At 37.3% G+C, this 144,179-nt stretch overlaps 5 protein-coding genes across 6 annotated transcripts; 3 read left to right on the top strand and 2 right to left on the bottom strand.

The window, feature by feature from the left end:
* Positions 1 to 3,318: 3,318 nt before the first annotated feature.
* On the bottom strand, positions 3,319 to 4,617 carry LOC128215867 (somatostatin receptor type 2-like). Its single transcript, XM_052922476.1, has one exon. It carries the CDS (start codon positions 4,615 to 4,617, stop codon positions 3,319 to 3,321), a length of 1,299 nt encoding a protein of 432 aa, XP_052778436.1.
* A 51,699-nt stretch (positions 4,618 to 56,316) lies between these two features.
* Positions 56,317 to 58,331, top strand: LOC128218469 (uncharacterized). Its single transcript, XM_052926142.1, has 3 exons — positions 56,317 to 56,869; positions 57,092 to 57,272; positions 58,128 to 58,331. The coding sequence occupies exons 1-3, from the start codon at positions 56,386 to 56,388 to the stop codon at positions 58,303 to 58,305; spliced, it is 843 nt and encodes a 280-aa protein (XP_052782102.1). The 5' UTR covers positions 56,317 to 56,385; the 3' UTR covers positions 58,306 to 58,331.
* A 3,852-nt stretch (positions 58,332 to 62,183) lies between these two features.
* Positions 62,184 to 70,438, top strand: LOC128218468 (ubiquitin thioesterase OTU1-like). Its single transcript, XM_052926141.1, has 2 exons — positions 62,184 to 62,302; positions 66,604 to 70,438. The coding sequence occupies exon 2, from the start codon at positions 66,607 to 66,609 to the stop codon at positions 67,519 to 67,521; it is 915 nt and encodes a 304-aa protein (XP_052782101.1). The 5' UTR covers positions 62,184 to 62,302; positions 66,604 to 66,606; the 3' UTR covers positions 67,522 to 70,438.
* Positions 70,439 to 78,443: 8,005 nt separating this feature from the next.
* On the top strand, positions 78,444 to 83,228 carry LOC128216760 (uncharacterized). Of its 2 annotated transcripts, none has more exons than XM_052923416.1 (5): positions 78,444 to 78,505; positions 78,844 to 79,003; positions 79,180 to 79,366; positions 79,677 to 79,836; positions 81,499 to 83,228. In XM_052923416.1, exons 2-5 carry the CDS (start codon positions 78,873 to 78,875, stop codon positions 81,516 to 81,518), a joined length of 498 nt encoding a protein of 165 aa, XP_052779376.1. In that variant the 5' UTR covers positions 78,444 to 78,505; positions 78,844 to 78,872; the 3' UTR covers positions 81,519 to 83,228. The 2 variants fall into 2 exon arrangements, with proteins under 2 accessions (XP_052779376.1, XP_052779378.1); XM_052923418.1 differs by having other exon boundaries at positions 80,107 to 83,228.
* A 4,098-nt stretch (positions 83,229 to 87,326) lies between these two features.
* LOC128215866 (neuroglian-like) lies at positions 87,327 to 128,562 on the bottom strand. The gene is made up of 11 exons (XM_052922475.1): positions 128,490 to 128,562; positions 120,514 to 120,572; positions 119,044 to 119,143; positions 118,546 to 118,765; positions 116,917 to 117,064; positions 116,539 to 116,667; positions 106,075 to 106,177; positions 104,865 to 105,052; positions 101,034 to 101,168; positions 89,284 to 89,466; positions 87,327 to 87,760 (listed from the first exon to the last, which is right to left on the bottom strand). The coding sequence occupies exons 2-11, from the start codon at positions 120,563 to 120,565 to the stop codon at positions 87,327 to 87,329; spliced, it is 1,692 nt and encodes a 563-aa protein (XP_052778435.1). The 5' UTR covers positions 120,566 to 120,572; positions 128,490 to 128,562.
* Between the last annotated feature and the right edge of the window lie 15,617 nt (positions 128,563 to 144,179).

The following is a 144,179-nucleotide window of genomic DNA, read 5'->3' as shown; positions in this document are numbered from 1 at the left end:
GTCCCTATATGAAGTGGACCGTAGCAACCTTCTGTTCCCAAAAATGGGAAACTGCTAGGATCCTTTAGAAAAGTTTGGCGTCTCGCCTACGTGTAGGTACATGTTAATAAGAATTAGTAGCAGCAGCCTACAACAATTTCACAACCATTTATCAAAAACCTGTACCGCTGTTTATCCAACTGTCTTTACATATTTATGATCAAAAACTTTTTTAAACGCAGAAAGTCAGCTTTTATATAATACCTAGTTTTTTATTTACACGGGTAAAACACATTTCGCACAAATGGAGTTAGCTGTAACTATATTTGTAATTAATTGCTCTTTTCATAATGAAAAAAAAAGTCAAGTTTCAAAACAGTATCTCTAATACTTTCCGAGATAATTCAACTTTCTACGTGTAGACATCTCAATTTTACTCGTCGTTTTTGGCACAAGTCTCAGTACAGTATCATTTCTCGATAGCGCAACTCTCAGTACAGGTATTATCAAGTCTCAGTACAGTCAACAACATATTCCGGAGTCCGTATCTTTGTGAATATCCTATCAATTTTTCTTAAACTTGAAACTTGAATATTATACAACTGGGCAAATTAATTGGTCGCTTCACTTTATTGATTTATGACTCTGTAAAGACGATACGGGGGCCTTTTGTTACAAACGGCGAATATTTTTGAGTGAGCAATGCATAGTTTTTTGGTCATTTTTACAAATCTCGACAGTGTTATAGCATTGTCTGAATTTTCGGAGCTGGGGAAATTATCGTCAGTATACAAAACATAACAAGGTGAAATACGAGGTAGAAGAGCAAATATTGGGCTTCAACCTACCGCTGCAACGCTTCCTTCCGTCGCGAATACCGATGAAAGATGCTCAAATAGTGAGCAAGTTCAGGTGGTCGCTCCTCCACAGTGCACCTGTTGTTGATAAACTCACCCGACTGGCAAGGTCATCATATTTTAAGATGAGCTAAGATCTAGTGGGATGATACGCTTAGTGTTCTTTGGAATCTTATTTTATTAGGAAATCGTTTGGATAACGAAAATGTTACAAAAATCCAGCAATTGGTACGAAGGATTGAAGAATTCCCACATTTTTAATTTGAATGTCGAGGTACATGGTATGAGCATTTTATCTATTCATTAAACTTAAAAGGCTCGGAAGAAATCAAACATTGCGCCAATAGGCCCAATACTACCAAAAAGTAAACCGGATGCCAACCCGACCTCGTACATGCTGGCCTTAAGTTAGCTATTTTTCACTAATCTCTTCATTTGTTATTCACATTCGATAAATAGTGTTGGTCATCATAAAACACCAATTAACAATACTTAATCTTTATTCAACATCTTATCACAAATCAAGAGTGTAACATTGTATTGTAATTTTCAAACATAACAAAACATCTATATTCATTCAAGAAGACCTAATTTGGAATGCATCCTCGTTTTGGGCTGCGCTCTCATATTGGGCTGTTCTAATTTCTGTAGAACGTTAAAACATGTTTTTGTATATACCTAATGTGTAATTTGTCCAAAAAAGTGTATAACATTCATTTGAATATGTATTGAAATCGTAAAGACGAAACCGTTTTTTTTTGTGAATTATTGAATGCATTTATCTTCTCAAGTATATGTAATGCCGGATGATGCCGTCAACTATAACTGCTTTTGACAAGATATTTTATATTTTGTGGTAAATAAAATTTAATAAAAATACAACCTTATAATTACAGTTGGTAAATAAAGTTATAAAGTTTGAAATGCCATTTTACCATTTATTTAAATTACGATACCGTCGAGTTTTTGTGACCATACCTTCAGTATACATGTCCATGCTTGAAGAAAATGGAATTCAATCACGCGTGCCATTTATTGACATAAATGCTCTAAATATTAAATAATCTGTTTGGCTTTCAGTAATTACATAACCTGAAGTATTCAATAATGTACTTTAAAATATACAAGATTAACAACCTAATTAAAGAAATAGCACTTTCGTTTGCAAAATGAATACACTATTGAGATCAAAACATTTGAACAATGTTGGAATGTAAACCCATACTAATAGATGTCTGATACATAATGTTAACAAAAACAAAGAATACAACAACTTAAATCACATGATGACTTAACGTACAGTAAAGGTAGATAAAGATAGTTAACACAATCCAAAAAAATTGTAAAACAGCTAACTGGGACGTGCAGGCGGGTCATATATGACCATATTTCTTTCGTTATATTTTGTTATATACGTCATATTTCGTCAGATTGTAGACCATTCATTGCCGTTTCAAAAGAAAGCCGGAGGAAAGATTTCAATTTCGACTTGAACTCGCATTTTTTTAAATAGAAGTACATGCTATTGAGTTCACTACATTAACATGGTCCCCAGTCTAGAACGTTTATTTTACCGAAAAGGTTATCTACATAATGCGGGAAAATGACGTGCAAATTTGCTGAAATAATATAGTGTATCTGTTCAACATTTACCACATCATTTCTAAGCTTTAGGTTACATGCTGCTTTTGAAAGTTATTGATTGATATCGATTTTTTATGAACCACCTGCTATAATTTACATATACAATAACGTTAAAAGCGGTCAATTGTTTGACCAACTCTTTTCTCCTTGAACTATTCTATCCTTAAAAAACACACACACACTTGTTCGTTCTTCCATAATTGCCGTTTTATTTCTTCTGTTAATGAAAAATTAATGCCATGTTGTTAACTGACTGATACCATGCCGCTAGATTTCTTATGTTGTGTAAGACTGGATGAGACAAGCAAGGGGCTTGTACAAGTGAAGTCCGATTGGAACCAACACACATGACATCGAACGACATGACAACGTCTTGAACAAAGCGTTTTCCACGATAAATACTCATTTTCTAAAATACTTATTTTTAACTATGGCCCTCTTAGAGACATATAATTCATATAATGTGAACTCAGACATGGCAAGTCGTTTTGGTCTTACCAATGAATGAAATAATAAGCCATTACATTCGTTTTCATCATGAAAATATTCGTACATATATGATATACCATAAGCAAATTTCACAAATAAAATATTCAACAATATCACAGATACAATTCATTGTTACTAGTATACGGCTTTGTGAACAAATTAATCAGGACAGATCAGCTATGAACACCAACATCAAAGTTTCACTAGAAATCATATTACATAACGGTCACACTCGCAACAGTATTTAAGTGATTTTTAAATTTAGAAATTTGGAGCATTTGAGTGAAAATGAACATAAATTATTCGGCAACTGTAATACAAGTATGACAAAAAATTAGGGCTGTGTGACTTATTGAAATCCTTGCTGCTCCATCAAGTGCTCCGACTCAAATGCCAACAAGCATGGTGGAGATTGACAAATGAATTGACTGTCTATCGACGGAAGCTGTGAAAATCGAATTTCATCCAGATGTATGTCCACCAATCTAGAATGTTGTTGTCCGGCAACGTGCCGAGATTCATCATTAGTCTCCTTCGTTGTTTTGGCAGTTTTAGTAATAGTTTGAACTAACTTCCGGCAGCTACAACGCTCAAAGCACGAACCGTATCGAAGGTTGATTGTCATTCGGATTATTGCCCCTCTAAAACTGCGGCCACATGCACTGTAGAGGACAAAGTTCACAGAAAAGTTCGCATAATACAGTATTTGAAACACAACCTGCATGAAACCTTCTGTTTCCGTAAATTGGACTTCCGGGGAAAGAAGGGACCGGATGAGGAACTGGACCTTTATAGCATGGCTAGGTAGATTGAGTACCAGAAAAACAACGACTGTCACTACCAGCATTCGAGTTAACTTTGAATGTGCCTCACTAGCCTGCCGAACCGCTGGATGTGCCGTCGACTCTTCGCCATTTGTTTCCATTACTGTAGAACTCGGTCCACTCTCGAGCTCAGTGCTGTAGAATCTGGATATGTGGACCAACAAACGCCCCATCATGATGATAATCATTGTGAACGGCACCACAAGCGTTAGAATTGTGTCAAATACTGAAAATATCATGGCCGATTTCGCGTCCTCAGGAATGATTAGACACACTTTGTTCGAAGATCTAGACGTCTCAACAAGTTTCGCGATCCAGAAAGAATATATATATATTGCCGCCGCAATCAAAGTCAGTACACCAACAATCTTTCTGGCTGTCTTTGGAACACATAGTTTGGGGCTTTTTCTTGTGTGAAAAACGGCGATGTACATTTCCAGTGTGAACGCATTTACAAACCATATCGACGTAAAACTGAAGACAAATGATGCGTAAACTGTAATCTGGCAGATACCCTCTTTATGAAACAATCGAATATCTAATGATTCCAACCATCCGATACCTAAACATACAAGGAAGCCGGAGTCCGAGAAAGCAAGTGCTGCTAGGTACAGGCTCGTTGAGATCCGCTTCAGTGGCGAGGCCAGGAACACGACAAAGCTGATTGTATTGCCTATCAGTCCAGTGATTATAATGACAGGGACAACGTACGTCTGTAAAATGTCTTTTGCTGATTCGTAGCTTTCTGGATATGGCATTTGTCCTTCTTGTTCCGTGTAGGCTGGTGAAACATTGTATCGGACGGTTGTTACAGAATTATCCATTTTTCTTAGCAAATTAGCATCCTGGAGAGAGTACCTTACTTCTTTACTTATTTCATTTGGTCATAGAGGTTGAAGTAAAATCCATTGTCTTCAACCGCTTTCGACTGAATTCTCTGACTAACAATGTTTCATTTCACAGGCCTTTGTCGCCAAATTATCGCCTTTTGTCCAATGACGTCAATCGACCGTTCCTCGATCGTACTTTGTCTAAATGTATCTATATCGATAATAACCCTGAAGCTGTCGTGAAAAGATTGATCGACGTGTGATGGCTGAAAATAAAGAGGAACAACAATAAGTTAAGAAACAACATGCTGTACAATCATTTTGTAATATACTGTAATACTATTGTATACTAATTATCATTGCAATTCCCTCTACTATTTAGCGTAACACTTAGTACCGAAAAATGAATAGAATGTATCATGTGATAAAATAATCTTACATTCGTTGCGGATTTTTTTTTTAGCTCGCCAAACGCTCGTTTCATATTAGCATTTGTTTTACAAGTATTACATGGCACCTCAGGTAAGATATTTATTAGATTATGTGCGTGTTTTTAATTGCCGTGTGCTCATTTAATAGTAACATGTAGATAAGAAACGGATACTGTAGGTTGTTTGCTTAGTAACGACGTTCAAACATATTAAGATTTTGATGTAATATTAATACTACAAAACGTTAGTCATTTGGAATGAAATGTAAGGCGAATGATATATCGTATATGCAGCCAAATTTCAGTGAAGAATAATATTCTTATATGTAGTTTTTGCTTTCATTGCTTTGCAATGAACACATTCAATGGACATTTGCTAATTTGCCAAAGTCTGTTACAGAAGCCAATTTGTTGCCGTTGACATGAAGTAGCTGGAATCAGAACTTAGGCGGTTCTTGTAAACAATTCAAAGAATATGTATAACTATATAAAAATGACACGTTCTAGTTTGTCATAAAACATTTTCATCGAAAATCATAAGAAAACAATCCACACTTGGTTTAGTTAACTCTGGATCAAATCGAGTATATATATTAATACACTAGTTTAACTTTGCTTTATACGTTGTCCATTACTTTAATTGACACATGTAACCTAAACTCCCATGATAGATAAGTGAATACTATAAATACAAACAACAGTACGTTTCGTTGTTTGAATCGTTGGTAGAAGATGGTTGAAGTCCTTCATTTGGCCTTAACAAGTAATGTTATATTACATGCTTTTCAATGATTTATAGAAATTTATCAAAGGCATTTCATTAATATATTTCAATAATGTTTTGAAATTTTACTCCGCGTTCTCTTTCAAATCAAATGTCAGCGTGCAAGGGAGAGACATACAATTCCATAAACAAAATTACTTTGCGTTTTCGTACAATTTGGCGCTTTTTTATGAAAAGCTACAATTAGCTGTCATTATGTATCGTTTTAGCCACGCATAGAAGATAAACAAAACGTTCGTTTCAGCTCATAAAAAACCCATCTAGGATTATAGTTTGTTTCAGTGTACAATCGCAATATATTTCACCTCGTAAACAACTTGGATAACTTGTTACCTAAATTGATAGTTCAAAACGGTGAAAAATCATACGCTTGTTGCATTTTATTGTAAATATGGAAATTTTATTAGACACGTTCGTATATAACATTTAGTGTATTCATTTGTAATTTATGGCAGTTTTAAATTGCTCACAACAAAAGTGTTCTTATCATGAGCTTTTCTTTTATATGTCACAGTATCAACACTCTGTTGGTCGTGATGTTTTTTAGCGCCTTATATAAAGAGGATAATTGTTTGTTTCAGTGTAAGATCGTAATATATTCACCGAGTGAGCACTAAAAGCTATATTTCAAGAGTGGTGTAGCCACGAATACAATACTTAATTTTGTTTTCAAGAGGTAGATTGCGATCTTACACTAAACTGAACAACTTCTTTTTTATTATATTCCTTAAAAGCATATTAAATAACATGTCATATTTTTCAGAAAAAAGCGCGAACTGTAGACGAATGTAACGTCATTTAAGGAATGAATTGCGGGGTTGATGTCATTATCGGGGTATGAACGCAATTGGGCTGGTCAAAGTTTGTGGAGTCCGAAGGACTCCACGCGTACTTTGACCAGCCCAATTGCTTTCATATCCCCGATAATGACATTAATCCCGCAATTTATTACTTATATTTACACCAATAGTACATTATTTCATTCAAGAATTGTTAAAAAATACTTCATTTCATTAAAGAAAACCTTTCATTTATCCTTTCTTACCCATTCTGTAAATAGAACGACCCGAGTGTAACCGGAAACGTTTTTTTCAAATGACGTCACAATAACGCGGGAAAAGATTAACCACTTGAAATCAGTTATAAACGTAAAATTTAAAAACTTTTGGCAACAATACATTTAAAATATAATAAATTAACACTTTCTAAAATGTTGATTTATATTTTACGGGACCTGCTGACACAATACAAACAAGAACAAGATCAATAGTTTTCATGTATATTGTTATGCGATAAATTGCGATCCGAACATATCCGAAGATGTTGCGTTCATCGATTGATAAACGCAATTGCCGAAAGGCAGTTCATTTAAGGAATAGAAGTTGAGGTGTAAATATTTAGGATATGAAGTCGTTAACATTGTGTCCCAGTCCAGTGTGCGCCGATGAGTGGTGTTGAATTAAGAAATGGTTAACTTCTCAAAACAGTGAACAATATAAAATTGCTAAAATTTCAAATGAATTTCACAACAACGTTTTGGAACTACATCAAACACATGCGTCAATTAAATTGACATTTTTCTTAAAATTCAAAATTCAAGAAACCTTTTTTATTTTGTATTTTGGTGTTAGTTCTAATCAATTATTAGTATTCCAGATCTGACACAGACATTTATTTCATTTGTAGTTACGCAACTTATGGAGTTATATATATTACATTGCAAATGAAGACACTATTTTACGGAAAACTGTTTGAAAAGCTACATTATAGTCTCCAATAAATTTAATAATAACTTTTGAGTTAACCACAGGAGATGAATTTATGATGGTATGTGATGACACTGTTATCTTTGCTATTTCCAATATCACGTCTTAAATGCTTGAAATAAACTTCAACAGTGGTGAACATAACTCATTAAAGAAGAGATTCCGTTCAGGGACAAGCAATTGCAATTGTCAGAGTCAACAGTGTTCAAAATAGCGTTAAAGTTCAATAGAAATAGAATGCAATTTTTAATGTGTTACTTGAGGAAGCAGTCCAGTTCAGCGACAATAAAAATATGACAGTTATTGCTTAAAATAAGTGTAGCAGAAACACCAGAACATAAAAGTAATACACCACAGTTGTTTGATCCTTCTCCATGTCGTCTTCAAAAACTACAATATTAATGGAACAAATTTCATTGACATCGTGTACATTTTCATTTTTTCTCATGAGGTATCTATTCTTTATACTAGAATTAATGGCATACATGAGTGAAACACATAAACGATAGAAAATTGATAAGACAATTCGAAGAAAGAGTATTGTAAAAGTTCTATTTACCCTATTTTTCTCTAACAAATACCTAATATTGTTTCTGGTATTTAGTATACTACTAAAATGGGGGTTGAGAATTCCTTTCCATAAACATAACCGATCATTTTCTACCAGACTTGATTTATTAAATGCCAAGGGCATAGTATAGACTGAACATTAACACGTATAAATAAAAAATAAAACCACTTATAATAAAAAGGTCAGGAGTATTTAAATTTTATGTGTTCAGCTCTGTTTCCTTTGTTAACAACTTCACAGTTCGAGACTGAAACGATATCAGAACAGAACAGAACAGAAATTTTATTAGGCATACACATTAACATGTTCGTAGCCAAATGCATATATATACATTCACGGCGGCAATATAAAGCAGTATTGACATCATTGTTGTACGAGAAGAGCATAAATTCAAGAACAAATATAAATATAGCTTTTGAAATAATAGTAGGCAATAATTAAATTAAATTAAAGCACTTTTGCGCTTTTCAGTAGCAATATCAACAAATTTAGCAAGTTTCCTTAACAATGCTGCATTTTCAGAACTTAATAAATTACATAGTTTTTTCTCTTTATCAAGACAGGACTGAACGACATTGTTTTAGAACAATACTCCAGCAAACGTAAGAAAAAAAATGACTATTCAAAAGTTTGAGCATAAAAGCATCGTAAGGCTTAATAGGATTGAGCATTTTCTTATATTGTGAATTCGCAACGCTTTCCGTAGATTATGCATTAAAATAAATAACAACAAACATGAAGTGCCAAGGTATATATATATATTATATATATATATATGTCTATAGTCCCGTCTGTACGCCTTTCAACACCTCAAATCTTGAAGGTCAAATTTCAGAAAAAAATATATGCAATTAAACTGTTAAATCAGAGAGGCACTATCAAGCTACACACAGTGTATTTTTTCGGCCACTTTCCTTAATACATCATTATACAAATAAACGCGATCTAAGCTGTTTTACTGACACGTTACCTGATATTGTATTACCTAGTTAAAGTTAGTGTCCTAACGTTATTTTCTATTATTGATATTTTTATCTTGAGAGGAAAAACGATGATGGTGAAACACGAACCCCGTTGTTTCTTATTATGGCATCGTGTGATATATTTTGTGTCTAACTAGTAGTTAGTCTAGAGGTCGAAAGTAGAAATAAAGATATTCACAAAGGAAGCATAGATTGATATTTAGTGCGCTTGTGCCTTTTGATAAAGAAGACGAAACGCAAAGTTATATCTATATGTACACATATAATCTCATGTAATACTATATAAGTCTAAAAATAACATTACATAACTTTTAATTGATAAGAGCAAGTTTAAAAAAAGAAAAACAAACGTTCATGTTTACTTACGTATTATTCTCTTGCATGTAAAAGTCACACAACGATAACGCACCTTTTGCGCTGCAATATTTCAAAGGTTTTCCCACTAACTGTTCTACCGTCCACTGAGACCAACTGACATGTCTCCACTTAAGTAGTGTTAGGAAGTATTTCCCAGTTTGGACACCCTTTTCCCATAAATGTCTCACTAACGTTTCTGATAGTTGCAATCCCGGTGGAAAGAGCTATGTGTTATGGTTCTAGTGGCACACATCTCACCGGCTAATGCAGTTATAGACGCTGCGGAGTTTCACAAAGAACTGTTCTACCAATAATGTCTCATTAAGGAGACTAGGCCGCTCAGCGATAGATTGACTGGACAAACTAACACTTATCTCGAGCACTGGTAATCTATGGACGGTCATCGACTGCTCTAGTAAGCCAGCGAAAAATCTTCTGCAGTGCTAAGACGAAGATGATTTAACATTTCCGAGAAATCGACAAATTGAATTTATATCGTGGTATTTCCATTTAATATCCGGTGAGATTACATTTGCCGTTCTGGAATGACAATAACTGGAAAGTATCTCGAATGTGCTATAAAAAGATACCTTATGGCTTTCTTCTTTCTCTTATGTTTGCTTGTACAATTTTTATTTTCAAAAGGAAACTACAAAATAGTAAAAACTTGTTGAAACAAAAACGCAATATAAGTATTATGTTACCTTTTTCGATATATCAACCATCAATATAAATGTGTATCTGTCGATGTCTCGCACTTCTTGTATTTGTGTACCGGTGAAAAATGAGTATTATTCAGATCTTTACCACTTTATATCACTATAAACATTGGGTCGTTGAGTATATTTTACAGAATTTATTGACCGACGAAGTATTGTTTTTATAAGAAAAAGATAACCTCATAAGGATTTGGTTTGTGTATGCAAAATAAAAGGGAAGAGTAAATGCTGTGCTATTTTCAACGCCCTTTGCGATTTTAAATACAATATTTTTAAAGATATGTTCATGCACACCACATTTCTGTACATCCTTCTTATATTTGCTTTTGTCGCACTGCATAGCTACCGAGAAAGTCATCTAGTTCGGCTAATATCTTTAAAATACGCATCAAATGACGTTTTACCAATATGGTTTGAACACCGTGTTGTACAATATATAGTCAACAAACAAGAAATCTATGAATGATAAACTGATACAAAAAAGAATATTACTGATTTCTGATAAATCTGCAATAAAATGCACGTAATTGGCTTAAAATATTTCATATTTACGTAGTGACGTTATCGTGAAAGAATCAACTTTATTGGATATGCAAATCCAATCAAACTATTTCACTTACAATTGAAATTCAATAAATGCTATAATTTTGGACCAATGCAAAACGAGAATCATTTGAATAGTCGCTTATTTATATTCCATTGACCGCTTGCTGGGTATTGAATAGAACTTTTACTAGTTAACTATATTCCATAGAGCTTTATTCCAGGTAACGCTTACTCCCAGGTTGTAATTTATAGGCGGCTTACTCGCTGGTTATATTCCATAGAACGTATGCTGCGAGAGCTCATGACTGGAGGCGTTGAACATTCTTTGATATTTTACTTAACATTAAACAGAAATGTGCATGTCAAATGTGTACAGAATGTGTGATTCTTCTAGTAATATTGATTTAAAGGGATATAAATCACATATTTTTTATCGTAAATTTCAACATAGGAACGCTAAGCGAATTAGTGGTGGAAAGGTTTTATATTACAAAGAGCACTGAAATTGAAATAATTAAAAATCATTTCGATACAATCATTTGGTTAAAACTTGATCACACCTTTTTTAATATCCTCGAAGACATTTATTTATGTGGAACCTATATTTGGGGCGAGGACTCGCCCATATACAATACTGTAAAAGTTGATTTATTTGATATTTTAGAAAACGATCTGTTTTATATGATAGTATTGGATGTGTATTTGTATGTGGTAATTTAAACAGAAGGGTTGGAAGTAAAAAAGATTATGTTGTTCATGATAAATATAATTGTTACACTGATAGTCACGATTACGAATTTGATTGCACCCCTGACAGGGCCTCAATCGACAGTTCATCATGGGATAAAACTATTAGATATTTGTAAAGGGTCAAGTTTTCGCATTGTTAACGGTCGTATTGGTAATACCTATCAACATACATTTTTGTCACATAACGGCTGTTCTATGATTGACTATTTGTTGTCGAGTGAGCGTAATTTTTCACAGATCAAACACTTTAAAATAGAATCTATGTAATAGTATTGTACCATATATATATATGGAATGTCTCTTTTCGGGAGCAGTTCCGCTCCGGGATTATTGCTAATTTACCTGCTTTTAACAATATAGTCAATAGTGCAGATTGCTCGAGCAAAGATTCCGTTAATAATATGTTATCTATGTTTACAAACGCAATACGAAGTGTAGCCGATCCATTGTTTTTTAAAGAATATTTTTATACCATTGAAGTTTATTTTGAAAATTATACAAGTAGTAATAAAGGTTGGTTTGACCATGACTGTATCGTTGCACGAAACCTGTATTTAGAAGCAGTTAGAATTTTTAATATTGATAAATCAGATGCTAACAGATTAATTTTATGTGAACGGAAAACTCATTATAAGACAATTGTCCGTAAAAGAAGAATATTGATTACAAAAAGAGAATGGGAGATATTGAAAACTTAAGAAAGAGGAGACCTAGAGAGTTTTGGAAACATTTTAAGTCTAAGTCTTCTAATAAATCAAACCAAATACCACTAAATGAATTTCGGGAATATTTTGAAACCCTCAGTAATAACACTTTTGATGGTATTAATCACGAGGCAGATGATTTTAATAATAATAATAATTTTAATTAACCAAATAATTCCTTTCCTGAAATGGATGAACCGATATCACTGCAAGAAATTTTAAATGCTGTTAAGTCATTGAAACGATGTAAAGCCTATGGCAGTGATACTATGTTGAATGAATATTTTATTGAAACTGTAGATATTTTATCTTCACATTTATGTGATTTGTTTAACAATATATTGAATTCGGGTTATTATCCCGAACAATGGACTAAAGGTATTATAATCCCCATTCATAAAAAAGGTTCAGACACTGATGTTAATAATTACAGGGGAATTACTTTGGTTAGCTGTTTATCAAAATTATTTACTACCGTTATAAATAAGCGTGTTGAAACTTTTTGTGAACAACATGATATTATTTCGGATGCCCAATTCGGATTTCGAAAGGATCGCTCTACAACAGATGCTATATTTATACTGTTATCTCTGAAACAGAATTATTTGTTTGAAAATAAAAGGCTATATATTATTTTTGTCGACATGATGAAATGTTTTGATACTATTTATAGAAATGCACTATGGCTGAAAATGTATAAATGTGGAAAACAAGGGAAAATACTTAGAATTGTTCGGGACATGTATCAAAAAGTTAAATCATGTGTTAAATCATTATCATCATATTCTGATTATTTTAGTTATGTTGTAGGCCTACAGCAAGGGGAAGTTATGTCCCCCTTATTGTTTTCCCTATTCGTAGAAGATATTGAGTTATATTTGCAAAGTGATATAAATTCAGGATTACACATAAATGATTCAACTCAACTCAACTCAACTCATCTTTATTTCCACCATTAGCGGTGATATTCATATTATGTACAAATAGTTACTATGAAGGCATGATTGTATTGATTTTATTATTATTTGCCGATGACATGGCCATTGTAGGAAAATCTCCTGATGAAATTCAAACGCATTTGGACAATTTAGCAAATTATTGCAACACTTGGGGATTAAAAGTGAATACCGATAAAACCAAAATTATGGTGTTTCGCAAAAGAGGTGGGTTATTACCTAATGAAAAATGGACATATAATGGCCACGATATTCACGTTGTTAACGACTTTAACTATTTAGGTGTGGTGTTTAATTATACTGGCAATTTTAATCTTAACCATGAACACTTGATTGGCAAAGCCCTTAAGGCAATGAATGTTTTATTTTGTAAATGTCAAGAGTATGACTTAAAACCAAAAATATTGTGTCAGTTATTTGATGCATTTGTTGGTTCAATTTTAAATTATTCAGCGGAGGTTTGGGGGTACACCAAATCTAAGGAATTAGAAAGAATTCATCTTAAGTTTTGTAAAAGATTATTAAGAGTCAAAACCAATACTTGCAATGCGACTGTTTATGGAGAATTAGGTATATACCCGCTATATATTCAACGATATGTACGTATGTTGTCATATTGGTTTAGGGTTGCTACCACTGATAATGTTATTATTAAAACTGTTTATTTACAAGCAAAGTATGATTGTAATAAAGGTTGTCGTAATTGGGTGTATAACATTAGAAAGATGCTAAATGATTATGGTTTTAGCTACGTTTATGAAGATTTAAACAATATTAATGTTAATACGTTTATGACGGTCTTCAGGTGTAGAATATACGATGCGTTTAAACAAGATTGGTATGGTACTCTAGAAAACAGCACAGTTTTAGATATGTATAGACATTTTAAAACTAGTCTTGAATATGAAAGTTATCTTGACATTCTGCCCAAAAGTTTACGATTTTTCTTTTGTAGACTACGACTGTCTGTGCACCCACTTCGTATCCAAACCAGTAGATACGCCAGAAATAATATTGTACGCAATCAAAGATATTGTCTATGTTGTAATTCCAACGATATTGAAGATGAATTTCATTTTGTCTGTGTGCCCGTCTTTTAATGATATGAGAAAGCTATATATTAAGAAATGCTATTATATAAGACCGTCTGTATTTAGATATTTACAATTGCTGCAATCAATAAGAGAACTGAGCTTATTAAATTATGTATGTTTGTTAAAGACTCTCTTAAAGTAAGATCCTCTTTAATAAATGTTAGAACTTAATATGGTAAAAATTGTTCATCCTCTGATTTAGATAGATTTTAATATTACAATATTTAACCTATTTATTATAACTTTTTGTTATTTTTTGTATATATATACTCGTGTGTACTATATTGTTTGTAACTATGCATTCACGTTGACATTGATAATTATAAATATATGTGTTGTTGACGATGTACATTGTACAAGTCGAAATAAAATGTCTGTCTGTCTGACATATTTTCATTCAATACATTAGCATTTTAAAACTTATGTAAACACGCGATGACAATCACGATCAGTCAACTGACAACTGCCCCCGATCGGGCCTTGTCGGACGGATAGTCATTATTAGAGCACACGAGATGTTTGTAACTCTATTGGAGACCAATTAGTAATGTTCGCATTAAATGGGGTAATTCAGGTAATGGTCAACATCCCTACAAGTGCGTAAATAGTAGGACCATATGCATTCTGTCGCTTTCTATTAGACAAGCTGTTTGTGTTAAATGTTACTGTGGCCGTTCTAAATACGTTTTTACGCTGAAATCAACAAATATTCTCAAAATATTTCTGCAAATAAAACAAAGAGAGTTTATGTACACAATATGCTTCAGGGAGCCAAGTCGGTCTCACTTTTCTCCAAATCCCTTACGCGACCCATCTCTCTACCAATAGCTAAGTAGATATTTCAAAGAAAAAAATAAAAGTGAATAACGACACTACGTTTGTTTTATTTACGTGCATCGGTAGCAAACCTATTTGTCATATATAATGCTAAACTTTATTCGTAAATGTCCTTAGGTTGATAATGGTGTTATTTTATAATTTTGCAATTATTGTTAATTGATAAATGTTGGGATGTCAGATTGGATGTCTTTAACCCAATGAATCCTGTCTCGCTGATAAAGCTTATTAGATTCAGCATGAAATGAATTCACGATCAGCAACCCCATCAGCTATGTGGCAGTATCATTCCAGCAACCCGTTTTTGAGCATTTTGTTTAATATAAACTATCTATAGCAATGAAATGGAAGCAGTTAACATTTTCAAACGAAAAGTGTGAAGGAATGGAAGGCGACACCTTTGAAATGATAATTGTTACTCAAACTAAATTAACAAAATATACTACTCAACTAGGCTCGAGAACTAACTTGTATGAATATGAGTTAACCAACCACGTAGCTCAATAGTAGGGCACCCACTACCTCGCAACAATCCTACTACAACAGTGAACAACTGGTTATACTTACATTCTCTCGTCTGGTTATTGAAGTACTTAAACCCATGTATTGATGATTTAAAAGAAGGATCTAAGAATCTTTTCGCCATAACAGTTAGGATAATACTACTGGATCATTTGCTTCCGGATTAGAAAATTACACGATTACCAAACTGTTCAGTATTTTTTTATAAAACATTTCATTTAATACATAATTTTGTATACACTCAAAGCACATATACTTATTTGAAACCAGCTACAAGCTGAACCTTGGCTACTGATGTGTTTTCTCGCCATATAAATTATCTCCTGCTATAATGATATTCGTTTTGCTTTTGAAACCAATATAATTCAGATATACTATACATATTTATTTAAATCCAATTTGTATCATTATTGCTGTAATATTGTTATTGTATGGCTATGGGTATGAAAAAGAGAAAATAAAGACCAAATATCGTAGTTCTGCTCAAGTTAAACATTAGAATTCGGATATCTTAGGGTAAACATTCGCAAAAAATATTCACATATATTACGCATAAATCTAGCAGACGGCCACCCAACGACTCGACCTAAAAATTGTCGTAATGTGATTTTAGGACAAGTCCAACAAAATAATTAAAAAACAAACATATATTAAGGAAATCGATAATTAAATAGACAACTAAATGATCGACTGCTAAACTTAGGGCAACAAAAAGAAACCTCAACATAGCAAAACACAGACATGTCTGAAAACAAAATTGCTTACTTAGGTCCAGGGTTGGATATGCAAATGTATCTACGCGTTATATATTAACACACTGCAACGCCTTTGTGGCCATTAACCACTAATGTGTTTTTTGTGTGTTGTTTTTGAATTATTTCACAGCAATATAGGAATACTTGCTGTCTAAATATCATCACTCTGGAACACGACTGCGAAACAGTGGCTCCAGCTCTTTTAGGAGCTGTGTTTTAAAAAGAGCCAATGACACTTCCGAGCTAGAGCAAAAGAACGGATATCATCATAAAACGTAAGTATGACTCGTTATTTTATCTAATATCACAATTATGAGGGCTTATTTGAGAAATCGGAGAATGCAGTGCCATATAAATATGTTTAAACATCATACGTATTTCGGTTATTTTGTAAACATATTGTAAATGGAGTTATAAAACCGATTCTCCCATCACACATATGCATGTTTACAAACGAAAGTAGAACATTTTCACCAATTTTCAGCTGAATTTCACTCGAGAAGCTTACATTTAAGGTAAAACCAGTATTATCGAGGGCTTTTATTTTGTCGGGAATAAAAATGACCGCCTGTTTACCGGAATTAGCATGTATATACTCTTTTTCTGGGTTGAGCTGGAGCCATAAACCAGGGTGCTCGGAAGTGTCATTGGCTATTTTTCATACACAGCTCCTAAAAGAGCTGAAGCCATTGTTTCGCATCCGTGTGGAATTGGAAGGGTATTCCAAAGCAGCCATTCCACTTGATAGATGCAAGTGAGATAACTAAACTCTTATCGTGTTTCCATATTGTGCAAAAGCCAATAAAACATTTCTTGGAAAGTTGACATTCTATCTCTTGAACAGTATATTTAGTGATTAGTTATACCGGGTTGCAATTCAATCGTTGTCTAATTGTCAAAATTATTATTAATGCGAGTACTAAGACGACACATATAGAAGGCTACCCCCTCCCCTCCCCCAACAAAATTATTAAACTAAATAAATAATAATATATTGATAAAAATAACATAATAAATATTTTCAAGGGATTAAACTACTTCTCAGCCCGTCAACGTCAGACGACAGTAGTCATACTTGTTGAAGTATTTACCCGTACTTATATATATATGCTTACTGTGTATGAGCCAGCGTTTACTTTCATACTATTATATCACATTACTATACTAAAATATGTGATAAACCTTACCGTCTGCAATTATCTCGCTTGGAGTTAAAGAAACAAGGAGTTTACTCTCATATATCACATTCATTTAACACCTTACACGGGTCACATTAGTCCTATTTCACGCAACATATAGTGTACCATTGCAATACAGTTTCGTGCTCGTGCACAACAGATGCCAAGAAGCAAAGCGATCTCGTTATGTCTCATTTACCATCAACCCAATAACCCGACCTAACCATTAGCATATTTCCAAGATACTGCTAATAGGCATCTGTTGAACAATGCTCAATGGCAAAACTGTTCTATATTTCTTTGTTTAATGGCTGTAAGCATCAAGACCTATTGAAGCCAGCACAAAGGGAGCCGACGCAGCATCGGTTATCGAGCAAACATGTCCAATACCCAAACTAGTAAACCATTTCAGCGCCAAGAGGTGTGTTTGAAATTATAGTGAAGGGAATATCGTACTTTGTTAATTAGATTTGCCTTTTAGAATAAATGATATATTGCGGATAATAAAATATTTGAATATAGGCCGACGATAAAGTTTTTAACGAATCTGTGCTTGTGGTCATGAAGTATAAGGACTCATATAATTGATTATTATTTTTTTTATAAAAGTATGCAAGCTACATATTTTACTGACACACGGAGTAAATGAAATTTCATTCTAATTCACAAAATTTATTTAGATCATGTAAACATTTTAAGCGGTATAACTTTGTTAATGTAGTTTCTAAAAGCCTAAATGAACGCATTGAAGTGGGCAGAGACTAACGTCACTGAACAAAATTTCTAAACGTTCATTTAATTCATTATATCAGAATTCATTTTTAGAAAATTTTCTTTATGAATCTTGACTTCAGATATAAAACTACAGCGTTAAGCCTAGTACTCTATCGATATTTATAAAATAAATAACACTCAACTGTCCTGGTTGCAGCTAGACGATAGCTGCGATTTACGACTTTTTGGCAAAGGAATTACGAGGGGTTTAAATATATTTCATGTTAACGCAAAACATGTTGATGCTGTCTGGTTAACGCAAATCAGTTCGGAAATGATTCCGTGAGGGTCTAGGTAGGAATTTCAATGCACACCGAGACACAAATTGTCATTTTTGACGGTTATTTAACGCAGTGAGGTATCAGAACCTTATTATTCAACCTGTACTGATACTTCACAGTCAAGCTATTCGAGGTATGATGCTGTTGCAAGACCATGCACCTTGTCATGTTTTAAGTGGAACTCAGAATATGCTGGCAACAAATAACATTGGTGTTCTAGACCTGCCTGCAAAATGCCCAGATCTGAATGCGATAAGATCCAACAATTCCATGCCGACGAACTCATTAGGTCAGATTGCCGCAAATGATGGACACACAAGCTACTAAATTTAATACTATTATAAATAATATGCTATTTTCTCCTGAAAAGTACTTTGTGACTTTTGATTTTATTGGCGACCAACTTTAAACATTGTTATTTAAAAAGTATTTCTAAAAAAATGAAATTTTACAAAAATGTTTGCAATAAACTGCGTAATACGAGTCTATTAAACAAGTTTGAGATTTGTTTTATTTTATTCTCATGTAAACATCTAACACCTAGTGGACGTTAAGCAATTTGTTCATTGTAGATTTATTTTCAAGCACAAGCTGTCTTTTGTACCAAAATGGGTAAGTAGATAACATTTAATAAATTGATTTATTTCATTTAAAAAAAAAAAATATTTCATTAAATAACTTTGTAAGCCATTTGTTAAATAATAAGCAGCAGCTACCCAATGCTTGGGTTAGCCTAAGGTTGGCAATGTATCGGTATTTTCAAACGGCTTGTAGGAAGGAACAGCTTTAACCATATGTAAAATGAATGTCCATCAGCGTACGAAACAATAAAGCAAATTTACCCATAAGATTCATTAATTAAGCAAACTGTTCGTTTTTTCTCACCGGAGTTTCCTGAACGTTTCTTTGCGGTCACATCCGGGTCGCGGCAATCTAAATATTATAATATAAAAACGATAACATCGATTGGACAGAGTCGTACTATACAACATGGATAACTTATTGGTGGATAAACCCAAGAAACCTGTCTCGTGAATCAATGATTTAATCTGAGAACTCGTACCTATTGTTGTCGATTTACTCAGTAAAAAGGATTCATAGGATCACGTTGAAATAGATTTCGTTGAATAGTCACTGATTTAAGGACCCATTCTGAACAAAATATGAAGACATAAACTGTAAGAAATAATATAATTTTTCCTGGAATACGGTTTGCTGATGTGATTAACTTTTATCTAGCCACAATTTCCTTTATTAAATATATATTATCTAACTTTGTGGTGACAGTGTGTTACATATTTCGACACATTGGAAGTTGCAGTGACTTTAATTTACTCATTATATATAACCTTATACTCATTTTCATCATCAGGTCTTTTTGCATGATGAAACGGTGTTACATTGATTCAACAGAACAGAACAGAACAGAATGTTTATTTAACTTAAGCATATACAGCTCATCGTTATAAACACAAAAATAAATACACCTAATCAATTCAATATTCATAATCAAATCAATATTGCATGCATGAAAATACAAAAAAGAATAATTTGCGTTCTATTACTTACAATCGAGTTACACAATACCACGAGAGAGAAAAAGCAAACTTAAAAATACTAATTTATCAGGAGTGAATGTGAGGAGGTCTTTAGGGGTGATTTAAACATTCAAGTCTCTTATTTCAAAAGCTTTGGTACAAAAAATAGCTAATCTTACTAACAAAGATTTATTGTCAGAATTGAGTAATGATATAAATTTTACCATACTAGGATGTCTGACATATTATCTAGAAATATAATTCTGCCTTATATCATTATACATTGGACAAACTAATACAAAATGAAATTCATCTTCAATATCGTTTAAATTACACAGTGTACATTTTCTATCTTGTCTTTGAATATTGCTATGTCTCCCAAGTTCAATGTTTAGATTATGGGAGGATAATCGGAGCTTAGCTAAAATATTTCTATATTTGAAGTTTTCCATTAAAACAATGTAAGTTGATATTTTAAACGTTTCCTTGATTTCCTTAAACAAATACAAGGATGAATGTGTTTCCATGGTAGCACGCCAACCGGTTATATAGATGTCTCGTAATCTGTCTCTGAGCATGGGGACAAATGCACATACATTTACAGACTCAGGAAATTGCCAAACGTCCGCAAACCCGGATGACTGAAGGATAGTTTTAACTCTGTCGACCCAGTTTAGACTTTGTGGGTTAACAAGAAGTTCCTATGAGAACACAGTTATCTTGTTTCTCATTGTATAACTTGAGAAAATACTTAATAATACGAATATGTCGCTCAATATATAATGGAAATCTGCCTAGCTCTCCATAAAGTGACAAGGTATTTGTAGAGCGTTTGGCATTTAGGACCCACTTACAAAATTTTCTATGTACTCTTTCAATAACCTCTGTCTGGATATAGCTCCATACTTCACAGTTATAGTTCAAAATAGACAAAACAAGTGCATCAAATAGATTTAACGTAATATCAATAGGGACGCGGTCATGTTTGAGCAGAGCCTTAAGTGCATTCATAGAGCGCAATGCCTTTCCCGCCAGCGTGGTAGCTGCCTGCATGAAAGATCCACCACTGGAAAATACAATACCGAGGTATTTAAATGAATTGACTATATCAACAGCCTGATCGTTATAAGTCCACTTATCTGATTTTCCTATACGCCCCCTTTTCTAAATACCATTATCTTAGTTTTTTCCACATTGACCGTCAAATTCCATTTGCTACAATAAGTACTTAAATTATTCGTCTGACAGAATAGCCAGGTTCTTTCAACGAAAGAAAATGATGGAACTCATTTACTCCTGATAAATTTCAGATTTATCAAAATAGTGTCAGTCATTACAAAACAATAGAGTAACCAAAAACATATAAATAATGTGAGAGTATATAGCTTACTTAATTTTACAGTAAAGGCGACAATAGGAAACTATGACTACATGGAATCTCTAACTGAACACTGTAAATGACAAAACAATAATCCACAGAAAATCTCATACTGTTCGCCCTCTTATGAATCATTTGAGCACATTAAGTCACAGTATTAGTCGCATCTCCGCCTGATAAGATACATAATACATCCAACAGTTAACACACACATTGACAACAAATGCCTTATTCGTTACTGATGATTACTAGTCGGTCAGAAGCAACTATTCAATATGCCTTTTCATACAGTCAAACACGCTTTTCTACAGTATACAACTGATCCGACTATAATCTCTGGTTAACTTGTCGGGACAGGAAAACTAATTCGAGAAGACCGGTAATTAAATAAACATTGATCAACTGTTCCAGTTAAGACAACGAAAAAAAACACAACAACTCCGGGTAATAATGAAATGGGACATTTTCATTCCAGTAATTGATTTATGCACATAATAAAACACCTTAATATGTGTGTTTATTAGTTATTTAATTGTCCATTCCCTCAAACTGTTGTTGACGAAATGTAAACATTGCTCTCCAACAGAAGTACCATATCCTATGTGTCTATCTCATTGAGTGAAACCGGATCAGCTATTTCGTTCGAATAGGATATTTGAAAATGAAAATAAAATGTGAAGCCTTATCAGGGAACCAATTGGACGTATACGATAACAGCTCATTTTTAAACGAAGTAATGAACAAAAGCCCAGTCCAGTTTCCGACTTATACTTTTAAGATTTTCATTTTTAGCGAACACGCAAAAAGACATTCTCGTCGATCTAAAAAGACTCTATTACAGTTTATCGAGGATTTTGAGTATAGCCTTAAAGCATGTTTTTGTTGTGAAACTAAGGCAGAGGGAAGCTATTCATTCTCGAAAATCAGATGAGTAACAAGGACAGTAATGTCAGGTACTTTGTAAGGGGTGGAAAACGTCCTCGATTTGGCGAGTTTAACCATTGTCTTATTTATGTTAAAACGTTTTTTTTAGAAACGACCTTATGCATCGAATAAAGAGCAATTGCTTATATTCGATGACGCTTGTTTTAGTTGAAAAGCATATCTGTATTGAAATATCTGGTGGAAAAAAATGCATATTCTTCCTAGGCTTACCGACTCACTCAATGCACTGTGTTCTTCAAAACAACAATTTCATACCGTTTTCTTTCATGTTATTCCCATCCGATACTCTGATAAGGTTTATTGTTTTCCGAATACGGATCGCCAGTTTGGGGGAATAGATCAGAACATTTAATAAAATGCTTACTGGTTTATTCTGGTTATTTTAAGAACTTAGGTTCATCCCAAATTCGGTAAATCTATGGCACACTTTAATAACGATGAAATGGCGTCGATTGTTTTTCCTTATCCGTGTATGTGTGCTATAACACATGGAAAAGGGGTTCTTCTTTAGCAAAGAAGCCCATGATAACGCGTAAGACGCGATTCACTTGTGATAAACCCGGAGCCGTGCTTCACCTACGATAACGACCAAGCCGCGATTCACCTATGATAACGCGGGAGACGTGATTCACCTGCGATAACGCGAAAGCCTCGACTCACATGCGATAGCACAAAATCCGTGATTCACCTACGACAAAGCGGTAGGTGTGATTCACCTACGATAACGCATAAGCTGTGATTCAACTTAGATTACAGGGAAGCCGTGATTCACCCACGATAGCGAGGAAGCAGTGATTCAGCTTCTATAGCAAGGTAGTCGTGATTCACTTTCAACAACGAGGTAGCCGTGATTCACCTAAGATAACACAGAGGACGCGATTCACCTACGATAACGAGGAAGCCGCGATTCATCTACGATAACGCGGAAGCCGTCAATCATCCAAGATAGTGCAGAAGACCTGATTCATCTACTTTATCGACGTAGCCAAGGAAGCCGTGATTTACTTTTGATAATACAGAATTCATGATTCACCTCTGATAACAAGGAAACCGTTATTCACCTACTTTAACGAGGAAGCCATGATACACTATCTACTGAACGTAATCCAATTGCAAAAGTAATCCTTTTCAGAAAAATATTTTCTCCATTTGTTTAAATTAAAGTATTATGGTTATACTTTTCCTGGGAAAGTAATTAAGTTAAGAGAAATAAGTGCAAACACAAAATGATTAGTAAAGTCACGCATATTCGGTTGTAATCATATACTCAATCCATCTTCCCTGTTCCCAATAGGTCGATAAGCGATCAAATGATAGAAGCGTTTACGTTTACTTTGTTACGGGGTCGCAAAACATCCAACATTCCATATATTTGACATCGGACACCTTGGTTTTTAGGAGCGAGACCGATCAACCTAAATCAAGCAATTATATTTGTATCTACTATAATTAAAATCACAGTGTATGTACAAATTAATTTGTACAATTACGGAACATCGCCCACATCAGACAATACCTTTCAACGAATGCAACAAGATCTCTTGTTAACTCTCTTGTCACATCAAGTTTGGATTATTTCAATGCTCTTCTATATGGTATACCCAAACTTTCAATCAACAAACTACAGTATGTGCAAAATACGACAGGATGGAATCATTTACAGAACATCTAGATATGACCACATTACTCAAGTGCAGTGCAAGATAGAGTACAATATTTTTAAACATACTTTTAAAGCACTCAATGACCAAATTCAAAAAAATTCAAAAGTAAACATCATTGAGATATACGCACCATCCAGGAACTTAAGATTCCCCAAACAACTCTCTAACACTTGTGGTGCCAAAAAGTCGTACAGTAAGATATGGCGACAGGAGATTTTAGTCAGCAGCTGCAAGGTTGTGGAACTAACTTACCTCTTGTATAAAGGACTGCAAAACATTGGCTAGCTTCAAAAAGGCACTCAAAACTCACTTTTTAACTGAAGTATATGGGAACTGATTATATCGACACTATCAAATTGATATTAAAAAAAAACAATATATGATTTTAAAACTTTTATCATATATCTAGTTATTATATTTAAGCCACATTATTTTTTACAACTGTTTTATAATTTTGGCAATGTCTTACAAAATGATCTTTGTTTAGTGTGTTTTATTTGTTTTAATCTACAATTCGGTAGTGGGAATTTATTTAAGCATTATATATCAAGAAAAGTTATTCTGTTTTCATTTTATGTGGTATGATGTTTGTAAAGCGATGATGTAATAAAATCATCGTGTAATGATTTCCGTGTAATAAAACCATTACGAATATTTTTATCTTACACATGTGTAAGATAACCTATCAGACATTTCTATTGGCTAGACTTATCGCACGCGACCTAGATATCCTTACGCATTGTTTGTAAACAAAATGGCATCTACTAGGTTACCAGTAGGCGCATCTGTCAACATCGATGGTCGCAGTAAAGGCATAATAACCATGTAGAAAAACACTGGAAATGACGAAATATATACAGTGTTGTTAGAAGGCTGCGATTTTGAGGTTGATCTACCCGTATCCAGGCTAAATTTGGTGAAATGCACGAACGCTGGGAACACTGCTCGGTTTCAGAGAGTCACTGACGACGATCTGCAGGACTTTGTTGTCAAACAGAAAAACAAAATTACATTTCATAAAACTTTCTATGACTTGAAATAAATTACTTTCCTCCAACCTTCACACAGTAAATGAAATGCGTGAAATCAGCGACCCCCCCCCCCCCCCCCCCCCAATGAGCTTCGCAATCTCTTGTGCAAATTCTTTGTAAGTGTCAAAAAACCTGATGGCCCCAACTATGAGTCCACAACACTCCGCGGATTCCTTGGTAGCTTTAAATGATATTTACGTGATAAAAACTACGGGTATTCTTTGATTCATGGGCCTGAGTTTGCTAAACTCAAAGAGGTGTTTCAGACCAAACAGAAACAACTCAAAGATGAAGGCCTGGGAAAAAAACCTAAGAGGGCTGACCCCAGTACTGATGAGGAAATAAGTCAACTTTGGGAAACAAAGCAACTGGGAAAAGCATCACCTGAAATCAGCATCAACTCGCTCTGGTTTTTTAACACTGTAAACATTGGATTACGGGGAAGTGATGAGCATAGGAGTATGTGCTGGGGTGACCTAAAGCTGTGTGTAGATCATGCTTGGCAGGAATATTTAGAGTTTGAAGAAAGACAAACTAAAACCAGACAAGGGGCAAATTTCAGGGATGTACGATCAGTCAAGCCAAAGATGTGGGCATGTAGCACAGAGCCAGAAAAATGTCCTGTCGCTATTTACAAGGACTACGCCAGTGGGAGACCAGCTGACTATAGCAAGCCATCTGACCCATTTTATATTGCAACCACACAGTTCAATCAAATATAAAACCCAGTGACCAATGGTTTAAGCGCCAGCCAATTGAACAAAACAAACTTATCTCAATAATGAAGCGAATGGCCAAAGCTGCATGACATCCGGAAGACAAACAGCTAACGAATCATAGTACCAGAAAGCATCTTGTTCAGAAACTTTCTGAGGACAATGTTCCGCCAAACCAGAAAATGCAGATCACTGGTCACAGAAATATCCAGTCAGTCAACACTTACAGGCACATAAGTGACAATCAACACAAGAACATTTCAAACATCTTGACAAACGCAGACAATATGCAACCAATGCCATTCCCTTGCCAGTTTAATGAGCTGTCGTTTACCAAAAACACAAATACGAATTCCGCCGCACAAGCTTCTCAGTACACATTCCATGGCGGCTTGAACTACATGTTCGCTGGAAACATTTTTGGTGGACTTTTCAACACCAACATCCAGGCAGTACCGAGTAACGCTTCGCCCTCGTCATCTGCATGTTGCGATACTCCATTTACACCACGAAAACGCCGCAGAATTATCGTAGAAAGCGACAGCGAATAACTTTTAAATCCGTGCACACAGTAAAACTTGACAGACATATAATAACATAAACCGCGTCAATGCATGGACTCTCAGTGTGACGACTTCAAATTGTTTTCGTCGACAAATTTTCGTTTTTCATGTTGTTGGATATTTTAATTACTACACATTTTAATCTTTGTAAATTGTAAAGGGTTTAATCAAATTAAAACTTAATATCTGCTTGCTACTTTTGTCAGTTTCATCAGGAACTATTTCTATGGCGCATCGATTACATTCCTCTTGGAGTACTTAGGCTGTCAAACAACGGGGTTCAGAAAGTTGGTTAATTGGTTATAAAAACACCGTTTTAAGCATGTGATGAAAAAGATCTGACACTCGTTTAATAAAATCTTGTATTAAATGACAACTCGTGTCAGATCCTATATATAATTTCAGCGAATTCGGGCTTCGTTTTATTATATGATCTCAATCGTTACTTCAAAAACCTCTAAACTGTAGGAACATCACATATTGCAAGTATGTTATGGTATTTTTTGGCAACACGTACCTTATAAGTACGTGATCATTACTAGTCGGACAGAAGTAACTATTCAATATGCATCATTTTTATACGGTCAAAAACGCTTTGCTAATGATGTAGAATTTCAAGCAGTCTACAGCTGACCAGCCATTAATATCTGGTTAATTTGTCGGAACAGGAACACAAATTGGAGAAGACCGGTAATTAGGTAGACAGTGATCAACTGTTCTAGTAAAGGAAACGAAAAAAAACACCTCTGGATATACTATTGAAATCCAGTAATTGAAATTTGCACATAATAAAAAACTCTTTAAAATGTATCGTGTAAAACATGTGTATCAGTTTTTTAAAAGTTCATTCCCTCAATCTTTTGTTGACGCAATGTGAACATTGATCTTCCACAAACGAACTATTTCCGTTGTGAAAAAAAGATAATAAGTATCTTCTATGGCCGAGAGTGTAAGATTGCCACAAGACAAGGTTTCTATGATGCTACAGACGACAGTCTTCAACAAGGGAGGTAATTACAATGTGGTGACCATTAAAAAGGAGTTCCATACGGGTACTTGTTTTATTTTTGCCCGTGGGCAAAATAAGAATTTCTAGTATGGTTAAATTTTTGGATGTACTTATCTGAGGTGGGAGAAAAACAATTTCTTTCGAAGGGGAAATGTGAAAATGAAATGTGTCGCCTTTTAATAAAAGCTCATTTTTAAAAGAATTAATGAAATTAAAGAATTAATGAAAGCCTGGGCCCTTTATAGCCCTTTATTTCCGATTAATTCAACTAAACATCTTTTGATAGCGAACATTTGAAAAAGACATCATCGTCCATGTTGAAAGACTTCACAACAGGATATCTAGTTCAGCCTTAGAAAATTCTATTTTTGAGAGACTTAAGCAAAGTTAAGCTGTCCATTTTTGCAAAATGAAATTATTAATATTGTTTTTACAGTATACAACTACACAGAAACACTTCAAAGACAAATAAGCAGAGTCTGAATTCGACTGTTTAACAGCGCCTACGTCACTATTTTGCATCGACGTCTAATACATTTTAAAGTGATAGAATGTAATTCGACAGTTCATAATTGTTATTTTTCGAGTAGAAACAACTTTGACAACTTTGTCAGTTTTCTTTAACCCCAAAGCGAGCGAAGAGCCAAAACTCTTTCTTATAATCGATTTAAATAAGAAAGATTGTTCACTATAACTGCCTTTAACCCTATTTGAATTCAATCTTGAACTAAACCTTTACTGGATAATGGAAGATGCTCAAATAATAACTATTTATTCATCCGTTTTAAGCATTGCATGGATAAACCAAACTTTTAACATTATTAAAACATATTTTAAATATGATGATCATTCATAAAAAATAGCCTTGTTTTTACGAAAAGGTTTGAAACGAATATAAATCTATCTGAATCACTTTAACATCATTTGCAACTGTATTTAGACATTTATAAGGTTTCATGTCTGAACATCAAATTAGTACATTTATGGTCAAAAGAAAACAGGAATTAATGGCCGGCAGTAGTACTTAGTTTTAATGTCAAAATGCCCTAGTCTTCCTTTTCAACAATGTCTTGAGCAATCTTGATGATATCTTGTCAAATAAGAAAGTTATTCAGATAATAATGAAATTTCGTGGATGAAATTCATTTCCGGGTTACAAAAATGCATACATCTTTTTTTTTAAATAGCTGCAATCAACACAAAGCCACAAAACATTGTTGATTGGGCAGTTCCGATAAATTTGATCTATAAACATAATCTTTTTGTATTTAGACATTTCCGGGAAAATGTAAATGCTTTTTGATTGGAACTCTGATAAAATATTCTTTCGTTAAAAAATACTCAACTCCTAATTACAGCTTTTCATGTTGCATCGGATATATGAATCATGCTTGTTAATCTCAAAACTAAATAGTAATTGATTTTTTTAAACTTTTAAAAAAATTGGTCCCTCAATCGACTTTTACCTCACTGCCGACCCTTAAGGTAATAAACTGAGGTAAGGCTTACCTATTTTTGGTATATCTGGAACAGTGTTCCATTCTATACTTGTCTATGCATTTATTGAAACTATAAATTACTGATAACAATATTGTAACCGTGTATTTACTAGCTGAAAACGCAAAAAAATATTAAATGATTGGTGAATGCTGAAAGATTTACTCTGATCTACTATCTTTCCATATGGTAGGAATACCGTGTTTTCTGAATACAATTAACAAATTAAACTCGGTATCCTTCATAAGTACCATTTTTTTCGACATTTTATTATCCTTTTTGGTGTATTAAAACCATTGTATTAATTGTGGTAAATCTTATTTAGGAGTAAAAGTGGATCTTTAATTGAGTCATTGTTCGTCATTCTGATTACCATCCAAAATAAAATCACAGATTACGCAATATTATATCTATTAGATACACATGTTATATTGCATAATTAATTATTCTTTAGTGCATGGAATGATGAACAATGTCTTCAGGCATGGTCAAACACATTTTTTGTCAAAAATTAGATTAGTTTGCGAAATTCAAGCTAGAGTGTTTATACCGGAAGCCGCCATTCGATTGAATTTATTGAAACCAATGCTACACCGATCGATACACAGTATAAAACTCCATGCATCGGCCTTTAAAAGTCTTATTAATACAAACAATCTGGTTGGTGATGAAAATGTTGGTGCGGTCGCACAAATTTTTTTTTTTTTTTTTTACATTTTCAAAACAATAGCCGCGGTTAATTTGCGGAACGAAACACTAATTTGGTGTGGCCTAACTTTTCTTTTTTTCACCATTTCAAATAAAAAAGGACAGTATATTATGCCGCTTAAAGTACCCGCCTTTGTTTAATTACCTGAGTTTGATAAGCCTGTTTTCATAATAATGTTTTGACTGTGCTCCATCAGGCGGAGGTTCACCTGGATATTTAATGAAGTTCAAGCATTTACGTTGATACTTTATTCGGGTTTTTGGGATAAGGTTGTGCTCACTGGTTACCCCCCCCCCCCCCGTTTATATTTATTGTACTCACCGTTCCAATGCCTAACAATCTAAGCACACCTAGTTTTATAAAGTATACATACACTATGTTTGTGGAGTTTTGTGCTGTTTTTGTGATTTTTTGTTTTTGTGTTCTATGTCTTTGGCGTTTACCATGTGCCATTAAACGGGGTTTATGTTTAAACTTTTGGCTACTGAACTTGTTTCTGTAGCTTTTCATATACGTATTAATCTTTGTTTAAACTCTTCATTCGAAGCAAAATATTGCCTTTCGATGAAGCATTTATGACGCAATTTATCACGTGGTATATATTCATGATAGATGACCGTTCATCTTAGAAAGGGCACCATGCGTGTAAATATTGATTTATAGCAATGATACTATTATTCACAAACCAAATGCTTAAGGCAATAGAAATGACAGGAAGGAGATTCGAGAATTGAACACGATGAAATAACAGATCGGAAATTCGAGAACTGAACACTATGAAATGACAGGAGGAAGATTCATGAACTGAACACTATGAAATGACAGGAGGAAGATTCATGAACTGAACACTAGAAAATGACAGGAGGGAGTTTTAGAAACTGAACATCATGCAATGACAGGAGGGAGATTTGAGAACTTAACACTATGAAATGACAGGAGGAAGATTCATGAACTGAACACTAGAAAATGACAGGAGGGAGTTTCAGAAACTGAACCCAATGCAATGGCAGGAAAAAGATTCGAGAACTGAACACAATACAATGACAGGAGGGAGATTCGAGAACTGGACACTATGAAGTGACAGGAGGAAGATTTGGAAACTGAACACAATGCAACAATAGGAGGGACATTTTAGAACTGAACAAAATGGAATGACAGGAAGAAGATTCGGGATCTGAACATCATGAAATGACACGAGGAAGATTCGGAAACTGAACACTATAAAATGACAGGTGGGAGATTCGAGAACTGAGCACAATACAATGACAGGAGGGATATTCGAGAACTAAACACTATGAAATGACAGGAGGGAGATTCGAGAACTGAACACAATACAATGACAGGTGGGAGATTCGAGAACTGAACACAATACAATGACAGGTGGGAGATTCGAGAACTGAGCACAATACAATGACAGGAGGGAGATTCGAGAACTAAACACTATCAAATGACAGGAGGGAGATTCGAGAACTGAACACAATACAATGACAGGTGGGAGATTCGAGAACTGAACACAATACAATGACAGGTGGGAGATTCGAGAACTAAACACAATACAATGACAGGAGGAATATTCGAGAACTAAACACAATACAATGACAGGAGGGAGATTCGAGAACTGAACACAATACAATGACAGGAGGGAGATTCGAAAACTAAACACAATACAATGACAGGAGGGAGATTCGAGAACTGAACACCATGAAGTGACTTGAGGAAGATTTGGAAACTGAACACAATGCAACAACAGGAGGTACATTCGAGAACTGAACAAAATGGAATGACAAGAAGAAGATTCGAGAACTGAACATCATGAAATGACACGAGGAAGATTCGGAAACTGAACGTCATAAAATGACAGGAAGGAGATTCGAGAACTGAACAACATGAAAAGACATGTAGGAGATTCGAGAACTGAACATCTTGAAATGACAGGAAAAAGATTCGGGAACTGAACATCATGAAATGACAGAAGAAAGATTAGGGAACTAAACGTCATGAAATGACAGGAGGAATATTCGAGAACTGAACAACATGATGTGACAGGAGGAAGATTCGAGAACTGAACAACATGAAAAGACATGAAGGAGATTCGAGAACTGAACAACTTGAAATGACAGGAAGAAGATTCGGAAACTGAACATCATGCAATGACAGGAGAAAGATTAGGGAACTAAACGTCATGAAATGACAGAAGGAATATTCGAGAACTGAACATCATGAAATGACAGGAGGAAGATTCGAGAACTGAACACAATGCAAAAACAGAAGCAGGTTCGGAAACTGAACACAATGCAATATCAGAAGGAAGGAAGATTCGAGCACTGAACATAATGCAATGACAGGAGATAAATTCGAGAACTGAACACTATAGAATGACAGGTGGAAGATGCGGAAACTGAACAACATGAACTGACAGGAAGAAGGTGCGAGAACTGAACATCATGAAATGACAGGAAGGAGATTTGAGAACTGAACAACATGAAATGACAGGAAGGAGATTCGAGAACTGAAAATCATGAAATGACAGGAAGAAGATTCGGGAACTGAACATCATAAAATGACAGTAGAAAGATTAGGGAACTGAACGTCATGAAATGACAGGAGGAATATTCGAGAACTGAACATCATGAAATGACAGGAGGAAGATTCGAGAACTGAACATTATGAAATGACAGGAGGAAAAATCGACAACAAAACACCATAAAATGAAAAGAGGAAGATTCGAGAACTAATCACCGTGAAATGACAGTAAAAGGTTCGAGAACTGAACGCCATGAAATGACAGAAGGCAGATACGGGAACTGAACACAATGCAATGACAAAGAAAAAGGGGATTTTGTAACCTGAAAAATATCAATACGTTTTGCTTGCAACATGAAATACGTTGCATGTCTGCAACATCAGAGAGACACTATTACAAATCGTATTTAGCAGTTGAAACATCATTTGTTACTGATCAGTACAAATCAATCGCAAATTACTATACATTGTGGCCCGAATACTCGTCGACAACCGAGGCCGTTGATATAAAGTTCTTTTTTAACCAATAATTCCTGATTACGGTGTCGGATTTGAGACAGATCAAGCACATTGTTCCAGAAACCGGTAATTGAATAGGCAGTGATGGACTGCTCTAGAACGAATGGTATGGGAAACGCGGCACCGGATAACAACGCAATTAATTCATATCACCACTCTAATGATTAATATTTCTACCATTTAACAGGTAAATGTTATAGGCTAGGTAATGTATTGCAGGATAACATTTTTCATTGCAAAATATGAACGCAAAACAATATTTACTGGAAATTTAACAACGAAAACATACAAAGTGTTGTTATTAGACAATAAGTACAATTGTAAGAAAATTCTTTCGGTTAAGATATAAGTAACTCTTGATAAAATTTAACAATATGTTCAAGAACAATTTCGACCAAATATTATTACTAGTTTAACATTTACATATTGATTCCATGTTGTGACCCAGTAACGAAAAATGAAAGTTGGTTAATGGCCAAACTAGTTATGCACACGTGTACATTTATTTGTGTCAACTATGGACTATATTATTCAGACGAAATCATGATTGCGAGAACAAAGTATTTAAGAGGCTGGTTTTGACAATAAGGACTCCAGCGAAAGGAGTCCGAGTCATTATGGGTCATTTCGGCCTGTTACCATTACGGCCTGGTCCTTCTCGGCCCAATTACAACCTCGCGGCTTTGTTTATTTCGACATACGTAAATTTAAAATTGATTAAAACAACGACACCCTAACTCAAGAACTATCAATGCAAGTGATGAATCAGCCTTTATTCAGGATGTTCTAGCATAAACTACTAGTATAAGCATATATGCAGGATCCCGTGATTGTTGAATTTAAATGTGGTGGAACGATGAATCAAGGAGTAAGGACATGGGACCTGCACGCGACGCATCCAGTTATAAGGAATTGCTGGTGACATGTCGCCTTTATGTACTGAACGCATGTGTCTTAACATGTAAAACAAAGTCTATCATAGATTGCATTTTCTATTACGAGTACATTCAATTGTTCATATGAGGCCCCTGTTATCAACGAACGTACGAAATATTTCGTATTGTCAATAATTTAAAATTGATTGAATGGCATGAATGAATTCAAAACAAAAACTTTGCCTAAATTAACAAATACAGGCATTAGTTTTTTTAATAGATAGAATAAGACAGGCCCATATTTCCTTTACTCAGGTAATAGAAGACTACGAACCTTGTTATGATAACATTGAAAGAAACTGTTTTCGAAATAAATTTGTGGCTTAAAATGTCAACAGCCGTAATTGGAATCAAGTTATTGAGCCACACACTTGTCCGGATTTGGAATCAATAATAATTACTACATTCTGAAGGAAATGGCTAAATGCTAAATGCTATAAGATCGACTAATATATCCTCATACGGGGAACTTGGAAGAGTTCCTTTGATAATAACTCCTAAATTACGAATGCTAAAATACTGAAATTCGGACGAAAATCCACAAAATTGTATACATTATACAATATGAATAATGGTCTCAGATAATTACACGCTATGGTGCCGATAATTGGCCAATCCAAATAAGAGTATCATGCAAGAGGATTGTCTACGAAAAAAAAAATATGATTGGTCTTATGAAAATGAAACAGATATTTTTCACGGTAAGAAGATACGCCCTTGCCTTGTGCCTCTAATCATGGTGTTTTGTTTGATTGTTTGACTTCTTGGCTTGTCCCTGAAGTTTACATTGTACTTTATATTCATATATTTCAGAATTTCGCTTTTTGCGTTAATGCCCTTTCAATGGCGCACTGAGTGAACATAAAGTACACCAGGGCGTACAAATTACGTTTTTTATAGACACCTTCCGATCCATTTCAAACATGTATTCGCGTCTAATGACGATCATTCTATTTTCAAATCTTTGTTTTCTAATGTATCATGCCTACAACCAATTGGTAACCTACACTTCTTTATTTAGTGTTGAGACTTAATAGAGCTAAAATATCACACGGGATGGGTTAAGTATATATGTAACATATTTTATGTTTAAATGTATAAATCATGTTTAATTATTTCATTTACATAAACGTATACTGTTCATTTGATTTGGCATATTTCGAAATTTCTTCATGTTTTAAATTTCATTGTTGGAGGTGTTAAGGCTATACAAGACATACACACTATTTAATGTTGACGGTAATCCATAAAAACCTACATCAAAGATACCGCCAGAGTCTTATGATGAAGTGCGGTAGGTTAAGTGATTAAACACAGTCATAAAGAACGAAAAAGGCACAGCAACAATTCAAAGCATATAGTTGTGTACTTACTCAATATGTCTATTCCACGTGAGACTGTAGAACATACTCTCATTCATTAACCTCATTACAAAAGCTTAATTACTAATTTTCCAATTGTTTTATCATCTAAAAAGAACCACTTAACTCTCCTTAATTTAATATTTAATCATCCGACGGCAAATGTCTAGGATGTTTCTGGTCAGTGAATGTACTGAAAATTACTAGCACGTTAACGATCGCAATAATCGTTAGGAGTAAAACCAGGATCTTATAGGTATATCAAGACGCGGTTATTCACGAGGCCAATATTTCTTCTCCATCAACTTCCTTTGTGAAAACAATGAAATGAATTAATCTTCAGATAAAACTGTTATTTCATAAAATACTAGTAATCCATTAAACTGACACATTTTATTTTACAATAGTCAATACACATGTGCTTAACGTGCTTTACTTTCAATAAGACGTCAATAAGACGTTTTAGTTCAATTTCAAATCATGAAAGGGTGGCCCAAGCATTTAAAAATTGATAACTGATTTACCCATCAAAACATACGAGTGTTGGATGTCGGATGGTGTAATTTATCAAAACTATAGTTCTTAATGAAGTTGAAAACACAAAAGCCCCAGCCTCTATCAACGCGAGCGAAGTGAAACATTAAAAGCCTCATTAGTGCCATAAGCACGTCGATATCGATATAATATAAAGCAATGCTTTTTAGTTTCAACGAAAATTAATCGACTAGAGTGCCTATAGTCACATGAGTAGTTTATAGTTATACAGCTCAAGAAATTAACAAGGAATACCAAAATATGCGAAATATACATACATTATACAATGGAAACTACAGGGATCAGTCAATAAGCCGTACATTTTAAAGACCTTTCTTGAAGGCACAAGTCTATAGTCTTAACATGCACTGAACGAAAGACACCATCTGAATCACTGGCAGACCACACATGCAACAAGACATGGTTATCAATAAAAGTTGGGGTCACTCCCTTGGAAGGGTAAACAAAGCAGGTCGATTGGTGCATCTAGCAAACTACAATCTTTTTTTACAGTTTGCCGCTTATATCATCAGGAACAAGAAAAGCATACTAACCTAGATTTGAACGATGAACACTACTATCGAATTTCTGATTAGCAGATTATCTTAGTACTGACTGAACCCCGTGCTTATTTCAACGCGTCCACATGTAATATGTTAACATTGTAGTAATGATCTTATTGTTGTAGCCTGCGTGGGCTTCTGTTTGTATCCCAATCTCGTTTCGTACGTATTTCAAGGTCGACGACTTCACAGAAACAGATGTTCATCTATGGACAGTTCATGTACAGAGAAAATTTTCTGTAACTTAGTTCAACTATTTTTTAATTGATTTACGACTCTCGCTATTTTCCCATCTATAATAGTGATCTTTTAAAGTGAAAAAACCCACTAAGCATTACATGAATTATTTAATACATTTTCCAGCATGCTGTAAAAATACACTTGATTAGAATATAAATTACACGCTTAAGAATAGGAATATAGTTTGAAAAAAAAACATACTAAAAACTAAAATAATGAACTTATGTGAGCTGTTTGGATATCTGTCTTTGTATGACTGCATTTTAGCTTTCAGGAGTAAGCAGAATTGTTCCAGTTCGCTGGATTCATTCGTTTAATGGTGACGCCTGAGTCTGACTGCTGAGAATTTGATTTTTTTCTTCAGTTTATATGATTTGTTTTACTTTGTTCTGAACTTTCTTCACGTTTAAACCGGCTCCGATTAGATATTATTAGGTCGCTTGGTAACGCATCTACCTAATTAATTGACGGTCAATGGTTCAGGCCCTCACTAGTAACATTTTTGAATAGTTTAAATATGGTAACTTGACGCCAAATTGTAATTTATTAGTTGTTGTAACAGTGACACTGGAATGTGAAGTCTATAAAACTTCAACTAGAATGCAGCACAGTTGTTTACAAAAATCACATATGCATACATATTTGGTTTTGTTATAATTTTTTAATACGTATATAGAACACAATCTTGGAAGACAAGTCTGTGGAATCAAAAATAATCTTTTCATCTAAAAAATCATCAAAATCACAAATCTGAAATGGTAATTGAGACAATTAATTGGATAACCATCAAGCAATGATTTCTTTATATGTTTTAATTGTAGAAATACGCCGAGGCACAGAAATATTTCAAGAGAAATCAGTTTGTGTAAGAATTATCTGTCTTGGTATATATTTGAAATGAAAAACGATTACCACAATCTTTGCCCGAAACGCATGTAAAGTGAAAACAAATGTATGAAACCCTATGTTAAGGTTTTAACAGGTGCTTTAAATGTTTTCAACAGTATACACAAATGACGAAATAAAACAAAATCCTACAATCATAATTAAGGATGTCTTATATGGTTTACAATCATGGTTTTGTTCATGTTCATATATAATGTTGAAAGTTAAACGGGTGTTTCACTTGTTTGTGCTCATAACCTCCAAACACGAAAACTTACCTCAGTTTTTATTATTCCTCAAAATATGTATGCTATTTGATATTTTGGGGATTATTTTATCTTGGAAAGGGAGGAATGTAACACCATGGCCTCTCGCCACTTTTTCTGTTTTCCTTCTACTGTGATTATTGAATTTATGTTTAAAGTTTACAGTTTACAGTTTTATTTTACTCTCATCACATAATACAAAATGTTGTATATAAACATGTAACAGAACATTTATTAAGCAGAGTTTCATTAAAATTACAGGCAGGTGTCGATTGGTCATTCTGACGACATTAGAAAAAGTCAATCGCTTTAGCATCTATTAAAAATTTCTCCGACGTGATTGCTAATTAATAAGAATCAAAGGACTTCGATCCAAGCCAATCGCTAATGGCTGGTTCAAATACTATCAAGAAAAGAGTTTAAATACATGTTTACAAAACAGATTTTAGTTTAAAAGGTTTTGCTTACTGAACATCTATGCCTCTAAACTTGAATGAGACCCTCTGTTAGCTTTAGCCAGTAAAATCGTATAATGATTATCAAATGATGTCATTGAACTATCATACGAATTAAGACAAGTTTTGAATGGCCAACCGCAATTTGAGAAGTACAGAAAATAAATAATGAAGCGATGAACACTTTTTACTCGTTGAACAAGGGAATTTTTATGGATAAGTCGTTATATAGAAACAAATGTGGAGAAGCCACCTTAACATCCAACTATCTGTATCCATTCCAACAACGTTAAACAGCAAAGTAAAGGGAAAATAATTTCAACTTCATTAGCCTGTTATATATCCTGATTGTGATCGTAAATTTATAATCAAGGTAAAGTAATTTACACTGAGGGAGAACATAGCTAGACCTATGTCTTTTAAGACGGAGTTTATTGAATCCTCTCATGCCATCTACAAAGTGTGATCAGCCAAATAAGAACGTAGGTTAAAACACAGTTGCGTAAGATGTTCACTCATAAAAACATACGATTTATAGATAGACTGTGGGCGAAGACAATCTTCGAATTAGGAATTCTATTGAGTGTCGTCACGTTTTAGACAAACACTATTGTCTTAATGCACGAACATATTCTTTGAAGATTAAATGCATCGACATAACGAGTGCAAATCTATTACATTTGTATGTGTTAGAGCACCTAACAATATATTTCTATTTGTTTATCGCAACCGAGGGACAATATATAATTTGATCGAAAACATCTACGTAAAACACATGCGTACAGAAAAAACTCATTTCAAACCGACTCTGTTCAATGGTAACATCTGAATGTTCATGATGCTTATACTTCCCCATACTTGAATTTGCTTGTCGCCAACATCTCAACACTATAATAAGTCAGTCGCAAAAGCAAAAGGTCGTTTGGAGAGGTATTTCAGTTAATTCACTGGATAACGATACACTCTGGTATTTTCATTTACAAAATATAAAGGATATCTACCTATTTCACCGTGAACGGCCATGTTGCATGAACTCGTTTTAACACCGAGAATATAATTACAAAATTTTAGATGAATTCGCTCGATCTCTTTCGATTTTGAGAATCCCCATATCTCAGACCCATGATTCAACATGGCCCCAACAAAGGCGTCAAACAATTGACAAAGAATGCTAGGCTAAAAATTGTAATGTTTTGTATTATTTATAAGTACATAAAGAGTCTTAATACCTTACCCTGCTATGGGTTCTTGGTTTAAAACAAAAGACCCGGTGTAGTTAAAAACTGTTCCAAGATAATTAAAATCATCAACTGTTTCAAGATATTTATTGTCATATGTCCATTTTCCATTTTCGCGTAAATTGGCCCCTTTCCGAAATACCATTATCTTTGTCTTTTCTATATTAACATCTAGTCCCCATTTCAAGCAATAAACATGCAACAAATTTAAGCTATTTTGTAATTCATCGACAGTATTGCCAAAGATTATCATAGCGTCGGCAAATAAATTTAGTATAACAGTGATATCATCTAAGGTAAGTCGGCTTACATGATTATCTTCTAAAAATAGCTCAAGATCATCGACGAAAAGTGCAAATAAAATCGGGGACATTATTTCGCCTTTTTTAAGGCCGACAACACAATCAAAGTAATCAGACAACGAGCCACATTTTTTTACACATGATTTCACATTCGCATACATATTCCTAACGATTCTAAGCATTTTCCCATCAACTCCTGCTCTAAAAAGCTCTAAGCAAAGGCTATGTAAACTGACACTACCAAAAGCACGTTTCATATCGATAAAGGAGCAGTAGAATCTTTTCTTATCATGTAGCAGTTTTTGTACAATTGCATTTAATATAAAAATTGCATCTGTAGTAGACCGACCCCTACGAAATCCAAATTGAGAATCGCTCCGTATATCATTATTTTCTGCACTGTCAGTTACTCTTTTGTTTAATATTCCGGTAAAAATCTTTGTAAAACAGCTTACTAATGTAATCCCACGGTAATTACTTGGGTTGCTTGAGTCGTTCTTTTTGTATACAGGAACAATAATACCTTTAGACTCTTCCAATGGAAAGTGACCCGAATTAAGAAGAGCATTAAATAAATCAACTAGATGTGACGACAGACTATCGACTCCCTCGATAAAATACTATAAAATACTATAATATTTGGTCATTTCCAAATGCTTTTCACCTCTGGAGTGATTTAATTACCTTTTTTTATTTCTTCGCAAGAAATAGGATTATCTAGTTCCTCGAACCTACAATTAATACTTTCAAAATCATGGTTATTGCTAAAAAAGCTTGCTTCATGGTTTTCAGCTGAAGGTATATCATTTTGCAATGATGAAAAGTAATTGTAGAAATTAGTTAAGGGGAAGGAGCCCTACACTTCTAATATACGTAGAAAAGACGACCTATTCCAAAAATATACTGACCAGATTCATAGAGTATAACAGCCTGGTATTAATATTTTATCAGTTATCGAAATGATTTGATTTGAACACTTTCAATGAAACTTCTATGTATGTGTTTGTGCCTTTAAATTTACGGTAGCCTTTAATGCATGCGTATTTAATTACTATGCAGACTGGGCCTTCTCACATATAAACACTTTGATTTACTACAGTTTAGTATTAAATTGTGCATGGACATGTTAGGAGCAAACATACATGTGCAAATACAAACATATTAAAACGAATCAAGTGCTGGAAAATTTATGAACCATTTTTGTCAACAATTCGTACAGCCGGCAGTAGAAGTGCAGTCAAAATATATAAATGCATTTCCATATAATTGCATATGTTTTCTGAGGGAAGAATTCACTAAGAAAATTAAATGATCTTAATTCATATATCTATACATATTTCAATTCACAAAACAGAACGAACAACACTCCAAAGAAACGAGACATTCTCTTCAAAGGGTGCCATTACTTGTTTTATCTCCTGATTTAGTTCATTAATATGCAATAAATGAGCAGTAAATTACACTGCGGGATATACATGATAACCAATTTCTTAGTATTTAAAGAAGAAATTAATCTATTTCTTTGTGCTAAGTCTACAAGGTCTGATTAATCTCTTAGAGTAGGCACTCGTTGAAAAGAAAAAAAAGTTGCGTAAGGCTTTAATAACCTTAGAAATGTTTATTCCGTAGATTGGACCAGTTCAATTTACGGCCTTAATGCACGAACACTATCATCTGAAGTTCCACCATATCGATTTCAAGTTGTTTGCTGAGCTTACGTAAACTGAGCTTGCTTTAAACATTACTTTTGGTTGATATGTCTCAAAAGCAACGGTTCATTTATTTCGTGCAAGGGCGATAAACAATAACAGTTGAAAATAATACGGTTTAGTTTCAAAATGTCTCCGTTGCATGACGCATTATTTCAGGGTTTAACTTTTCAACGAACTGGAAAAGTGTTGTTGAATCTCCGCTCTCAATTGATTAACGTGTTAGTGTTTAGAAATGTGAAGTGTAAAATGATCTTAACTGGAAGGATCGTGAATTCCTTTTATGTCTTAGTTAGCCATTTTTCCACAATCTCCAAATCGTCGAAACACAAATTCAAATTGACCGCATTAATGTCCTACAGGAGAAATTACCACAACAGTACACTTAAAGTTAATATTGCGGCCAATTAGTTCAATGTTTTGCAAGATGCATGCTCTGTATAAAGCTATCAGAGCAGTAAGTTTCTGAGTGTTTTACGGCTTCGGACTGAAATGTTCGATTGTTGCACGAACTATTAACGCAAAGACGAGTAAGCTGTCGATATAGGATATATAAGGAAGATGAGAAAAGGATTCTTAAAAATGTATGGATATTAATGTATACAAATATATAGTGATGGGCCTATGATCGCCGATAATCAATAATATCGACAGATAATAGAAACTCGACGATCGGCGACCTCATCGTTCCATAATCGAATAATCAAAAAAATAAATTTGCTTGAATAAAGTAAATTTCCAACTTTATATAAGTAAGTAACTTAGCACTAAGTTACCGCTACTTTGAGTTTTAACAGTACTTTCAGGTTTTCTTTGCGTCCAAATCGCTATGATCGTTATGGTGACAGACGTCAATCTTTGCAGGACTGATTATGAGCTGACAGACTGAGCAGCGGACAGATTATAAACTTTGTTACTGACGTTGCAGATAAACTCAGATAGTTTCGTTTACCTTCCTTTTCTTCAACCTTGTGAAACTCATCACTTTAATATAACATTATTTCATTAATGCAAATGCACTGTCTCCAACGTTATGAAATCTTGTCTTGATATATGTTTGTCCACTTCCTGCTATTGTCTTGGTTTCATAATCTGTACTTGAGTTAACATGTGTAGCAGTAAACTATGAAATGATTCCACACAACTTGTTGCCGTTTCTTCATCATCCGGACATATGCCAGGTCTTCAAATTTCCATTCTCCTAGCTGAACATTTAAGATCAATAAGGTGAAACACATCAAAGTTCCAATTTTTGCTGATTTATCCATATACTATACTTCTATGGAATACATTGATTTCAATTCCATACAGTATAGAAGACTACACGCAATGGCATTGACCTATTACTTTCCAAACTCACAACTTTTACTGATTTTACTTTTCTCCTCTGTTTATAAAACATTTTTTAAAGTCCTGCTGATTTTTACCTTATGAATTATTCAACAGAGGCTACAACTTCTAAGCATATCTTTTATTTTTTTCTATTTTTTGAAGCCCATCAAAATCCGCTGAATTTTTTTCTCAAATGGTTGTGAAATGTGTTTTTTTTTGGTGGGAAAAACCTCTTTTTGAGCCTCAAACTCCCAAGAAGACGCAGTCCTTCGTTGTATTGGTTGAGACCTCTCATGAGCTCCTCCACTGATGAAACCCCTTGATCCTGTATGGCTTTGATGTTATGCCGCAGCTGCCGTTTAACTTAATTTTATTCCAAGGCATAAATTACCAACATATTTTGCCTCATGCCATCATGAGCATTTCATTTTCATATTTAATATCTTTAAAATACCTGACTGGAATGCTTCTCTAGAACTTAAGAAGAACAAAAACTTGAAGAAACTATGAACACATGGTTAACATACAAATGCACACATTGACCGACAAAGGAAAATCTATATGCCCACTCACATTTTGTGAAATATATTATAAGACAAAATAAAAGTAATCATTTAGACCCTGTACTATTAAATGAATAATTAAAATTGAGGCAATTCTCACAGATCCATTTCGGTGAAAAACCATTCCTTAAAAATAAACCAGTGTCTGTAGTAGCCATAGGACACATAGTAGTTTCGGTAAATCATGTAATACCACATTGTGGCGTAGTGACTATCCGCAGTGCAACACAGTTGTCATGGTCAATGTAATAAACAATGTGGTCTAGTGCTTTCATCAGTGCTTCCGGGTGCAACCCATTTGTCATGGTCAATGTTATACACAATGTGGTCTGGTGACTATCCGTAGTGCTTTAGGGATACAACCCGGTAATCATGGTCAACGTTATACACAATGCAGTCTGGTGACTGTCCTCAGTGCTTCAGGGCGCAACCCAGTTGTCACGGTCAATGTAATACACAATGTGGTCTGGTGACTATAAGCAATGCTTCAGGGCTCAACCCAGTGTCATGGTCAATGTAATACACAATACTGTCTGGTGACTGTCCGCAAGGCTTCAGGGGAAAACCCAGTGCCATGGTCAATGCAATAGACAATGTGTTGTGTGGTGACTATCCGCAGTGCTTCAGGGCGCAACCCAGTTGTCACGGTCAATGTAACAGACAATGTGGTCTGGTGACTACCAGCAGTGCTTCAGGGCGCAACCCAGTAATCACGGTCAATGTAACAGACAATGTGGTCTGGTGACTACCCGCAGTGCTTCAGGGCTCAACCCAGTTGTCATGGTCAATGTAATACACAATGTGGTCTGGTGACTATCCGTAGTGCTTCAGGGCGCAACCCAGTTGTCACGGTCAATTTAATACACAATGAGGTCTGGTGTCTATCCGCATTGCTTCAGGGCGCAACCAAGTTGTCACGGTCAATGTAACAGACAATATGGTCTGGTGACTACCAGCAGTGCTTCAGGGTGCAACCCTGTGGTCAAAGTCAATGTAGTACACAATGTGGTCTGGTGACTATCCGCAGTGTTTCAGGGCTCAACCCAGTTGTCATGGTCAATGTTATACACAATGTGGTCTGGTGACTACCCACAATGCTTCAGGGCGCAACCTAGTTGTCATGGTCAATGTAATACACAATGTGGTCTGGTGACTACCCACAATGCTTCAGGGCGCAACCTAGTTATGACAACTAGGTTGCGCCCTGAAGCATTGTGGACGATGCAGTGATGACGGTCACTGTAATACACAATGTGGTCTGAGGACTATCCGGAGTGCTTCAGGGTGCAACCCAGTGTCATGGTCAATGTTATACACAATGTGGTCGGTGACCATCCGCAGTGCTTCAGGGCGCAACCCAGTTGTCATGGTCAATGTTATACACAATGTGGTATATCGACTATCCACAATGTTTCAGGGCGCAACCCAGTGTCATGGTCAATGTAATACACAATGTGTTCTGGTGACTATCCGCAGTGTTTCAGGGCGCAACCCAGTTGTCATGGTCAATATAATAGACAATGTGTTCTGGTGATTATCCGGAGTGCTTCAGGGCGCAACCCATTTGTCATGGTCAATGTAATACACAATGTGGTCTGGTGACTATCCATAGTGTTTGAGGGCGCAACCCAGTTGTCATGGTCAATGTAATACACAATGTGTTCTGGTGATTATCCACAATGCTTCAGAGCGCAATCCAGTTGTCACGGTCAATGTAATACACTATTTGGTCTGGTGACTATCCGCAATGCTTCAAGGCGCAACCCAGTTGTCATGGTCAATGTAATACACAATGTGGTCTGGTGACTGTCCGCAGTGCTTCAGGGTGCAACCCAGTTGTCATGGTCAATGTAATAAACACTATGGTCTGGTGACTATCCGCAGTGCTTCAGGGCGCAACCCAGTTGTCATGGTCAATGTAATACACAATGTGGTATGGTGACTACCCACAATGCTTCAGGGCGCAACCCAGTTGTCATGGCCAACGCTATACACAATGTGGTCTGGTGTCTATCCGCAATGCTTCAGGGCGCAACCCAGTTGTCACGGTCAATGCAATAGACAATGTGTTGTCTGGTGACTATCCGCAATGCTTCAGGGCTCAACCCAGTGTCAAAGTCAATGTAATTAACAATGTGGTCTGCTGACTATCCGGAGTGCTTCAGGGCGCAACCCAGTTGTCATGGTCAATGTATACACACTGTGGTCTGGTGACTATCCGGAGTGCTTCAGGGCGCAACCCAGTTGTGATGGTCAATGCTATACACAATGTGGTGTGGTGACTACCCGCAGTGCTTCAGGGCGCAATCCAGTTGTCATGGTCAGTGTAATACACAATGTGGTCTGGTGACTACCCACAATGCTTCAGGGCGAAATCCAGTTGTCACGGTCAATGTTATAGACAATGTGGTCTTGTGACTATCCGGAGTGCTTCAGGGCGCAACCCAGTTGTCATGGTCATTGTACTACACAATGTGGTCTGGTGTCTATCCGCAGTGCTTCAGGCCGCAATCCAGTTGTCACGGTCAATGTAATAGACAATATGGCATTGTGACTATCCGCAATGTTTCAGGGCGCAACCCAGTAATCACGGTCAATGTAATACACAATGTGGTCTGGTGACTATCCGTAGTGCTTCAGGGCGCAATCCAGTTGTCACGGTCAATGTTAAACACATTGTGGTATGGTGACTATCCGCAGTGATTCAGGGCTCAACCCAGAGTCATGGTCAATGTAATACACAATGTGGTCTGGTGACTATCCGCAGTGCTTTAGGGCGCAACCAAGTTGTCATTGTCAATGTTTTACACAATGTGGTCTGGTGATTATCCGCAATGCTTCATGGCCCAACCCAGTAATCACGGCCAATGTAATACACAATGTGGTCTGGTGACTATCCGTAGTGCTTGAGGGCGCAATCCAGTTGTCACGGTTAATGTTAAACACATTGTGGTATGGTGACTATCCGCAGTGGTTCAGGGCTCAACCCAGTGTCATGGTCAATGTAATAGACAATGTGGTCTGGTGACTATCCGCAGTGTTTCAGGGCTCAACCCAGTGTCATGGTCAATGTAATAGACAATGTGGTCTGGTGACTATCCGCAGTGCTTCAGGGCTCAACCCAGTTGTCATGGTCAATGTAATACACATTGTGGTCTGGTGACTATCCGCAATGCTTCAGTGCGCAACCCAGTGTCAAAGTCAATGTAATATACAATGTGGTCTGGTGATTATCCGCAACGCTTCAGGGCTCAACCCAGTGTCATGGTCAATGTTATACACAATGTGGTATGGTGACTATCCGCAATGCTTCAGAGCTCAACCCAGTGTCATGGTCAATGTAATAGACAATGTGGTCTGGTGACTATCCGCAATGCATCAGGGCGCAATCCAGTTGTCACGGTCAATGTTATAGACAATGTAGTCTTGTGACTATCCGGAGTGCTTCAGGGCGCAACCCAGTTGTCATGGTCATTGTACTACACAATGTGGTCTGGTGACTATCAACAATGCTTCAGTGCGCAACCCAGTGTCAAAGTCAATGTAATATACAATGTGGTCTGGTGACTATCCGCAATGCTTCAGGGCTCAACCCAGTGTCATGGTCAATGTTATACACAATGTGGTCTGGTGACTATCAGCAATGCTTCAGGGCTCAACCCAGTGTCATGGTCAATGCAATAGACAATGTGGTCTGGTGACTATCTGCAATGCTTCAGGGCTCAACCCAGTGTCATGGTCAATGCAATACACAACTTAAATTATATGATTTATAAATGATTTATAAACATGTACTCCTTATGCTGTATAGGTAGTCTTGATATATCAAATATCGTAACATTGTTTGTTCTTAAGTTATAAATATTTGCAAATTATAAATGTCCTTTTAAGATCATTTTTGTAGATCTGAGTGTTTACTGTATTGCATATTGTTTGTTTATTCCTTGTCACAGTTTTGGCTGTTTTTATTGAGGTATAATTGTTTTATTTGACTCCAGGCTTGAGGACATCATTTATGAATAAACCTTTTCAAATTATGTTTATTTTAGGGATGCAAACGAATGGCAAAATTGATATTCGAATATTCGGTAATTCTTTTGATCGAATATTCGAATATTCGATCACAGGCAAGATTGTCTAAAAACTTCTATATTGCATCGATCATTTGCGTTTCAAATAATGACTTCCGGTATGACATTTGCCGAATAATTTTATTGATGTCGGATTGTATGACGTCGTCTGTAATACGTGTAGTGGCTTTATTGTGCAATTTCAAAATAACTTTGCATATGTTATCTAGAATTATACTAGTATGTCATATTGTTTCATTACAAAAACTACGTCGATATATCAAAAGTCAAGGTCATGGCATCTTCACCGTTGCAAACGGTCTGGTTTCCGTCGACTTGTTATTATTTTGTACCCGTCTTTCGTTTGTTACTTTTTTTTATACCAATAAAGATAAAGAAAACAACATATTTGGATTTTAACTAGTATATTGTGAAATATTTTAAATAATAATGCTATTATTAGGATAACAAAATTATATACATGTACATTCTATATTACACAAAACACTTTGAATTTAATTCATAAACAAGAATAATAAACAGTTGCTTTAAATAACATACATCACATATGTTGGCTTGTTTCACTACCAACTTAGTCTTAGAATCCCTTTGATATCACCCAAGCTATTTATTCGTCAATGTCACAGGTCACCTTATTCTTATTTAGAAAGATAATCTTGTCTACAAGTTCACTGGCAAGTCGGTTTCTCAGTTTGTTAACAATCACACCGGCACATGAAAATATCCACTCAGAAGGCACGGAAGGCATTTTGTCGATTATTTTGTTTACGTGTATTTGTTATATTTATTTCCGAACAGTTCGAGAGAGCTTATTCACAAGGAATGATGGACATCAAATTTTATGCGCATTATATTCAGTGCGATTTTAGCTACATTGCTCAGTTTAATTGACATACAAAAGAAATATTTTGTGTTATTGCTGACATGACGAACCCTTAATTGACATCGTTTAAAATAGGTTTCAATCCCCTTTCAACTTTATTTATTTCATTGCCGCTAATTGGCAGGGGACGGCACACGTAAAATTATTTGTTTATTTCGCCATGATGATGGGCCTTAATTGACACTTGACGCGCCACTGTGTATTGTCTAGATGCTCGCGCCTCGATAATTGGTGACATGCGTGGGTGTATTGACGAAACGAGGGTAAATTAGAGCGTTTTAATCTTTAAATATAAATGTTAAATAAATGTTCAAGATGGAACAAAATTTAGAAAAAAAGTAAAAAATAAACGAATATTCGAATACCGATTTTAATATTCGAATACCATTCTTTTGATCGAATATTCGAATATTCGTTTGCATCCCTAGTTTATTTACTGTGCTGCTTGTGGAGTTTTGTTCTGTTCTTCCATGTTTCTTGTTTGAGATTTTATGTTCTATGTCTTTGGCGTTTACCCAGTGCCAATAAACCGGGTTTATGTTTTATCTTTTTGCTACTGCGCTTGTTTTCTGTAGCTTTTCGCATACTTATTGAGACACTATCACTTCCGAAAATTGGTTTATTTCCACAATTTATGAGTTTCTTTAAAGAAAAAAATCCATTGAATTTTGTTTTGTCGCCTAAATATATTTAAAACCAGACAGCTTTAATTTGATTTTGTTAAGATATTTTAATAAGTTAATTTAACATTATCCAGGGAGACAAGTCTCTCGAATAAAAAATAATCCGTCGACTCTAAAATAATCATCAATATTGTAAATCTGAAAGAGTAGTTGATACGGTATTTTGGAAAGCAACCAAGCAATGATTTCTTTACATTTTTCAAATGTTTTAATTACCAAAACTTGGCGAAGCACAGAAGGATTTCAAGGGAAATAAGTTTGTGTAATAATTAATAATTCCAAACAGGAAAATGAGGAAAAAATACGACTACAACAACCCTTGCCCGAAATGCATGTAAAGTGAAAACAAATGTATAAACAAGGCAACATAAACATAAGTCAACGTTTTGGAAGGTGCTTTAAATGTCTTCAGTATTATACCCAAATGACGAAATAAAACATGCATGATTTAGGCTGTCGTATATATTTTCCAATCACGGTTTTGTTCATGTTCATGTATATGATGAAAGTATTTTACTTGTTTGTGCTCCTAACCCCAAAACAAGAAAATCTTTCCTAGCATTTTTTGTTATAATTCCGCAAAATATGTATATGTAATTTGATTAAAATTTTCGGAAATATTTTATTTTTGAAAATGAGGAATGGTACAACATGGCTTCTTGCCAATATTAAAGTACATTTCTATCTTTGTCATTTTTCTATCTTAGCTTCTACTGTATTTACAAATATCAAAGCGTTTAGTTTTGAAAGTTAAACGGGTATTCAACTTGTTTTGTGCTCACCACACAAAGACACGAAAACATACATATCATTTTTATGAATGCTCAAAAATAAATTGATAAATATTTCAGGAAAATATTTGTTTTGGAAATGGATGAATGTAACACCATGACCTCTCGCCAATATTAATATTAGATTTCTGTCTATGTGATAATTTCTGTCTGGCTCCTACTGTGGTCATAAATACCGAAGCGTTTGTTTCTATAAAGTTACATTAAGATTACGGGCATGTGTCATTGGACATTCGGACGATTTTAGGGACAGTCAATTGCTTTAGGATCTATTCAGGATTTTCCATGACGTGAAAGCTAACTAGTAGAGGTTTAGACACTAATCAATCGCTTGGGGCTGATGTGAATGTTACCAGAAAATGGTTTAATTATTTGTTTGCAAAGAAAAATCAGTTAAGTTGGTATGGCTGCCACGGAAACCCTTGGTTGACAAGTCCCTCTGGTGGCTAGAGCGTGTAAAAACGTTTAATGATCATCACATGATGGCTTTTAATTATCATCATCTTAATGAAGAAAAGTGTTAGGTCAACAGCAGATCGACCGCAAATTCAGATTATTTCGGAAGTACACACGGCTTATCTGGAGCTTAATCAGGGGCTGTAAATGGGTTTAAATCGGAGGATCTGCGTACCGTGTTTGAAGCAGTTTGTTTCTGTTTAAGTCGGCTTGGTCATTTAAAACACAAAACACTAGGCATTTCATAGATAAGTATTTACAACCAGCAAAAGTCGTATTATCGGTCGTTGTCGATTTTTGAATGAATAAAATACGGTTGAACGGCTGTGGGTACTGCATATATGCATTTATTTCAAAACGGATCAATTCATGACCTTAAAACATGTGAAAATGCTGGTAGCCACCGTAATTCAATTATCTAGTTCCTCAAAATTTGATGAGCATTCCACCAACATTGCAAAGCAAAAGTAAATCATTTTGCCTTCTTTAGTTTACTATATTTCCATATGATCTTTAATTTGTAATCAAGTTGCAGTAAACTACACTGCGGAATAACCTATGGTATTTCAAGATGGAATGTGATGATTCCGCTCATGCAAAGTGTGATCCACATAGGGAACGCTGGTTTAAAAGAAAGATGTTCTCACATAAAAATACAATTTATATATTGCGTGCGGACGGCAGCCTTTGAAATAAACATTATATTGATTGTCGGCACATTAAAGATAAATATAAATACCACTGTCTGAAAACTAGTTATGAAGCTTAAATGCATCGGCATTCTATCTTGCTGTGTTCATCTGCAAAATATTGCTGCACCAGTTTGTTGTTGTTAAACTATTCAGATTCAAACTGTCTCTGTTCCATGTCATCATCTTTAAAGATGGGTCATCGTCTGAAATGCCTATAATCATCTGAACCTGGTGCTAATAAATCTCAACACTTGAATTAGCCAATCGCCATCATCTCAACACTTGAATAAGCCAGCCACCAACATAACAACACTTTAATTGGTCAGTCGCCTATGAAAGTTGCGCAACTTGTCAGGGTCGTTTCAAAATATAACCCAGATCATCCTATTGTCTTAATGTGGTAATCATGAGGAACTTGAGTTTCGTTCAGCCACGTTTTTTATGTATTTGATTCAGTTCATTGCTCAAAAAATGAAAATTTGCAATTTGAATAAAGGTTAGTCTTTGAATGTTCTGCCGACGGCATTCGATTACAACCGATTTATATTGACTATTTCTATGTGACGGTTCGGGTATTACACGGAGCGTTATACTATACATTATAGGGCTTCGTGTTTGTAAATTGTTATATTCATTTACGCCGAGTTGTATAATTTATGCCATAAGTGTTTTTTAGACTTCCAATATAAATATTCTTTCTATATTTTAATTGCAAAATGTACTGGAATCGACTAGTTTAAATTTAAACACTAATTGGTGTGTCGGTAGTATTCTCATATGGAATCTATAGTCAGCTATGTCTAAATATGTAACATAATTGGTCGCACATGTGTTTGATAAAAAGCTGAACTTCATATGCTGTATAGGAACTATATTGGATTGAATTCATCAATATTGTTTGTATAGTCAAACATAAAGTTCAAGGTACAAAATACCATTTTCATATCATTGTTTTTAGAACAGAGTGTTTCCTGTAATGCATGTAGTTTTGAAATTCTATATCACTGTTTAAGCTGTTTTCATTGAGTTTAAGTTCTTTATTTTTAATGATTGAACCTTCTTTTGAAGATTTTTTATGAAGGCATGGCCTAGTTCACATTCAAAAATCAGTTTATTTCCAAAATAAATGAGCTTTCTTGTTTTTGTCGTCTAAATATATTTTAACATAAATAGGTTTTTTGAAGATTGAATCTTATTTTGTGTGCGTTCATGCATTAAGAACGCTCGGCCGCGATTTTGCATATCCGTGAACTGCGATAGCGAAAAATATGCATGAACACACAAAAATAAGAATAAATACTTATATTTACATTTCCGTTTTTATTTCTTTATTCGTTTTGACCTAAAAGTGTTTGAGAACAAGTCTTTAATTAAACAAAGGGGAACAAAACGTGTAGAGCGAATGTAAATGGTAAGAGAACTTGTCGCCCTTGGTGTTTAGCTGCGCCTTTTTAATAATAAATGAATACATAAGTAATTTGCAAAAAATTTTTTTTATAATAATAAAGTTTTTATTTAACTATTTAATAGTTTCTGTAAGATATGTGGAGGTAATACTGATTTTTGTTGCAATATGTTCATTTTAATCAAGAGAACTGTCGATACGTTTTAACTTCTGTTTTACATATGCATGACCCATGTGAGTGGGCATAAAATGTGGTCTCTGTGATTTTATGGTTTACTTCCAGTTCAAGGTAATTATAACGTCACAATTTCATTTTTGTTGTCTTTTAACTTTTGCAAAGATATTGAAGTGTTGTGATGTGCTAGTCTTCTTAAATTGTCAATAATAAGACGTTTGTTCGAACTCACGAAAATACATGACACATTGACATTATATCGTAGAAAGATGCTCATTGTCTGAATCCGATAATGGATCATACATTTTTCCTAGAAATAAATCGCCGAACTCAGAATTATCAGCTATGTTTGTTTTGACAGATGTTGTAGACGAACACCCGCGTAAGTCAATGTTAATTTTTTTTAATTATTCGTTCAATGCGTGCTCTTTTGTTGTCAAAAGCAAAATCAAGCATTTTTCAAATAATTATTAAAAAAATAATGTCTTTCATTTAAATTCTTCGTAAAACATCAAAATAAACATGTAAACAAGCCGGCATTCAACAGAGCATGTGCCCTGATATTTATAGCATTAAAGTAGATTGTAGTAATTAATCACTACACGAGATGATTCATCAGCGCCAAATCAGAGCGTTGCTGCTTTATTGCCAAACTCCGCCTACCAAGGCCATACAAGGGCGACCGGTTCATGCAAACTTAACCCAATTTTTATCGTACAGAAAGTCAAGTAAATATTTTATTTTGTTAGCATATTTTAATAAGTTTATTGAACATTTTTCAGGGAGACAAGTCTGTCGAACTCAAAATTATCTTTGCACATTAAAAAATATGAATATTTCATATCTGCAATAGTGAATGATACAGTCTTTTGGAAAACCATAAATCAATGATATCTTCACATGTTTTTATTATCAAAACGCTGCGAATCACATAAATAATTCAGATAAGACAAATATGATACTACCAAAAACATGATAACATTCTTTGAAGCTAAGGTGCATCGGCCTTCTATCTTGCTGCGTGCAAATGTGTTAGAAGTTCTAACTTAGACAACACATACACAATATTACTATTGGTTTATTAAGAAGCGACAGTCGATTAATTTATCGAAAAACATATACGTAAAAATCGCATACGTACAGAAACAATAAGGATTCAAGGTGTTTCTGTTCAATGACAACATCATAATTTTATTCATATTTCAAGTTCATAAAAAATAATAAACAACACGCCAAACAGACGAGAAAGTCTCTTACAAAGGTGTGGAAATCCGTTGAGTGGTTTTACTTGTTTCATCCCCCGATTTAGTCCATTGATATGCATTAAAGGAGCAGTAAATTACACGGGATATACATGATAACCAATTTCTTAGTATTTAAAGAAGAAATTGATATATTTCCCTCGAGCTAAATCTACAAGGTCTATTATTGTTTTTTTAGAGAAGGGACTGGTTGAAAAGAAAAACTAGTTGCGAAAGTCTTCAATACTCTTAGGAATATTATTACTGTAGATTGGGGCCAATTTAGTTTACAACCTAACTGCACGAAAACTATCTTGTGAAGTTCCATCGAAGTTTGAATTGATTTCATATGTTTGGCTGCGTTTACGTAATCGATTTGTCAAGGAGAATTGCATTGCGCTTGCTATAAACATTACTTTTCGTTGCTATGCACCATAAGCAACGGTTTATTGAATTTAAAAAAGGAAGCATATACAAGAACAGTTGAAAATGATACGGTTTCAATATGTCTCCGTTGCATGGCACTATATTCAAGGCTTTCTACTTTTCATCGCACTCTCTGAAATAGTGTTGAGGTCGGATCTCCTCTCTTGACTTATTAACGATTGTTTCTTTTCTGGTGATTTGAACTGTGTACAGTAAAATGATTCGAACGATTGTGAAAACCTACATGTCTTAGTAAGTCACTGTCTCACAGCCGCCCTAGCGTCGAAACAAAATAGTCAAATTCCCTGCCTAAATGTCCTATACGAGAAATCGACAAACCGAATTACAGTCAAAAGTTAAATGTTTCGGCCAAAGAGTTCATTTGTTTTGCAAAGGCATGATCTATACAAAGCTGCAGTATGTTATAGCAGCTATATAATACGTATTAGTCAATATAAAACTTAAATTCGTAAACGTCAGTGTCCCTACGTTTAAGAGCTGAAAAGTACGATTATCAAGGGCACTCTCAAGAAATTCTGAAGATGTGGACGATTTAAATATAGTATGGTAATCCGTATATAAATACAATATGGTGGTAGTTTTTATTATTTACGAAATAGCTGCATAAGTACTAGTTTTGCGTAGTCATTTAAGTCGTGTAAACACTTGGTCATGTTTCGAAATGTTGAAACGGTAATGAAAGGTACTACCATAAAACATTATAAATTTGTACTCTTGACCATTTATCATGCTAAGTAAGGCAACAAATGGCTTTATATTAGCATATTTGTTCGAAGAAGACCATGCATATATATATATTTGTATTGCTGACCAGTGTATTAAGCTACTTACATGGAACATAGTATATTCACATGTAAGAAAACCTCTAGCTTATATAATTGCGTAATGACAATGCCGCATTATTCCTACATGCTTCATTGACATATGTTTCATTAAAACATGATCTATGTTGAGCTGACATCTAGACTTGCACTTTCATTTTCTCTTCGCACTATTTCAATATTGGCTGTAAATCGTCAATAGGGTATGTTTTATGCGTATTGCATGGAATCGACATTCGAATATATTAAATATCTATAATTTTCTCTTTGCCTACACCCTCTCTAAAAGACAATTGCTTTGCAACATATTATTTAGTGTCAAACGTTCAGAAATCATGTCCTAGATATTTACACTATTTTGTGTGTAGTAACGTCCGGGGGGGGGGGGGGCGGTAGATAACTGTGGCATTGAGCCAATTTATACAATTACTAATAAAGTACGTGCCTGTGCTCAAATGTCAGAGTTTGCGTAAGCGGCAATTTTCTACACGGTTTGATTGTGAACGCAGTTAAAAAGGAGTTGGACGTAAAAACATTGGCATATACAAATGTAGTTGTTAAATTGTCCTGATAATTTATTATTTAATGGTAAATGTTCTTTTAGTCTTTATTCAAAGTAGACAACTTTCACATCTCCTAACATTCATAATGTCCCACAAAGAGCAGCATAAATACGTACAAAACCTACTTCAGATAATATCCCGTACCAGAACACGCTTCCAATGGCTACATTTACATTATATTATTTCTTTAAAACATATTTATAATGTAAAGTAAGACTGAGCGATGATACTCAAACGCTGTCCAAGACATGGGCCTAATTATTTAATTATTCATTTAACACATTATTGACCTTTTGTTACAAGCGAATAAAGACAGTGTGTGTAAAAGAGGGGAAACTATACCGAATAAGTGCTCTTTCAGTTCCCAAGCCATTAAACCCATAAGATCTTACGGGAGCCATTCTTTTACGAAAATATATTTTGTCACAAATACGTACCTAGAATGTAAGCTATTTCCAATTTCCGTTCATAAATAAAAACATACTGAATTGGTTCCAGAGTGGACAATTGAGTTTTTTCATTAGTTTGTCAATCGCGTTTAGTTTTGATGATAATATTTATCATGTACAAAAATGTATTCATTACAGACAATGTATTCTGCGTTGTAAATATCTGTTTCAAATTCTATTTTGAAATTCAGATTGAAATAGCGAATTTTGTAGTCCATTTTGCAATATTATTTTGTCTATTTAATTCTATAATTTTGCTACGCGTAAAACGCGATTTGGATTTGTAAGGGTAACTAGGGGATGGACAGCCTTGAACGTTTCCAGTTAACTTTTTTGTTTTTTATTGCGAGCATATATCTCTTAAACAGAGAAAACATTGGTGCATGAATACGATCATACCTCAAAGGCATCTGGCGATTCAAACAAGATTATATTTCTGATAAAGAAGTGCATGATCGAGATCCGGGAAAGTTTCTTGGAAAAGAAAATTAAACATACAATAGTTGTTGTTTCTTTCAAGAATAACTTAATTGAGGTTTAATAGGTTTAATTACTTCGGTTAGATTAACAAATAAGTAAAAAAATGTATGGACTTTGCTGCTTTTTACTCATAGTCCATACGTTTATTATCAGTCACTGTCAAAATTCCTCGGATGTGATATTTCTAGAAGAACATCTGATGCGCGTTCGCGAGGATGTGTCGATGCTATGGAGTGCAATAATTCGAGAAAGGCTAACGAGATCAAAAGACATCAAAATCCTAAAGGAAACAGTGGACGCTATCAACGCTGACGTCGAAGGTACACGGGACAAGGAAAATTATTCTAAAACGGCGGAGAATGACACACACGTTAAGAAAGTCGTCGTGCCTTACATTTCAGCAAAACTGGGTAATGTGTTAAAAGCCTTTGGTCTGGAAAAGAAAAGAATTTCCAGTCTGGAGGAAGTGATACATACTTTAAAACAGGCAGTGACAAAGTTGTCGACTAAAATCGTTGACAATGAGTCGAAAGGGATGGCATTGGAAGAAAATATAATGTCAACTCGAAAGGATTTAGAGGTTTATGGTAAGCAATATAAGATTACAATGGTATAAATACATTTTGTTTAAAGTGTTTAACATCATTTAAGCCCAAAAAGAACTACTAGTATATCAAAGCAATTGAATGGATGGATGTTGAAACATGAGAGCATTTTCTTATATCAATAGTATTATATATAAACAGAATTTTACTCTTTTATGTTGTTAAAAGTACATTATCATTACATTATTGTCCTTCTCCCTGAAGTCAACTCCGCCCTTGATGCCCGGTCACACTTTGACGAGATCGCGCAAGCGTACTGTGCCGCCTTATCCAAGGGTTGGGCATTTTCCATAAGACGCCATTGCGAGGTTGCGCCAACCTGCAACACAGTCTGCGCCCAAGCTGCTCCTGAGATTCTGGCTGCGATCGGAAACCAAAGATCCATGTGTGTATCTATAGAAACGTATAAATTAGTATCCGTTCTGAAATTAGCTCAACTCGTTAACGCCAAAACATATAGGGACTTAGGATAAATCGTCACCTTGGCACACAAAGACATGTATTGATATATGTTATGCAATCCTCTTTTTGCATATTAATTTATGGTAGGCTCACTATTTTTCTTTAATTATCCTAGTTCAATAGAAAGATTGAGCTTTAAAATGCATTTTAAGTTTTGTGATTTGATAGATATTCTCCGAGTTTTATGCTTCAACATATGGGGCAACACATCTACGTTACGGCATCTACCTTAGTTTCTGTGCTGCAATTTTTAATTAGCTCATTTGCATTTTAAATTCAGTTTATATTTAATGCTAATATTGATAACAAATGACAGAAAATTTCATAATCTTAAAACTCAATTTTAGCTTTATATCTTTATTAGGCACCTTGGTCTTGTCTTGGTGCATGTGAAAAAAGAAAATCCAATATTTGTTAACAGCAAAATATATTACATTTTGGTTATGAAGCATTTAATTCAGTTAATACATATACATTTAATAGATATACTAATCAGAACGAAATATATGAGCTGTGAATTAAAAAAATAAGCTACATATTTTTCTTGCGCCAAGGTGACGGTATGTTTTAAAGATGGTTGTATCTCCGAAAATATAATACTGAAGTTTTCATTTATTGAAATTTTAAACCCTTCTAAAATTTCAACACGTGGTCAAAATTAAAAAAAGAGAGTATATAGTTCCTTTTTTACAACCATGTGTTACATTTTCCTACGCAATTTAGAGTACATGTTGTACATGAATATACTCCTTTCGGACATGTTTTGAACACATTTCAGGGTAAAATGCGTGAACGCTTTCACCGTGGGCAACAAAGGAGGAGAAGGCTCACAGGGAACCGGATATGAACGTGGGTTTGGTCATGTGGACTATTTATCATACAGTTATGGATCCTTCGGCTGTCAATGGCGTGCAAACCACTGTGGACCTCGACATTGCTGCTGTGTCGCGTACTAGCCTGACTGTTCATATGGATTAAAAGACACAGGTCGTTTTTTTTTCTTTTACCACTTACACTCACTCTCAATACAATGACCCCCCCCCCCCCCTCCCTGTAATAAACTAACGGTTCAGACATTTACCAGTTATGTTCGATTGAGACTTAAAGCTGCCCTCTCACATATTTACCGTTTTGACAACTATTTTATTTTTTGTCTTGGAATGAGCCAGTTTTTTTAGTAAATATCTGCAAACCAGTGGTATGAGACTGATGACAAAAGATCAACTCGCAGATTTTCATATTTTCGTTCTAAAATTAATAATTTATGGCTAAAAGCGTTACTAACGGTTTAAGAAAAACGCATAACACATCAATTTTTGAACTTAAACATGAAAATCTGCGATCTGAAATTTTGTCAGCAGTCTTATATCACTGGTTTCTAGCCGTTTTCGCATAAATTGGCTTGTTCCAAGACAAAGAAATAAAACAATTGTCAACGCGTTCAATCTGTGAGAGTGCAGCTATAAGTGCCTTTGTTTGAGTTAAAAATTTCTGAGTGGTCCACGTGGTCATTTGAGTGGATGACTGGAATATTCATTTGTTTTAAACATCTGCCTATTGTGGCGTCATAAATCAATCGAATTACTGTTTTCGTGCATTTTCTAGAATATAAGCACAAATCAGCATTTGAATTCTTTCAAAATGTTTTTTTTTTCGGAAATACAAAGCTGTCCTGAAAGGTTTGTTGTTGATTTAACGGCATGAAAAGAGAGTTGGAGCCTTATTTCTTGATTGAAAAAAAGCCTTTGATCTAGTTGATCATGCCATTCTTCTTCATCACATATCAATAGTACTTAAACAGAAATTTGAGATAAAATCCAGAACAATAATTCAAGCAACATTCAATGCTCTGCTACACATAGTATGGATCTACATTAAAACAAAAAAAATAAGTGTATGCATTTAGTCTCACAAAATAAATTAAAAAAATATGACTGAAATAAGTATATACATAAACAAATGAATTCAAAATACAAAATGTCGTAGTAAAAAAAAAAAAAAATATATATATATATATATATATTTGTAAACACATAGTTATATTCAATTTATTATTATTGTTTTATTATTATTACAATACATATCATTAATAAAAAGACAGGTGTGCTCATCAGGTTAATATGAGGTAACGTCATTTCACTTCAGACAGGGCCACTCGCTTTAACGATGTGACAGACAGACAGGCAGACAGTTTATTTTGACTTGTCCACTGTGCATCGTCATCAACATGTACTGATCAATGTCAACGTGAATGCATACTAACAAATAACGTAATACAAACGAGTATACATACACAATTTTTTTTTATATCTAAATCAAAGGATGAAGAAATGTTACAATATTAAGTTCTAACATTAATTATTTGGATCTTACTTTAAGCGAATCTTTAACAAACAGACAGAGTTTAATAAGCTCTATTTTATTATTTGATTGCAATAATTGTAAATATATATTACACACGGTCTTGTATAAAAGTATTTCTTTAAAGTTTTCTTTCTAAAATCATTAAAAGCTTGACATACACAGATAAAGTGAAATTCATCTTCAATATCATTGGAATTACAACAAAGACAGTATCTTTGTTTTGAACAATATTATTTCTAGCGTATCGTAACCAGTCTGAATATGAAGTGGGTGCACAGAGAGTCGTAGTCTACAAAAGAAAAATGGTTAATTTTTTGGTAAAATGTCGAAATAACTTTCATATTCAAGACTAGTCTTAAACTTTCTATACATATCTAGCAGTGTGGTTCCATACTAATCTTGTTTAAACGCATCGTGTATTCTACATTTGAAAACTGGTATAAATCTATCAACATCAATATTGTAGATATCGTCATACTATAACCAGAACTATTTAATATCTTTCTAATGTTTCATATATACGCCCAATTACGACAACCTTTATCGCAATCATTCTTAGCTTGTGTACATATAGTTTTGATAATAATATCATCAGTGGGACCAACCTTAAACCAATTGACAATATACGCACATATCTTTGAATATTTCACGAAATCTTCCCCAATCGCCATAAACAGTGGCATTGCAAGTATTTGTGTTGACTCTTAATAATCTTTTACAAAACTTTAAATGAATTCTTTCTAACTCTTTAGATTTGGTGTGGCCCCAATGTGCTTTATTGTTATTTGTACGTACGACCAGAAGTTTAGGAGACGTTTCTGAAACGCTTTTATGATTGTCGTAAAGTTGTTCGTTATTATGATCGTACATGTACGTTAACGGCAGATCGAAAAATCTATCTGAAAGGCACCCCATTTATTTTTTATCATAAAGGCCAAATGGGTTAAATATGATAATGCAATAAAACTTGCCTCTATCAACTGTAATCTTTAATGTGCCCCTTTAGTTCACTTTTTTTAGATCATGCAGTGTTAAATATGCACTATTACTCCCAAATAAGATTACCACAATTAATAAAAAAAAAAAATTCCAAAAGAGATGAAAAAAATGTCGAAAACAATGGTTCTTATGAAAGACACCGAGTTTGAAATAAATGAGCAGAAAACACGGTATTTCCACCTTATGAGACTATAGTAGACCACAGTAAATATTTTAGCATTGGCATATCATTTAATATTTTTGCCCTTTCTGCTATCAAATTCACGGTTACAATCTTCTTATCAGTAATTAATATTTTCCATAAATGCATTATTTAGTTAGTAGTTAAAGGCTATTAAGTCAAAATTAATGTTTCTCACACTTGCGTGTGTACTGATATTGAATAAGAGTGTCACTTTAAATGATTTGCTTCAACGGTAAATAGGTCGTTTCCAAGACGGTGTGAAGACCACGCTTCGTTGTTGACATGACGTGTGATGGGGTATTTTAGTTAATCAGTTAATTGTTGTGTGAATTTTCCGAGAATTTGTATACAAAGGTCAGTCTGTTTGAAAATATATTGAATCGATAATATAACAACGAAATTATTAAACATTTGTTTTCGTCCAATGTTTGCACGTAAACAAAAGTTCGAGAAATCAGCTTAAAAAACGTTTGAAAAATGGGAGCGGTAAGTTGTGTTTGTTTTCTAAAAGCCTAATGATTCAAACTTTTGATATTTTTAAGATCAAATTATTATTTATTCAGTGTATGTATACCACCTTATAAACTGCATCCTAAATGCTCAGTCGGAAGGCAATACTTTGTTTCTTATGAAGACTTTAAACAAAGATAACTACAATATTTCTTCACCATTTTAAATGAAACCTAGCGCAGTCCACACCGATTACAAAGCTCCGCCTTCAGTGTTTTACCAGAGTTTAATTGAGAGTTTAGTTTCTTAAAGCACTTCGACAAACATTTTCACAAAACCGCCGCCTGATGGAGCACTGACAAAACAGTATTTAGGAAACAGGTTTGTCGAAGTGTTTGATGAAACTAATCACCTTATCAAACTCCGGTAATACAACAAACACGGGACTCTTTTAAAGGCTTAGAAGACAAACAATTGTTATCTTTGTTTTAAGTCTTAATTTGAAGCAAAATCTTGCTTTTCGACGTAGTATTTATTACGCAATTTATTACGTGGTATACACACACACTGTTATTTACTGGTAAATAGGTGAGGTACTCAGTTTTGATTAAATTGAAGTAACTAAACTTTATTTTAAAAGCAGTTCTTAAAGTTGCTATTTTCTCTCCTGAGTTTGCAGTGAAAATACCAAACTGTTGTTATTTCACTGATAAAACCACATATTTTCCATGCTTGGAAGAATGCCTTATATTACGTTAGTTCCTGGTGGCACCTGAAAATTGGAAGGGGAAGTCATTGAGTATGGATTCTATTTACTTAAGTAGATTTAGTGTTGTGTAGCCATTTAGGTACATTTGGGCAGACAACACATAAATTGGTGACGTATTAATTATATGCTACCAGCAGACTCCGACAGAGTATTGTTTGTTCATTTATTACACCGTTAATTTGAAGAGGTATATTGTATACTTTTAATTCAACGATGACTTTAAACTCATTAACATGCTGCATAGATACAAGTTTTTTTTTTTAAAGAATTTCAAGCGTTCAATAAAAGTTGATTTTCTTAGGGTGTTCTACAACAGTGATTCATATAATGCACCAGTCAATTGTAACCACGGCCTCCCCCCCCCCCCCCCCCATTGGCATTATCTAGGGTCGCTTGGGTGCGGGGGCATTTGGCAGGGGTTTTACCAACAGATTGTTCCTGCAGGGTGGGGACTGCCCGGGCTTGGCTGGACCGAAAGTCTAAGTCGCCGCTATTCCCCAGACCTGGGGGGGCCATGGTTACAAATGACTGGTGCATAACATAGCAACACTAATGAGCTTTAGTGGTTGCTGTTTTATGAAATTGACATTTGAATGTTTTGCATCCCTTTAATAACTCAAGTCTACCAACTACAAATATCATCTAGACTAACCTCTAGGTAGTCCAAATAATTGTACATTGATGGATTTTTTTAGATTTTTGATATGGCAAATCCTTCACATACAAATTGTTTAGTATCAGAAGTGGGTAGTTGTTCCGATCAGGATTCCGGGTTAAAGCATATAGCGTCTATAAAATATCATAAAAACAAAAAATATTACCAGATAATGTTATTTTACATTAGTTCCGTACACAAAAAATAAATATCCAACTTATAATTATGAGTTTGACGGCTTTTCTTCATTTCATTCTGTCAAAACATAACGATATATACATGAAGGGCACCTGCAAGGCTTCAGGGCACAGTTTTAAATCGCTCGGAACATTTCGGCCATGGCCGAGTTGTTACGATTGTGCAACGAGGTCTATCTGGAAGCTTTGTCGGAGGAGGCTGAGTTATTACGATTGTATCGAGTTGTTCCCCTTCGCATAATTGTTTTCTGTGTCAGTCAACTTTCGTTTTATTGGAAAGGTAAACAACTAGGTTTAATGCATTAAATGCTTGTTTAGTGCAAAATAACATTTCACTTACATGGTAAAATATGAATATAACTCTTTATGATCAATTTCAACCATAAAATACTTCACTTAAAACAATTTCAATATTTTTAAAACACCCCCATTTTTTGCACATTCCCGTTTAGATGTTAGGGATTGGAAGAATCCTGTATAACATGTCTATTATTTTAGACTAAACCTCTAGGTTGACTAAATATAAAACTAAAATATAACTATTTACCACAGTTATGATTTCATGCATGAATACTGTTGCGAAAAATTGTTTAATGAATTTCCACACAGTGCAAACTGACTCACAACACATCATTATCTCAAGTGATTGAATCACTCCGCAAGGTTTATACTCGCAATAGGCTAAAACCTTATTTACTTACACAGTAGGCTGGAATGACTGTTTTTCAAAAATAAATGTTCCACTATTTACAATTTCTTTTAAAATGAAATGAACATATCCAAGTAATGCACCAGTCAATTGTAACCACGCCCCCCCCCCCCCCAGGTCCGGGGAATAGCGGGGACTTTGTCTTTCAGTCCAGCCAACCCCGGGTAAAATCCCTGTCCAGCGGGGACAAACTGATGGTAAAAATCCCCGCCAAATGCCCCCGCACCCCAGGGACCCTAGGTAAGGCCCGTTCCCTGCTTTATTTTTGCACAAAGACGAAACCACCGCATTCACCCAGCACAGCAGGGACACCTGAAAGGTAAAACCACAGCCCATTTTTGCGGCTATCCCCAGTATACCCCCGGACCTGGGGGGGGGGGGGCGTGGTTACAATTGACTGGTGTATAACTAATATTCTATATATTATGTTAGCTTGCCAGAGCTGATTAAAAAGCATCTAGGCTGGTCTGGTCTTGGGGCATCTTATTCCAAAGCATGATGGTTACAGGAAAGAAACATTTTACATGTGTGATTCCTCTTATTAGAATTAACATAAAGACAATACAGTATAGTTCCAAAATATTACTATAATATCTTGAAACCAAAGAGAATTACATTTTTATACCTGTAATGGTAGGCATATTAAAAACTAGTGTAAAATTATTTAAGTTTAATACAGAATTTTTATATACCTACTGCGAAGGATTTGCCATATAAAAAACTCTTTTAAAAAACTGTCCACCTTCAAATATTTAGACTTATTTAAAACCTAAAAAGTGCCCTTTTTTCATTTTTTTGTTTCATGTCAGGGTTGTAACTTCATGCACAGTGCAAATTTGAAATAGCCTGTCATTTCAGGTGTAACGATTCGCTTCGATGCATCGAAAAACCAGTTTTAAACTTGGCGATTCAATTTGATACAGAGACTTCAAACATCGATTTGATCCGCATATTAAACATGCAAGCCACAAAATGACTTGTTGTATCCGCATTCTAAACATGTCACTTTTGTTACGCGGCGTACGTTTGGTTAATAATTAATCTGGCATCTAATCAATAATAGAGTTTCATTCTTACTAGCCTAGTTACATGGTGTCTCCCTCATTGAAAGATGCTCCTAAAATCAGGAGTGTGGGCACATTTCAGGCCCTGCGACGGATTAATACATAAAGCAACATGTAATATTTTTTTCGATAAAGTAAGTTATCCAAAGTTCGGCAGCTCAACTAATCTCATCAAACACATCCATCAAATCATAAAATTTGACATGTACAGAAAAACACCACGCATGAATAACAATGAATAACAAAACCATGTTTTTTTTTGTTATTTTTGTTATTTAACTTTGTAAACAGAATGTTTTGTTAATAAAAATTTGTTCTTGATGAAACACTGTCCTAGTTTTTCATAATTGCAATGATTTAACAACCTTTAAATAAACAACTTGATATTTAATAGCAACAATAAGTAAAACATGAATCAAATCGAAATTTGACAAGTTTGATATCAGAATTGAATCAAACCGGGCTTTAAGTGAATCGTTGCGGCTCTACCTGTCATAGATGTATGTCACACAAAGTATATATGCCCTGCTCAAGACCCATGGTACTATGTTGAAGGTCAAGGTCACACTTGAAGTTTTATGATGATTTAATGCTGCAAACATGCACATACATTATACCAGTAGGTGTTCATCTCTGGGCTGTATCTTTGTTGTGTATGGAGGAATTTGTAATTAAGTGGCACAGATGTTTGACAAATAAAGGTGATGTGTTACGTGCATAATCCACTTCCCTTCCTCAAAGGTCAAGGACACACCTAGACTTTAATCCTTATGGAATGCTGCATTTATACAAATAGAGTATATGTGGTTGTGTCCGGGCTGTAATTTTATAATGGCAGGGGTGGGTTTCAAAATAACATGGCACTGATGTTTGGCAAATAAAAGCTACATGTTGATTTCAGGCTCAAGATCAGATCCTTGTCCCATTCAGATCCCAGCCATATCACTCTAGTAACTCGGGAGTTATCACCCTTTAATCTAAGAAATTACCTAAAATTGGTCTTGTCAGATCAATTATTTTAGAAGCCTTTGTCCAATCATCACCAACTTTGTTGAGAATGTGTATGGGCAGAATATCTTGATCTGGTTTGAAAACAAGCCATGCTCAGACACTTTCGAGTTATTACTCTTGAACTGCCAAAATTGTATTTACGGTCTTAAAACATAGCTTATGTACAAACAGATATTTGTTCAAATATGAACAGCGTATTTGGTGACAGTTGTCGCTCTTGTTATAATATATACATTTTATATAAATGTTTTTAACGCTACTAATTCGCAACTGTCAACATTTTATCTTTTAAAGCCATCATACATGTACAAATGTAAGCAAATAAGATTCATATGAGGTCATCTGTATATCGTATAGTAAGCAGTGTGCGTGAAAACATGTCAGACATTGCTGGTAGATTTTTCAAACTGTCCTTTGTATCTTCAAAGAATGGAGGACATTATTGACATAATTGTCCGATGTTTTTGTCAGTGTTAAACTTATTTCCAAAGTTGGAATATCCATCGTGTATGGAGCCTTTTGACAATTTTCATTTTTACTGGATGTTTATATTCCAAATCTGTGGAGAGTGCATGCGTACAAAGATTGAACTTAAATGCGACTTTCAGATATTTCCTGAAAAGAAGTCAGTTTGAGTAGCGTTCTTAAATAGCGCTATTGTGCACTCTGCTCACCCATTTTGAAACGCTCTTAGTGCTTGGAAAGTAATCTGCCCCTTCACATGACTGTGGGATATGTACAATGTACATGTTAGCATGATGATAAAGTGTATGACATATTAATCAATAATGAACCAATTTAAATGGAGTTCTTTGACTCTTTTGTCTACTTACCCTATACTTTTATTTTCAGGAGATGTCACTTAATCTGCGTTGTAAGTCCAAGGCAGGACAGCATTATCTCAAGGATCTAAATGCAACATCTACAGTTTCTGTATTAATGGATAGACTTCATGAGTTGACCCATATACCTCGAGACTGCATCAAAGTCAAGCAAGGATACCCACCGAAGGTCATTGATCTCTCAAAGGAGTCTGATGAGTTATCTACCCTGCCTTTCCAATCTGGTGACACACTCATTGTGGAAGAAGATGTATCTTTGAGAAAAAAGAGACAACAAAATGTTGATAATGTTCTTCAAGATCAAATAAGTACGTGTTCAGGAATGCTTATGAGGAAAGTTGTTCCTGCAGATAATTGCTGTTTATTTACAAGTATTGACTGTGTTACTAATCACGGTAAAGTTGATTTATCTAGTTCTACACAGATGCGAGAGTTGATAGCAGGTGTTGTTATGAGTGACCCTGTAACATATGATACAGCCATGCTTGGAAAAAGTAACTCAGATTATTGTAAGTGGATAATGAAGGCCGATTCATGGGGTGGAGCGATTGAAATTTCTATTTTAACAAAGTATTATGGTATAGAAATAGATGTTGTGGATACGCAAACGGGTAGAATTGACAAATTTGGTGAAGATCAAGACTACAAAGAAAGGGTGCTACTTATATATGATGGTATTCATTATGACCCACTGGTCCTGGAACCACTAGTCCCGGGTGATGCAATACACACAGTGTTTAAAACTAATGATGCTAACATACTGTCACAAGCTATAGAAATTGGGAATGAAGCAAAGCAGGCGAGGCAGTTCACAGATGTTGGAAATTTCACTTTAAGGTGCTTGATATGTCAATTGAGTCTGAGAGGTGAAAAAGAAGCACAGAGTCATGCCAAGTCAACTGGACACATTAACTTTGGAGAGTATTAGTTATATTAATCGAATTTGGTGCAGCATCCATATTAGATTAATGAATTTTAATTGATATATTCACATTTCATTGCTAATCAATATTAAAGTTACTTTATAGTCATTGTTCAACTGTATGCAGGTATGGAATGGCTTATTGGTCAAAAATCAAAACCTTCTGTCTCAGTTTGGGGAAGGACCAGTGAAATACTGCTGATAGTCCAGATTTGCCCTTCCCTGACCTAGGGCAATTGACAGACAAGTTTTTAGCTCGACTATTCGAAGAATAGGTGGGCTATACTACTCGCCCCAGCGTCCGGTTAAAGTTTTAGGGCAAGTTGGGATTTTCACTTATAAGTCCAATACCCTACATTCAATTGACTTAATACTTCACGCAGTTGTTTAGGGCCATCACATGGTGAGGTTAGATAACTCCATATTATTCTTTACACAGATTATGGCCCCTGATTGACTATGGAACTTAGGTTAAAGTTTTAGGGCAAGTTGGAATATTTATTAATAACTTCTATATCCTTTGTTCAATTGACTTAATACTTCACACAGTTGTTCAGGACCATCACACAATGAGGTAACATAACTCCATATTATCCTAAATACAAGTTATGGCCCCTGATTGACTTAAAGTTTTAAGGCAGGTTAAAGTTTTAGGGCAAGTTGGGATTTTCACTTTAAACTCCAATACCATTCAATCAATTGACTTAATACTTCACACAGATGTTCAGAGCCATCACATAATGAGGTTAGATAACTCCATATTATCTTTTATACAAATTATGGCCCCTGATTGACTATGGAACTTAGGTTAAAGTTTAAGGGCAGGTTGGGATATTGTTTAATAACTTCTATACCCTTCATTCAATTGACTTAATACTTCACACAATTGTTCAGGACCATCACCCAATGAGGTTACATAACTCTATATCCTTAATACAAGTTATGGCCCCTGATTGACTTTGGTTACAGTTTTAGGCAAGTAAAAGTTAAGGGCAAGTTGGGATATTAATAAAAAAACTTCTATACGGTTCATAAAATGCACTTAATAAAATTCAAAATTATTAACGACCATCTTACAGCAAGAAACAGAACTCCGTTTTAAGCCTTAATACAAATTATGGCCCTTTATTTTTTTGTTTTAATTTCCTTTGAAAGGCATATTTGTATATCCTTAACCACATTTTCATAATGAGAAATCAAGTTATTTGAATGACTTGCGTCATTGTTTGGGTGGGCTGGTGGGAGGGCAGCATCAAAGTCACCTTATGTATCGAATAATTTAAGTTAGGTTTGGCATAAAGAGATCAAACTTGGTATTATTACATGTCGTTATTGTATTCTAACTCAAAGCGGCGTAGTCGAGCGCTCTGTCTTACGACGGCTCTTGTTTATGTTTACATTTACATTTTTTATACGACCGTTCATTGAACAGGATATACATTATTAATTTATTATAAATTAGCCTGCGGCGTAGGGACGGGTGGGCAGTTAGGCAGACGGCAGCCAGTATGTTGTCAATATGATCAATAACTTTAGAAGCAATTGTCCAATCATCATCAAGTTTGGTCAGAATGTGCAAAAGTTTGTACAAGTTTGATAAACAGCTGTATAGCTTGTGTCACTCGAAAGTTATCACCCTTTAATTTTTGAAATTACCTAAAATGAGACTTGTCCGATAATAACTTTAGAAGCTTTTGTCCAATCATCACCAAATTTGGTCAGAATGTGCCTGTCTGGTTTAATAACTTCTGCACTCCAGAGTTATGACCCTTGAATTGACATTAACTGTATTAACAGTTTCTGCTCTTTAAATTTGGCTTAAAGTTCAACCATTTACACGTATCACCAAACTTGGTAGTCCTAAAAAAAGGATGTGCAATTTTTGTGATAGTTGGCTCCCTTGTTATTTCAGAAAATTAAAAATCACATTTTAATTAATAAGTTTGCGCAATATTTTGTAGAATAAAAAAATACCAAAGTGGAGCAAGACATGTAGCAGGACTGAGGTGAAATTAAAATTGTAACATTCCTGAGTTGCTTCCCATGTGGCTAATGTAAAATGTTATCAAACACATATTTCACAACAAAAAGTACATACCGCATACATTTGAATTACTGTTCCAATTTAAACTGGAGTTTTCAATAAGATAAAAGATGTGAAAGATGTCTGATCTTACTCTTTAATTACAGGTAATTGAAAAATATGAATATATCTATGAAATGTTTATAAATGTAGCGCTTTGAGGTGTTATGAAATAAATCAAATCAAATCAAATGCATTTACACAGAAGATTATTCTGGATAGTGATGGGTGACCTTATTGGACTTTTCACTGGTGATAATAAACAGTAACTTACTATGTTGTTTAAATGCACATGTACTTCATGTTTTACTTGCTTGAAATGCCTGTCCTTATTTTATGACGTTATGTGGATGAAATAGTTTATTGCTTGTGTGTGTTTGAAAGTAACCTAACTAGAAATTTGAATGAGAAATTTTGTACTAATTGTCATGATGTATGGTTACACATTATACCTCAAACTTATTTCAATTTTGTTCAGAGCATATACTTACTATAATGAAAATAATAATAATAATAATAGTAATAATACATCTTTGTAAATAGTATAATTAAATATTTAATCAGAACTAGTAATTAACTTCTTCAACATCAGTGTTTAAGAGGAGAGTTCTAAAAAAGTTTACATTGTGGCATTTAAGTGAGTTTAGTTGAAACAACTCTTAGTTTCTGTATTAAAATTGTATAATGTTAGTTCTCTTTATATTGTGACTAGCATGATTATAATGAACAGTTATTTTGAAACAGAAAAATAAAGTTGACATGTAAATTAGATGATACCTGAATGTCTTTTTTATACATGTTGTATCATGAATTAAAAATGAAATACACATGTACATGCTTCATGAGTCTAATGGTATGCACCTGGAACACATTTAGGATATAGTAGCTACTTTATGCTGGTTTTTAGCTCCACTGGCCGAAGGCCATGGAGTTTATGTCGTCACAGATTGTCCGTCGTGAGTGCGTGCGTGCGTGCGTAAACTTTTACTTTAAACGACATCTCCTCTGAAACTGATAAGCGGATTTTGACAAAACTTCACAGGAATGTTCCTTTGGTGGTCCTTTACCAAAATTGCTCAAATGGTTCCGGTCCATTGCACAATATGGCCGCCAGAGCTAAAAATAGCAAAATCTTTAAACGACATCTCCTCTGAAACGGTTCGGCAGATTTTGATGAAACTTGACAGTAATGTTCCTTGGGTGGTCCTTTATTAAAATTGCTCAAATGGTTCTGGTCCATTGCACAATATGGCCGCCACAGCTAAAAATAGCAAAATCTTTAAACGACATCTCCTCTGAAACGGATAGGCAGATTTTGTTGAAACTTGACAGAATTGTTCCTTGGGTGGTCCTTAACCAAAATTGCTCAAATGGTTCCGGTCCGCTGCACAACATGGCTGCCAGGGCAAAAAAATAGAAAAACCTTTAAAGAACATCTTCTCAGAAACCGATGATCAGATTTTGATGAAACTTATAAATGTTCCTTGGATGGTCCTTTATCAACTTTGCTTCAATGGTTTCGGTCCACTGCACAAGATGGCCCCCAGAGGTAAAAATAGAAAAACCTTTAAACGACTTCTCCTCAGAAACCGATGATCGTATTGCAATGAAACTTGACAGAAATGTTACTTGGGTAGTCCTTAACCAAAATAGCCCAAACAGTTCTGGTCTGCTGCACAACATGGGCACCAGAGCTAAGAATAGAAAAAAAACGTTAAACTACATCTTCTCAGAAACCGATTATCAGATTTTGATGAAACTTTACATAAATGTTCATTGGGATGCCCTTTAACCAAAATTGCCCAAATGGTTCCGGTCCGCTGCACAACATGGCTGCGAGAGTTAAAAATAGAAAAACCTTTAAGGACTTCTCGTCCGCAGTCTTCACGAAAAACATTTTAACCTACTAGCCAGTTGGACTAGCATAATGGCATATTTTACTAGTTCGAATGACAATCTAGTAGTCCGACTATTTTGCCACATTATAAAACTGTATGCTTGAGGTAAATACCTATTTCAATTGAGTTTGAGTAAACATTTCTTTATTATGATGCTCATGCAGTGATAGGGAGTGACATCCTTCTGTTGGGAATAGTGCTCCTTGTTTTTCAGAACCTATGGGTACTATGTAAAAACAAAAGGCATCTTGCTTGAATAGACTGTAATAATATCAACATGGTTAGAAAAGAAATGCCATGCTTTAATAGCTTTGATTACATTTTACTACTGAATTACCTCCCTTTAATAGAAAAAAAAATAATGTCTTAATTTTTCACGTTTAGCATCTTTAAATAATTTTTAAACAATAATAATTTATGAGTAAACATATAAGCATAAAGTTCTCACAAAAAGATCAATTTAAAAACCTTACATTTATACATAGGAAAGTATATATAGACTGAACATTAATTTTCGTTTAAGTGACATTCTGAAAGTTTATGAAACAGCTATTTTTAGTAACTTAAATGGCCGAAAAGTGTAAGTGAAACACCAAGTCGATTCTATCTCGTCAGTTCTTGTTCAGGTTAGATATTTGCTTCATAATCTATTCAGATTAAATGTTTATTAATTGTTTAACTTTTAAGCATTATTTTGGGTCGATATTTATAGTTTAAAGGAAAAACTTATATCATCACATCAGAAGTGAAAAAAAGATGGTCTTATGCAGGACTAAGTGGATGCGTGTTGAATGCTGCTTGTATAAATATATTTTGATAATCAGTAACTAGTGATTAAAATCGATATCACTTAAGTTAAAAACTAAAAAGACAGTAAATGCTTATATTACTTCAGGTTGAGGGTTCTTTTCTGTTGTTGTTGGTTCTTGTCGGTTTTTAGTGACAGCGATTATTTTCCCGCGGAAAAACAAGCATGGCTGCGAAAAGAAAACGTGAAAATGACTCGGTAACGGGTTATTTAAAAGACGTGTCGCCATTAAAAGTCGCAAAAAAACAATAATAAACGTCTCCATTTCCATTTGGAAAACAATGGTTTGTAATTTTTAGCTCACCTGTCATATGACAAGACAAGATTACATGTTAGTCAATCGTCAGTCCACAAATTGCCTGCGTCACAATTTTGACATAATCTTTATGAGACTTAATAACAAGGGTCATCTCAACAAAATCTTTGACAAAATGGCCCAAATGGTTCCGTTCCGCTGCACAACATGGCAGCCAGAGCTAAAAATAGGAAAAACCTTTACACCACTTCTCCTCAGAAACCGATGATCAGATTTTGATGAAACTTGACAGAAATGTTCCTTGGGTGGTCATTAACCAAAATTTGTTAAATGGTTCCAGTCCACTGCACACCATGGCTGCCAGAGCTAAAAAATAAAAAAACTTTATACGACTTGTCGTCGAAACCGATGACCTTTTTTCGATAAAACTTGACAGAAATGTTTGTTTGGTGCTCCTTTACTCAAATTGCCCAAATCATTTCGGTCCACTGCACAACATGTCAGCCAGAGCTATTAAAGTAATTTTTTTTTTTAAATAACTTCTCCTCAAAAATTGATGATTGTATTTCTATGAAACTTGACGAAAATGTTCGTTAGGTGGTCTTTGCTTGAACCTTTTGGCCAGTGGAGTACAGGCACTGATGTGCCTCTTGTTGTTGTCCATACCACCCCAACTTTTAATTGTCAGGGCTACTTTCAGTACCCTACACAAGTCTGAAGACTTGGAAGTTATTGATAACTTTACTCGAAATAATGACATATGAATACGGTCAGCATGTTACATTTCAATTTCTGGTTGGACCATTTTGAACAGAGTTATGACCCGTGAATTTCTTTTGGGTATTTTTAGAGTTTAGGTTTTTAGATAAAGGTAATTCTTTTTACTTCACATATATTTTTACCAAGAATTACCGAATTTGTCACATATGGCCACATTTACACGTCTATAGATGGATTATGACATTTTCAGGCCGTCAACCAATTCCTATATTCCTATATTTTCTTTTATTTTTGAGAAATTTCCTATATTTTTCAAAACCTATATTTTCTATATTTTCCTATATTTTTGATTTTGTTCCTATATTTATCTTAAAAAAGTGGTGCTGGGATATATTTGAAGTCATTCAAAGGATTGATACTGCCTTTAAATATTGTTTATTTACAGTTTAGACTGTCTTTATTCTCCAAACCATCACCATCATTCAGAATTGCTGTTGTACTGTGACCCTTGGTTATCCACCTGGACACCTTTGATGAAGAGTATGCCGAACATCAAATCTTAAAGGTGTCCACTTTGATGAACACAGTTGTGTTGCTGCAGCATAGTCTGCCATGATAGAGAGGTTTAAAGGGGCTGTACTCCGTATGATGCATTGTGCATTGCACAAGAACCGTACTCATATCATGCATATAAATTTAGTTATCTCCCCTAACATTTTGTCCATGCTTGTCCGGGCTATCTCTTGGAAAATACTAAAAGGATTGAAATGAAACTTGAAATATAGGAAGATGGCAATGAGAGAAAGTGCAGTGCACAAGAACCATCAACCTGCCCTGCATTTTTCAAGTTATCTCCCCTGAAACCCCCCTAATCTGAATTTTTGGGTAAAAACGATGGAAGCCCATAGCGGTTTGGAAACTTTAAATATTGGTTCCTAACGTAACTAAACGTTGTGGAACAAAACACTGTAGGCGTAGATTAACTGTATTCAGTTTATTTTGTCTGCGTGAAAATAGCACCGTTTCACCGCGCTGCTAAGGTGCTAGAAGCGTATCTCCATACTTATGGCAAAATTTAAATAATAAGAAGCGGAATTAGTAAATGCATAATGTATTGAACAGGGTAGCATTTCGGGGGCATTCCCCAGCTCTTGTTTATTCATCCTAAATCCTGAGCGAATCCGTTGAAATTTCGGCCATCTCAATGTTGTTTTTCAATTTACATGATGCTGAGACAACCTGAAACAAATATTCAAAACCAATGCAGAGATATAGTGTCCTGTAATACACGTCGGGCAATCATTTTTGAGCCATAACATTTTGTTATGCGTTGAAAATGCTCAAACGCGTTGTAGTATTGTTGAAAATTGACGTAACCGGCGATCATGGCCTGTTATTTTTTTCTTTTCATAGGTTTATACGAGTAAAATTAGAAAGTTGAGGAATGTAGTTCCATATAGGATTGACTATGTGTTGTGTTTAATGTTAAAGTTCTGATCGTATTGTCTAGAACTTGCTAGAGCTTAATGTTGACAACGTAAAATTCTGGATTTTCATAATTAAATGTACTAATATTTTCCCTACAATTTTTCGTTGATAGCGGGATGGGACACAACTTTCTTAATGATAATATCATTCAAACAATGAAAATTTAAATAACAAAGTTATGTTTTTATAGTGTTAAGCGCATGTATGTCAAAATGTTGTACGGAATGCCGTAAGGGCCATCGCCTATGAATGTGTAGTTTCGTGAATTCGCGTTTTCATCATCGTACTATCGAGTATCGCGATTCAGATCAACACATTCATAGGCGATGGCCCTAACGGCATTCCGTAATTTTGCCAGAGCGAGTGTAGATATTTTTATATACGCTTAAACCGTTAATTGCCACTTGATCTCAGTGTTTGCACACACTATCGAATATATTATGTCGTAATCATTGCTTTGTCCTTCGCGTGAAACAAATGTGTAAGCCGGAAAGAGATAGAAATTGACGCGACGCCACTTCCGACGCATTATGAAAACGACCAAACTCCGCGCAGCGTCTATCGTTTGCAGTACAGTACTCATTTCCGTCAATCAAATCACCTAAAGGCGTTTAACAATTTAAAATGTTCTTTCTTTAAATAAACCTTTATATAAATACAATTATTTTAAAGTAAAACGATACAACTTCGATAAAATATTGCTTAAATGCCATAACTCAGCTGTTTTCCACGTTGTGGCATATATCTACGCTCGCCAAGGGAGATCAGCGCATAGAAGATGCGCGGCATTTTTATTTTGCAATGGCGTTCGATGAAAATGTTCGAGATCAGTGAAAGAAGTCCCACCAAGCTTACACACCATATATCGACAGTTTACACACCTTATAGCGACAGTTCACTCATCATATAGCGACAGTTCACTCATCATATAGCGACAGTTCACACACCATATAGCGAAAGTTCATACACTATATAGCGACGGTATACACACCATTAGCGACAGTTCACATCGTATAGCGACAGTTGACATACCGAATAGGAACAGTCCACACACCATAAAGAGACAGTTCACAGACCATAAGCGACAGTTCACATACCGTATAGGAACAGTCCACGCACCGTATAGAGACAATTTACACACCGTATAGCGACAGTCCACACACCGTATTGCTACAGTTCACATACCGTATAGGAACAGTCCACACACCATATAGAGACAGTTCACAGACCATAAGCGACAGTTCACACACCATATAGAGACAGTTTACACACCGTATAGCGACAGTTCACATACCGTATAGGAACAGTCCACATACCATATAGAGACAGTTCACAGACCATAAGCGACAGTTCACACACCATATAGAGACAGTTCACACACCATAAGCGACAGTTCACACACCATATAGAGACAATTAACACACCGTATAGCGACAGTCCACACACCATATAGCGACAGTTCACACACCATAAGCGACAGTTCACACACCATATAGAGACAGTTCACACACCATAAGCGACAGTTCACACACCATAAAGAGACAATTAACACACCGTATAGCGACAGTCCACACACCGTTTAGCGACAGTTCACATACCGTATAGGAACAGTCCACGCACCGTATAGAGACAATTAACACATCGTATTACACACCGTATAGCGACAGTCCACACACCGTAGAGCGACAGTCCACACACCGTATAGAGACAATTCACACACCATATAGAGACAATTCACACACCATATAGAGACAGTTCACACACCATATAGCGACAGTTCACACACCATATAGAGACAATTCACACACCGTATAACGACAGTCCACACACCGTATAGAGACAGTTCACACACCGTATAGAGACAATTCACACACCGTATAACGACAGTCCACACACCGTATAGCGACAGTTCACATACCGTATAGAAACAGTCCACACACCATATAGAGACAGTTCACATACCGTATAGAAACAGTCCACACACCATATAGAGACAGTTCACACACCAGATAGCTACAGTTCACACACCGTATAGAGACAGTTCACATACCGTATAGAAACAGTCCACACACCATATAGAGACAGTTCACATACCGTATATAAACAGTCCACACACCGTATAGAGACAGTCCACATACCGTATAGACTGTTCACACACCATATAGCGACAGTCCACACACCGTATAGAGACAGTCCACACACCGTATAGAGACAGTCCACACACCGTATAGAGACAGTCCACACACCGTATAGAGACAGTCCACATACCATATAGAGACAGTTCACATACCGTATAGAAACAGTCCACACACCATATAGAGACAGTTCACACACCAGATAGCTACAGTCCACACACCATATAGAGACAATTCACACACCATATAGAGACAATTCACACACCGTTAAGTGACAGTTCACACACCATATAGCGACAGTCCACACACCGTATAGAGACAGTTCACACACCGTATAGAGACAGTCCACACACCGTATAGAGACAGTCCACACACCATATAGCGACAGTCCACACACCATATAGAGACAGTTCACACACCATATAGCGACAGTCCACACACCATATAGAGACAATTCACACACCAGATAGCGACAGTCCACACACCGTATAGAGACAGTTCACACACCGTATAGAGACAGTCCACACACCGTATAGAGACAGTCCACACACCATATAGCGACAGTCCACACACCATATAGCGACAGTCCACACACCATATAGCGACAGTTCACACACCATATAGAGACAGTTCACACACCAGATAGCTACAGTTCACACACCGTATAGAGACAGTCCACATACCGTATAGAAACAGTCCACACACCATATAGAGACAGTTCACATACCGTATATAAACAGTCCACACACCGTATAGAGACAGTCCACATACCATATAGAGACAGTTCACATACCGTATAGAAACAGTCCACACACCATATAGAGACAGTTCACACACCAGATAGCTACAGTTCACACACCGTATAGAGACAGTCCACATACCATATAGAGACAGTTCACATACCGTATAGAAACAGTCCACACACCATATAGAGACAGTTCACACACCAGATAGCTACAGTTCACACACCGTATAGAGACAGTTCACATACCGTATAGAAACAGTCCACACACCATATAGAGACAGTTCACATACCGCATACCCAGCAAGCAAGGCTAAATGGGTCCCATATGGGCTGAATCTGGGCAAAAAGCCCATATGGGGCCCATATAGGACCCATATGGTTGAGAATGCCCAGATGGGACCCAGATGGGACCCATATAGCTGTTCATCTATATTAATTGGATATACAAAGGGAAACAAAGATCATTATTATATGAAAATATGTAAACATCGATACTATGTGAAGAAAGATCATTATTTCATGAATCGGATTCACATCTTTTGACATGATATGCCCCAGATAGGTCCCATATGGGTCCCATATACTCGGCATTATCATTATAGTAGGGCAGTGTTAGATGGTAAGGCACGATGTTGTGGCGATGATACAGAAATACACAAGGAACAAATATTTTTCCGTATTTTCATTTTTTTATTACTTCTTAAATATAAACCTTTTGCAATTGTGTTTTTAGTAGCAATTTAGTCGCAAATAAAAAAAATATGCAGAAAAAATTGTCACGTGACATTTTATAGACGCGCGGATGATGAACGTGATTGAGTGAAAAAACTATGGTCAAATTCATCTTTAAAGAAAAGGTAAGGGTTCTAATTCAACTTTTAAAGCAACTTGTATTTATATTTATAGTAATTTGATTTTAAACAAGTGAATTACTGATGAATTTCTTGTAGAAGTATTGTTTGTGCTACGATTTTGTATTTTGTCATATTATTTCGCGATAATTTATAAATTATAAAGTAAAGGCATTCGGGATGGCAGATGCCAAAACAAAACAAAACTAAATAAAAACAACGGCAAATTAATGGTTCATGCAGGTGTGGGGAACCTATTAACATATAGACCTCCAAAGAGATTTTAACATTCCTTTCTCTTGAATGGATTCTGACAACTATTAATCTTTTATCCAATTTAAAAGTGCACCAAGGATCCAGGCTGTACGAGGATATGAGCCAGGGTGCCACTGATGCTAATGGTGATGATGAGGATGATGGCCCTGTTACAGTCAAGACCAACACCCCCCAACATTCCAGCTACCTGTTCATTATTCGATGCTCGGCAGAGCAGAATCCAAAAAGGTAAATAGAAAATGTTAATGGAATGTAGTATAGTTTTCATAATTGAACCTTGCATCTTTTTATTATTATAAACATTAACAAACAGCCAATCACATTATTGGTTTAATGGTTCACTGTTTATTACCTGAAGTGTCTTGTTTAAATTTTTATTTTTGACAGAATGTTATTTGTTCCAGATCAGGACACCTGGATCTTTGTGATTTTGGAAAACCAGCAGGAGCAATTCTCATCCTGGCGAGAGGTTCAGCACAAGATGCAGTTCCGAGTGAGTTGCCAGAGGAGATATCTTTCCCCCTCAAAACTGTGGTGGATTTGGCAGCCTTCAAAGAGCGAAAGTCACAAGCGAATGCTGCAACATCCATTGTAAGTTTCCCAAACATAGTTGACTGATATTTTTTATGAGGTGTCTTTAAATTTAAAAATGCATAATTTGAGCTTTAATATTACATTTTGAAGTGACATTATTCATTTAAGTTTGTTTTTGAAACGTGATCTGATATTATCAATATAAGGGCAGGCACACAAACTGAGCCAGTATAGGGGGCGCTGACAGTGCTTCAAATTTTAATATTTAATTGTACCACATTGAGTGTGATACTATGGTTCTGCTTGAAAGTTTTTGCTGTTTTGCATTTATATGTGGATTTACAGGCATTTTCATTTTTTGTTTAAGGTAAAATACTTGGCAGAATATGGTGGGAGTGACACAGTGGACACGTTTTCCCGGATAATGAAGACGGTGTTGACAACAAATCTGGCCCGCCAATACAACCTAAAGGAAACCAAACAAAAAAAGAAACTGGACAGACTCCACTTGATAAACATCTTTTTCAGTAGGTGGTTTTGTTGTTGTATATATTAAGGTGTGCTAAATGAAACTACCTATGCTGTGCATATACATCAATGGATTTTTAAAAAAATATAACTGAGTATTAGTGTTAAAAAATGACAAACTTTTTAAGATACCTAAAATTATCTGCCTAGCTAAAATTGCCATATATAGTTGACGATAAAATGCTGCTTATTTATTACTAAACATTTGATAATCACTTTGATGAAATAACTGTCTCAGATATTCATCTATCCACTAACACTATTTACAGGATGTCAATAATTTAACACAGCAACACACTTTAGAACCGCAAGGAAATGGAGGGGGCCATATAGAAGTGGCTTTCCGAGTCGCGGAGTCGTGAGGTTGGCCGCAAAGATCGAGCAAGAGTCACCCCGATGCTTCCTGAGTAGAATGTTGACTTATTTACTTACCATAAAATTTACGATTCCACGAACCACGAACATACGGATTTACGACTCAGAATTAAACCAGCAAAACTTGTCAGACTATTTTTCAAATTGATAATATACAATATGTATGCTTCTATTGTTTTATCATAAACACATCAATGTCATGTGACATGTTATGTAGTTTGTATGCAAAATGTATCACAATAATGTAATAATGAGATATCTCCAACTTTTCCCCTAAATTTTCATATCATTAAGGGCTTCAAGAAGAGCATTTCTTATCTATATTTATAGGCAAATCCATGTTGCTTTTACTTTTTTTGTATAAACATAAGACAAACTGTCCATGACTAATAAGAGACCCATCAACAAGACAAATATGTTTAGTTCACATTTGGATGATTGTTCTAAAGAAGACTCTTAATAAGCGAAACCTGTTGACATTGAATAATTATCAAAATATCTCGGAATGATGTCAGTTTTTGTTTTACTATAATATTTTCTTATCCTGGGTACACCATTTTAAACTTTGATACACTCAAAATAAACTTATTTTAAGATGAAGCAAGGAATTTGGCTGAATGAAATAAGCTACTTACGGGTGTTACGCTTAAGAACTTTCGAGAAATTGGGGCCAGATGACTTTAATTATATCAACCCCATTTATTTCCCTGGCGATTAAACAGTGATCCCAGATTTGTATATGCAGGGTTGCCAGCGGACTTGAAAAGTCAGGGAAATTGGGTATTTTTTCAAGGTCAGGGAATTGTCAGGGAATTTTGAAATTTGGTCAGTGAAAAATGAAAATCCTGAAAAGTCAGGGAAAAGTCAGGGAAAAATTATTTCAAAGGTCGAAAAATATACGCATTGAAGGTCTTTCTTGGCTATGGCAGTCTTTAGGCATTTAATATTTGACTTTATCACTCTCACAGTTAAGCATTAAATTCAAATAACAGTAAACTGTGATATTAAGAAGCATTATATGTTAACTTAGTGATTATAATACCCATTATTTACCTTAGAACATCATTCAGCCTAAAGACTGAAAGGCTTTGCAACCCTTGCCTCCAGAGCTGACTAATACGTAATTTCTGTTGTATTGTAGGAATATAACACCAGAAAAGAGAATTTACCTGACATTATATTCTAATCTATAGATTATTATCCTTGTTTCAGGTGTTGCGGTTTCTTTATATCATCTAATAAAGGGATTTGATGGCAGATAATATAATTAAATTACTCTGTTTCAGGCTCTTCCTTGTTAGCATGACAAATTAACAAATATGGGTTCAAAACAGACATCTTTCAATAATAACTGGCTTACGGACACAGAGTTTAAGTGTTGGGTAGGAAAAGACCCAAACAATGTGAATAAGGCCAGATGTGTTGTTTGTGGTGGAGGGTCATTCTTCTTAGGAAACATGGGCAAGCAAGCCCTAAGAAGCCATGCAAAAGGAAAGAAGCATACTGAAAAACTTGCATTATGTTCTTGTTTTCATGCTAATGTTTCACATGTTTCACTGACCAACAGTCACACTGTGTTTGAATAGAAATAGTTAAGAATAGTAGAACACTATGTTTGAATCATTACTTTGATGTACAATGTAAATGTTTTATATTTTGGAAAATAAATACAAGTTTACATGCAAAAATATAATGGGAGGATTGGACGGCTATAGGGGAGGTCAGGAGGCCGTTTATGTGTTTGACGATTTTGGTCAGTGAAAAACATGAATTGGTCAGTGAAAAGTCAGGGAAAAGTCAGGGAATTTTATTTCACCAAAGTGCTGGCAACCCTGATATGGTAGAAACATTTTTTAACCTATGGATTGAGCGTGTATATATTAATAAATTCTTCTTGATATACAACAATGAATCAGGTCTAAATGATATAATTTTATTATGTAAATATTTGTTATAACTTATATGCTGTTGCTCTACTTTTGTTTCATATGTATTTTGTAATGTAACTCAACATACATGGAGGAAATAAGGATATATATATGTTTTAACATTCAGTCATGTCAGTTCACTAGTCAGTATTACAAGGTGCATTAATTGTGTTAGTCAATAGCTCTGGTTTGTGTTTAATTTTTTCTCCTTTTAATTTTTTTTTTTATTTTACATGTATGATTTTTGTGAATGAATCCACTGTACCAATGAACTTGAAACTGTTATTTCATTTCTGGTTTGAAACGCTGCTTTATGTCTAAGCAATATTGTTATACTTGAATGTGTAGATGCACTCCATGCTCTGTTTATTAGAATTGTGCGTCTTTCGATTAGTGTATTTGTTTTAAACACATTCGTTAAAGCATTCGGAGCTCCGCGGCCATTTTTATCGAAAACAACCTTAGATGTATGCTGGTACATCAGTTAAATTTCTTAATTATATCATGAATTAAATGTAGGGTTTTAGAATTGTTTTTATTGATCTAAGTTTAAATTGATTGCCAGTGAAGTGTAATATTGCAAACATAATTAAGATTCCCAAGAGTTAAGTCATAAAGTTTAACTGCTAAAAAAATTACTACGCGATCTACTTGCAGCGGACTTAAACGTACCGCTTTTTGAGTATGTAAACCGTCCAAATACATCAGAGGTTGTTTTTGATAAAATGGCCGAGGAGCTCCGAATGTCGTTAAAGCCTTTAAAAAGTGTGTTTTTTTACATGTAATTTTTGACACACTTCAGTTTGACAGCTTTAACTGACAGATACAATCAATAAAACAAAGTTTTCACTTATTATTAAGTTATTAATCAAATTACCATATAAATGTACTAGATAGTTTTAGCTTGGTATTGTCAAACCAAACTGAAAAAAATGTGTCATAATTTCAGTGACATTTTTCTTGTGTGCCACTTTTATATTGCCAGTATTACGCAAAATATTAACATTGTCAGTATGTAATTTTTGTTGTCTTTTTTAGTGTACATCTTGTTTTACATTTCTAATGTTTTCATGTTAATAAACTTAATAAGATTATTGCTATCTTTGTTGTGTAATGAAATATTATGTTGACAATATGTCATTTGTACTTCTCAACATAGCTGTTTGTAGAGATAATCAATGAAAGGATAGTAATGCAATAGGTGAACACTCAAGATCAAATATTTTAGGTAATTGGAATCAATATATTATAACCTGTAATAACAAAAGTAACGGTTTACCCCAAATTAATTGCTTAGGTAGGGCATATAGAGCCCACAAATACCATGTGGGACCCATATGGGTCCCATATCAAGCCCTGTTCAAAAACCCATGTGGGGCCCATATGGGTCCTAAATCGAGCCCAGTTCCAAAACCCATGTGGGGCCCATATGGGTCCCACATTCAGCCCATATGGGTTGCCCATATGGGACCCACATGGAGCCCTGTTGCAAAACCCATGTGGGGCCCAGATGGGTAGCCCATATGGGACCCATATGGTAACCCATGTGGGACCCATATGGGTCCCATAAGTTTTGCTGGCTGGGTATAAACAGTCCACACACCGTATAGAGAAAGTCCACACACCGTATAGAGACAGTCCACACACCATATAGAAACAATTCACACACCATATAGAGACAATTCACACACCGTTAAGTGACAGTCCACACACCATATAGCGACAGTTCACATACCGTATAGAGACAATTCACACACCATATAGAGACAATTCACACACCGTATAGCGACAGTCCACACACCGTATAGAGACAATTCACACACCATATAGAGACAATTCACACACCATATAGAGACAGTTCACGCACCATATAGCGACAATTCACATACCGTATAACGACAGTCCACACACCGTATAGAGACAGTTCACACACCGTATAGAGACAATTCACACACCGTATAGCGAGAGTCCACACACCGTATAGCGACAGTTCACATACCGTATAGAAACAGTCCACACACCATATAGAGACAGTTCACATACCGTATAGACAGTTCACACACCATATAGCGACAGTCCACACACCGTATAGAGACAGTTCACACACCGTATAGAGACAGTCCACACACCGTATAGAGACAGTCCACACACCATATAGCGACAGTCCACACACCATATAGAGACAGTTCACACACCATATAGCGACAGTCCACACACCATATAGAGACAGTTCACACACCAGATAGCTACAGTTCACACACCGTATAGAGGCAGTTCACATACCGTATAGAAACAGTCCACACACCATATAGAGACAGTTCACATACCGTATATAAACAGTCCACACACCGTATAGAGACAGTCCACATACCATATAGAGACAGTTCACATACCGTATAGAAACAGTCCACACACCATATAGAGACAGTTCACACACCAGATAGCTACAGTTCACACACCGTATAGAGACAGTTCACATACCGTATAGAAACAGTCCACACACCATATAGAGACAGTCCACATACCGTATAGACAGTTCACACACCATATAGCGACAGTCCACACACCGTATAGAGACAGTCCACACACCGTATAGAGACAGTCCACACACCGTATAGAGACAGTCCACACACCGTATAGAGACAGTTCACACACCGTATAGAGACAGTCCACACACCGTATAGAGACAGTTCACACACCGTATAGAGACAGTCCACACACCGTATAGAGACAGTCCACACACAATATAGCGACAGTCCGCACACCATATAGAGACAGTCCACACACCGTATAGAGACAGTTCACATACCGTATAGAGACAGTTCACACACCGTATAGAGACAGTCCACACACCGTATAGAGACAGTTCACACACCATATAGCGACAGTCCACACACCATATTGAGACAGTTCACACACCATAAGCGACAATTCACACACCATATAGAGACAATTCACACACCGTTTAGCCACAGTCCACACACCGTATACACGGTGCGAATCCATATCGGTACCCTCATTGCGTAATCTACTGAAACGGTACCCTTTTTGCACATGCATCGGTCATTCTCTGCTGAAAACAAATCTGCGATGGACAACAATCCAGTTAATGTTCATTCTACTGATGACAGGAGGTATGTCATGTGCAAAAGAAGTATTCCACGAAAATCTAGAATGCTATAGCTATGTCTTTTTTTTGTAATGTGCCCATTTTTCAATTACTGCAACTCCGCAATGAGCTACACAATATCGATATGTCTTGCCTCGCCCACCGCCTCTGTATGTTCTGCGGGCTTAAATGAACCACAGGTTTGATTATGTACACACCACACATATTACATGTATTCATTTATATGTCATATTCATACAAATTGCAATAATTTATCGAAAATGTATGTAAAATTCAATAAAACACCCAACTTTCGGTTTCACAGCGGCACGCGTAACCTCTTTGCTATTGATTTTTTTATATCACAGGTAACCTCTCTCTCATTTTTTTAAGCACGGGTACCCTCTAAGCACGATACGTATAGATTAGCAAGTATGCGTTGATTATGATTGAAAGATGATAAGGAATAAACAATCATGTAGTAACGAGCTTTGAGTTGAAGAATAATCAAAATGTTACATATAGAGATGTGTGTAACGTCTTCAAAGGCCGTCATTGTGACAATGCGGGAAATCCACCATGATTTAGTTTGTCGACCAGCATCTAGACAGTACATCACTTCTAGATCCAAGTGAACCTAACTTCTTCGACGACAAGTACGAAAACACATGATTATGGTTCCGAAGCAAAATGCCGTTTACATACACACATCAGGTTGCAGTAGAGTGGACGCATGGTTACTTAAGGAAGGAACACTGCCCTCCAAGAATATTGCCCAAGGACAGAAAAATAAAATTGATATTTATGCTGTGGGATCCAGTGGCACTTTCTAAGATCCATTTATCAGCATATGGTAGAGTACCGGACGTTGGCCATTTCCTGAAACAGTGTTTTCGCCAGATGGGTGAGTTGTAAAAAAATCCAAAGAAATATCATCGGCAAGCTACGTAGATCATTGACGAAATTTGTTTTAGTATTTGAACAAAACAAATATGATTTTTATTATGGCTGAACTGAACGAAAAACTCCCTGGATTAAAATTAAGCGCATGGAGACGTGTTTGGTAGTGAGGGTCTACTCTACTTTGAATATATTTCCATTTAATGAGAAGAGAGATGAAGCAATCGTAGAGACATTACAAGTGTTTGTCTCTATGGAAGGGGTGTTTTCATCTTAACGTAACTCAACGCAATATTAACAATGAACTGTCCTTATCTCGCATGGCCGGCCCCTTTAAGAAACCTCCTTTAGTAAATTTCCGTATGTCCCCAATAGGCGTTGGTGCCAAGTCTGGCGGGGCTTTTCGGTAGGATAACGCACTTATCATATCCCAAAGGTAAAAACGTAAATGACGGGATAGACTATAATTTTTGTTCCGTTAAGAAAACTTCAATTGACTCCTCCGTACCAGACATGATTAAACCTACTCTCTGGCGCGTTAATGGCAAAGCGCGACATAAACTCAGCATTTAGGTTCATTCCTGTCCACCCGGCCTGTTTTCACTTGATTGGTATGGAAATCGGGGATAATTATTACTACGATAAATGTTAATGCTTCTGTTGCAGTTACGCCCCCGCCATATTTGAAAAGTTCTTACATTGGGCTGTATCTCATGTTTTAGGCATTGACGACTTTATTTTCGCCGGGTCAGCGGTTTCCAATCTTTGCACTCATCTGCTAGAGAAATTTCATACCATCTGTGGCTTATTCGCTATTCCTAATGCCGACGAAAAATCAGAAGGCCCCAAAACCCGCCTAATACTTCTTGGGCTAGTATTAGTTTCCGTCACCATATCCATATGCATTCCCTATGAGAAAGTGAAATATTAAGTACAAACAATAACTTCGTTGCTACGAAATTCAAAAGCCGGAATGCGAGAGTTAGAATCTTTAAATTAAGGTTTTGCATCTGAAGCAGTTTGAGGGGCACGCACTTTTATTCGCCGATTGTACGACGCCATGTCGGGCATCAAAAGGCGTCGCTATTTTATTCGATTAACGGAGACTTTAAAGGAAGACTTGTCGCTATGGTTTAATTTCCTTTCGAACTTAAACAGATAGGTCCGTATCCCGGAATCAGTTTGATACTGAGCGAAATATGTCAGTGGTGGACAGATAGCGCGGGGGCTGTAGATTTAGGTGCGACTTGTTGTATGCAGGGTCGGACAGATATCGCGGGGGCAGCAGATTTAGGTGCGGCCTGTTGTATGCAGGGTCGGACAGATATCGCGGGGGCAGCAGATTTAGGCGCGGCCTGTTGTATGCAGGGTCGGACAGATAGCGCGGGGGCTGTAGATTTAGGTGCGGCCTGCTGTATGCGGGTCGGACAGATAGCGCGGGGGCTGTAGATTTAGGTGCGGCCTGTTGTATGCAGGGTCGGACAGATAGCGCGGGGGCTGTAGATTTAGGTGCGGCCTGTTGTATGCAGGGTCGGACAGATAGCACGGGGGCTGTAGATTTAGGTGCGGTCTGTTGTATGCAGGGTCGTTGGGCGTTTTTTCTTTTTTTAGCTTGTTGGGAAAATATGCATGTATTGAAAGATTTGACATTTTTAGAGCTAGTCCCGGTTTTATTGCCTATCTATTTATTGGGTAAACATATTGTGAATAAAAGAATAGTAATGAGGTCGGACAACCTCAGCTTGATACATGTTCTGAATAAGCAGTCTTCAAAATTTTAGCGAGTTATCCATCTTCTTCTGCCACTAATACTGTGCATAACGTCAAACAACATTTATTTTAAAGCACGGAACATATCTACTAAGCATGTTATTTGTGATTCTATTTCTCGCAAGCGCTGGAAGAAGTTTCGTCAGGCGGAGCTAGATGCGAACCTAGCCCCGTTTGTGATTCTATTTCTCGCAAGCGCTGGAAGAAGTTTCGTCAGGCGGAGCTAGATGCGAACCTAGCCCCGGACAAAATCCCGCAGGCGTTCCTCTCCGTCATCTATTCAACGAAGCTGAAAGATAAGTGCAGCCCACTCTGTGAACACCAGAATGTCCTATACCCAAGGTCCTTTAGATAGAACCAGTAAATGACAAATGTGGCCGGAAACACTCCGCTATGCATCATCACCGTGGTAACATATACTAGTAACGACATGAAATGTGTGTAATGTGTACCTCTCTCGACAGTGTTTAGTTGGCCTTGATCCTTGTTCCTCGTTAAGTTTTAGGCCATTGGGATAGTCGCTGTAGTTTCCATGTTTAAGTATATACTGTATGTAGATCGGATGGATTGGACAAATTACGCAACGGAATAGCAACGAATGCAAACATGTTTATTTATGTATTCTTTTAAATATTATTGTTGCACAATATCGTTAAATTACTATTTTTTTTGTATTAGTAATGCTACGTTCTTTGTTTTCAATTTGTTGGTCTGCTGACGTCCTTGAAATAATGCTTTGTATGATGATTGTTACCCCAATACTGCTTGTTCCAGTACTGAAAAAGATATGTGAAATTTTAATTATTTGGAATTCTGAGTAAAATTGCCATTGTTTCCACATCATGAAATAGTGTAGGACAACATGTAGTACACTGTTGTAAGTACCTAGGAAACATCAACACTGTGCTGAAATTAGCATAAAAACAGAATTATATTTTGGTGATAGAGCTTTTAAGGTTTGCCCGAACATAATGTCTGGATTATGGCAGCAGACGTATTTCCAGTGCCGTTCAAAGAAAAAAATACCCTCATTATTGAACGAGCTTTAAAGCCTAGAGAATAATGTTGTACACCAAAAGTGATTGTATAAAACGACGATGGACATCCTAAACGTTACACAGCCACGAGAGGAGAAGAGAAAATGGTCAGCCCCGGTTTAATGAGGGCCGATCAGACTCTGTGTGCGTTCAGGTGCAACGTTTCACTCTAGAAGCCTCGACTTAGCATATATATTAAAAATCAAAGCCGTCGATTGATTTGGCATGCTTATGTATACTACCTGTTTAAAAGTGGAAATTGATGAAAAACTTTATTATATTTTTGTTTTCACCGACTACCCGTGCCTCTTAAAAATAAATACCTACCTTTTACATCCAGGTAGACGTTGGCCAAAATATATCCGTATCTGTTACTGGCGTTACACTGAATGTTCATGTGGTCTGCAAGCGTCAGGTTCGCCAGTATGATGTTGTATTTGGCGATCTTAAAGAAGCGAGGATTGTTGTAGATACGGGGATCCCTCGTACCCATAACACCCTGAGCAGCGTCTGCAATGCAAAATTAGTAATTATTAGATATAAATGTATACATGCATGCTAACCATTGAGTTATAACATCTACATGCACATCTATGTATATAATATAGTGCATGTATGTGGTGTTTACACGTCTGTGTCTCTAGTTCCTTGTTATAACATCTACATGCACATCTATGTATATAATATAGTGCATGTATTTGGTGTTTACACTTCTGTGTCTCTAGTTCCTTGTTATAACATCTACATGCACATCTATGTATATAATATAGTGCATGTTTGTGGTATTTACACGTCTGTGTCTCTAGTTCCTTGTTACAACATCTACATGCACATCTATGTATATGATATAGTGCATGTATGTGGTGTTTACACGTCTGTGTCTCTAGTTCCTTGTTATAACATCTAAATGCACATCTATGTATATAATATAGTGCATGTATTTGGTGTTTACACGTTTGTGTCTCTAGTTCCTTGTTATAACATCTACATGTACATCTATGTATATAATATAGTGCATGTATTTGGTGTTTACACGTCTGTGTCTCTAGTTCCTTGTTATAACATCTACATGCACATCTATGTATATACTATAGTGCATGTATTTGGTGTTTACACGTCTGTGTCTCTAGTTCCTTGTTATAACATCTACATGCACATCTATGTATATAATATAGTGCATGTATTTGGTGTTTACACGTCTGTGTCTCTAGTTCCTTGTTATAACATCTACATGCACATCTATGTATATAATATAGTGCATGTATTTGGTGTTTACACGTCTGTGTCTCTAGTTCCTTGTTATAACATCTACATGCACATCTATGTATATAATATAGTGCATGTATTTGGTGTTAACACTTCTGTGTCTCTAGTTCCTTGTTATAACATCTACATGCACATCTATGTATATAATATAGTGCATGTATGTGGTGTTTACACTTCTGTGTCTCTAGTTCCTTGTTATAACATCTACATGCACATCTATGTATATAATATAGTGCATGTATTTGGTGTTTACACGTCTGTGTCTCTAGTTCCTTGTTATAACATCTACATGCACATCTATGTATATACTATAGTGAATGTATTTGGTGTTTACACTTCTGTGTCTCTAGTTCCTTGTTATAACATCTACGTGCACATCTATGTTGTCGCGGTTTCAAAGTCACTAAACCGCGGGATCTGCTTTTTCACATAATAAACCGGAACTCGTTGTAATATACTCGTTCACATTTATTCCATACAATCAAACAGTCAATCAGTCAGCATAACAGTACGTAATGGAACTCATCTTAACGCTATTGTACGTATAGGAACGTAAATGAACGCTAAGGAACGTATGAACGTATGAACGTATGAACGTATGAACGGTTATCTGAAATAACCCAAACACAATAATCAAGACACATACATCATATACACAATAATAATCCAAATAATGCAATTAACATAGCAAATAGATGTTCACAGAGTATTTTCAGGACATTCAAAAATACTTAGTTACGAAAATGCTCTGAAGTTTTGTAGCTATCAAAAATTGCCTTAACTAACCTTTCCGTTATATATTGTAGATTAACTTCATTTATAAAAAACAAAAATGTTACAAAATATAACTTACTAAACATTGGTACGTATTCCGATTTATTTAACCAAAGCCCAAACATTCGTTCATGTCTTTTCACTCGCACCTCACTTACTGACCAAATTTACTTTCGCCCAGAGCCCTCGCAGCTGCCAGCCAATCAAAACACAAAACATTCTCATGGTAACCATGCTAAATATATTTTGTATACGTATCTTGCATATCCAAGCAAATAAGCTAAACAATGGGTCTGATTAATTTGTTCTATTATTACTACAATGAATCATACTCGTTAGCGACCTACAAAGCTGATGAATTTAATAAACATATTCCTAGCTGCGGCACATCGCCCCTCAATGAACCTTCATTTTGAAGTTCATTCAATAATGTACCTAAAGCAACTAGGAATTAAATGCTCCTAAAACAAAATAGGATCTTAAGGTTATACAATGCGTGATTATAAGACGTACACAAATACATGTTGTATACTTACCAACCAACATACACTACAAGACCAACGGCTTACTTGAAAACTACTTCTACCCATCTATCGTTTTAAACATGAACGTGTTTATGCACTGTTTTCTAGCAGACATAACTTCGTAATAGGTCTCACCTTCACTGATCCATTCACACGTACCCTACATGAGCGAACCAAACCGTCTCGTCCCTTACTTACCTCGTTTACCAGTCCAAGAGGCCAACATCCACGTGGTAGTGACTCATCACACACCAGAACAAGATCATTTACCTCGATATTTCGTTGTACATCTTGCCATTTTTGCCTCTCAAGAAGATTTGGTACATACTCTTTTACCCAACGTCGCCAGAATACGTCTGCAAGATACTGAGCTTGACGCCACCAACGCTTACAGTAATTGTCATTCTTGCTAAAGACACCAAATGGTATACACCTATTTTGGCGCAAAAGCAACAGTTGGCTCGGCGATAGTGCTTCTGGATCTCTGCTATCATCACTTACCTTTGTAATCGGTCTGTCATTTACAATCTTTTCTGTCTCCGTCATGAGAGTATTTAGTGCTTCGTCATTCAAAAGCTGCTCTTTGACTACCGATTTTAAGGCTCTCTTTACTGACTGAACCCACACTCCACCCATATGACTCGCATATGGAGGAATGAACTGCCATTCTATGTCTTTCTGCACCAATTCATTCATGATACGACTCTGGTTCCATTCGGCAATTTCTGCTCTTAATTCCCTTTCTCCGGAAGTAAGATTAGTACCATTATCGCTGAAAATCTTTTCTGGTTTTCCCCTTCTACTCATGAAACGTTGCAATGCACATACAAACGAGTCTGTTCCTAAACAATGTGCGATTTCAATATGTACTGCTCGTGTCGTCAAGCAGGTAAACAGGCACCCGTATCGTTTCTGTTGGCTACGACCGACCTTGACATACATAGGCCCGAAATAGTCCACACCAACATACGTAAATGGAGGTTTGTCCGGAGTATGCCTCTCAACTGGCAACGGTGCCATCTGCTGTCGTTGTGTTTTCCTGAAGCGCCGTTTACAATCCATGCATGCACTGACTACATGTTTCACTGTCCTTATTCCGTGAATTATCCAATACGACTGTCGAGTCAACGATAATACATGATGAGCTCCCATGTGATGATTAACCTCGTGATATTTCCGTACTATAAGTTCTGTCACGTGGTGTTTGCTTGGTAAAATGATCGGATGTTTGCTATCCTCGGAAAATTCAGTGTACTGAAATCGCCCGCCAACTCGTAACAGACCCTCATTAAGCACTGGACACAGTTTTACTAGCGAGCTTGATGTTGCTATCTTCTTATTTAAAGTCAGTTTACTAAATTCGTCACCGTAGGCACTTTCCTGCACCTTCATTAGTATCAACTTCCTGGCAGTTTGAATTTCTCTCAGTGACAAACAACCACCTGTGAAAATCTCCTTTGTTTCATGTTTCAAGTATCTGTGTATCATAAATGTCTTGAACCTAAGCAGCCAAGCAACAGCTCGTTGCAGTTTATACCAATCTGAATATCTGTTTAGGATATCAGATACCACGTCCTGGCATTGAGACTGGACCATACTAGTCACTACAGCTGGTTGCATTTCAACATCTTCGTACTCCGTCGTGATTCCATCAGGTTCATGTGGCCAATCATCTTTCTCCATGTTCAGAAATTTTGGTCCGTTCAACCATATAAAAAGTTTCCCTCCTTCCTCCGGGTGTACACCCCTGGAAGCTAAGTCAGCTGGATTCATGTTTGTGGGCACGTACCTCCAATCATTTGGGGAAGTCAGTTCATGAATAAGAGCTAACCTGTTAGCTACATACGTCTTAAAACGTCGTGAAGTATTTCGAACATACCCTAAAACAATCATTGAGTCGGTCCAAAAATAGCAGTTGTCGACCTTTGTGTCCAGTTCTTTAATCAGCATCTGAAACAATTTTACCGATACTACTGCAGCTGCTAATTCAAGTCTCGGTATGGTTACGGTCTTGATGGGCGCTAACCTAGATTTCCCCATCACAAATGAACATTTGCCGTTTCCTTGTCTGTCATATATCTTAATGTATGCTGCTGCTCCGTAGGCGTATTGTGAAGCATCACTGAACATATGCAGCTCTACATTGCATGACGAGATATCAAGGTCACCCGCCTTTAGACACCTTTCAATTTTGACAGATGACAACTTTGGCAAATTTGTAAGCCAATCACACCACTTTTCTATGTCGGATTCATTAAGTTTTTGATCCCACGTTAAGCCTTGACGACATGCGTTTTGTAGTATCAACTTCGGAATCAATGTCACCGGAGCTACAAATCCTAACGGATCGTATAAGGAGCTCGCTACAGATAAAACTCCTCTTCGTGTAGGCGCCTTTTCTTTCAGATGTACGTCAAAAAAGAAAGCATCATCTCGGATGTTCCACTGAAGACCGAGTGTTCTTTCGAACTCGTTGTCATCTTCTAGATTGACAGTTAGGGACGGTTTTGCTCGCTCTTCCGGTGGGATTGAATCAACAACTTCTTGGCAGTTCGACATCCACTTTGTAAGTCTGAATCCACCTCGACCGAGCATTTCTCGGAGATCCTTACAAAGCAAAACTGCATTTTCCTTGTTGTTTGTTGACTTTAATAGATCATCAACATAGAAGTTCCTCTCCAGTGTTGTGGTTACTTCCGGTGCATACATTTCTGCATTGTCAGTCGCCGTTCTTCTTAATGCATACGCTGCGCAGCTCGGCGAGGAAGTTGCGCCAAACAAATGCACTTGCATCTGGTGGCATTCAGGCTGTCGAGTTAAGTCCCCTTCGGGCCACCACAAAAATCTTAGCGCTTGGCAGTCTTCATCCATCACCCGCACTTGGTGAAACATAGCTTCAATATCTGCCACTAACGCAATCCTTTCCTCTCTGAAACGCGTAAGTACTCCGACTATACTATTTACTAAATCAGGACCTTGAAGCAGCCGATCATTCAGTGACACACCTTTGTATTTTGCAGCGCAGTCAAATACTACTCTTACCTTTCCTGGCTTCCGGGGGCTTACAACTGGGTGATGCGGTAGGTACCAAATCCTGTCACTTTTACTCTCTGTCCCACTTTCGCATACTCGTTTTGCATGACCTTTCAATATATATCCTTCCATTGTATCACTATACATTTTATGCAAATAATCATTTCCTTGCAATTTCCTTTTCAGGCCTGCTAGACGTGTAAGTGCCATGTGTTTGTTATGTGGAAGACATTGGTCATCGCGCCAAGGTAGTCCAATTTTGTAATGTCCATCCTCTTGAGTTATTGTCTGCATCATTATACCTAACGCTCGTCGGTCGTCTTGTGACATCTCTCGTTTAGCGTCAGCTACGTACTCCGGAAAGTCTGTAGACCAAAGTGTGTGCATTTGCTGTAATACATCGGCTTGTTGATAATGCACATTGACATTTAAATTTGTGGACACCTTACCTGTAGGCCCAATGATCGTCCAACCTAAAATCGATCTTATAGCATATGGTTCGATGCGCTTACCTCTTCTTTCTTCTTCCACCCAGAAGGCTTCCTGTGTGTCACTGCCAATCAATAGCCCAACTTCATTTGCGTCTATATTAGGCAACTCAATGCCAGCTAAGTGATCCCACTTAGCCAATTCCGATCTCCTCGGGAGTGAATCCAGAGACACAGGCAAACGTTCTACAGACCACACTCTTGGAAGGGTCAAATGCCCATGTCCGTCAATAGAACTTACCTCTGCATTAAACTCTATGCCCGTTTTCTTCTCCTTACTTCCATTAACAGTTGTTATAGAAAACTCTAAGGACTTACCTTTGGCGTCTAGACTTTTAACTAGGGAATCGCTACAAAGTGTGACGTCAGACCCCGCATCCAACAAAGCATAGGTTTGCACTGTCTTCGATCCCCGATGCACGGCTACTGGAACGATTCGTAGACATACCTTTGTGCCATAACCACTCACATTCGTCGATGTACAACTGCCCGTCGCTATACTCTGGTTACCTCGATGCAGCATGGCATGATGTTTCATTCTGCATCCCGGTACGTCACATCCGCTCTGCTTCCTACAAAACTTTGCAATATGCTTGAAGTTTAAACAATTGTCGCACATTTTGTGCTTCCTTACAAATGCTATTTTGTATTCAACATCTTTTTGTTTAAATTCATTGCAGTCTATCAGTTTATGCCGACCCTTACAGAATACACATGACAAGATACGCGCTGCTGGCCCAATGTCATTATTACTTACTGATGTGGCTAAAGTTGTAACTCTCTCACTTTTCGGCCCATTCACACCAGCTCTATCTCGCCCTTTACTGACCCCATCACCAGCTAAATCTTGCCCATACATAGTATTTGCAACGGTAGCCCGCTTCTCAACAAACTTCATCAAATCATTAAAGTTTGGTTCTCGGCCTTCGTCAATAATTGAACTAGCCTTATCAACCCATTTTGTTTTAATGTGCATAGGTAGGCGTTTTACTATTCACTATTATTTGGTGTCATAATTCCCAAAGATCTGAGACATATGATGCTGGACAAAGTTCATGATTCACACTTAGGCATAGAGAAATGTACTCAGCGTGCAAGAAGTGTAATGTTTTGGCCCAATATGACCAAAGACATAAAGAACAAAGTACTCAATTGTCCCATATGTCTTGAACACAGAAACTCCAATGTCAAGGAACCAATGATTCCTAATCATATTCCCAGCAGGCCATGGGAAGTTGTGGCTACTGATATTTTTCACTGGAATGACAGTAACTACATTGTTGTAGTTGATCTGTATAGCAGATATTTTGAATGCGGGTTACTCAGAAATATGAGAACTGACACGGTTATTCACAAATTGAAGGGCTATTTTGCTACACATGGAATACCCTCAAAAGTCATTAGTGACAATGCAGGACAATATTGTAGTCAGGAATTTGACAAATTTGCTAGAGAATGGGATTTTGAACATGTTACGTCATCGCCGTTACACTCACAAGGCAACGGTGTTGCTGAAAGATGTATTCAAACAATCAAAAAGATTTTCACAAAATCTCTACAAGATAACAAAGACCCATATCTTGCAGTTCTCGAATACAGAAATGCACCGCTTTCATGTGGCAAATCACCAGTACAATTACTAATGAGTAGGGAGACTAGGTCTATTTTGCCAGTAACACGTAAACACCTTGAGCCGAAAGTTCAAAATAGGCAAGAAATCAAAAGCAAAATGTCAAAATCAAAAATCAAATCAAAGACATGGTTTGATAAATCTGCCAAGCCACTCACACAATTGTCACAAGGAGAAACAATTAGAATCAAACAAGGTAAACGCTGGAAACAGGCAATTGTTAGGAAACAAGTGCATGACAGATCATACATTGTTGAAACTAATGATGGTGGTGTCTATAGACGAAACAGAAATCATTTGTTGAAGACAAATGAAAAACCATTTCAAATCATAGATACACATCCATGCAATGGCAACGACATTCGTCTAACTGATCAATCACAAAATGACAGTGACAGAAACATACAAAATCAATCAGAGCGAAACTTTTCTCATGATAACACTCAGTCGCAACAACAACAACCATCAGCACCAACTGATGTTGCTGGTAATACTGATCAAAACTCTAACATGTACGTCACTAGATCAGGAAGACAGGTCAAAGTACCTCAAAGGTTGGATCTTTGAACTGATTTATGATGTGTTTTGTGTTATGTTGTATATATATATTTGTGATACTTCAATATATTTCAAATGTAAAAACTTTTCTTCAATATTCTGTGCTGTGAAGGAAATTCATAATCGCCTATATCCTGTAACCGTGTGAAAGTGATATTTGTGGACAATATTTCTACAATGTTAATTGGATATATCAACAGCTATCTGCGGTATGAAAACAATACACTTTCAGATGACATTTCTGGGAGGATTCAAGTGTCCTTATCTGAACTGTTAACATTTAGTTAGAAGATATTCTCATTAATTTCCAGATACACTCTGCTGGAACAATTAATCTGTCAAGAAGATTTTCTGCTCAGCTGAAAATAATGATAACGCTAGGGTGTTGACCAAATTACTTTAGATTAAATGTGTTCTTCATAAATTTACTAATTCTTTTTAAAAGAAGACAGATGTTGCATTCTTAATCTTAATATATCTAAGGGACACAATTCTTTATATACTACAGCATATTTCTCTATTGTAGTTATTCATACTGAATACTATGTTTCATATATAGCTATGCCTGTAGTATTGTATTCCACTTGATGCTTGGGTATGAATGAATAAACATGTAACTCCATTTGAGATCTTATGAATCTAACCCATTCCGCAGGTTGTTGTAAGAACTAAACCAACAACGCAACATGGTTGCAACTGTCGCGATTTCAAATTCACTAAACCGCGGGATCTGCTTCTTCACATAATAAACCGGAACTCGTTGTAATATACTCGTTCACATTTTATTCCATACAATCAAACAGTCAATCAGTCAGCATAACAGTACGTAATGGAACTCATCTTAACGCTATTGTACGTATAGGAACGTAAATGAACGCTAAGGAACGTATGAACGTATGAACGTATGAACGGTTATCTGAAATAACCCAAACACAATAATCAAGACACATACATCATATACACAATAATAATCCAAATAATGCAATTAACATAGCAAATAGATGTTCACAGAGTATTTTCAGGACATTCAAAAATACTTAGTTACGAAACCTAACGAGAATATTATCCTAGCTGCGGCACATATGTATATAATATAGTGCATGTATGTGGTTCTTACACGTCTGTGTCTCTAGTTCCTTGTTATAACATCTACATGCACATCTATGTATATGATATAGTGCATGTATGTGGTGTTTACAATTCTGTGTCTCTAGTTCCTTGTTATAACATCTACATGCACATCTATGTATATAATATAGTGCATGTATGTGGTATTTACACTTCTGTGTCTCTAGTTCCTTGTTATAACATCTACATGCACATCTATGTATATAATATAGTGCTTGTATGTGGTGTTTACACTTCTGTGTCTCTTGTTCCTTGTTATAACATCTACATGCACATCTATGTATATAATATAGTGCATGTATGTGGTGTTTACACTTCTGTGTCTCTAGTTCCCTGTCGTTTGGGCCATTGTCATTTCATTTTTTTTATTTTTCGACTTCTTGGCTTGTCCCTGTAGTTTTCATTGTATTATTTTTAGGATATACTGCTACCTAATTAACGACTTAAAAACTGCATTAGAACTCCAAACGCACACATCGTAAAGAAACATATTTAGCTATGTACAAGGTACAGAATGTTGTCAAGAGTATTATGAAAAGCAACCATTTACTCACGATTAAAACAACAATAAACGGTGAAGTCCTTTCAAAGTGGTCATTTAGTTAACCAACATCATCATCATCATCATCATCATCACCACCATTTAATTGATTTATATGATTATAATCGAAACATGATGGAACTTATTGGTCATGGCCTTACGATCAAACAATGACAACTAGTTGTTATATTAATTTTGCTTATAACTCTAAAAGCAGCGGTCAACATTTGAAGAAGCTGTATTTACCAATATGGATAGTTCAAATTTGAAATCCAATGTGATAGGGCATGTCCACAATGTATGAAGTTCCATATGCGCAGGGCCCATCAAGGCTCATCAAGGTCCATTAGGACGGTTATAACGCTTGTTTAGGCCGAAAGGAAAACATAAACTGTCGGCCAGTTGGACTTTATCCTTTGTAACTGAAGACCAGTCTTCTCAATGTTTAAGTAATAAGTAAATAATTAAAAAAAACCCATAAAGTTTTTAAAAAGTAAGCAATACAAAACAAGCTGCCATTGTACATGTTCTGTACACTAGTTACATTATCTATCTACAAATATAGTTAAGGTTTACAGACATCAAACCTACTCAAACGACTACATATGAAGGACTACGAGGTTTGACATATACATATGCCCGATGATGCGTTAATGTTGCTTACATATTAAGAAGAAAGGCTTACTGTTGTGCGATGTCTCGCTTCTGTCATTCCTTCCTTTTGCGTTTGAATATATAGTGTGGTTGGTTGACATAGTTGCAGAGTATGACAGGTTGGGAAATAGAGGAAAAGACAGGTCAGTGCTATTGGTAGAAATTTGAAGGTCAGTTCCTCTAACGTTGCAAAGTATCAGAATATGTTGGTTTAGCGTTTGTAGGCTTCAAAAGAAATAGTTCGTCGGGTGCTTGCATTCTTACTGATCACACTTGCCAAACAGGCTTCATCTTTCTTCGGTAAAATGGGCATTAGAAAATCAGGTGGCAAAAATAATTCTAAACAATATATTTTGAAAACAATTACTTGTTGATATTTCTTCAATGCATTCGCAGCCTTTCATGGTTGACAAACAACTTTCGACCTCCGTCGTGGTTAAAAAAAGTGGAACACTTTTATTGTTTTAGCTCAGACTGTGTTAAAAATTGGCAGATATGGTGCAGACCGAGCCTTTTCGCGGAGAAAATTCGATGAAGTAATTGTAGAAGGAAAAACGGAGTTAGATAGGAGCTACGACTTTCATGAACTATTGCGAAGATTGTCCGAAAAGAACAAGGTCGCCTAGCAATGGAAGTCGATTACTAAACAAACGAGTACTGAATCTAAAATACATATACGATATCAATTTCATCAAATGCATAATTTTACCGGTAAACAAGCCCCACAGGACAGTTTAGAGATTGCTAATTTATACTTCAAACAACAGGAAATATGATCACGAAAAAGGATTACACATACATTTATTTACAACCACATTGAGTAATCGTCATTTAAGACTGCATATTCAAATTTAATTGCATTTGAATCGTAAATATATTTTACATAACATATTGCATTGGACCAGCCTGTTGTTTCAAGTATGCGTGGGAGTGCCACCCCTCTTGTGTGCGCATTTAGTGTCGAAGCCGATTTGGTACTATTTGGCTTGAATTAGTAATCAATACCAGCCGTTGCAAGCATTTTCTCGACCCATTTCTAATTTCGCAAGAAATACTGTTTTTGATTTATTGATTTAAAGTCGTTATTTTCAAGTGTTTGACATTTCTCAAATATTTAGATATTTTAAGAATGTGTTCACAATACAAAGTTTCCTTTTCCCTTTGAGCTAAGGTTATATGTGACGGTCAAAACTGTATTAAAACAATTAACTGTGGGAATCGGGAGGATTTTCACTGTTTCTCTATCTTAGCTTATGTCAATATCTTGTATTCTAATGGAGTGGAGAGCTTTGCACCATTGACCAGTAACAGGACAAACTACATACACAGTGTATGTGCTCGGCCGTGACCGGCAGCGCAATGACTCCGTTCGAGAGAAATGCCAAGTGTACTCTGATAAACGCCGCCGATATACCAAGTGTACTCGGATAAACGCCGCCGATGTAGAATTTAAGTTAAGAAATTATAACAATATGACTCACTGTCTTCGAGGGGAACGCCGTTGATGTACCATGTGTATTCGGGTTCTGGCAGACCGGTCGCCCGGAATATAAATGACGCTGTTTCAGCTGGCATCAATACTTGGTTCCGAGGTTCGATTACCCAATGAGGCGCGGCTGTATAATGAGTAATACCGTAACTTAATAATTATAAGCCGAGGATGAGGATTATGGACACACAGCATTATTTGTTCGATACAGACATACTTGTACAATATACTGATTTTATTGTCATACTCACATGCTATTTCTTGTTTTCGATTAAATATAGCCCTCCGGTATTTTTCTGTTTTACACATGTGTAATATAGCATTGCTCTATTTCCCTTGGTCAGAAAATATATCACTCCGCATGTTTGTTAACAATTTAGTTGGCAAAATATATGCTTAATTGGCAATATTCTAGCAAGTCATACGTTTATTTCTCTTCTTGTATTTATGGTAAAGATTTATTGTGGTATTTACTCCGGGTACTACATTTCTGCAATGAGTGTAGCGAGGGAAATGGCATTGCCTTGTGATATTCGGCTCGCCACAATAGCAGGTGAAACTGTTTAGTCGTTTGTGCTAATTTTACTCGAAAATGCATGTGAGAAAATACGCAATTTTATTTACCTCGTCCAGGAAATATTTTAGTTAGATGTTCATCACTGTCTGTGTTTAAACAGAAAACGTCATCATGAACATATTGTAATATTCGACCTAATCTAACTGGTTGTGACGTCACCAATTTAAAATAAATTTCGTTAATTGTATAGTGTTTATGTTGGGATTTTTACTGGTTTTCATCTCTGTATTCATTTAACTTATGAATGGAATTAAAAAGAACGGATATATATGTTGTTTTGAAGTCTTCCAGTACACGTTTATGAAACGCATTGTCAGTTTGTCTTTTATTGTTTCTGTTTTTGTATCCGAAAAAAAGTATGTGACACTCGACGAGTTACATAAGACAATATAAAAAGCAGAATACGCAAAAAGTTTCAAAATGAACGCGTACTGAATCAAAATAAATACATGTATGTATCTATGTTTAGATTATTTGGCCGCGTCCGAGGAACTAGATACATGTACTATCGGTTAAAAATAGAATCTGGATAATCGGATTCGGACAGGTTTATTCCTCGGAAATTAACCCAAAGAAGTCGTTAAAACCCGAAAAAACATTGATCGTATTGAAGATGCAATTTATTGATCATTTGGCATAAGATATCAAACCAAAATATGTTAAGTGAAACTATAATATTTCATTTTATCCTAAAATCAGTTTTATTGTGGTTGTTGTTCATTCATAAGTATATTTTCTATGTTTAAAATAGCCTAAATCGGCTCTTGCTTGATATTTGTTATTAATATTGTTAGTATGTACTTACACAAAATAAATGGTTATGTGGTTGTTGTTCATTCATAAGTATATTTTCTATGTTTAAAATAGCCTAAATCGGCTCTTGCTTGATATTTGTTATTAATATTGTTAGTATGTACTTACACAAAATAAATGGTTATGTGGCTGAGTCGCATCAAACCATTTACTTGTGTACGTGCATACTAACAACCTTTAACTATTTCTAAATGCATATTATACATTTTTACAATTAAAATCAAAGCGCGTAAAGTGTTGATTAAAGTCACGTTATGCCGAATGGAACGGACAGTGTGTGAAGTTTTTCTCAGTGTTTTCAACCCACAGTCTTGAGTATGTTGCATATGCATATTTTGATTATTCATAAACCAAATTTGTTAATTTTGTCCACGAGTGACATTGATTGAGGGCAATATTAAGATTCATCAATACATACAGGGAATAAATAGTATGTGGGCGATTCGATCCAGAGAAATTTAGCGCGAGGATCCTATCATTGTTGTCATTGTTGTTATTAAGCATTGCAAATCGTTCGATCAGTGTTTCTTGTCTTGTGGCGTTGTATATCTCTCGTTTCATGTGTATTGTCTAGTGGTGTTGTATGTCTCATTTTAGTGCGTGTTGTCTTGTGGCGTTGCAGGTCTCTAGTTTAGTGTTTGTTGTTTTCTATCATGGTATGTCTCTCGTTAAGTGCGTGTTTTCTGATGGAGTTTTATGACTCCAGTGTAGTGTTTGGTGTCTGATGGTCTTACATGTATCCAGTGTAGTGTATGTAGTGTATGTTGCCTTTTTACCGATTTTTGTTTAGTGTTTGTTGTCTTTTGGCATTGTACGTCTCTCGTTTAGTGTGTATTGTCTTGTTTTGTTTTATGTGTCTCGTTTAGCGTTTATTGTCTTGTGGTGCTTAAGTCGTTTATCGTTTGTTGCCTGTGACGTGGACCTTGTTTAGTGTTTGTTATCTGTTTAGTGCATGTCTCAAGTGTAGTGGTTGATGTTTTGTGGCGTTGCAGGTCTCCAGTGTGGTTGGTATTGTCTTGTGTCATTGAACCTTTCTCGTTAAGTGTTTTGTGGCGTTTGATATCTATCGGTTAGCGTATGGTGTCTTGTGGTGTTTTATGTCTATCGTTTAGTGTTTGTTATCTTGTGACGTTGCGGGTCTCCAGTGTAGTGTTTGTTATCTTGTGGCGTTGCGGGTCTCCAGTGTAGTGTTTGTTATCTTGTGGCGTTGCGGGTCTCCAGTGTAGTGTTTGTTATCTTGTGGCGTTGCGGGTCTCCAGTGTAGTGTTTGTTATCTTGTGACGTTGCGGGTCCTCCAGTGTAGTGTTTGTTATCTTGTGACGTTGCGGGTCTCCAGTGTAGTGTTTGTTATCTTGTGGCGTTGCGGGTCTCCAGTGTAGTGTTTGTTATCTTGTGGCGTTGCGGGTCTCCAGTGTAGTGTTTGTTATCTTGTGGCGTTGCGGGTCCCCAGTGTAGTGTTTGTTATCTTGTGACGTTGCATGTCTCCAGTGTAGTGTTTGTTATCTTGTGACGTTGCGGGTCTCCAGTGTAGTGTTTGTTATCTTGTGGCGTTGCGGGTCTCCAGTGTAGTGTTTGTTATCTTGTGACGTTGCGGGTCTCCAGTGTAGTGTTTGTTATCTTGTGGCGTTGCGGGTCTCCAGTGTAGTGTTTGTTATCTTGTGGCGTTGCGTGTCTCCAGTGTAGTGTTTGTTATCTTGTGGCGTTACGGATCTCCAGTGTAGTGCATGCTTTCTTGTGGCGTTAAATGTCTCCAGTGAAGTGTTTGTTATCTTGTGGCGTTGCGGGTCTCCAGTGTAGTGTTTGTTATCTTGTGACGTTGCGGGTCTCCAGTGAAGTGTTTGTTATCTTGTGGCGTTGCGGGTCTCCAGTGTAGTGTTTGCTATCTTGTGGCGTTGCGGGTCTCCAGTGTAGTGTTTGCTATCTTGTGACGTTGCGGGTCTCCAGTGTAGTGTTTGCTATCTTGTGGCGTTGCGGGTCTCCAGTGTAGTGTTTGCTATCTTGTGGCGTTGCGGGTTTCCAGTGTAGTGTTTGTTATCTTGTGGCGTTGCGGGTCTCCAGTGTAGTTTTTGCTATCTTGTGGCGTTGCATGTCTCCAGTGAAGTGTTTGTTATCTTGTGGCGTTGGATGTCTCTCGTTAAGCGTTTGTTGGCTTGTGTCGTTAGATGTCTGTCGTTTAGCGTTTGGTGTCATGTGTTGTTTTATTTCTCAAGTGTAGTGTTTGTTATCTTGTGGCGTTACACGTCTCCAGTATAGTGTTTTCTTTCTTGTGGCGATGCAGGTCTCTAGTGAACTAGTGAAGTGTAACGCCACGTTAGATTTCTGTCGTTTAGCGTTTGATGTCTTGTGATGTTTTATGTCTATCGTTTAGTGTTTGTTGTCTTGTGGCGTTGGATATCTCTCTTAAAACATTTCAATCTAATCAATCGAACTTACATTCCACAAGGACATTGAAATCCTTTTCAGCTTTCTGCTGTGACTCTATATTGTGACCCATACACTTGTACTGGCCGGCGTCAGAAAGCTGGACGTTGTAGACCAGAAGCTCCTGGCCGTAACTCTTGATGACGGCTCGGTCTGGCAGGCTTCCATCGATTCTCTCCCAGTACACATCCGGAGTGGGACTGCATCAAAGGGAAATAATGAACGAGGAATTTCCGTAGTGGTGTATTGTATATAGTCAAGAAGTATTTTTTTGTTTTGGTACAAAAAATCAGTTTTAAACATACCACTGTCAACATAATATGAGAAATACAAGATGACATACATATACATGCACACATACTTACCATTATCAGCACGATACATTTGAAAGTATTAATTCTATTTGATACGATGTTTGAACTGGCAAAGTTTGCATGTACAAATCCGTAACACTCATTCTTAAAATGCATGAATTACAATTTACTTCTTGGTTACTTTGCTTCTGAAGTATTGGTTAACAGATGATTAGGAAATAATTAGAAAATGAAAATCAATTATTGTAAATAAAACATATATTAAAAAAATGATTAAACTTTAAGCTTCTATCATCAAGCCAACTATAATCTACTGGACTTCAGAGTATAATTTTCAATGGAAGGCATGGAACTTTTTTGTCTTTTCTTCATGTCATAAGGACCTTCAAGCTTCATTTTACGATTTTCAATGGGAACGGTTGAATTTCTTTCTATTTTTGTAGAGCATGTACTTAAACATATTATATATATACGATAGTATTGTCACACAATGACACCTTTTAAACGTCCAACCCGGCAGACGGAATGTCGAACCTGAGATCCATGGGTCGATATAAAAGTGTCTTATCACTAGATGTGTCACATCATCTACGACAATATTCATAGTTCCTTGGTGACGTTACCAGACTACGTCCCAACTTGTTTTTGTTTCCTATTATAAAGGTACGACCATTCGCTGCATTATGGCTAGACCCCGCCTTATGTAGTCGCGACTTAAAGGTGATTAAAAAGTTCCATGAGTTAGAAGCGAGTTATAAGTGTTTGCAATTTCCAATCACATATTTAAATCAACAAAGTTATGAAACAAGGAGATATGGGTGCGATATCTATTAAGTTTGTTAAATACTGGTATGAAATCATTAATTCATTCAGACCGAAAACGGTGTTGTTATTTTACAAAGTCCTACTTTCCGGAGAAGATACACTTGAGTATCAGAGTGGAGCCAACCAGGAAAACCTGATCACTTGGAGATGTCCACAACTCAGACGCCGCGTGCTTCTCTTCAGTAGCTGAAAGAAATTATTTGAATAAAGTAAATGCAGAATTGATGTTAACAAATGCTTATGCCTAAAACCATCCATACACTATCAGCAATTGGATATATATTGATATTGCGCTGGAGGCGAATTAAGGGCCGTCGACTTATAGTAAGAAAGAGTTCATAACCTTCGCTACGGTTTAAACACTTGGATATTTTGAGACTGGCTGCACAAAAATATTTAGTCGTATAACAAACTAAGCAATGACCTATCAGCCACCTCATTAGATTTGTATTATTACTATCTTACCGGGTGGGAAAACATTTCTGGTTGAACGTACCCCATGGATCACCCTATGTGACGCATAGATTTCGCAAACATTAACAGCGACGGTTATCTACTTATATTATACTCTGTTTTACAGGATAAATAATCTGACTACTATCAAATAAAGCGACATAGTCCAAGCTTTTTTAATACACACCTAAAATACAACAAACGAGAACACATTGAATATATGTTATCTGTATGGAACACTTCAGGTATAGTATCCAATTTATAATTTAGTACAGAAGCAATATTTTTGAGAAAATCAACCAAGTCAGCCGTATCGTTCTGTGGTGAAATCAAGCAAATTTAGAACACTGTTTATTCTGTAAACCCTAATGGCACTTTTCATTTTATGATTGTTTTATACGTAATGAACTGCGATCAAGGTTAAAGTTAGCAAACTGTTGTATTTTTTGGATCTCTGGTGTCGAAGCATATACACTGCAAGCGGAGAATCCAATCGCAAGCATTTGTCGCAAACACCTTTACTGACTGGGCTGGTTCCAGTGTCAGTCAAGCGTTAATCGCAAACACCTTTACTGACTGCGCTGGTTACAGTGTCAGGCAAGCGTTAATCGCAAACACCTTTACTGACTGGGCTGGTTCCAGTGTCAGGCAAGCATTAATCGCAAACACCTTTACTGACTGCGCTGGTTACAGTGTCAGGCATGCGTTAATCGCAAACACCTTTACTGACTGGGCTGGTTCCAGTGTCAGGCAAGCATTAATCGCAAACACCTTTACTGACTGGGCTGGTTCCAGTGTCAGGCAAGCATTAATCGCAAACACCTTTACTGACTGGGCTGGTTCCAGTGTCAGGCAAGCATTAATCGCAAACACCTTTACTGACTGGGCTGGTTCCAGTGTCAGGCAAGCATTAATCGCAAACACCTTTACTGACTGGGCTGGTTCCAGTGTCAGGCAAGCATTAATCGCAAACACCTTTACTGACTGGGCTGGTTCCAGTGTCAGGCAAGCATTAATCGCAAACACCTTTACTGACTGGGCTGGTTCCAGTGTCAGGCAAGCATTAATCGCAAACACCTTTACTGACTGCGCTGGTTTCAGTGTCAGGCAAGCGTTAATCGCAAACACCTTTACTGACTGGGCTGGTTACAGTGTCAGGCAAGCATTAATCGCAAACACCTTTACTGACTGGGCTGGTTCCAGTGTCAGGCAAGCATTAATCGCAAACACCTTTACTGACTGCGCTGGTTCCAGTGTCAGGCAAGCGTTAATCGCAAACACCTTTACTGACTGGGCTGGTTCCAGTGTCAGGCAAGCATTAATCGCAAACACCTTTACTGACTGGGCTGGTTCCAGTGTCAGGCAAGCATTAATCGCAAACACCTTTACTGATTGCGCTGGTTACAGTGTCAGGCAAGCATTAATCGCAAACACCTTTACTGACTGCGCTGGTTCCAGTGTCAGTCAAGCGTTAATCGCAAACACCTTTACTGACTGCGCTGGTTCCAGTGTCAGTCAAGCGTTAATCGCAAACACCTTTACTGACTGCGCTGGTTCCAGTGTCAGGCAAGCATTAATCGCAAACACCTTTACTGACTGGGCTGGTTCCAGTGTCAGTCAAGCGTTAATCGCAAACACCTTTACTGACTGCGCTGGTTCCAGTGTCAGGCAAGCATTAATCGCAAACACCTTTACTGACTGCGCTGGTTCCAGTGTCAGGCAAGCATTAATCGCAAACACCTTTACTGACTGCGCTGGTTTCCGTGTCAGTCAAGCGTTAATCGCAAACACCTTTACTGACTGCGCTGGTTCCAGTGTCAGGCAAGCATTAATCGCAAACACCTTTACTGACTGGGCTGGTTCCAGTGTCAGTCAAGCGTTAATCGCAAACACCTTTACTGACTGGGCTGGTTCCAGTGTCAGGCAAGCGTTAATCGCAAACACCTTTACTGACTGCGCTGGTTACAGTGTCAGGCAAGCATTAATCGCAAACACCTTTACTGACTGCGCTGGTTACAGTGTCAGGCAAGCGTTAATCGCAAACACCTTTACTGACTGCGCTGGTTACAGTGTCAGGCAAGCATTAATCGCAAACACCTTTACTGACTGGGCTGGTTCCAGTGTCAGGCAAGCGTTAATCGCAAACACCTTTACTGACTTGGCTGGTTCCAGTGTCAGGCAAGCATTAATCGCAAACACCTTTACTGACTGGGCTGGTTCCAGTGTCAGGCAAGCATTAATCGCAAACACCTTTACTGACTGCGCTGGTTACAGTGTCAGGCAAGCATTAATCGCAAACACCTTTACTGACTGCGCTGGTTTCCGTGTCAGTCAAGCGTTAATCGCAAACACCTTTACTGACTGCGCTGGTTACAGTGTCAGTCAAGCGTTAATCGCAAACACCTTTACTGACTGCGCTGGTTACAGTGTCAGTCAAGCGTTAATCGCAAACACCTTTACTGACTGGGCTGGTTCCAGTGTCAGGCAAGCGTTAATCGCAAACACCTTTACTGACTGGGCTGGTTCCAGTGTCAGGCAAGCATTAATCGCAAACACCTTTACTGACTGGGCTGGTTCCAGTGTCAGGCAAGCATTAATCGCAAACACCTTTACTGACTGCGCTGGTTACAGTGTCAGGCAAGCATTAATCGCAAACACCTTTACTGACTGCGCTGGTTTCCGTGTCAGTCAAGCGTTAATCGCAAACACCTTTACTGACTGCGCTGGTTTCCGTGTCAGTCAAGCGTTAATCGCAAACACCTTTACTGACTGCGCTGGTTTCCGTGTCAGTCAAGCGTTAATCGCAAACACCTTTACTGACTGGACTGGTTACAGTGTCAGGCAAGCATTAATCGCAAACACCTTTACTGACTGGGCTGGTTCCAGTGTCAGTCAAGCGTTAATCGCAAACACCGTTACTGACTGCGCTGGTTCCAGTGTCAGTCAAGCGTTAATCGCAAACACCTTTACTGACTGCGCTGGTTTCCGTGTCAGTCAAGCGTTAATCGCAAACACCTTTACTGACTGCGCTGGTTTCCGTGTCAGTCAAGCGTTAATCGCAAACACCTTTACTGACTGCGCTGGTTCCAGTGTCAGGCAAGCGTTAATCGCAAACACCTTTACTGACTGGGCTGGTTCCAGTGTCAGTCAAGCGTTAATCGCAAACACCTTTACTGACTGCGCTGGTTACAGTGTCAGGCAAGCGTTAATCGCAAACACCTTTACTGACTGGGCTGGTTCCAGTGTCAGTCAAGCGTTAATCGCAAACACCTTTACTGACTGGGCTGGTTACAGTGTCAGGCAAGCATTAATCGCAAACACCTTTACTGACTGGGCTGGTTCCAGTGTCAGTCAAGCGTTAATCGCAAACACCTTTACTGACTGCGCTGGTTACAGTGTCAGGCAAGCGTTAATCGCAAACACCTTTACTGACTGGGCTGGTTACAGTGTCAGGCAAGCGTTAATCGCAAACACCTTTACTGACTGCGCTGGTTCCAGTGTCAGTCAAGCGTTAATCGCAAACACCTTTACTGACTGCGCTGGTTACAGTGTCAGGCAAGCATTAATCGCAAACACCTTTACTGACTGGGCTGGTTCCAGTGTCAGTCAAGCGTTAATCGCAAACACCTTTACTGACTGCGCTGGTTTCCGTGTCAGTCAAGCGTTAATCGCAAACACCTTTACTGACTGCGCTGGTTTCCGTGTCAGTCAAGCGTTAATCGCAAACACCTTTACTGACTGCGCTGGTTACAGTGTCAGGCAAGCGTTAATCGCAAACACCTTTACTGACTGCGCTGGTTTCCGTGTCAGGCAAGCGTTAATCGCAAACACCTTTACTGACTGGGCTGGTTACAGTGTCAGGCAAGCGTTAATCGCAAACACCTTTACTGACTGCGCTGGTTTCCGTGTCAGTCAAGCGTTAATCGCAAACACCTTTACTGACTGCGCTGGTTCCAGTGTCAGGCAAGCGTTAATCGCAAACACCTTTACTGATTGCGCTGGTTACAGTGTCAGGCAAGCGTTAATCGCAAACACCTTTACTGACTGCGCTGGTTACAGTGTCAGTCAAGCGTTAATCGCAAACACCTTTACTGACTGGGCTGGTTCCAGTGTCAGGCAAGCGTTAATCGCAAACACCTTTACTGACTGGGCTGGTTCCAGTGTCAGGCAAGCATTAATCGCAAACACCTTTACTGACTGGGCTGGTTCCAGTGTCAGGCAAGCATTAATCGCAAACACCTTTACTGACTGCGCTGGTTACAGTGTCAGGCAAGCATTAATCGCAAACACCTTTACTGACTGCGCTGGTTTCCGTGTCAGTCAAGCGTTAATCGCAAACACCTTTACTGACTGCGCTGGTTTCCGTGTCAGTCAAGCGTTAATCGCAAACACCTTTACTGACTGCGCTGGTTTCCGTGTCAGTCAAGCGTTAATCGCAAACACCTTTACTGACTGGACTGGTTACAGTGTCAGGCAAGCATTAATCGCAAACACCTTTACTGACTGGGCTGGTTCCAGTGTCAGTCAAGCGTTAATCGCAAACACCTTTACTGACTGCGCTGGTTCCAGTGTCAGTCAAGCGTTAATCGCAAACACCTTTACTGACTGCGCTGGTTTCCGTGTCAGTCAAGCGTTAATCGCAAACACCTTTACTGACTGCGCTGGTTTCCGTGTCAGTCAAGCGTTAATCGCAAACACCTTTACTGACTGCGCTGGTTCCAGTGTCAGGCAAGCATTAATCGCAAACACCTTTACTGACTGGGCTGGTTCCAGTGTCAGTCAAGCGTTAATCGCAAACACCTTTACTGACTGCGCTGGTTACAGTGTCAGGCAAGCGTTAATCGCAAACACCTTTACTGACTGGGCTGGTTCCAGTGTCAGTCAAGCGTTAATCGCAAACACCTTTACTGACTGGGCTGGTTACAGTGTCAGGCAAGCATTAATCGCAAACACCTTTACTGACTGGGCTGGTTCCAGTGTCAGTCAAGCGTTAATCGCAAACACCTTTACTGACTGCGCTGGTTACAGTGTCAGGCAAGCGTTAATCGCAAACACCTTTACTGACTGGGCTGGTTACAGTGTCAGGCAAGCGTTAATCGCAAACACCTTTACTGACTGGGCTGGTTCCAGTGTCAGTCAAGCGTTAATCGCAAACACCTTTACTGACTGCGCTGGTTACAGTGTCAGGCAAGCATTAATCGCAAACACCTTTACTGACTGGGCTGGTTCCAGTGTCAGTCAAGCGTTAATCGCAAACACCTTTACTGACTGCGCTGGTTTCCGTGTCAGTCAAGCGTTAATCGCAAACACCTTTACTGACTGCGCTGGTTTCCGTGTCAGTCAAGCGTTAATCGCAAACACCTTTACTGACTGCGCTGGTTACAGTGTCAGGCAAGCGTTAATCGCAAACACCTTTACTGACTGCGCTGGTTTCCGTGTCAGGCAAGCGTTAATCGCAAACACCTTTACTGACTGGGCTGGTTACAGTGTCAGGCAAGCGTTAATCGCAAACACCTTTACTGACTGCGCTGGTTTCCGTGTCAGTCAAGCGTTAATCGCAAACACCTTTACTGACTGCGCTGGTTCCAGTGTCAGGCAAGCGTTAATCGCAAACACCTTTACTGATTGCGCTGGTTACAGTGTCAGGCAAGCGTTAATCGCAAACACCTTTACTGACTGCGCTGGTTCCAGTGTCAGGCAAGCGTTCATCGCAAACACCTTTACTGACTGGGCTGGTTCCAGTGTCAGGCAAGCGTTCATCGCAAACACCTTTACTGACTGCGCTGGTTTCCGTGTCAGGCAAGCATTAATCGCAAACACCTTTACTGACTGCGCTGGTTCCAGTGTCAGGCAAGCGTTAATCGCAAACACCTTTACTGATTGCGCTGGTTACAGTGTCAGGCAAGCATTAATCGCAAACACCTTTACTGACTGGGCTGGTTCCAGTGTCAGGCAAGCATTAATCGCAAACACCTTTACTGACTGCGCTGGTTCCAGTGTCAGGCAAGCATTAATCGCAAACACCTTTACTGACTGGGCTGGTTCCAGTGTCAGGCAAGCGTTAATCGCAAACACCTTTACTGACTGGGCTGGTTCCAGTGTCAGGCAAGCATTAATCGCAAACACCTTTACTGACTGCGCTGGTTACAGTGTCAGGCAAGCATTAATCGCAAACACCTTTACTGACTGCGCTGGTTACAGTGTCAGGCAAGCGTTAATCGCAAACACCTTTACTGACTGGGCTGGTTCCAGTGTCAGGCAAGCATTAATCGCAAACACCTTTACTGACTGGGCTGGTTCCAGTGTCAGGCAAGCGTTAATCGCAAACACCTTTACTGACTGCGCTGGTTCCAGTGTCAGGCAAGCGTTAATCGCAAACACCTTTACTGACTGCGCTGGTTTCCGTGTCAGGCAAGCGTTAATCGCAAACACCTTTACTGATTGCGCTGGTTACAGTGTCAGGCAAGCGTTCATCGCAAACACCTTTACTGACTGGGCTGGTTCCAGTGTCAGGCATGCGTCAATCGCAAACACATTTACTGACTGGGCTGGTTCCAGTGTCAGGCAAGCGTTCATCGCAAACACCTTTACTGACTGGGCTGGTTCCAGTGTCAGGCAAGCGCTAATCGCAAACACCGTTACTGACTGGGCTGGTTCCAATGTCAGTCAAGCGTTAATCGCAAACACCTTTACTGACTGGGCTGGTTCCAGTGTCAGGCAAGCGTTAATCGCAAATACCTTTACTGACTGCGCTGGTTCCAATGTCAGTCAAGCGCTAATCGCAAACACCGTTACTGACTGGGCTGGTTCCAATGTCAGTCAAGCGTTAATCGCAAACACCTTTACTGACTGGGCTGGTTCCAGTGTCAGGCAAGCGTTAATCGCAAACACATTTACTGACTGCGCTGGTTTCAGTGTCAGGCAAGCGTTAATCGCAAACACCTTTACTGATTGCGCTGGTTACAGTGTCAGGCAAGCGTTCATCGCAAACACCTTTACTGACTGGGCTGGTTCCAGTGTCAGGCATGCGTCAATCGCAAACACATTTACTGACTGGGCTGGTTCCAGTGTCAGGCAAGCGTTCATCGTAAACACCTTTACTGACTGGACTGGTTCCAGTGTCAGGCAAGCGCTAATCGCAAACACCGTTACTGACTGGGCTGGTTCCAGTGTCAGTCAAGCGTTAATATCGAACACATTTACTGACTAGGCTGGTTCCAGTGTCAGGCAAGCGCTAATCGCAAACACCTTTACTGACTGGGCTGGTTCCAGTGTCAGTCAAGCGTTAATCTCGAACACATTTACTGACTAGGCTGGTTCCAGTGTCAGGCAAGCGCTAATCGCAAACACCTTTACTGACTGGGCTGGTTCCAGTGTCAGTCAAGCGTTTATCGCAAACACTTTTACTGACTGCGATGGTTCCAGTGTCAGGCAAGCGTTAATCTCGAATACCTTTACTGACTGGGCTGGTTCCAGTGTCAGTCGAGCGTTAATCTCGAACACATTTACTGACTAGGCTGGTTCCAGTGTCAGGCAAGCGCTAATCGCAAACACCTTTACTGACTGGGCTGGTTCCAGTGTCAGTCAAGCGTTTATCGCAAACACTTTTACTGACTGCGATGGTTCCAGTGTCAGGCAAGCGTTAATCTCGAATACCTTTACTGACTAGGCTAGTTCCAGTGTCAGTCAAGCGTTAATCGCAAACATCTTGGCAAAATCAATTTTCTAAATTTTATTTTATATCATCTGAACATCAAGGAGTTGTGTTCCGCAATATCTTTTCTATATCGGAGCGGGTAGAGTATGTTTTTTTTTCTCTCCGTGATTAACCATGCAACTTAAAATCAAATGCCCTAGAAGTTTGGAACAAATGCAAGTAAGTTGAGGGGTCATGTTATTTCCTTTTTGAAACCTTGTGTTACGTTTGCCTTCCTCCATTCGTTTGGTATCACGCTGTGTTGTTAGCGCCGGTGTGTGATGGGTGTTTTGTTTTCTTCATTTTTTGTGTATGTATATTTTATATTAATTGTTATTTATATCCATTCTTTTCATTAGTTCCTTGATTTCTTGGTTTATCCAGGGAAACGAGTCTTTCGGTTCGGTGTCTTTGTTCGGATATGTTTCTGGCCACTGACTGTTAAGGTAGATGACCATATATCATTGATGTTACTTTTTTTTTGCTAATCATCGATGTAATTGTGGAATGTAATTTTGATATGTCCGACTTTATTTTGTCCCACCTCGCTCTCCTGTGAAGAAGAATTTTCCTTGGTGGCTGTTTGTACTGAACAGGCTGGACTGAAAATTCACACAGTACAGCATCATGTGTAGCACCCTCACTCCAATTCCCTTCTTGTACACTAAGCCGTTCAATCGTATATTTATAAAGTCAAAACAACCACGTTCGATGATACAAGTTTTATTGTTAGCAATTATTTATTTCTTAGTTGCCAATTAATTTGATTTATTAAACGAGAGTAAAGCTGGGTCCGAAGACCTGAAGCTTTAAACACAATTTCATTCTCGACTATCAGAATCCTAACCAGAAGCAGACATAGAACTCCCAAAATAAGGTTTTAAACTCCCTAATTGGCCCCAATTGTAGTTCACCATTCAGAAGTGTTCCCTAATAGTTTAACGATATCACGTGATACATTTAATCTCACGTGACAATAACCAAAGTATTTTACTGGTTATCGCCACAAAAAGGAGCTTGTCAATCAATAGTTTCAGTGACGTCAAAATTAACTAGACCAAACCCCTTTCATAGGATTTTAGTAAACAAGGTAATTAAACTTTATTTCTGGACAGTACTTAAAATAGCCATTAGCGGTTGACCTTAGCCGTAGCCGATTGATCTTCGATGGTACCAAGTAACCTATGAGTTAAGCAAAAGGCAGCTCCTTTGATAATTATTATTCAAGTCTTATGGCAATTTTTAGCATATGCTAAAGCGATTAACTGTTCCATCTATTGTCAGAATATCTAATCGACACCTGCCGGTAACGGTAATGAAGCTCCAACGAAAATAAACGCTATGGCATTTCGACCATTTAGTAGTTAAAGAAAGGAATGCTGACCTTAACAGCGATAAATTAATATTGGCGGGGTCATTGTGTTACACATGCTCTGAGATACCGGAGAGAGTGAAAATCCTCGGCCCTTTGGTTGGATGGTTTGTTATAATCAGAATTCTAGTGTTGTTTAAGTTTGTTCCTCGACCATTTGTTTTAGTTTATTGTCAGTCTTAGAAAAAGGAGTGTAATTTAAAGTGTTGGGTGATTGGTTTCAGGGAGTTTTGTTTCTAGTCCCAGTCAGGTAGGTTCGTGTCTCCAAAAATAACTCCTTTTTTAAACTTTAATAGCACGCCGTCTTTCTTTAAGACATGGTTAATGCAAGGAATCAAGAACACCTCTGTTTTTTGGAAGGCACAGATTTGATGATTTTGTGCAATTTAAACACGAGTAAATATCAATCTTGCAGAACTATTTCTCCACAAGCCGGCGTTGGTTAGACAATCTACGTCGTCGAGGATCAGAAATGTGCGTGAGGGTTTCAAACGATAAGGGTAAGCAAAAAATAAGATATTTAGAGTTTACTTTATAAAATACCAATACATCTCTGAAAATAAAATAAAAGATATCGAAATTTTGTTGATTATTGTATTTTATTTCACTCGTAATCAAAGAAAAACTGTTTTAGTAACCAGTAAACTTTCTACACAAACTGAATGGAATTACGACTTTACCTGTAGCGGTCAATATTGCTCAATGAGCAATATGAACATCTGAATGAACTGAATGTAAAGCATGCGTAAAATTTTAGAAAGGCCTGCTTGTGGCATATAGAGCAGGCTGATACCAGTGTTTCAGTGTCCACCTCTCACCCAAGAAGTTGCTGCTGGTGTGATCCCCATAAAGGGGGTTATCTCATGGTCTCACAAAATGGACTCCGGTGCTGTGGTGCCTACCAAGGAAGCGGGCCCGAGTATGATTTTAAAAACTTTAGTCCCATTCGGACAAACACACATAAGTATGAACTAAACTAACAAATAAAACGTAAATGAAGAAATGCCATGAAGACAAATAACTTACATCCAAAAACACTGATCTCATGCTCTGGTCCGATGGCATTTTCTCTCAGGAAATCGTTGATAACCATACATGAATATGCCCTTCCGCCTTGCTCATCGAATTCCTTCACGTTTGTGATTCGCAATCGACCTAATTGATAAAATTTACTAAAATTGTTGCAACACGAAATCAATACTCTAAGAGAATGTATTGCTGCATATAATAATAAAAAATAAAAAGAGGCACAATCAGTTTTTTGTATTTGTTTTGTTTTGCAAAATGTTTTCATTGTTCTCTGTTTTACAATTTCGAAACTTATTCTTAAACAAGATCCATTGCGGCAGCTCATGTTAAAAAGTTTGTAATGTTAATTATGTTATGGTTATAAAGTCCTATAACCTTCGAGGTCCATACTGACGCGTTTATCGAATTCGATAGTATGCCAACTGTCGTGGTCCTTGATCACCCAGCTAATGTCGGCCTGGGGATAACTCTGGGGTGGCGTACATGGCAAGGTCAACGCTGTACCAGCCATTGCATAGGCTACCTGTACAAAAAATCAAGAATTAACGATGCGTTTATCGTTTCCGATCGCCTGCTAACTGCCGTAGTTTTCATTGATCGCCCATGTAACGTCGGCAAGTGGGATAGCGTACTTGACAAGGTCACCGCTGAGCCAGTCTCTGCATACATAACCTGTACAAACAAATAAAGTGTCCAAGATCCGTATATCGAACCCGATAGCCTGGTATTTGCCGTCTTGTTCCATGACAACCATGCTCACGTCGGCCGGGCGAAACTCTGAGATGGTGCGCACTAGTTTTCGTCTTTCCTTTACTGAAAATCATGAATCGTAAAATCTGCAACCAACATTTAAAAAAAAGGATTTAACCGATATTTGCATTTCTTCGGTTTTAGTCCGAGTAATGAGATTAGCTTGTCACGAGTCATGGTATTATCTTGATTGCTGCTTTAATTATGATCAACATTCGTTTTATAATATATATCCATCATATGACTAATTCATATTATGTCAAATAGTTTAGCCATTTTTTTAAAGGCAAATCTTTTCAATTTTGGCAAACATAACACATACACAACTCATAATTAAACTTTCAAAAGAAAAAGGCCATGTTTGATTTTTTAAATGTCTTTTCTAGAGCAGAGGTCATAAAGCGCACTTATATCAACAGTTAACACAATGGCTTAAATTAAATTAAAGGAGCTGTTCCTAGAAGCATGGTATTCACAAATCGATAATTCAAGCAAGAGCCAATTTTATAAATGTTTCAAAACGTCTTTCGGCTATGAGAACTACCTTCACTCCACACCAAAGTTTTTACTTTTCCCACTCATCAAAATTAGAACAAGAAACCATAGGCTACTAATAGAAACAGGTAATTGGAATAGAACACCAGTCAACGAAATACTTTGTCAAACATGTTATAAACTTGGTGACGAATTTCATTTTTTATTTGAATGCCTTAATTTTGATAATGAAGGTAAACAATTTTTAGACCATAGTTTTACAGACATCCAAACATTTATAAACTCGAACAAATGTTTAATAATGCTTATAAACAATATTTATTATATCTCTGCAAAATGGCAAATGTTATTCTCAGACAAATTAGGTTAGCGCGGTATGTTGTAATTAATGTTATCACTGTTTGTTAACATTCCTAGTTATATGATATATCTGTAAGTAAATGCATTCATTTTCTCTAACACATATGTTTCAATATTGTTGTATCTTCTTGGTTTTTTTTTTTGGCTCCTTACTAAAAAAGTGACTCAACCATAGTTTTAAAATAGTATTATGACAAGAATAACGTTACAATATGCTCTTTAACTTCTTATAAGTATCAACTCTAAATAGTTATGTTTAAGATTAAGTATGTTATAACTGATTTAAGCCTCTATATTTCATTCACTTTAATATGCACCTCAATGTTTTCCTCTTGTACATTAATTTGAGAGAACAAAAGTTTTGACTTAAGAAAAAAAATGAATATAATTTGGTTGTACTTTTTTTTCCTCATATGGAAATCGGGCCAGTTTGGCCTCTCGAAATTTGACTTGGACGGAGACAACAACACCGTAACCATTATCAGCAAAGCACTGATATATTCCCTCATCTTTGTCTTCGGGTGTGTTGAACACAAGTGTGCCTTGACCCGGCAGCTGAACCACACGATTGTCATTTCTGCTGGGAGTGAAATCTATCTCGTTTCGCTTCCATCGATAACTGGAACATAAAAGGGAGAGACTCGGGTCGAATTGACATTCTACACAACAATGATAACATCTAAAATCAATTTTATAAACTATTTTTTTATAACAGTTTTATTAGATTTATGAAAAAATAATAATATCAAAGCAGACCTAATATTTGATAATGTAATAAACATTTGACACAAGTTACATTAAACAAGGAAGAATATGTTGTTATTAGTTGGAAGCAAACATTTTTGGAACAATTTTCTTTCAAATGTGTTAAAGATACTATTTAGCATTAAAACTTACACAGGTTTGGGAATACCATCGGCAATACAGGCTATTTCCACCGACTCTCCAGGCTTGTACCAAATATTCTTCTCTGGATGCTTTACCATATTTGGTGGCCCTTCGAAAATAACTAAAGATGATTTTGTTTTACAAACTGATATTCTGAGCTCGTGAACAGCAATAAAATTAACTTAGTTTGCAATAATGTGAATTGTGTATGTATATGTTTAAATAAAGGCCTTAAACACCGTTACTCTGAATAATGTTCGAAATATATTATAATGTTATTAATTAGGTGATTTCATATTTGCCTAGTTATTTGTCCGAGGTTAGTTGTATTTGCCCGAGCCCGAAAGGGCGAAGGCAAATACAGCTGACCGAGGACAAATAAGTGGGCAAATATGAAATCACCTAATTAATAAGTATTTTATTAATTAAATATTACCGTTTTGGTTACAAACATTCTTATAACTTACCCTTAGTTCACATTGAAGCCGTACATTACTATTTATCCCTTATTCATTCATGGTGTCTGCTTTTCTAGACTTGACTTTGCTGATTTTGACATGCATCCTTATAGTGACATTGCACATATTTATGAATAAAGCACTGTACATTGTAAGGAAGCATGTCTTTTCGTCTTAATTTTGTAAATCGTTTGCCAAAACGTCAAATGTTTCACCTTTGTCGTCCATTTTGTCGGCGTACAAAATGATAATTAAATAAGTCGTAAAATCCACCAACGGGTAAAATACAACTGTTAAAACGAACCCTACAAAGTGGTGCAATCATTCAATAGGTTCAAGTATTCCAAATAAAATTATACGAAGCACAATTTTTTTAAAACAGTCGGAAAACGGAAAACAAAATGGCTACCTTTAAAAATAATTTCGAGCATATTTTTCATATTAGGCGAGTTTCGACAGCCAATGAAAATGGCCCATTTCTCAAATCCTATATTAGGCGAGTTTTGTAGCCAATCAAAACTGAGGAAACTCATATTAGGCGAGTTTTGTTGATATTGGCCGAGTTTGGTAGATATTGATCGAATTCTGGCGCATATTGTCTCCAATTGTCTGGTATTGTCCGTATCTCGTCAAATGCGTAATAGTTGATTAATAATATAAGGTATAAAGTTCCAAGTAATTACAATTTACAATTTAATATTAAAGGGGCAAAATATAGGTTAATGCTAAAAAAATCAATGCAATTTTATGTTTAACTCATTTGACATTAATGAAAAAAGCATATGATTTTTGAACAGATAAAATCATATAAGCGATATTTTGGCACCTTTTTAAACTGAAATACGTAGTCAATAATTGAAAAAAAGCCATTTATAAAGTCTAACATTTTTTTATCTGTACGCAAATAAAATGCTTTTTCGTTTTGATCATTAAAGTGAAATGTGTTTAACATAATAATGGCTTTTTGCATCAATAATATATTATGCACCTTTAATATACAATGAATAACACGTAGTCATACTTGCTACGGTGTAAGCTACCGACAGCAAACACAGAATTGCTACGACAGTCATAGCTTATCTGAAATTAAAAACATTGCATTAGTATGGTTGTTACATTAGTTATATTTTCTTACTTTGTATGCATACTAGCGACCATAAAAAACTGTGCATGCAAAACTACACCAGTTTTGAAGTAACCCCAGAAATAGCCGTTTTAGGGACAACTAAATTTTGAAAATTGTCACAATTTTGCGGAAGCCTCTGTATCATAGTTACATTTATGTGTCAACCAATAGAGGTAAAAACAGCATGTTATCATCGGAAGACTGAATATTATCATAGAAACAATTATTTATATGCACAGTTTTTTCCCGCTAGTATGTTTTGTGCTTTAATGCAGCAGCCAATTGTATAAACAATGGTAAATCATTACCTTGGTAAATAAAACCACCGGTAAATTCCTTGGTAAAATTACCAAGCCGGTAAATGCATCTGTGTAAAAAAACTTACCAAAGAGGGAAATTATCAGTTTATGGTGATATTTAACCTGCGTTAAATTTTACTGAACTGTCCCATAATGCAGTAGAGTGACGTCATTTTCCCGCACAGGTGTCATAGTTCAGTTATTACAAATTAAATAAATTTGTTCAAAGGATTTACAGCTATCCCAGTCGTTCGGACATACTGTGAAATCATTAATGTTCGTGGGCATGAAATTTCGTGGTTTGCCGAAAAAAAACAATTTCGTGGGTACTTAAATTCGTGGATTTTCATTCCTAGATCGTCTGCATAATATCCACGCGCTGGCCCGTGATTTCCGTCTTCTACGTCACTCGGTTTATGACACTCGCTAATGTGGTACGACATGCCAATTAGTGCACATACCCATGTCACTTATCGATTTCATTGGGAATAAAGGTTATAAAAGAAGATGTACCCTGATCATAAATACAGGAAGCCATTGAATGCCAATTAAGAATTTTGCAAACTGTGAAAACACTGAAAAGGTGCGTATGTTGTCACGTTCGGTGCTTAGTAACCTTCAATATACTAGTAATCGATTAATTATTTTATTAAATAAAAAATTGAGTATGGACACTCATCACGCACATCTTGTAAACTTGGAGATTTTCATTAACAGCACACGTTTTAACACGTGCTTATAACTGTCATTTGCTGCATAAAACACATTTAATTGATTTGGTTGATTATTTGTTAATGGCAGTTATAATATATTAACAGAATAATGATCGTAAGTTATACAGTGAGACAGATTTTAACACTGTATACTGCGACCTCTGTAAAGAATATACTAGAGTATGTACGTAACAAGGCAATTGAAAAAGTGAATAAAGGGTTTATATTTCGTGGGATCTTGAATTCGTGGATCACCCAACCCACGAAAACCACGAACATTAATGCCCCACGAACATTAATGATTTCACAGTATAATGAATGATCCTTCACTCCCACCAGCGCCGGCGGCCATCCTGGTCACTGACGATACACAATATAACTGTACACAGGGCGAGCCTCAAAATCAGTTTGAAATGCTATCTGCGGTAAAAATCAATGATATTGAGCAACATGGCTATGACCCTGATGAAAGCTGCTTTGAACAATCGCAAGATACAGCCGATTATAGCTACAACAGTAAACCTATAGATTTGAATAGTCAGCCCATCGGTAACCAACATTTTCTCTCTCTCCTTGATGAATGTCTTATACACTTGCCAATGAAATTGTACGTTGAAAAGCTGCTAAGAATGACACGTAGAAAGGACGAAGACACATGTTTATACCGGTCCATCCTGTTCAAACGAGCCAAAGACATTGAAACATGCCCTAAAGGGACCCTTGTGCAAAGACGCTCCACAAAGCTAGAAGAAAGTTGCGTACGGTTCGCCAAAGATTGCTGTGCCCTGCAAGATTTCATCGATAATCAAGACCCAAAATGTATCAATGAAATATTCACCAAAAGGCGAGTAACTGTGAAAGAGGAACCCATAGAGAATATGGATACGTTGACGTCTAACTTATGTATTACACTACAACAGGAGCTAGCTGAAATGAAACTAATATACAATGTCTCACAAGTGATATCGAAACTCTGAAGCAAGACAATATTTACCAAAGCAGATCAATTGTGATCCTAACAAATGAAATGAACATGTATAAAAGCATGCTTGCTGACAGTATTAGTGAAGGTAAACGCCTTCGCACTATTGACCTAGGCAATATCAACAAGTTGAAATGTAGCATCTCCTCTATCGAAAAATCACAAGAAAATATGCCCAAACAAAATTACGCATCCATTGTAAGTGCGAAATTTCATGAACCAGACCCCGCATATCCAGAACAAAACAAAAACCCGTCAAAAAGTAGATATGTGGAGAATACGAAAAAGGCAGTGACAGCTCAAGACATGCACCGATCTTCGCAACATCACCCACAAGCAAAAGTCCTAGAAAAAGCCAACAGCGTGCCCAGTGACAGAGACGATACTTCCAGTTCAATTGCCTCGAGAACAACATCCGGTTATATCACATTCCCAAGTCAGAATTGAAAAAGTGAGCAGTCGAAGCGTAGGCCAACAACAAAAACTACTTACTTCTTCAAACCCACAAATCCAAGTACCCTCGTTATTTAGATCGAGCGACATATCGCAGAGAACCCCACATACTGAGATTCGCTCCTCTTCAAATACAATGGATAAAGCGCAACACATTGAAGTTCATGTGAGTGATAAGGCTACGAGCAGAACTAATAACCATCCAAATATACCTGTGGGTAACTCCACTGGCGAACAACGACCATCGGAATTCGTGAACGTGGCAAATATAGTCAGAAGTGAACCAACAAGTGCAGGCTCGAACACCCAAGGACAGTTTGACGAAGAACCTGAAGAAGCGGTATTTGAAAGCGTACGTCCGCGGCGTACACAACGCTATTACGTTGGCGGGATATCAAGGAACTCAAACAGAGCCGGTATCCTTAAATTCTTAACTGACAACGGAATAACTCCTGATTCAGTTAAGTTGATTGACACACATCGCGGGGGCTTAGCTGCAAAACTAACCGTTTATAAAAGTGATTGCGAAACGATTGAAAATAGACGCTTTTGGCCACTTAAAATGTATTGCCGGAAGTGGTATTCGCAGACGGCGTGGCAGAACGTATTCAATGGAGACAACAATATCTATAACAATGAAGAACATTAATTACATAGTCATAACGTTACTATGCGTTACAAACTTATTAATGGACACACCGACATCTCCACAGTGCAGTATCCTCACTTGGAACGTCCGTGGCGCTATGTCTTCAGCGGGATCCCTTAGCCATTTACTTGAAACATACAACATTGACATTGCTTGTATAAGCGAACATAAACTGAAGCCGAACTGTGATGGATTTCTCAATACGTTGCATTCCTCATATAGGGCAATAACTGTTTGTGAATATGTAGATATAGATACCCCCTATGGAAAAGGCGGTGTTAGTATTTTATACAAAAATAATTTAGCATTATCTGCAAATACATTGCTTAATATAAAATCCAACCGCATAACTGGTATCAAATTGTCAAATGTTAATAATTCAATTGCAAATACATTCATATTTAGTGTATACTTACCGTCGGTGAATTATGATTATGACGCTTACGAAGAGTGTGTCGATGAACTTCAATGCTTATATGACATATATTCGTCTGAAGGGTTCATAATTATTTGTGGTGATATTAACGTGTAACTAAATGGAAAAAATTGTGACAGAAGAACACATTGTTTTCTTTACTTTTTAAGTAAAAACAGCTTAACCAATTGTAAAAGCACTGGACTACCGTATACCTTTAAACCCACACAAAAAACTCTTGACTATATCATTGTAAGCAAATCGCAAACAGATTTAGTACTTTATAATACTGTTATAGATGATGATTGTACATGTGTATCTGATCACTTGCCTATTGTTACCCATTGTAGTATACCATTGTTTGTATATGCATTACCTGAAAAGCCATATATCGCATGGAACAAATGCTCAGATGACCAGTTTGACATGTATAGGGAGAAACTCAAAACTCTCCTTTGTGCTATAGATCTTGATGATATATGTCATGATACACGCAGTATAGAAACACTATATGGCCATGTAGTGAACAGCATTATAAGCGCTGCTGAGAATTGCCTTCGCTTGAGTAAATACAATAAGCATTCTAAACCATATTGGAACGAAGATGTCAAACAAGCGCATAAAGCACAACGTACCAGCCGCTTGAAGTGGATATCGGACGGCAGACCAAGAGGTAATGAAAATGTTTACTTCAGGCAGTACAAAACAGCAAAACGAACGTTTATCAATAAACAGAAACATGCAATATTTAGAGAGAACGAAAAACATTTTGAAGAATTAAACTCGGCTTCCAACTGTGATATAAAATTGTTCTGGAAACTAACTCGCAAGCATAAAGGCAGTCGCTCAAATCCAATCAATGAAATACAAGCGGAAACAAGAACTGAACGCGAACCTCACGTTATAGCGTGTGAGTTTGGAAGGTACTTTGAAAATGTATTTTCTCCAAATCGAAAACCACATTATAACAATGAGTTTCTTGATACCTTAGATAGTAATGTAGACGAGTTCATAGCATCTGAAGATCGAAGCCATGATCCTGATCTAACGAAGGAAGTACAATCAGCTGATGTAGAATTAGCGGTTAAGATTCTGAAACTACGCAAAGCACCTGGCCATGAGGATATCACATCAGAACACCTAAAACATAGTGGCAACGTTTTATACAGATACCTAGCTAAATTATTTACAATGATGATAAACTGTTATTATGTGAAAGTTGTAAAATTGGAATAATAATCCCAATACACAAAGAAGGAAAACCTAAAACAAATCCCAGTAGTTATAGGCCCATAACACTATTACCAGTTATATACAAACTGTTTGAACACCTGTTACACAAACGATTGACTCACTGGCTTTCTTTACATAATGTAATGCTCCCAAACAAACAACAAAACGCCTATCAGAAACACCTCGGATCAATTACTGCTTCCTTCAACCTACAATAATCGATCTACGAGAGATTCGAACTTGGGTCCAACGTCTATGCTGCCCTACTTGACACTGCCGGAGCTTTTGACAATGTACCACACAGTGCAATCATCATTAAAATGAAAGAAATTGGGATAAAAGGAACGTTTCTACGCTTAATTGCAAACATGTACAGTGCCCTTAAAGGATACGCTTTGGTAAATGGGATAGCTTCGAACCACTTCGATGTAAAGCAAGGCATCCGACAAGGGGGAGTACTTTCCACGTGGAGTTATCTCCTCTTTATAGACGGTCTCCTGAACAAACTTGAAACTACCGGAAACGATCTTACCCTTAATAACAGTATTCATTGCGGTAATCCTACGCTTGCAGACGACTTGCTATGTGGAAATAAAACAGCATTAGAAAAGCAATTGGATGTTGTGAAAAAAATATGCTAATACATGGGGATATGACTTCAATGTTAACAAAAGTAAAGCCATAATTTTTACTACTAACAAACATATTAATGCAACAAATATTAAATTCGGCACTGAACATATAACCAGCACAGGAACAGCAAAGCACGTTGGAATCATACTTGAAAGTACACTGAAATGCACCAAAGCAATTGACGAACGAGTCAGAAAAGGACGGGCGTCTCTATTTTCAATCCTCGCGATGGAAAAGACCACCGGTGACGTCAACCCTCTAACACTTTGAGTGCCAATTAGTCCAGAAAGTATGTATACCTACAGTCTTGTACGGTTCCGAACTCTAGCATGACATATCAGGGCATGATCGCCTGAAGCTTGAAAAATACATCAGATTAGCTGGTAAACGTATACAACATCTACCAACGTGGACAAGAACTGACATGGCATTGAGTCTGCTAGGATGGTTCCCGTTAGAGCTGGAGGTAGATAAGCGCAAACTTACGTTTCTACAAAAGTTGTGTACCCTTCCTAGTGAACACTTAACTAGAAGAATATTTAATTACAGACTTAATCTGTATGTGTTAAGAGGATTCAAGCTCCAACGAGGATTCATACCAAGCGTTGTGCGTTTGCTTATTCAGTATGATATCTTCAACTACTTACTGATTTATATCCTCACATCGACATTCCCTAGTAAATATAGCTGGAAGAAAATCGTTCATTTTAAGTATTATACTAATGCATGGAAAGACAGAACACAACGTGATGAAGATTTTGCGCGATTTCTTGCTGTTCATGACAGCATTGTACCTTCTAACCTATGGTTACTTGCCAACGGAAGAGATGAAGTAATACATGCAATCAGCGCGGTGAATGTCTTAATAGTACGGTACTTTAAACCCTACACGTGTAAAATATGTAACGCTCATGTCTCTGACTTGGCCAGACACCTTATTGTAAGCTGTTATGGCACTGCTTGGCTAAGGAAAAAACTGTTCAGTGATCTATGTTCTGTGTTAGACTCCAACTTTGTAAGCTTTCATAAAAGAGCTGAAAATGAAATGTTTTTTCGCATACTTTTTCAAGCAGAGACTCTCACTGCGTTTCATTTTGACTCAAAATTGCAGAAAACATTTCTGAATAAGACGCTCAAATTCATTTATGACACGGTCAATATGTACAACCGACTATAGAAAGCATTAGTCCTTATTATAATGTTCTCTATAAAACATGACGTAATCACAAGGAGTTGCATCTAAAACATCCCAACCTGGTTTATGGTTTATATTCCAGCGATCCATACACTTATCTATTAATTTGTTTTTATGATATTATAAATATATATGATATCTGAATAAAGTAGTTTACTTTCCATATAAATCTTAAGAGGTAAACGTGATGATATTTCCTCTTGATTTCGTAAAAAGCGCAGTAGGACAAGCGAGAAAACTACCTCCATGGAATTTGCTCGCGTGCCCTATCTGCGTTCTTTTCATTATCAACGCAAGAAAAATGCGATCAATCCATAAATAATACCATTTGCTTTTTTGCATTTTGATTCCATCGAATGGAAACAGCTATTGGCAAACGGTTAGATAAAAACTTTGTTCTGATAAAATATATTACAATAACCAGCGGAATGCCCACTGAAATACAACGATGTTTATGAAAATATGGTGTGGCAAAAGTAATTTTATGTTGGTGGCAAAATTGGACTTTCAACGTGAATACTTATCACAGCCCAATTCCAGGAGCTCAATGAAATGATAACGATTGAGTGTATCGGGCCGGAGTCGAGCTGGCTAATGTTATTGGAATTATCCGAGACATTTTGGAAAAAATTGGACGTTTGTTAAGGCTTAAAGAGGTCAGTGGCATATATATTTGAATGGAAGCGTGTTTATAATGGTCATGCATTTTTTACTAAAATTGTTGAAGTCATTTGAGATATTTTCCAAAAATCATTATAACCCCTTGCATGTGTCAGCACGCTTTCACATTTGCTTTGCTCCAGGTTTGGCAATTTAGGATCATTAATGACTGCAGCAAAATTGCCGGCTTATTTTTATGAAGACCAAAATATTAGCTATGCTCGTAAACATTCAACATAAAGTTGTGTTTATAGACTGAATGTGCAAACGAAGTGAAACTACTAAAACGGCCGTCATAAATGAAACTTTACTGAAGCGATATTACAGGTTATAAAATGTGTTTAAAGTTGCTGTCGGTCCCTTGGAATTAATTCGTTTATAATATATTGACTTAAGTAACTCAATTAATTAAATAAAAAGTAAACTCATTGACAAGTACTTTTATCCTTTTTCAGTAGGTGAATACACTTAGTTAAAAAAATAATATTCCATCTGTTTATGTTGAATCTCTGAAGGTATGCAAAGTGTTTATATATACATGGTTTACGAACATTTAAACGAATATTTATACAAGTTATGTTATTCTTAAGACGAATATGCACATTCAAAATGAAATCAATACAAAATAACAAAGCATACCTGTTCTTTCTGTCGCAGTATTTTGACAAAGAAAAATAAATCAGACATTCACTTTATATAAGGAAATGCTTGTAATGAATTTATCTGTAACTCGAGATCTTTCTTTATCTTTACCCAAAAGCGACGCTCAAAGGGGACCCGTTATCTTTATTTAATTCACCAGACTATGTCACACAGTAAAGTCAGAAAAATGCTCTAATTCTAATAGATGTTATATATGATTCGATGTTTTCGGATTTAAAGGAACATACTTCATATAGCAGGCAGTTTAATTTATTGATATATATAGAAAACAAACAGCAGCAAACGGGATACTAATTTGAACAGATTTGGTGTGTGAATTCCATATGTTTGCTTATGAGCATTGGCCAATCCGAATCCAATTTGCTCTACAGTGGAATCCGGTGTAACATTAAATAATGTACACGTTGAAAAGTGACATTGAAAATTGACCCCGACAACTTTTCGAAATGAAATTTTGATAACAACAGCCGTTGAAAACTTATCACCGTTAAGATTGGACAAATGTGACGTCATTGTTTAACGGTGCGATCACTTGAAGATACACGTTAGAGAAATCTGCGAGCTTATCAAATGGCTTCTTTACAAAAAATCTCGCGTGAACTCGTTTTTAACTTCCATAAAAAAAATTTGCAATTGAATTACCCTACCCCCATTTCAGAATTGTCGATAAAATCAACAACTCTCGAGAGACAAGAACAATCCTTTATTTCATTTATTTTTCAACATTTTGGTAATAATTTGGTATCAGAGTAACAAGAAATATATTTGCTTTCAGAAATAATACATTATTGATCACATCACCAACAAATATAATCATACTGTACTGAAATTCAATTTTCAATAGCTGTTTCAATTTTAACATACTGTTTTGACCGCGTACAATTGGAACATCGATGTTTAAAAGCAAAACTAACAAGTTTCAGAAGTACCCATTACCTGTTCTTTATTAATAATTATCTTTAATCTTTTGGGGACATTATGCCAAAAAATCAAAATGTTTTACTGTCTCATTTAAAAAAAAGTTTATAATTTCCAACCTCCTAAAAAGTATTTGTGCTTCTGGCTAGATCCGAACCACTACATTGAAACCCTCAAAAGATTTGTAGTCCTGTGCTTAACAACATAGGCTAAAGCATTAAAATTGAAGAATTTCAAGTGGAGGTTAACATTAGAGGTGTGCTACCTTAAGCGCACATAACATCATAACGAATTTTGCATATCACGTGACTTTCTCAATACCGAAAATTCTATGTTGTTTTTATATATAGAAATGATTTGCATTTTTTTTAACTAAGACGTTTTGGGTTTTAATGTTTTGCGGAAACAAATACATTTATAGTAAAAATGTATGCTGGTTTTCGTTGGGTGCGAACCAACGCCGGTAAAGTCAAGAAAAAATAACACCAGATAAACAACATCTCGTCCACTGTACACTCAAGACTTTCATAACTGTACTAAATATTTTGACATGTTAACCATACGTTGATAACATCACGTGATAATGTCAATCAACCAATTACGGAACAACAAAGTAGTTCACGCAGTGACGCTTTTATGAAAATTGAAGTCCCATGGTAACCAGTGGATGTCCAATTTCGTATGATTGCTGCGGGTGTAATTATATCCAGGAATTGACTTTGATAAATAATCATTGTTACATCTCATTATATTGGAAACAATAAATAGTCCTAGTATTAAGATTGTATGTGGGTGCGTATGGCGCTTCTTTCTGTTTTTTTGTTGTTGTTGGAAATAATGAATTGTATATGGGTTTAATGTTTACCTATAATGCAATTCAATGCAGTTGTTAAGGTATAGAAATAACTGATAATGCAACAAATGCAATGAAATAATTTTATATATTTTCGTCGAAGAAACAAGTAAGTACTGTGAGTGACGCTGCCGCTTGTAAACAGTCAAGTTTATACTACGTTCACTTGTCCTGAAAGCGTTGTTTTCAGCTGTGATGTTTTCGTAGCTATTCACAGAGACCCGACTATCGACTTGCCTCGTCTGGTAGTTTGATACCTTCTCACAGCTTTTTAAGTGTCAGTTGTAGACCTTGTAAAGTAAATGCGATGTTTGACCAATAAAACATTGTCAGGACTAGTTTATGTTTTGACCTTATTATACTGCATTAAGTGGACGTTGAAATCATAACTCTCTTCCGATATTCCCTTGTGAAGTTTATATCAATATGTCGGTTCGAATGCTAAAGCCACCCAGTGTGACAGCTCTGATAATTGGCTTAATTCTAAATGTGCTTATTATGAACCAGAATCTGTCACAAATTTAAAAAAATCAAGCGTTGTTTGGATTTGAAATTGTTTAGGAATACGTTTTACCTTTTACAATCAATTCGCTTTGTCGATTTACCTCAACGTTTAATATCATCTGAAAACTTGACATATTCATGAATCCAATCTTCGAAAAGAATTATTTGCGCCATCTCTTTATAATGATATAACTATTCACAAAAATAGATTCTGCATGCATGTATTCCAGTTTTATACGTAAAATGCCATGTGGGGACGATGGCACATTTCCCGCACCCAGTCCTCTCGTGTGGGGACGATGGTACATTTCCCGCGCCCAGTCCTCTCGTGTGGGGACGATGACACATTTCCCGCGCCCAGTCCTCTCGTGTGGGGACGATGACACATTTCCCGCGCCCAGTCCTCTCGTGTGGGGACGATGGCACATTTCCCGCGCCCAGTCCTCTCGTGTGGGGACGATGACACATTTCCCGCGCCCAGTCCTCTCGTGTGGGGACGATGGCACATTACCCGCGCCCAGTCCTCTCGTGTGGGGACGATGGCATATTTCCCGCGCCCAGTCCTCTCGTGTTGGTAGTGATGAATGTGATCACATTTGAAATGTTCATGTTTTCATACTTAGAATCGACCATACAATTGAAAATTATACATCGTTAATAGTGCCGGATCCGTGGTCTAGTGGTTACATACTTAACTGTTAATCCAGTCTAGTGGTTACATACTTAACTGTTAATCCAGGGATCGCAGGTTCGATTCCCCGCCGCACCACTAAAAGTACTTATCGTCCTCCGAGATTAAATTGGAGTCCCATGTGACAGTGCTATACACTGGTGCACGTAAAAGAACCAGGAAAGCTCTAACCAGGGTTATATTCTGTCTGTGCACTATGCTCGAACAAAACTAAAATGACTAACAATCTTATCGGAGTACTCGCCGAATGGGCCCAAGTGAGTGTATAAAAAAGCTTAAACACACACACACTCTTCAATAATATGCCCCCATACTTTTCGAACTTCTTGGTCGTACTATTTTGTGTAATAAAAACAAAAAGGCAGAAATGTGAGCCGAAACCCAGATATAATTAGAGGAACCGAGACAGACACTAGATGCCAAAATCTAATGAATACTAACTCGCCGGCAAAGCAAATAGGTCAGATATACGCAACGATCGAACTAATCTTGTAAACATACGCGGTGCCGTTTTAACCTGTAAAACACACAGAAGAACGTCTAGATGTTGACTTTGTGGAATCAAGTGCTTCCACTATCCATATCAAATTAAGATAAATATATCGCCATAATACACTTGATAAAAATGCCCAATCGTAAAAAAATGGAAATCCCTTTCAGTGCTTCACAATCAGAAAACATTTATAAATCTGATGTCCTATCGGGGAAAAACTCCCGTTTTGGATATACCTAAGTTCAATTGACCTTTGCATAGGGATTTTAAGACAACAGGCAATCTCAAACCATGGTAAAACAAGATTACAACAATTGTGGACTAAACAGAAATTGCACAAAATAAGGCAGAATGTTGTCTGTTTTTATTTAGAAAAAAAGATGACACATTATCGAATATTGGGCACCTGCCATTCACTCAACATTGGACATTAATAACACACTAAACATATGGCACTCACCATACACTCAGCCTTGGACACTCACCATACACTCAGCATTGGACATTCACCATACACTCAACATTGGCCACTCACCATACACTCAACATTGGACACTCACCATACACTCAACATTGGCCACTCACCATACACTCAACATTGGACATTCACCATACACTCAACATTGGCCACTCACCATACACTCAACATTGGGCACTCACCATACACTCAACATTGGCCACTCACCATACCCTCAACATTGGACACTCAACAAACACTCAACATTGGCCACTCACCATACACTCAACATTGGCCACTCACCATACACTCAACATTGGACACTAACCATACACTCAACATATGACACTCACCATACACTCAACATTGGACACTCACCATACACTCAACATTGGCCACTCACCATACACTCAACATTGGCCACTCACCATACACTCAACATTGGACACTCACCATACACACAACATTGGACACTCACCATACACTCAACATTGGACACTCACCATACACACAACATATGACACTCACCATACACTCAACATTGGCCACTCACCATACACTCAACATTGGACACTCACCATACACTCAACATATGACACTCACCATACACTCAACATTGGACACTCACCATACACTCAACATTGGCCACTCACCATACACTCAACATTGGACACTCACCATACACTCAACATATGACACTCACCATACACTCAACATTGGCCACTCACCATACACTCAACATTGGCCACTCACCATACACTCAACATTGGCCACTCACCATACACTCAACATTGGCCACTCACCATACACTCAACATTGGCCACTCACCATACACTCAACATTGGCCACTCATCATGCACTCAACATTGGCCACTCACCATACACTCAACATTGGACACTCACCATACACTCAACATTGGATACTCACCATACACACAACATATGACACTCACCATACACTCAACATTGGCCACTCACCATACACTCAACATTGGACACTCACCATACACTCAACATTGGACACTCAACATTGGACACTCAACATTGGACACTCACCATACACTTAACATATGACACTCACCATACACTCAACATTGGACATTCACCATACACTCACCATACACTCAACATTGGGCACTCACCATACACTCAACATTGGCCATTCATCATAAACTCACCATACACTCAACATTGGCCACTCACCATACACTCAACATTGGACAACCACCATACACTCAACATTGGACACTCACCATACACTCAACATTGGCCACTCACCATACACACAACATTGGACACACACCATACACTCAACATTGGGCACTCACCATACACTCAACATTGGCCATTTATCATAAACCTACCATACACTCAACATTGGCCACTCACCATACACTCAACATTGGACACCCACCATACACTCAACATTGGACACTCACCATACACTCAACATACACTCAACATTGGCCACTCACCATACACTCAACATTGGCCACTCATCATACACTCAACATTGAACACTCATCATACACTCAACATTGGACACTCACCATACACACAACATTGGACACTCACCATACACTCAACATTGGACACTCACCATACACACAACATATGACACTCACATACACTCAACATTGGCCACTCACCATACACTCAACATTGGCCACTCACCATACACTCAACATATGACACTCACCATACACTCAACATTGGCCACTCACCATACACTCAACATTGGCCACTCACCATACACTCAACATTGGCCACTCACCATACACTCAACATTGGCCACTCACCATACACTCAACATTGGCCACTCACCATACACTCAACATATGACACTCATCATGCACTCAACATTGGCCACTCACCATACACTCAACATTGGATACTCACCATACACTCAACAGTGGCCACTCACCATACACTCAACATATGACACTCACCATACACTCAACATTGGCCACTCACCATACACTCAACATTGGCCACTCACCATACACTCAACATTGGCCACTCACCATACACTCAACATTGGCCACTCACCATACACTCAACATTGGCCACTCACCATACACTCAACATTGGCCACTGACCATACACTCAACATTGGACACTCACCATACACTCAACATTGGACACTCACCATACACTCAACATTGGACACTCACCATACACTCAACATTGGACACTCACCATACACTCAACATTGGCCACTCACCATACACTCAACATTGGCCATTCACCATACACTCAACATTGGCCACTCACCATACACTCAACATTGGACACTCACCATACACTCAACATTGGACACTCGCCATACACTCAACATTGGCCACTCACCATACACTCAACATTGGACACTCACCATACACTCAACATTGGCCACTCACCATACACTCAACATTGGACACTCACCATACACTCAACATTGGCCACTCACCATACACTCAACATTGGCCACTCACCATACACTCAACATTGGCCACTCACCATACACTCAACATTGGACACTCACCATACACTCAACATTGGACACACAGCATACACTCAACATTGGACACTCACCATACACTCAGCATTGGCCACTCACCATACACTCAACATTGGACACTCACCATACACTCAACATTGGACACTCACCATACACTCAACATTGGCCACTCACCATACACTCAACATTGGACACTCACCATACACTCAACATTGGACACTCACCATACACTCAACATTGGACACTCACCATACACTCAACATTGGACACTCACCATACACAAAACATATGACACTCACCATACACTCAACATTGGCCACTCACAATACACTCAACATTGGCCACTCACCATACACTCAACATATGACACTCACCATACACTCAACATTGGCCACTCACCATACACTCAACATTGGCCACTCACCATACACTCAACATTGGCCACTCACCATACACTCAACATTGGCCACTCACCATACACTCAACATTGGCCACTCACCATACACTCAACATATGACACTCACCATGCACTCAACATTGGCCACTCACCATACACTCAACATTGGCCACTCACCATACACTCAACATTGGCCACTCACCATACACTCAACATTGGCCACTCACCATACACTCAACATTGGCCACTCACCATACACTCAACATTGGACACTCACCATACACTCAACATTGGCCACTCACCATACACTCAACATTGGACACTCACCATACACTCAACATTGGCCACTCACCATACACTCAACATTGGCCATTCACCATACACTCAACATTGGCCACTCACCATACACTCAACATTGGACACTCACCATACACTCAACATTGGCCACTCACCATACACTCAACATTGGACACTCAACATACACAAAACATTGGCCACTCACCATACACTCAACATTGGCCACTCACCATACACTCAACATTGGCCACTCACCATACACTCAACATTGGACACTCACCATACACTCAACATTGGCCACTCACCATACACTCAACATTGGCCACTCACCATACACTCAACATTGGCCACTCACCATACACTCAACATTGGACACTCACCATACACTCAACATTGGCCACTCACCATACACTCAACATTGGCCACTCACCATACACTCAACATTGGACACTCACAATACACTCAACATTGGACACACAGCATACACTCAACATTGGACGCTCACCATACACTCAACATTGGCCACTCACCATACACTCAACATTGGCCACTCACCATACACTCAACATTGGACACTCACCATACACTCAACATTGGCCACTCACCATACACTCAACATTGGACACTCACCATACACTAAACATTGGACACTCACCATACACACAACATTGGACACTCACCATACACTCAACATTGGCCACTCACCATACACTCAACATTGGACACACACCATACACTCAACATTGGGCACTCACCATACACTCAACATTGGCCATTTATCATAAACCTACCATACACTCAACATTGGCCACTCACCATACACTCAACATTGGACACCCACCATACACTCAACATTGGACACTCACCATACACTCAACATTGGCCACTCACCATACACTCAACATTGGCCACTCACCATACACTCAACATTGGACACCCACCATACACTCAACATTGGACACTCACCATACACTCAACATTGGCCACTCACCATACACTCAACATTGGACACTCACCATACACTCAACATTGGACACTCACCATACACACAACATATGACACTCACATACACTCAACATTGGCCACTCACCATACACTCAACATTGGCCACTCACCATACACTCAACATATGACACTCACCATACACTCAACATTGGCCACTCACCATACACTCAACATTGGCCACTCACCATACACTAAACATTGGCCACTCATCATGCATTCAACATTGGCCACTCACCATACACTCAACATTGGACACTCACCATACACTCAACATTGGATACTCACCATACACACAACATATGACACTCACCATACACTCAACATTGGCCACTCACCATACACTCAACATTGGACACTCACCATACACTCAACATTGGACACTCAACATTGGACACTCAACATTGGACACTCACCATACACTCAACATTGGACACTCACCATACACAAAACATATGACACTCACCATACACTCAACATTGGCCACTCACAATACACTCAACATTGGCCACTCACCATACACTCAACATATGACACTCACCATACACTCAACATTGGCCACTCACCATACACTCAACATTGGCCACTCATCATACACTCAACATTGGCCACTCACCATACACTCAACATTGGCCACTCACCATACACTCAACATTGGCCACTCACCATACACTCAACATATGACACTCACCATGCACTCAACATTGGCCACTCACCATACACTCAACATTGGCCACTCACCATACACTCAACATTGGCCACTCACCATACACTCAACATTGGCCACTCACCATACACTCAACATTGGCCACTCACCATACACTCAACATTGGACACTCACCATACACTCAACATTGGCCACTCACCATACACTCAACATTGGACACTCACCATACACTCAACATTGGCCACTCACCATACACTCAACATTGGCCATTCACCATACACTCAACATTGGCCACTCACCATACACTCAACATTGGACACTCACCATACACTCAACATTGGCCACTCACCATACACTCAACATTGGACACTCAACATACACAAAACATTGGCCACTCACCATACACTCAACATTGGCCACTCACCATACACTCAACATTGGCCACTCACCATACACTCAACATTGGACACTCACCATACACTCAACATTGGCCACTCACCATACACTCAACATTGGCCACTCACCATACACTCAACATTGGCCACTCGCCATACACTCAACATTGGACACTCACCATACACTCAACATTGGCCACTCACCATACACTCAACATTGGCCACTCACCATATACTCAACATTGGACACTCACAATACACTCAACATTGGACACACAGCATACACTCAACATTGGACGCTCACCATACACTCAACATTGGCCACTCACCATACACTCAACATTGGCCACTCACCATACACTCAACATTGGACACTCACCATACACTCAACATTGGCCACTCACCATACACTCAACATTGGACACTCACCATACACTCAACATTGGACACTCACCATACACTCAACATTGGACACTCACCATACACTCAACATTGGCCACTCACCATACACTCAACATTGGACACACACCATACACTCAACATTGGGCACTCACCATACACTCAACATTGGCCATTTATCATAAACCTACCATACACTCAACATTGGCCACTCACCATACACTCAACATTGGACACCCACCATACACTCAACATTGGACACTCACCATACACTCAACATTGGCCACTCACCATACACTCAACATTGGCCACTCACCATACACTCAACATTGGACACCCACCATACACTCAACATTGGACACTCACCATACACTCAACATTGGCCACTCACCATACACACAACATTGGACACTCACCATACACTCAACATTGGACACTCACCATACACACAACATATGACACTCACATACACTCAACATTGGCCACTCACCATACACTCAACATTGGCCACTCACCATACACTCAACATATGACACTCACCATACACTCAACATTGGCCACTCACCATACACTCAACATTGGCCACTCACCATACACTAAACATTGGCCACTCATCATGCATTCAACATTGGCCACTCACCATACACTCAACATTGGACACTCACCATACACTCAACATTGGATACTCACCATACACACAACATATGACACTCACCATACACTCAACATTGGCCACTCACCATACACTCAACATTGGACACTCACCATACACTCAACATTGGACACTCAACATTGGACACTCAACATTGGACACTCACCATACACTTAACATATGACACTCACCATACACTCAACATTGGACATTCACCATACACTCACCATACACTCAACATTGGGCACTCACCATACACTCAACATTGGCCATTCATCATAAACTCACCATACACTCAACATTGGCCACTCACCATACACTCAACATTGGACAACCACCATACACTCAACATTGGACACTCACCATACACTCAACATTGGCCACTCACCATACACACAACATTGGACACACACCATACACTCAACATTGGGCACTCACCATACACTCAACATTGTCCATTTATCATAAACCTACCATACACTCAACATTGGCCACTCACCATACACTCAACATTGGACACCCACCATACACTCAACATTGGACACTCACCATACACTCAACATTGGCCACTCACCATACACTCAACATTGGCCACTCACTATACACTCAACATTGGCCACTCATCATACACTCAACATTGAACACTCACCATACACTCAACATTGGACACTCACCATACACACAACATTGGACACTCACCATACACTCAACATTGGACACTCACCATACACACAACATATGACACTCACATACACTCAACATTGGCCACTCACCATACACTCAACATTGGCCACTCACCATACACTCAACATATGACACTCACCATACACTCAACATTGGCCACTCACCATACACTCAACATTGGCCACTCACCATACACTCAACATTGGCCACTCACCATACTCTCAACATTGGCCACTCACCACACACTCAACATTGGCCACTCACCATACACTCAACATATGACACTCATCATGCACTCAACATTGGCCACTCACCATACACTCAACATTGGATACTCACCATACACTCAACATTGGCCACTCACCATACACTCAACATATGACACTCACCATACACTCAACATTGGCCACTCACCATACACTCAACATTGGCCACTCACCATACACTCAACATTGGCCACTCACCATACACTCAACATTGGCCACTCACCATACACTCAACATTGGCCACTCACCATACACTCAACATTGGCCACTGACCATACACTCAACATTGGACACTCACCATACACTCAACATTGGACACTCACCATACACTCAACATATGACACTCACCATACACTCAACATTGGACACTCACCATACACTCAACATTGGCCACTCACCATACACTCAACATTGGCCATTCACCATACACTCAACATTGGCCACTCACCATACACTCAACATTGGACACTCACCATACACTCAACATTGGACACTCACCATACACTCAACATTGGCCACTCACCATACACTCAACATTGGACACTCACCATACACTCAACATTGGCCACTCACCATACACTCAACATTGGACACTCACCATACACTCAACATTGGCCACTCACCATACACTCAACATTGGCCACTCACCATACACTCAACATTGGCCACTCACCATACACTCAACATTGGACACTCACCATACACTCAACATTGGACACACAGCATACACTCAACAATGGACACTCACCATACACTCAGCATTGGCCACTCACCATACACTCAACATTGGACACTCACCATACACTCAACATTGGACACTCACCATACACTCAACATTGGCCACTCACCATACACTCAACATTGGACACTCACCATACACTAAACATTGGACACTCACCATACACACAACATTGGACACTCACCATACACTCAACATTGGACACTCACCATACACAAAACATATGACACTCACCATACACTCAACATTGGCCACTCACCATACACTCAACATTGGCCACTCACCATACACTCAACATATGACACTCACCATACACTCAACATTGGCCACTCACCATACACTCAACATTGGCCACTCACCATACACTCAACATTGGCCACTCACCATACACTCAACATTGGCCACTCACCATACACTCAACATTGGCCACTCACCATTCACTCAACATATGACACTCACCATGCACTCAACATTGGCCACTCACCATACACTCAACATTGGCCACTCACCATACACTCAACATTGGCCACTCACCATACACTCAACATTGGCCACTCACCATACACTCAACATTGGCCACTCACCATACACTCAACATTGGACACTCACCATACACTCAACATTGGCCACTCACCATACACTCAACATTGGACACTCACCATACACTCAACATTGGCCACTCACCATACACTCAACATTGGCCATTCACCATACACTCAACATTGGCCACTCACCATACACTCAACATTGGCCACTCACCATACACTCAACATTGGCCACTCACCATACACTCAACATTGGACACTCAACATACACACAACATTGGCCACTCACCATACACTCAACATTGGACACTCACCATACACTCAACATTGGCCACTCACCATACACTCAACATTGGACACTCACCATACACTCAACATTGGCCACTCACCATACACTCAACATTGGCCATTCACCATACACTCAACATTGGCCACTCACCATACACTCAACATTGGACACTCACCATACACTCAACATTGGCCACTCACCATACACTCAACATTGGCCACTCACCATACACTCAACATTGGACACTCACCATACACTCAACATTGGACACACAGCATACACTCAACATTGGACACTCACCATACACTCAACATTGGCCACTCACCATACACTCAACATTGGCCACTCACCATACACTCAACATTGGACACTCACCATACACTTAACATTGGCCACTCACCATACACTCAACATTGGACACTCACCATACACTAAACATTGGACACTCACCATACACACAACATTGGACACTCACCATACACTCAACATTGGCCACTCACCATACACACAACATTGGACACACACTATACACTCAACATTGGGCACTCACCATACACTCAACATTGGCCATTTATCATAAACCTACCATACACTCAACATTGGCCACTCACCATACACTCAACATTGGACACCCACCATACACTCAACATTGGACACTCACCATACACTCAACATTGGCCACTCACCATACACTCAACATTGGCCACTCACCATACACTCAACATTGGACACCCACCATACACTCAACATTGGACACTCACCATACACTCAACATTGGCCACTCACCATACACACAACATTGGACACTCACCATACACTCAACATTGGACACTCACCATACACACAACATATGACACTCACCATACACTCAACATTGGCCACTCACCATACACTCAACATTGGCCACTCACCATACACTCAACATATGACACTCACCATACACTCAACATTGGCCACTCACCATACACTCAACATTGGCCACTCACCATACACTCAACATTGGCCACTCACCATACACTCAACATTGGCCACTCACCATACACTCAACATTGGCCACTCACCATACACTCAACATATGACACTCATCATGCACTCAACATTGGCCACTCACCATACACTCAACATTGGATACTCACCATACACTCAACATTGGCCACTCACCATACACTCAACATATGACACTCACCATACACTCAACATTGGCCACTCACCATACACTCAACATTGGCCACTCACCATACACTCAACATTGGCCATTCACCATACACTCAACATTGGCCACTCACCATACACTCAACATTGGACACTCACCATACACTCAACATTGGACACTCGCCATACACTCAACATTGGCCACTCACCATACACTCAACATTGGACACTCACCATACACTCAACATTGGCCACTCACCATACACTCAACATTGGCCACTCACCATACACTCAACATTGGCCACTCACCATACACTCAACATTGGCCACTCACCATACACTCAACATTGGCCACTCACCATACACTCAACATTGGACACTCACCATACACTCAACATTGGACACACAGCATACACTCAACATTGGACACTCACCATACACTCAGCATTGGCCACTCACCATACAGTCAACATTGGACACTCACCATACACTCAACATTGGACACTCACCATACACTTAACATTGGCCACTCACCATACACTCAACATTGGACACTCACCATACACTAAACATTGGACACTCACCATACACACAACATTGGACACTCACCATACACTCACCATACACAAAACATATGACACTCACCATACACTCAACATTGGCCACTCACCATACACTCAACATTGGCCACTCACCATACACTCAACATTGGCCACTCACCATACACTCAACATTGGACACTCACCATACACTAAACATTGGACACTCACCATACACACAACATTGGACACTCACCATACACTCAACATTGGACACTCACCATACACAAAACATATGACACTCACCATACACTCAACATTGGCCACTCACCATACACTCAACATTGGCCACTCACCATACACTCAACATATGACACTCACCATACACTCAACATTGGCCACTCACCATACACTCAACATTGGCCACTCACCATACACTCAACATTGGCCACTCACCATACACTCAACATTGGCCACTCACTATACACTCAACATTGGCCACTCACCATACACTCAACATATGACACTCACCATGCACTCAACATTGGACACTCACCATACACTCAACATTGGACACACAGCATACACTCAACATTGGACACTCACCATACACTCAGCATTGGCCACTCACCATACACTCAACATTGGACACTCACCATACACTCAACATTGGACACTCACCATACACTTAACATTGGCCACTCACCATACACTCAACATTGGACACTCACCATACACTAAACATTGGACACTCACCATACACACAACATTGGACACTCACCATACACTCAACATTGGACACTCACCATACACAAAACATATGACACTCACCATACACTCAACATTGGCCACTCACCATACACTCAACATTGGCCACTCACCATACACTCAACATTGGCCACTCACCATACACTCAACATTGGACACTCACCATACACTAAACATTGGACACTCACCATACACTAAACATTGGACACTCACCATACACTCAACATTGGACACTCACCATACACAAAACATATGACACTCACCATACACTCAACATTGGCCACTCACCATACACTCAACATTGGCCACTCACCATGCACTCAACATATGACACTCACCATACACTCAACATTGGCCACTCACCATACACTCAACATTGGCCACTCACCATACACTCAACATTGGCCACTCACCATACACTCAACATTGGCCACTCACTATACACTCAACATTGGCCAC

This window comes from Mya arenaria, chromosome 14 (assembly GCF_026914265.1).
Source record: "Mya arenaria isolate MELC-2E11 chromosome 14, ASM2691426v1".
Lineage (NCBI taxonomy): Eukaryota > Metazoa > Mollusca > Bivalvia > Myida > Myidae > Mya > Mya arenaria.
This window is presented reverse-complemented; position numbering and strand designations above follow the sequence as displayed.

Excerpts from the sequence above, each read along its gene's own strand:
- LOC128215867 (XM_052922476.1), bottom strand. The coding sequence starts at position 4,617 with ATGGATAATTCTGTAACAACCGTCCGATACAATGTTTCACCAGCCTAC.
- LOC128218469 (XM_052926142.1), top strand. The coding sequence starts at position 56,386 with ATGTATGGACTTTGCTGCTTTTTACTCATAGTCCATACGTTTATTATC. Across the intron at positions 56,870-57,091 it reads AAAGGATTTAGAGGTTTATG|TCAACTCCGCCCTTGATGCC; the intron begins GTAAGCAATATA and ends TTCTCCCTGAAG. Across the intron at positions 57,273-58,127 it reads ATCGGAAACCAAAGATCCAT|GGTAAAATGCGTGAACGCTT; the intron begins GTGTGTATCTAT and ends AACACATTTCAG.
- LOC128218468 (XM_052926141.1), top strand. The coding sequence starts at position 66,607 with ATGTCACTTAATCTGCGTTGTAAGTCCAAGGCAGGACAGCATTATCTC.
- LOC128216760 (XM_052923416.1), top strand. The coding sequence starts at position 78,873 with ATGAGCCAGGGTGCCACTGATGCTAATGGTGATGATGAGGATGATGGC. Across the intron at positions 79,004-79,179 it reads GCAGAGCAGAATCCAAAAAG|ATCAGGACACCTGGATCTTT; the intron begins GTAAATAGAAAA and ends TATTTGTTCCAG. Across the intron at positions 79,837-81,498 it reads CTTGATAAACATCTTTTTCA|GCTCTTCCTTGTTAGCATGA; the intron begins GTAGGTGGTTTT and ends ACTCTGTTTCAG.
- LOC128215866 (XM_052922475.1), bottom strand. The coding sequence starts at position 120,565 with ATGACTGTCGTAGCAATTCTGTGTTTGCTGTCGGTAGCTTACACCGTA. Across the intron at positions 116,668-116,916 it reads CGTCAGTATGGACCTCGAAG|GTCGATTGCGAATCACAAAC; the intron begins GTTATAGGACTT and ends TTTATCAATTAG. Across the intron at positions 87,761-89,283 it reads CGTCTACCTGGATGTAAAAG|CTAAAAAAAGAAAAAACGCC; the intron begins GTAGGTATTTAT and ends TTTCCCAACAAG.